Source organism: Emys orbicularis, chromosome 3, assembly GCF_028017835.1.
Source record: "Emys orbicularis isolate rEmyOrb1 chromosome 3, rEmyOrb1.hap1, whole genome shotgun sequence".
Taxonomy (NCBI): Eukaryota; Metazoa; Chordata; order Testudines; family Emydidae; genus Emys; species Emys orbicularis.
In genome coordinates, this window is record NC_088685.1 from 172377355 (window position 1) to 172499250 (window position 121896).

General features: G+C 46.0%; 3 protein-coding genes across 3 annotated transcripts; 1 reads left to right on the forward strand and 2 right to left on the reverse strand.

Moving 5' to 3' along the window:
* The first annotated feature begins 41026 nt into the window (after window positions 1-41026).
* RD3 (RD3 regulator of GUCY2D) lies at window positions 41027-51878 on the forward strand. The gene is made up of 2 exons (XM_065400318.1): window positions 41027-41328; window positions 51581-51878. The coding sequence occupies exons 1-2, from the start codon at window positions 41027-41029 to the stop codon at window positions 51876-51878; spliced, it is 600 nt and encodes a 199-aa protein (XP_065256390.1).
* Window positions 51879-66197: 14319 nt separating this feature from the next.
* On the reverse strand, window positions 66198-94986 carry LOC135875916 (protein AF-9-like). Its single transcript, XM_065400994.1, has 7 exons — window positions 94840-94986; window positions 89142-89213; window positions 88444-88593; window positions 69852-69904; window positions 68714-68797; window positions 68373-68465; window positions 66198-66906 (listed from the first exon to the last, which is right to left on the reverse strand). Exons 2-7 carry the CDS (start codon window positions 89209-89211, stop codon window positions 66856-66858), a joined length of 501 nt encoding a protein of 166 aa, XP_065257066.1. The 5' UTR covers window positions 89212-89213; window positions 94840-94986; the 3' UTR covers window positions 66198-66855.
* Window positions 94987-103176: 8190 nt separating this feature from the next.
* Window positions 103177-121262, reverse strand: TRAF5 (TNF receptor associated factor 5). Its single transcript, XM_065401880.1, has 10 exons — window positions 121048-121262; window positions 111492-111549; window positions 110043-110144; window positions 109035-109199; window positions 108152-108229; window positions 107684-107758; window positions 107324-107416; window positions 105751-105891; window positions 105021-105189; window positions 103177-103754 (listed from the first exon to the last, which is right to left on the reverse strand). Exons 1-10 carry the CDS (start codon window positions 121260-121262, stop codon window positions 103177-103179), a joined length of 1674 nt encoding a protein of 557 aa, XP_065257952.1.
* Window positions 121263-121896: the final 634 nt, after the last annotated feature.

The window sequence follows — 121896 nt, forward strand, 5'->3', positions numbered from 1 at the left end:
GGGTGAGGGCTCCGACTGGGGGTGTGGGCTCTGTGGTGGGTCCAGAAATGAGGAGTTCAGTGTGTGAAAGGGGACTCCAGGCTGGGGCAGGGGGTTGGGGTGTGTGTGGGGGGGTGAGGGCTCTGGCTGCAGGTGCGGGCTCTGGGGTGGAGCTGGGGATGAGGGTTTGGGGTGCAGGAGGGTGCTCCGGGCTGGGACCAAGGGGTTAGGAGGGCAGGAGGGGGATCTGGGCTGGGGCATGGGGTTGGGGCATGGGAGGAGGTCAGGGGTGCAGGCTCAGGGCGGCGCTTACCTCAAGCAGCTCCCAGGAGCAGCGGCATGTCCCTCTCCGGCTCCTATGCAGAGGCACAGCCAGGCAGCTCTGCACACTGCTCCATCCGCAGACGCCACCCCTGCAGCTCCCATTGGCCGTGGTTCCCGGTCAATGGGAGCTGTGGAGGTGATGATGGGGGTGGGGCAGTATGCCAAGCCCCTTGGCTGCCCCTATATGTAGGAGCCGGAGGGGGGACGTGCTGCTGTTTCTGGGAGCCGCATGGAGCCATGGTTCACGCAGAGCGGGGCAAGCCCCCGACCCTGCTCCCTGGCAGGAGCTCAAGGGCCGGATTAAAATGTCTAAAGGGCCGGATGTGGCCCCCAGGCCGTAGTTTGTCCACCCCTGAGCTAGGCTTTAGTGACCTTCTGAAGAATGATCACAATAGCTACTAACACATGTTTAAAAGAGGCCTGGATCTGTGTCTTAACCACACGACCATCATCTCTCTAGCTCAGAGGTGGGCAAACTACGGCCCGCGGGCCATATCTGGCCCACGGGACCGTCCTGCCTGGCCCCTGAGCTCCCGGCCAGCTCCAGCCCTCCCCTGCTGCCCCCTCTCCCCCGCAGCCTCAGCTCACCGAGCCAGCAGCGCGGCGGCGTAGCTGTCTCTGGCCGGGCGGTGCGGCTCAGGGGCAGATTTACAAGTGAACACAGGGTGCCCTGGCATGGGACCCCGAACAACAGGGGGCCCCAGGGCCAGGCACTCGGGCAGCTCAGCACAGGCGCACCCCCCGCAGGGGGGAAGGGGCTGCACTGCGGGGGCAGAGGAGCAGGCGGGCGGTGCGGGTGGCGGGAGCACGGAGAACGTGGGTGGAGGACTCAGGAGGAGCACCGGGCGGCCGCGCAGCCAGCCGGAGAGAAGCGGCACTTTGTTTTCTACATTGACTCAAGCCCATAATGGCAGCACAATGACTCTCTGTTCTTGACCTTTTCTCTCTTTCTTTTAATAATTGGAAAATAACATCAAAAGAACTATCCAGTTTGTTGAGAGGGGAAATGGAAAACTGCACTCCATATTCTATGTCTTACCAAGAGAGCTGACAACCCCCCATAGCAGTTTCAGCAGGGTTAGAGGGAAAGCTCTGCAAGCCAGGCTCTGATATGTGCCTTTCAATGTTCTCCACTCATTTACCTCACCTTTATATCTGTGTGACTCCACTGACTCCCAAAAACTGGTGTAAAGGGGGGTGGCATCAGTCCCTTTGGTATAATTTTTATGATGAAAGCTGGATTCTCATTCAGTGACAGAAAGAGGTGACCTTCCAGTTTATTGCTTTAAACTCGGTTTCAGGAAAGAGCTTCAGTACATACTTAAGTGCCCAAGCAGGAGTAAGGGTGCTGGGGTTGGTCCTTTATTCAGCACAGCTTGTATCACTGTCATAACTATAAAGGGAAGGGTAACAGCCCTCCTGTGTACAGTACTATAAAATCCCTCCTGGCCAGAGACTCCAAAATCCTTTTACCTATAAAGGGTTAAGAAGCTCAGGTAACCTGGCTGACACCTGACCCAAAGGACCAATAAGGGGACAAGATACTTTCAAATCTTGGTGGGGGGAAGGCTTTTGTTTGTGCTCTTTGTTTTTGGGGGTTGTTCGCTCTTGGGACTGAGAGGGACCAGACATCAATCCAGGCTCTCCAAATCTTTCTGAACAAGTCTCTCATATTTCAAACTTGTAAGTAAACAGCCAGGCAAGGTGTGTTAGTTTTTATCTTTGTTTTCTCAACTTGTAAATGTACCTTTTTGCTAGAGTGTTTATCTCTGTTTGCTGTAACTTTGAACCCAAGGCTAGAGGGGATTCCTCTGGGCTCTTTAAGTTTGATTACCCTGTAAAGTTATTTTCCATCCTGATTTTACAGAGATGATTTTTACCTTTTTCTTTAATTAAAAGCCTTCTTTTTAAGAACCTGATTGATTTTTCCTTGTTTTTAGATCCAAGGGGGTTGGATCTTGATCCACCAGGAGTTGGTGGGAGAAAGGAGGGGGATGGTTAATTTCTCCTTGTTTTAAGATCCAAGGGGTTTGGATCTGTATTCACCAGGGAATTGGTGGGAAGGGAATTAGCACTTTGGGAGTAGTCGCAGTGGACCAGATCTAAGCTGGTAGTTAAGCTTAGAAGTTTTCATGCAGGCCCCCACATTTGTACCCTAAAGTTCAGAGTGGGGAAGCAGCCTTGACAATCACAATTATATAAACCTGCTGAATCTTTCCCAAGAAAAGAGAGGTCTAAAAAGGCACTTCACCTACAATGTTCTCTGCAGAGTAAAGCGGGGAAGTGACGTTCTTTTTGACATATCAATAAGAGACACCAAAGCACTGAACAGAATAGAAGAAAATAATTTAAGAGGATTGTATTTGGAAGCATTAATGTACATTTTGAACTGTTACATCTCTGTTCAAAACAAGAGCATTTCAGAAAGTTGCCAAGCAACACAAAAGCCATATATTGTAAGCACTATATAACCCAGACACTTGTGTCTAAAAAAAAAAAAAAACTCTGAAGGGCAAACCTGGAAAAAATATCTCCTTTGTGAGCCTTTGTTGTAGTTATAATAACTCCTCTCTCACACACTTTCCCCACCCCCATGTTCATTTCCTGAGTTATGTACAAAGAAAATCATTATCCAAGGAACAGCAGCAAATACAATGGTACGGACAATGTACAAGCAATACTACATTACTGCAGCTTGCTAATAAGGAAATTCCAACTACGTTAAGCACTAGTAATCCGGTATGGGCCAAATAGTGTTTCCAAATAAGTCTTGATATATACACAATGGGTGAAATTCTCCCCTTTGCAGAGGGACAGCACAGGCCCTGTGTGCTATCTATGTCCCCCTGAATCCCAGGAGGAGCAAAGGTAGTAGCTACACTCCTCGGGAGAACTGTAGCTATCGGAGAGGGGACATTACTGAATTTGGGGAGGGGACCAGCATATGAATGGGAGCATGGACAGAAGGATATTGTGGGAGGGGGAAGGGAGTATACTGTAGTCTCAGCTAGCATTTTACAACTGGATTGCCCGCTGAGGAAATACAGATCAGGAGCACTTCCCAGGGGTAATATGGGAATATGGTTGGAGGGGAATTTCTGGGCAGGGAGGAATCTAAGAAGGACATTGCTGAAAGTAGGAGTTTAATGCTACCTTTGCACCGCCTGCTGCTTCTGGTTCTACGTTGCTGGCTGACTGGGAGCACTATCAAAGATGACAGCTGTCAGAGCTGACTGCACTGTGTTGCATACACATTACCACACAATCAATTGAGGCTTTACTCCTACAAGCTCTCAGGATAACTTTGTGAGGCCTGCCTATCAATCAACTGGGGTACTTTTACGTGTGGACACAAGGTGAATTTCAATCTATCAAAGGCCATTACAATTGATTGATCTCTCTGAGGTGAACAAGGCCCAGTTCAAGTGAAGAAAAGCAGCATAAGTACATCTTGGAAGTGTGGCCGGGGGGGATTCAGATGCACCCAACTGAAATAGAGGGTTAGTTACCAGCTCCCCTATATAGTATAACCTGTCCAGTTGAGTTTGTAAAGGGCAGTGGTGTACAAAAATACGAGTCAGTTCATTGCTGCATAAATAAGTGTGAGGCAAAGTGGCAGGTGGTTCCTTGAAATCCTTCCACTTTTCCTCCATGTTCCCACAGCAGCACGCACACAGAGTAATTAGCTGGCTAGTAGGGCTGTGTCACCTCTGCCCTACACTGGATGCAAATGGAACTGCTCAACTGTGTGTCATAGTCCCTGTATGCCTAATAGAATAGTGTATGCAGTGTTGTAGCGGTGTTGGTCCCAGAATATTAGAAAGACAAGGTGGGTGAGGTAATCTCTTTTATTGCAGGGGTTCTCAACCTTTTTCTTGCCGAGGCCCCCCCCTCAACATGCTATAAAAATGCCAAGGCTCTGGGGGGGAGACCCTTGGACATAGGCATAGTTTTACTTCTATTTTGGGGGGGCAAGGTCTGGCAGGGCTTGAGCCAGCTCTGCACAGCAGGGTCCAAGGACAGAGCACCACCTTCATCCCCTGACTCACTCAGGAGGCCACCCAGCCTGGGTGCAGGGAGTGGGTAGCTAGAGGCTGTGTGCGGGCAGGGGGGCAGCTCAGGGTGCAGGGAGTGGGTAGCTAGGGGATGTGTGCAGGCAGGGGGTAGCTCAGGGTGCAGGGAGGGGGTAGCTAGAGGCTGTGTGCGGGCAGGGGGGCAGCTCAGGGTGCAGGCAGGGGGGTAGCTCAGGGTGCAGGGAGGGGGTATCTGGGGCTGTGTGCAGGTAGGGGGTATCTCAGGGTGCAGGCAGGGGAGTAGCTAGGGACTGTGTACGGGCTGGGGGGGCTCCCAGTGCAGCTCCCAGCTTTAGCGGAGGGGGGCACTGGGACTTCCAGCTTCAGCCTCACGCTGCTCCTGGCTTGTGGGGGGAGGTTTGCCAGCTTCAGCCCCATGTCGCTCCCAGCTTCAGTGGAGGGGGGCACTGGGACTCCCAGCTTCAGCTTCACGCTGCTCCTGGCTTTGGGGGGGGAGGTTTGCCGGCTTCAACCCCACGTCACTCCCGGCTTCGGGGGTTTGGGCACCAGCTTCAGCCCCATGCTGCTCACGAAGGGGCGGTGGGGGGGAGGGGCTGCCGGCTTCAGCTCCTGGCTGGGGTTGGGAGGCCGCCAGCTTCAGCCCCACACCACTCCTGGCTTCAGCGTTGGGGCTCGAGGCACCGGGTTTCAGTCCTGGGGCTCTGTGGACCCTCTGAAAGGGCTCATGGACCCCCAGGGGGCCACGGACCCCCAGTTGAGAACTGCTGTTTTATTAGACCAACTTCTGTCGGTGAGAGAGACAAGCTTTCGAGCTACACGGCACTTGAGAGCTCTGTGACCTGAAGAAGAGCTCTGTGTAGCTCCAAAGCTCGTCTCTTCCATGAACAGAAGTTGGTCCAGTAAAAGATATTACCTCACCCCCCTGGTCTGTCTAATAGACTAGTGAATAGCCATTCTCCTGTAGCTCAAGCAGCAGGGAGCCTCTGCTTCAGGAGCAGGAGGGTCAGTTCGATCCCTGCTGCTCCTGTGGGGTTCTGAATAGACATGGTGAGCAGCATGGATAATGACAGCCAAAGAGTTCCTGTGTGCCTGTGGATTTGTTACAGTAGTTAGACCAGAGGTGGGCAAACTACGGCCCGCGGGCCACATCCGGCCTGCGGGACCCTTCTGCTCGGCCCCTGAGCTCCTGTCCCTGGAGGCTAGCCCCCAGCCCCTCCCCTGCTGTTCCCCTCCGCCGCAGCCTTAGCTCACTGCGCCGCTGGCGCAATGCTCTGGGTGGCAGGGCTGCGAGCTCCTGGGGCTGCAGAGCTGGGGCCTGACCCCGTGCTCTGTGCTGCGCGGTGGCGTGGCTGGCTCCAGCTGGGCGGCACGGCTGCCTGTCCTGGTGCTCTGGGCGGCCCGGCTGTAGCGCCGCCAGCCACCAGTGCTCCAGGCAGCACGGTAAGGTGGCAAGGAGATGGGGGGTTGGATAGAGGGCAGGAGAGTTTGGGGGGGGTTGGTCGGGGGCGGGGGTGTGGATAGGGGTAGGGGCAGTCAGAGGGTGGGGAGCAGGGGGGTTGAATGGGGGCAGCGGTCCCGGGGGAGCAGTCAGGAAGGAGAGGGGGGTTGGATGGGGCGGCCAGGGGGCAGTCAGGGGACAGGGTGTGTGTGGATGGGGCAGGGGTCCCGGGGGGGGCATCAGGGAATGGGGGGGCGTTGGATGGGGCAGGAGTCCCCGTGGGTGCTGTCAGGGGGCAAGAAGCAGGGGGGTTCAGATAGGGGGCAGGGGCCGAGCCACGCCTGGCTGTTTGAGGAGGCACTGCCTCCTCTAACCGGCCCTCCATACAATTTCCGAAACCTGATGCAGCCCCTGATCTAGACTGACCGCCTGGAGAGCACAGTGTTTTATGGATTGAAATTGCAGCTTCAGGCATTATCTATCCCTCTTCCTGACCCAAAGGCAACAGTCTTCTCAATAAACAAAAAATGCCAAGAACCTGGGTATTACACTGCTCCTCTAAAAATGGAGTGCAAGAGAAGAGCAGTTCCTCCTCAACCCAGGAGCTCCCTTTCTCAAGGAATCCCTTCTGCTCTCACCTCCTCGCTTAACAGACTTTTTTGAGAGTAAAGTTCCCTCCATTAAGGTAAACTGACAGCTAGGTGCCTATGTCTCCCCAACCCCATGTTCCCTTTTGCCAGGCCTCAGTAGAGTTGCTACCATCTCTCTCTCTCTCCTCTTTTTCTGTCCTCTTTTTAGCTTTCTATTTCTCTGGTTGCCCCTTCTCTTGATGGCTGTCCCCCCTATCTCACCTTCACAAGCCCTGGTGGCTCCATCCCCACTCTCTCATATCATATGACAACATGTTGCTCAGGGGTGTGGCAGTCCCATGACCAAGGACAAGAGAAGTTTGGGCCACCAGACTGCTGCCTAAGCCTGCAGTCCTGTAGATGTGAAATACTCATGTGGCCAACTGAATTAAGGGTTGCTGTGCAAATGGAGGAAAGGCTTTAAAGGAGCCACCTGGAACTTTTATATATAGCCTTGGTAGTACATGTGCTGTGTGTGTGTAGGGGGGGAGAGAGAGGTTGATCTAGGGTCAGATAGCTTGCCCCTCCCCCACTGCTCCTCCCTAGACTGATCTCCAAGTGGAGAAACACCATCTGAAGTTCTCTTACATCACAACTGCTAGTAACTGTTAACTGAGACCTCTCCATTCTTCTGCTGTCAGTTACAAGTGGTCACAGATCCTATACAGTATTTTTGCAAACTTTGCTTGCTGTATATCAATTGAAGTGCCAGAAGAAGAAAGTTGAAAAATCATTAAGCTGCTAAATGTGGACAAATACACTCTGAACAGCTCACAAGTTATCTTGTGATTATACTATAAACAGTCTGCCAGTTGGCTTCTGTGGGTAATCACTGATTTTTCTGAGATTAGAGCTTAAACAACACACTAATTCAGTGGCTTTCAAACTAGGGCCACCGCTTGTCCAGGGAAAGCCCCTGGTGGGCCGGGCCAGTTTGTTTACCTGCTGCATCTGCAGGTTTGGCCGATCGTGGCTCCCACTGGCCATGGTTCGCCACTCCAGGCCAATGGGGGCTGCGGGAAGCGGCACGGGGTGAGGGACAAGCGGCGGACCGGCTTTGAGAACCACTGCTCTAACTGCATACTTTAGTCCTAACCATATTACAGAAGAGCAGATTACTCTTACTGGTATATAGCTTGTTTAACCATTTAGAATGGCAACAGATTTCAGAAAGCTGCTACAATACGACAATAGAAAATGGGCAGTTACCTCGCAAATAGTCTTTCTTGAGTTAGAAGGTAAATATTTCCTCATCAGACTGAAGGGTTACATCATGTAGAATAGAGGGTAATATGGCAGATGAACTGCAAAATATTTAATGCATTAGAGGATCTCTACTAGGCAGAGCCTGAATTATCCCAAATATAGCTTTGACAGTTGCCGATCAACAGCTGTTGTATATTCCGCTTCCACTTTCAGCCTTCACACTGCATGTGTGTAACTTTACACTCCAATGGTGCAGCAAGTAGTGACACAATGTGATGCCACAACCCATACCTGCAGGTAAAACTTCAGAACAAATGAATGATTGCACCCAGACTAAATGCCTGCTGTAGGGAATATAGTTTGCCACGGGCATCTGCATAAATCATTTTCTGCTTATGAAACTGGGAGGGGATGTCATTGCTGAATAATTGTTTTTAACTTCACCAATGCAGCCCTTCTGGGGCATCCAATGATGTTTCACTGGCCTGTTGGGTAATGGGCACATGGGACAGCAGATGTGGGTGGCCTAGAGAGAGAAGAAATTGTTTAACCCAATTTAGAAACCGGCCAAAAATCACAGGTTCTAACTTTAGAATAAAGCTCAGAATTTTGGGAACCAGAGTTTTAAATATGACCTCCCTTTCTGTGGTTGCATAAATTGGTGGATGTAATTAATATGGCATTTATCCATGAATAACTGATTTATGCCAGCAAACCAAGTAGAAATTCCACAACACTCCATCAGCATATGTTTCAATTGGAGGAAATGTAGCTCTGGAAACTAGTAGATCAATAGCTCTGTTGCTATGTTACCAAAACCTAGCTGAACAATTAGACCCAGTCACAAATCCTCACCTGGAATTTCCACTAGGATAGACATCTAAATGGCAAGAAGAGAAGCCAAGTTGAGGTCTAAACATAAGTTTTCAGGCCCAGATCCTCAAAGGTATTAAAGTGCCTCACTCCCATTGATTTTAATAGAAGTTTGACACCTAAATACTTTTAAGTATGTGGACCTCAGTTCCTGCTGGTTCTGGCAAGAGACGAAGTCAGGGCCACTCCTGCAGATTTTTAGGTTTATTTCCCTGGTGGTGCAGAAAGCAGGGTGAAAATGCCTTTCAGACAAGGATCTTTCCTGTTTGCCTAGAGCAGGCTTCTTTGTAGGTAGAAATACCAGAATATGGGGTTCTAGCATTACATTCCCTTTGAAAAATAATGGTTTTAACAGAGGGGAAATTTGTTCCATGAAATTCAAAGTGCAACAAAGGCCACACTTTTAAAAAGCAAGGTTGAGTGGGCTTGAAAAACCCAAAGCACCCTCATCCCTAGCTTTGCCTCAGGTTGCTGACTCATTAGGGCTAGATTGTGACTTCCCACAGCCGCCCCTCTGCAGGCTACCCAGACCTTGGGTGCACAGTAAGAAGGGGCTGCATGATCAGTTCATGCCTCATACAGCAGGTGAGCAGGGAATGGACAGAGCCTTGGCTGTTGACTTCATCGCCTACTTTTGCCCCCACAGCTAAGCCACTGTTCTAATTTGTTGCTGGTAGAAGCCAGCTGAAAGCATCTACCCCCATATCCACAGCAGGAGCAAGGGTGAAGCAGGAAGGGAGTGGTTCTGAGGCACAATGCCTTCCAGGGCTGGCCAGGGGTGGCACAGTTTACGTACCCCCCCACCCCCCAGCTGTGCTCAGGCTGCTCTAAAGTATGCCAAGGTCAACATACAGTTAGCACTAGCTGGGCTCAGCAGACAATGGATGCAGCTAAGAATGCCTTGTGTATTTTTAGTTCCTAGCATCACAGAAGTTAAAGAGAGAAAACTCCAGTTAAGTCGTCCAGTCTATCCCCCTGCAGTGAAGCTCTCTTCTCCACCAGACATTTTTTTAGTGTTTAGTCAGGACCTGCATGAATGGGACTTCCACGCTTGGGAAACTGTTCCCCAGTCATGTAAATCTCATTGTCTGAAACCTTATCCTGATATCTGCCTACGTTCCTTAATTTCATTTGGTTACTCTGAGTTATACCCTTTGTATTATGCTACATAATCCCTCTCCATCCTTGAAATTTCAGCATTTCAGGGTCTTGTTTTCTTTGGGTCCATCCTAACAATCTCACTAATTCTAACTTGGAGCTGGAATAAGCCATACAGACACTGCTGGAGATGGGAGAAACAGTAGTTGGTTTTTCAAGACCTCCCTTGTTTAGTTAGCCAAAAACCTTATTGTTTTCTCATAAGACAAAAAAAGGAAGAATAGACAGGAAAGGCATAACTTGTGCATACCAGGACATAATAGCATGTCTATTGCTCTTACTCTGTCAGCGGAAAGGGTAGTAGAAAAAGAGGAATTCACCCACTTCAGAGGGCTCCTCTTTCAAGGACCATGTAACAACCATGTAAAAGAAGCAGTGAGAGATAAAAAGGCATCTTTTAAAAAGTGGAAGTCAAATCCTAGTGAGGTAAATAGAAAGGAGCATAAACACTGCCAAATTAAGTGTAAAAATTTAATCAGAAAAGCCAAAAAGGAGTTTGAAGAACAGCTAGCCAAAAACTCAAAGGGTAATAATAAAATGTTTTTTAAGTACATCAGAAGCAGGAAGCCTGCTAAACAACCAGTGGGGCCCCTGGACGATCGAGATACACCTCTACCCCGATATAACATTGTCCTCGGAAGCAAAAAAATCTTACTGCGTTATAGGTGAAACCGCGTTATATCAAACTTGCTTTGATCCACCGGAGTGCACAGCCCCCCCCCCCCCCGGAGCGCTGCTTTACCGCGTTATATCCGAATTCATGTTATATCGGGCCGTGTTATATCAGGGTAGAGGTGTACTAAAGGAGGACTTAAAGACATTAAAGTCATTGCAGAGAAACTAAATGAATTTTTTGCTTCAGTCTTCACGGCTGAGGATGTTAGGGAGATTCCCAAACCTGAGCCGTCCTTTGTAGGTGACGAATCTGAGGAATTGTCACAGATTTAAGTGTCACTAGAGGAAGTTTTGGAATTAATTGATAAACTTAACAGTAACAAGTCATCAAGAACAGATGGCATTCACCCAAGAGTTCTGAAAGAACTCAAATGTGAAATTGCAGAACTATTAACTATGGTTTGTAAACTGTCCTTTAAATCGGCTTCTGTACCCAATGACTGGAAGATAACTAATGTAATGCCAATATTTAAAAAGGGCTCTAGAGGTGATCCCGGCAATTACAGACCAGTAAGTCTAATGTCAGTACTAGGCAAATTAGTTGAAATAATAGTAAAGAATAAAATTGTCAGACACATAGAAGAACATAAATTGTTGGGCAAAAGTCAACATGGTTTCTGTAAAGGGAAATCATGTCTTACTAATCTATTAGAGTTCTTTGAAGGCGTCAACAAACATGGGGACAAGGGGGATCCAGTGGACATAGTGTACTTAGATTTCCAGAAAGCCTTTGACAAGGTCTCTCACCAAAGGCTCTTATTTAAATTAAGTTGTCATGGGATAAGAGGGAAGATCCTTTCATGGATTGAGAACTGGTTGAAAGACAGGGAACAAAGGGTAGGAATAAATGGTAAATTTTCAGAATGGAGAGGGGTAACTAGTGGTGTTCCCGAAGGGTCAGTCCTAGGACCAATCCTATTCAACTTATTCATAAATGATCTGGAGAAAGGCGTAAACAGTGAGGTGGCAAAGTTTGCAGATGATACTAAACTGCTCAAGATAGTTAAGACCAAAGCAAACTGTGAAGAACTTCAGAAAGATCTCACAAAACTAAGTGATTGGGCAACAAAATGGCAAATGAAATTTAACCTGGATAAATGTAAAGTAATGCACATTGGAAAAAATAACCCCAACTATACATACAATATGATGGGGGTTAATTTAGCTACAACTAATCAGGAAAAAGATCTTGGAGTTATCATGGATAGTTCTCTGAAGACGTCCACGCAGTGTGCAGCGGTAGTCAAAAAAGCAAACAGGATGTTAGGAATCATTCAAAAAGGGGATAGAGAATAAGACGGAGAATATCTTATCGCCCTTATATAAATCCATGGTACGCCCACATCTCGAATACTACGTACAGATGTGGTCGTCTCATCTCAAAAAAGATATACTGGCATTAGAAAAGGTTCATAGAAGGCAACTAAAATGATTAGGGGTTTGGAATGGGTCCCATATGAGGAGAGATTAAAGAGGCTAGGACTTTTCAGCTTGGAAAAGAGGAGACTAAGGGGGGATATGATAGAGGTATATAAAATCATGAGTGGTGTGGAGAAAGTGAATAAGGAAAAGTTATTTACTTGTTCCCATAATATAAGAACTAGGAGCCACCAAATGAAATTAATGAGCAGCAGGTTTAAAACAAATAAAAGGAAGTTCTTCTTCACACAGCGCACAGTCACCCTGTGGAACTCCTTGCCTGAGGAGGTTGTGAAGGCTAGGACTATAACAAGGTTTAAAAGAGAACTAGATAAATTCATGGAGGTTAAGTCCATTAATGGCTATTAACCAGGATGGGTAAGGAATGGTGTCCCTAGCCTCTGTTTGTCAGATTGGAGATGGATGGCTGGAGAGAGATCACTTGATCATTACCTGTTAGGTTCACTCCCTCTGGGACACCTGGCATTGGTCACTGTCGGTACACAGGATACTGGGCTGGATGGACCTTTGGTCTGACCCAGTATGGTCATTCTTATGTTCTTAAGGACAAAAGAATATGCTTATTTGAAGACAAAAATTCCATACTGGGCATATCTATACCTTTAACAGGTTCCCAGCTCTGTTTAACAGGTTTTTCTGAGGCGGTCCATTCTTCAGCCCTTCATCCAACTCCGCCGGAATGTGAAGACTCATTGAAAGTCTCTTTTGTCGTACTCAGTCATACGAGACAGTGACTCCTTTCTGAGCTGATGTTTCTCTGCATCATCTAAAATGAATGAATTTTTTCTCTTTGCTGATAGTGTACTTTTGCGTGGGCAGACTGACTGGATTTGAACCAATTAACAGGAAGAAATGCTTCTCTGTGACTGAAAAGACAACTTTACTGAGAGAAAATAAATGCTACAAAAATACAGCTATGGATTTGGCAACTTTCGCAACCATAGGGCTTTGAACTTTGAAAACATAATGTTGTCCCAGTCCTACTTCTTCCCTCAGCAAGGTCTATTACATTTGCCTAGTAGAGCACACATCAGTAATTTAGCCCCAAAAAAACAACCAACGGGCCAAATTTTGTTCTGACTTGTAAACCCAGTGTAATGCAATGTACTGGCTTTGTGTGAGTGAGGTTGCCCTTTTGTGGCTGGGCCCACAAAGAAGATAAAGAACCTACTATTGCTTCTAGTTAAGGGAATCATTCTTTAGCTCCAGCGTCCAAGGCCTATGTTCTTAGAGCTGAAAGACCAAGGTTCTATTTTTAACTCCACAAGGATGTGGTTGTGATTTATGTTGTAACTGTGTCTGGATTTATTCCAGTGAGTCAGTGCAGAATTTGGTGTGCTTCTAAACAAACCAACTAAAACAACTCTACATGTATAGTACTGTGAACAGTACAGTGAAAAGTACTTGCACAAGATACCACATCTTGTCTTAAGAGATTGCCTCAATGTATCTTCAAAAATGTACTGAGTACAATTGTGCCCCATCTGTGTTAGAATGAAGAACATCTCCATTAAGCTACTGAGTGCTGTTTCTCTTGAATGGTTGTTTAAGAAAGTTTCAGTGTAATCTGAAATTAGCAACCCTTAGATTTCACCTGCTGGGGTGGGTGTAGGGGATTTGAATGATTTTTTTATTGTGAGGCCCCATATATTCCCAAAGAAAGTCATAAATTGTTCCTTAATCATAAATCTTTGTGATTCGTTGCAGGGCATTCCTGGGAGGTTCCCAGCTAGCGTTTGTTCTGCAGTAGAGATGCAGTTAGAGATAGTGACTTTTGAAAGACATTTTTGTGGATGAAAACCTAAAGGACTTTAGCCATCTATAGTGATGTTTGTATTAAATTAAAACCCCACAATCCTGTGCTGGATGGAGCATATGCTGAATGTTGTTATAAATCGCTGCATACCGGGGAGCCTGCGGGACTAGAGTTGAGGCTGAGGACAGATACATAATCCTCCCTGATTAATTAGAGCAGAAGACTCTGCTAATCTCTGTTAGTCTGCTTGTGGTATTCGATCTAATAATAAACAGCACTTAATAAAAAAACCTCATCATGTTTTTTGATTTCACCTGTAATATATATTGTTACAGGGCTCAAACAGGGGACTGCCTAGCTGGTCTGCTCTGAACCTTTGGCCATCCAGTCTCTTTCTTTTGCTTTATTCATATCCTCATAACCACTTCCCTGTAGTAACATATACATTGGACCAAATCTCCACTGGGCGCTTTGCCTGAGTAAGTACTACATAGATAATGAGTAAGGACTTCACAATTTGGGCCCTGATTCAGGAAAGCACTTAAGCATGTGCTTAAATCCATCCCTGTTCAAGACAGCACATAAGCATATGCTTAAAGTCAAGCACATGTTTAAATCCCACATATGCTTAAATGATATCCTGAACAGGGATGCTTTCCTGAATCAGGGCCTTGGCTCAGTGATTGTTCAGCCGGATGTGGCTCCCCCTGAAGTCAATGGGAGTTTGGCCACTGACTTCAGTGGGAGAAGGACTGGCCCTTTAATGAATTTTCAGTCTGCTGTGTGATGCCATAAATGGTCTGTGGCATAGAGAAGGTGAGAGCTAAGCTGCATGGGATGGTGACAAGCCATATTCTTCTCCCTTTGTTTCACACTTACCTATTTTGCCTTTCCTGCACACAGTACAAGGTGTTTGACTATGATTAATAGACTCCTGTTCTCATCTGACTCCACTGAGAACTCCACTCTTTTTCCTGTCTCCCAGGCAATCTCAGTGTCACCTTTGACTCCTCTCTCCTGCCCCCATAGTTGGTTTCCTGCTAAATCTGGTCACTTCTTTTTAGGATTTCCCTAATTTACACATCCCTTACTTTCCCCACTGCTCTCCCATCTTGTCCACATTTTGGTCACCTCTCATCTTGATTACTGCCTGTCCCTCACCCTCCCACCCACTACTGCCTAAGTCACCTTTCCTCTCTTTGCACTCTGACTATATTACCACCTCCACTCCATGAAACCCTCCATTGGTTTCCCATCTCCAACCACATCAGATTCCAGCTCCTTGTACTCCTATGTAATCTTCCCCCCCACTCTCACCTCTGCTGTCATTCCTCCACTTCCCTTCTCACTCCCGGCTCTCTTCCAATCCTCTGGGCTTATTGCCTTCTTCCTCTCCATTTCCCACTCCCTACTTCCATATCATGCTGCCCCTCTGCCAGGAACAGCCTCACTGCTTTCATCTGCCATGCACCTTTAATCCCTCCTTGTATACTTCCATCTTCAGGAAACCACCTTCATCTCATCAATTATCCTGAGATCCTCACTGTTTTGTACTGTTGCTCCATCTCTTGCCTGTGTTTGCTTTAGACAGTTATTTGGGGGCAGGGAAGTGTTTATTTCTATGGGCCAGATTCAACCTGGCTCCAGCATGGGGGATTAAGCAAGAGGGACACAAAGATCCTCTTCCCACCCTGAGTAAATGTACAGTGATACAGAAATGTTTTATCTAATCATAATGGTTTAGATGTCATTGTCCATTTCCCCCATCCCTTCCAGACACACCTGCCTTTCCAGGCCATCATCCCCCAATCTCTGTGCCTCTCACCCATCCCTACCAGCCCATTCCTTCTCTGTCCCCAGGACCCACAACCAATAAAAGATTTGCACTAACTGCTGTGATCTGACAGTGCTGCATTTTGCACAGCTGTAGCTGTTCCTTACTAAACACCCTGGATTCAAAATTATATCAATTTACACTGAAAAATTCCAGACTCCATGTCCCATTTTATATCACTGTATATTGAAGCTACAGCTGTGGGGCCCGTACTTATTAAGACTTACACTGGCGATGCAGACTTCATGCCAAGGTAACTGGTGCCTTAGAATTTGGCTACACGGATGGTAACAATAAATTAGCGTCTCTTCCTCCTAGACTGCAGAGGAATTTAGAGATGGTCTCAAAGCCAACCCCTGGCTCTGAGCATTTCCAAACTTTCGGGAGTGTTTGGATGCTGACTCCGGACCCAGACACGAACTTTACACATGGTCCCATGGACTGGACTGAACCGAGCCCCTGGAGGGACCCGCACCCCTGAACTTCGCGTCTAGCCCTGGGAGGGCGCTGCGCTATGAGGACGAGAACACAGAGGAGTCTTGCGAGGCCAGTGGCCGCAGAGCGATTACCGCCAAGCCGGAACGGCGATTGCCGCGGGCCCCGCTCTCGGGGCCATGTGGCACTTAGCTGGGCTTTCAGATCAGAAGCTGGCGGGACCCACGTGGGGCAGGACTGGGGCCCGCGCGGGGCAGCGCAGCCACCGCCCTGACAGCCAATGGAGCAGGTGGCCCCGCGCTCCCGCGAGCTCGGCCGCCCCGCCCCGCCCCGCCCCGCGGCTCCTCCCGGCCCGGCCCAGCTCTCAGCCCACCTAGGCTTAGCTCGGTCTCTATGGCAACCGCAGCTGGGGGGCCGCGCGCTCAGCCGAGGCTGATCCCGCCCGCCGCGGCGACCCGGCAGCGCCTCCCACCTGTCCCGCTGCCCCGCCTGTCACTTCGGAGTGTGCAGCCGGGCGCCGCTCACCGCCCGTGGACACCGGGCTTCCCGCCGAGCGGCTCCGGGCGCCCCCGCTCCTCGCCCGAGTCCCGCCGCGGCCCGGCCCGGGTAAGGAGAGCCTCGGGGCGGGTTCCGCCGGCCGGCCAGAGTCCCGGGACTGGGACTGTGTGTCCAGCCTGCAGACACGTGGGTCGGGCGCGCTGGCTGGGGTGCCTGGAGCTGGCCCGCATTGCCAGGGGGTAGCGGCTGTGGGCCTCCGGGGAGCGCCCCAACTTCTCGGCGGGTGCCAGCTGTGCCAGCCCGGGCACATGCCTCTGGGGGGCGGGGCTGGGTCCCCTCCGCCGCGCGGGGGCAGCCCGGGGACTGCAGCGGCAGGCAGCGCAGGGGCGGCTGTTGGGCAGGTGCCAGGTGAGGGGAGGCTGGAGCTCCTCTAAAGGGCGGCCCGTCCCTTGCAGGCAGCCCAGTGGAGCGGTGGGAGCTGGCCCGAGAGCGAGGCCGGGCTGGTCTCTCGGTGGCCGGGCTGGGCGCTGCGGCGTGGTCCGCGCACAGGAGCTCGGGTCCGGCGCTGAACGGAGCCTGCGAAATAGCAGCAGCCGCGGGGCTTTTCCTTCGCCCGGAGCGCGGGGACGCGGTCTGCTCTGGCTGGAGGTACGTTCCCCTCTTGCTCTATCCGGCTCCACGACAACCCACTCAGCCTCCTTTAGGAGTTTCGAAATTGGCTGTCAGTATTTATCACTGACTTGGCATAGAAATTGCCCGGAGTAGGTTCATTTTTATTTGACTTGCCACCTTCCAGGGGAATAAACAAGCACAAAAAAGTGAATCGAGACTACTGCAGTCTTGAAATCAAGCAAAGTTACATTTAACTGAGGCAATTCTACCAGGAAAATTGGTTAGAATTCACTGGGCAGCCTCTGTCACAGACCATTCATTGGATGTTGTGACAAGTCATTACAAGGGGTCATGCATCCACTTTAAATTAGATCTTGGCATACCACTGTGCTTGTTTTGGTCTTTCCCCTGGATGCTGTCCTTATTTAAAACACAATTTAAAAACTAGGGGGCTGATTCCCTTCCCAGTTACTCCAGTTTTACGCAAGCATAACTCCACCAGACTCAATGGCAATGACTACACCTGTAAAACTGGAGTGATATGTGAAGAATTAGGTCCTAAAATATTTGTTGTGCTGTCACTGAGTTAGATGACGGTAATAAAATATCATATGCTTTTATGCTTTTTTTAAACTAACCCTCAGCTGTTTTTAAAATGAAAATATATGTCTGTCTATCTATCTAGGACTTATATGCGCTTCATCATCATAGTATTTTATATCACCCTCTAATTTAAAATTAAAAAACAGAGTTCTCAGTCCATAAAAACTGTAGGTCTGATCCAAAGCCCTTGAAAGTAATGGGAGTCACTCCACTGATTTTTAATTAGCATTGGATCAGGCCCTGTGATCTTCTGGTATTTTCTGAAGAAAATCAGTTACCAGCTCAGATGTTATAATTGATCTTAATTTAAATAGTGGTCACTAAGATGATGGTTTAAGCATGGGGTAACAGGGTACATATAAAGAAAAGGAACACAAGAGAAAAGCAATGTTAGTTACTAAGTATTGTTCAGATCAAGATGTGTGTGCTCCAGAACAAATGCTGCTCTCAATTACACCTGGGTAAATCCAGAATAATTCCACTGAAATCAGTTGTGTTATTCTGTATTTATTCCAGTGTCATGGAGGCACACATTCTGCTCTCAGTGCTAAATACCTCAATTTAGTTTCAGTTCAGTTACCTCCTGGAAGGCTGTTTGGAGTCTCAGTGGACAGGTACTGCTGTCATAATGGGCATCATTGATAGCCTGTTCTGCAGAGAAGCCCAGGACTAAATGGGTTTCACAGAGTAAGGGAAGCTTGCCAGCTCTTGTCTTTTCTGTACTTGTTCTATGGAGAGAGGAGTCCAGTTTTCAGTGCTGGAAAACTGGCATTGTTGTCATGAGCACTAATTTCATATCAATATGTATTTTTTAAGCAGCTACTGTGCTACACCAAACTTTGAGACTGAGCCCAATATCCTGCAATACTTACACAGGCAAAATTCCCATGTAGTAACCTAGGAGTTTTGCCTGCGTGGGAATGAAGATCTTCAGGATTTAGCCCACAGTAAATATTTTCAGTGGGAATTTTATTAGTTTCATGATGGTGGCTCTGTTATACACAGATACACATGCTCCTGTGAATATACATTCCCACCATATGCCACTATGGTATCTGTTGTGAATAAACTATCCCTCCAAAACTTTCCAGATGATGGATTGGTAATACAGTTCACACCATCCCATCTGCATATTCATAGCACATAGTCTGGTCTAAGCTGGGAATATAGGAATAATATAGGAAGCTCTGTTAACCGTAACAGGTCCATTGATATAAGAATTTGTAATTCTAGGCCACAGTGCATGAGCAATAACTCTGTACATTTAATATGAAGATAAATCAAAGCACAATGTGTTATTTTTAAATAAACCTGTGGTATAAACCACAATGCAAGGAATTTCTGAGCTGAAGTTACATCCTTGACTCACCCTTTTGTGGCTAAGGAATACTGTTACAATAACTAAGGATTAACAAAGTGTGAGTCAGGGATATATATTTAGTTTTAATTCTGAAATCCTTTTGTATTGTGGATTTACACCAGATCCTTAACATTATTTGAACATACCTTTAAAATTAGATGAGCCACAAAATGAGAGGAAAGAGATGTTGCTCATGGTATGTGTTCTAGTGGGATTCGTTTCTACCACTTATTTATATGGTAGGGAAGAATAATTCCCTCCATTGCAGCAGGCATAACTGAGTGCAATTTGATAGTCTGTATTATGCAGGAAGCCAGACTACATGATCTTTTCTGGACTTAAGATGTATGAATCTAATGATTACCTGCTCCATCCCAGACATGCAGCCACTTCTGGGGTAAAATATGGTGGCTCTTAAGCAGCAAACATCAACATTACACAACAGTTGGCCCACAAGGCTGAATTAAGGAAAGAGTGTTTGTCTTAATTCTGAACTTCCTGGCTTACTAGGTTTAAGCCACTCGACTGATATCATTTGTATTATTTATTTATTTGTTTGTTTATTGTGGTTTGCATCAGAAAATGTTTAGTGCTTGAAGTCTGTGTGGGAAATTGGCATGAAAATAGTTCTGGGTCTCGGCAGATGAACCTGATTTGCTCTGATAGGTAGGCAGACTGTGAAATGCTATTATGCATTTGAAGTAAATTGTAAAAAAACAAAACAAAAACCCTTTTGCTTCTGCAGATAACATAAAGATTAGCTTCTGTGGAGATTCCTAGCCATAGTTAGGGATCTACTCTGTTGGCTTTTTTTATTTGACATATAAAGGTCAGCTGCTGTAAATCAACATAGCTCTTGACTTAAGTGGAGTTATGTGGATTTACACGAGTGTAGTTCCATTAAAGTCAATGGAGCTATGGCTCTTACATCAGCTGTAGATATGGAGTAGATATTTTTTTTTTCTGCTTGGTAGCATATGTTCCTTGTTATATTTTCCCATGATCAGCCAAAACACATGCTTTCTCTGTAACTTTGGATCACGACCATTGCAGTGTTCATGTCACAGTCCATGTCATGTTCCTTTACTCTCTTGTAATTAAAGTGTATGCTGAAAACACATTGAAAAAAGTTTTTCTCCTATAACAACAAATCTCTAGGAATCAAAATATTTCAGAAAATATACAAACATAGGGAAAGTCATGTGCTTTTAATTTTATAAAAAGGTTCCTTACACAATCTTGTGGGTGCCATTAAATGTAGAAAATGCAACACAGTTGTGGTATGCATCTTAACTCTTGGAAGAAATATGATGTCTTTATATCTCCTGGTTTGTGGTTAGCCTTTTATCTCACAGCACCTTGTGTAACATTTTCTTGTTCTCCCTTAAATTACCCTTTAAGCAGTACAATATACACTGGGCCAGATCCTCTGCTCAATGTACGTACATCTACTCATATAAAATACAAAAATTATATGCTGTACTTGGAGCTAAAAATGTACTCATCACATGCCTCTGAAAGTTACTGTCAGTCATGTCACATCTCTAGCAAAAGCAACCTGATACAATGACAGGGCCCAATCCTGACATTGACTTGTCCCATTGATGTTACTGACTACTTGAATCAGTAAGCGCTACTCATGTAAGAAAGGGATGGGAGGATAGGGCCTTACCTGGAAGTCTACTGCTAGCATTCCAAACTGTCACTGTCTAATTAGCTCATCCATAGAAATCATGTCAGACTATTTACAGCCCTGCAAAGCCTATAGCCAGAAAGACTGATAATAAATACGTTTCACTTAGACCTGGTCACCTGGTCTACACTTAAAATTGACCTACCTACATCATATGTGAAAAATCCACACCCTTGAGTGCCATAGTTAACCTGACCTAACCCCCAGTATAGATATAACTAGGTCAATGGAAGAATTCTTTCATCAACCTAGCTACCGCCACTCTGAGAGATGGATTAACTACAGTGATGGAAAAACCCGTTCCACCAATGTAGGAAGCATCTACAATACGCACCTACAGCGGCACAGCCGCAGCACTACAACTGTGTGACTGTAGCGTCCTTAGTGCAGACATGGCCTTACAGTGTTACACTTACAGGCACCTCAGTTATCCAAACCTCCCTGGTATTTGAAACAGGGTCATGTCCTCTGACATCTGTTAATTACAGTGACAATTCCCTTTGCATCCCATATCTTGTGTCCTCCATAGCACTTGGCTAGTCCAGCTTGTAAAGCAAAACAAAGAATATTTTGTCCACTGTGGTACAAAACAGAATAATTGAAATGTGCGCAAGAATTATGTCTTTTAATTCCACTTGTTGGGAACAAGAAAGATGTTGCATAACTTGTTATATTTGTCCTGCTTTGTATGTGAGAAGGTCAATGTGCTTTACGGCACTAATGAATTAAGCCTCACAACATCCCTGTGGGATAGATACATTTGATTATGCCCATTTTACCGATTAGGAAACAGAGAGGTTAAGCAACTAGTCCAAAATCACACAGGAAGTCTGTGGCACAACCAGGAATATAATCCAGATTCCCTGACTTCCGAACTTTCCTCTTAAGTACAAGACTTTCCTTCCATTTTTATGGTTTATTACATAGATTGGGTTCTCAAACTAGGGTCATGACCTCCAAGGAGGCTGCAAATAGGTATCAGGAGGTCATAAGCACTCTGTCCATCCCCTATTGCTAAGTATAAAGGTGAGAGGATCATGGCTGCTAGATGGGAAGGGGTGGTGGTACTAGGGGCCCTGGTATGGAAAAAGTGGAGAACTGTTGATGTAGTTCATTCTACTGAAAACTATGGCAGGAAGAAAGCAGATATTTTTATTACAGTTGTATGGAATGTTATATAATTACTATTACAGAGGCATCAGTAGCAACTTCATAATTAGGGCTGTGCTGAGCTTTTCACTTAAAGCAGGATTAAAACTCCCATTTGAGATGTCAGTGATTGAATTTAGTCTCCAGATTTAACACAGTTGCTATTCAGAGGACAGTTGGATTGATGGTGGGGTTTTGGATAAGGTAGTTATTAACTTTCCCTCACCTAGTTTCACTTTTTTGCCTCCCTGTGACCCACAGTCCCTCCAAACTCCCTCCACACATTTGCTCACAGATTATCATTACATCTCTGATTCTGGGTTTGTCACATTTTTAAAATGTATCCCCACTATTTTTCATAACCTGTTCACAAGCTGTATGGAAAGCTCAAAGGTGTGTCAGTATCTGCCATGCACTGCCACCACTCAGTTGTCTGCTCCCTGACTGCCCAGCTCCATTCCTCAGGCTGGTGAGCTAGACAGGCAAGCTGCGCAGCAGGGAGCACCCTGGCTCCCCAGCCCATTAGTGAGCCAGGGGCTGAATTTCTTTGCCTGGCTAACAGGTTGATCATATAGGACCAGATCTATAGCCAAGTGAAGTCAATGGGAGTCTTTCCATTGATTTCAATGGGCTTTGAATTAACTTCATAGACAATCATCCAAGCCCTTCACGGTAGATTTCTTCCTCCTACTGCTACAAGTATCCCCAAAGCTCCGGCAAACCAATACATTTTGCCAGTGGCATTCCTGTACTGATAGGACTCTATAGTAAGTTTGACAATGTGCCCCTCCAAGATCCAAGCCCTGCTTTTCAATCCAACTTGACTGCCAGTCTCACCTTCTGCCTCCTCCCTTCGTTTTGTTTGTTGGTGCCTTTTCTTAGTGTATGTGCAATGTGCCTCGGGTGGCATGTGATCAGGTTTCATCACCGAATTTGGTCTGCTGGTTGGATGATTAGCTTTCCTGGCCGGGGCCAGGTACTGACGGGGACTGCAACATGAATACTGATCCATGCCCTCTTTTGTTGGTGTTGGAGGCAGGGCCATGGCATCGGGGAGAAAGGGAGACACTTTGCTTGCTGAACTCTTCTTTCTGCCAGGGAAGCACGTTCTCCATCTGATGAACCTCCTGTGATTCACAACAGAGCAGACCTCTTCTAATAAAACTTAGCAAGTCTGTCAGACTGAGACTCCCGGTAGTTGAGCGTGGCTGATTTGTAGGAGCCTGAAGGGAATCAGGATCTGTCTATATGAGCAGCCTGCAGTCAGAATAGCCAGCCAGCAAGTCAAAGAAATGTATACCACAGCTCAGTAGTGGGGCTGGGGGAGGGGTAGAGAGCAGACCTAGGAAGCTAGGAAGCCAGGGAGCCACAACTAGAGTTGCCAACTTTCTACTTACACAAAACTGAACACCCTTGCCCTGCCCACTGCCCTGCCCCTCCTCTGAGGTCCCACCCATGCCACATCCCTTCTCCAAGGCCCCACCCCCTGCTTACTCCATCCCCCCTCCCTCTGTCGCTCGCTCTGCCCGACCTCACTCACTTGCTCATTTTCATTGGGCTGGCTCGGGGCTGGGGTACTGGAGGGGGTGAGGACTCCAGCTGGGGGTGCGGGCTCCGGGGTGGGGCCAGGGATGAGGGGCATGTAGCCTGCAGAGTTATTTCCTGCAGCCTGCCATAGGCACCAACTCTATGGATGCTCCGGGGCTGGAGCACCCACGGGGAAAATTAGTGGGTGCTCTGCATCCACCAGCAGCCAAGCTCCCCTCACCCCCTGTCCCCCCCAGCGCACCATGTCCCCGCTCCTCCACTTCCCGCCACCAAACAGCTGTTGGGAGGCACTTAAGACTTTCCGGGGGGCGGAGGAGCGGGAATGTGGCGTGCTCAGGGGAGGAGGCAGAGAAGAGGCGGGGCTGGGGTGGGGATTTGGGGAAGGGGTTGGAATAGGGGCAGGGAGGGGGCGGAGTTGGGGCGGGGACTTTGGGGAAGGGATTGGAATGGGGGCGTGGAAGGGGTGGGAAGAGGCGGGGCAGGGCCTCATGGAAGGGGTGGAGTGGGGGTTTTGCAGTCTGTTACCAACCAGCTTTGAAGTTCTCAGCTATTTTGACTTGACAATTGGTGTACGACTACAGAAAGGTGTGTATCTGTGCTGTGCCAAGAGTACTATACCATTGTGATATCAGAGATGACTCAACCAATCACCACCCTTACTCAATAACTAATTTGCATCCTACAGTTTCATTGGTTGTATGAGGGAGACTTCACAGATGGTGGATTACTTGGCCCGACTGCCACACCCTTGTGCCTAGCTGCCACCTCACATATCAACACAACCAGCAAGTCCAAATACAGATAGCCCCTCACCCCGGCACACACCCCTTATTTGCCACCAACACAAATCAACCAAAATCTCCCAGTACAACACAACCCAGGCACAAATCAACACAGCTTCCCATCATAACACACATTTGCCACCTTCACTCATACTTACCATAAACTTGAGTGGCTAAGTGGCAAGTCCTTGCTAGTAAGCATATATTGGGCTACTGTGACAATGCAATAAAAGTCAGTAGAAAAATCACTGTAAGATGCTATACAATTTAAGGGTGTAGAAAAAAGATATATATTATATGAGAAACAGTACACAGTCTCAAAGAGAGAAAAAGTAGAGAAAAAGTTGTGTGTGCAACCCTAATTTTGGCACTAATAATAATAATAACCCTAATAATGTGCAGTCTTAACATTCTCTTAGTGTAGTTTTTTGTATGGAATTTGGTACAATTTGCAAGCAACACTGAGATGGGTTTTGTCTCAGGATATCAAACCTAATATTGATGCTCTGGTTGATGCAAAACGCTGCCAGCTAAGTGGCCAAAAATGAAATGACTGTCAAAATTAGCACTGACTTTTCGCATTACAATTTTATAGAAGTTAATACATGGACTTTTAATAGCATACTATATTACTCTTGATTTTTTTCATTTTTGACAATACTTTTGTATCGTTGTATGGAAGAGTTTCAGTGATGTGGCCCTCAGGCCAATGCACTAGTCCTCATGTGGCCCTTGTGGTGATTTGAGTTTGAGATCCCTGGTCTAGGAGCCAGAGGGAGCACATGCCGGCTGCTTCCCGGGAGTCGTGCGGTGTGGCGGCTAGCAGGGAGCCTGTCAGCTCTGCTGCACGCCATTGCCAACTGAACAGTCAACAGCCTGCCAGGATCCCTTTCTGACCAGGTGTTCCAGTTGAAAACTGGACACCTGGTCACCCTAGCCACAACACATATGGGCTTGGTACTTTCCTGGCTCCTCAGTTCATTGTCTGCACTAGCTCCCCCATTGATTTCCTCCCTCCCTGGCCCTTCCACTTCTACATCTTTATATTTATAAATGTTTAAGGGAGCCAGAGACAAAGAGCACAAGGGGGAACATGGAGGGAGTCAAGGGAGGAAGAGTTGGAAGAGGAATGGAGGCAGCCACAGGGAGCTGGTGAAGATACAGGGGATGGAGTGGCCCATCTCTGGAAGGAAATGCCTACACAGAAAGGGCTGTTAGTTTAGCTGTTTACAGCTAAGGTTACTCAATGGCATTTCCTATGAACATGATCACTGACAATCAAGGAAACACCCCTCCGGCCAATATTAACATCCAGCTACAGGTACAAGTATAGAAGTATTGTATAATCCAGGTGCATGTACATCCAGATACAGGTATAGTTATAGATGTACATTGAAAAAGCAACCATGTAAAATATACCAGCTGATGTCAAACATGGTCAACTTTGAGGAGAAGGTGTTATTTCCAAAAGGAAATATAGAGTTGAGTAGGCAAAATTCCTCAAACTCTACACTACTTCTGGAGTGGAGATTTTTATGAACAGTTTAATATTTTTAATTTATTAGTATTTGACCAGTTTATAAACTGAGCATGGTCAAAGCCAGCTCTCTGAAACATGAATGGACTACTCTGAGTAGCAGCAAAACTGACTTATTGTCCAACAGAAGGATTTGTAGCCAGATGCAGCACTGTTGTTATTTAACACAGGGTATGTCTACACTACGAAATTAGGTCGAATTAATAGAAGCCGGTTTTATAGAAATCGGTTGTATATAGCCGATTGTGTGTGTCCCCACATAAAATGCTCTAAGTGCTCTAGTCGGCGGATCGCGTCCACAGTACCGAGGCTAGCGTCGACTTCCGGAGCATTGCACTATGGGTAGCTATCCCACAGTTCCCGCAGTCTCCGCCGCCCATTGGAATTCTGGGTTGAGATCCCAATGCCCGAATGATGCAAAAGTGTCGCGGGGGGTTCTGGGTACATGTCGTCAGGCCCCTCCCCCTCCGTCAGAGCAACGGCAGACAATAGATTCGCGCCTTTTTACCTGGGTTACCTGTGCAGACAACATACCACGGCAAGCATGGAGCCCGCTCAGCTCACCGTCACCATATGTCATCTGGGTGCCGGCAGACGTGGGACTGCATTGCTACACAGCAGCAGCAGCTAACTGCCTTTTGGCGGTAGACGGTGCAGCATGATTGGTAGCCTTCATCGGCGATCTGGGTGCTGGCAGCCATGGGGCTGGCAGCTGTAGGGCTGCATTGCACCAGCTCCTCGCCTTTTGCCTTTTGGCAGTAGATGGTGTATTACGACTGGTAACCGTCGTCATTGTACAGCAGTGGCTGGAACTCCGTATGTCCCCCAGTCCCCCATCCCCCCAGTCATATTCTGCCGCCTTCACAATGACGATGATGGCTATCAGTCGTAGTTACCTATTACAAGTTGGATCATCGCACATTAGCAGAGTCTTCCCTGAGCAGCAGATCGTGCAATAGGCCTGAAGGCCATCGTCATCATACAGGAACTGCCAAGCGCCCAGTATTTGCTGCCAAGCACCCAGAAGATGCCGAGGGCTATCAGTCATGCTGCACCGTCGTCTTAAGATGTAAAAAATAGATTTGTTCTGTATTCATTTGCTTCCCCCTCCCTCCGTCAAATCAACGGCCTGCTAAACCCAGGCTTTTGAGTTCAATCTTTGGGGGGGCCATTCTGTGTGACAGTTGTTTGTGTTTCTCCCTGATGCACAGCCACCTTTGTTGATTTTAATTCCCTGTACCTGTACGCCATGTCGTCACTCGCCCCTCCCTCCCTCCCTCCCTCCTTCCCCTGGTCCGTCAGATACTAGTTTCGCGCCTTTTTTCAGACCAGACGCCATAGCTAGCACTGGGATCATGGAGCCCGCTCAGATCACCGCGGCAATTATGAGCAGTATGAACACCGCGCGCATTGTCCTGGAGTATATGCAGAGCCAGAACATGCCAAAGCTAAACCAGGACCAGCCGAGGAGGCGATTGCAGCGCGGCGATGAGAGTGATGAGGAAATTGACATGGACATAGACCTCTCACAAGGCACAGGCCCCAGCAGTGTGGAAATCATGGTGTTACTGGGGCAGGTTCATGCCGTGGAACGCCGATTCTGGGCCCGAGAAACAAGCACAGACTGGTGGGACCGCATCGTGCTGCAGGTGTGGGACGATTCCCAGTGGCTGCGAAACTTTCGCATGCGTAAGGGCACTTTCATGGAACTTTGTGACTTGCTTTCCCCTGCCCTGAAGCGCCAGAATACCAGGATGAGAGCAGCCCTCACAGTTGAGAAGCGAGTGGCGATAGCCCTGTGGAAGCTTGCAACGCCAGACAGCTACCGGTCAGTCGGGAATCAATTTGGAGTGGGCAAATCTACTGTGGGGGCTGCTGTGATCCAAGTTGCCAGGGCAATGAAAGACCTGGTGATATCAAGGGTAGTGACTCTGGGAAACGTGCAGGCCATAGTGGATGGCTTTGCTGCAATGGGATTCCCAAACTGTGGTGGGGCCATAGACGGAACCCATATCCCTATCTTGTCACTGGAGCACCAAGCCACCGAGTACATAAACCGCAAGGCGTACTTTTCAATGCTGCTGCAAGCCCTGGTGGATCACAAGGGACGTTTCACCAACATCAACGTGGGATGGCCGGGAAAGGTACATGATGCTCGCGTCTTCAGGCACTCTACTCTGTTTCGAAAGCTGGAGGAAGGGACTTTCTTCCCGGACCAGAAAATAACTGTTGGGGATGTTGAAATGCCTATCGTGATCCTTGGGGACCCAGCCTACCCCTTAATGCCATGGCTCATGAAGCCGTACACAGGCAGCCTGGACAGGAGTCAGGACCTGTTCAACTACAGGCTGAGCAAGTGCCGAATGGTGGTGGAATGTGCATTTGGACGTTTAAAAGCGCGCTGGAGCAGCTTACTGACTCGCTCAGACCTTAGCGAAAAGAATATCCCCATTGTTATTGCTGCTTGCTGTGCGCTCCACAATATCTGTGAGAGTAAGGGGGAGACATTTATGGAGGGGTGGGAGGTTGAGGCAAATCGCCTGGCCGCTGATTACGTGCAGCCAGACACAAGGGCGGTTAGAGGAGCACAGCAGGGCGCGGTGCGCATCAGAGAAGCTTTGAAAACGAGTTTTGTGACTGGCCAGGCTACGGTGTGAAACTTATGTTTTGTTTCTCCTTGATGAACCCTCCGCCCCCCCCCCCCCCATCCGGTTCACTCTACTTCCCTGTAAGCCAACCACCCCACCCTCTCCTCCCCCCTTCGAGCACCGCTTGCAGAGGCAATAAAGTCATTGTTACTTCACATTCATGCATTCTTTATTAATTCATCACACAACTAGGGGGATAATTGCCAAGGTAGCCCGGGATGGGTGGGGGAGGAGGGAAGGAAAAGGACACACTGCAGTTTAAAACTTTAACTCTTATTGAAGGCCAGCCTTCTGATGCTAGGGCAATCATCTGGGGTGGAGTGACTGGGTGGCCGGAGGCCCCCCCCACCGTGTTCTTGGGCGTCTGGGTGAGGAGGCTATGGAACTTGGGGAGGAGGGCTGTTGGTTACTCAGGGGCTGTAGCGGCGGTCTCTGCTCCTGCTGCCTTTCCTGCAGCTCAACCATACGCTGGAGCATATCAGTTTGATGCTCCAGCAGCCGGAGCATCGACTCTTGCCTTCTGTCTCCAAGCTGACGCCACCTATCATCTTCAGCCCGCCACTTGCTCTGTTCATCCCGCGATTCAGCACGCCACCTCTCCTCTCGTTCATATTGTGCTTTTCTGTAATCAGTCATTGACTGCCTCCACGCATTCTGCTGTGCTCTGTCAGCGTGGGAGGACATCTGTAGCTCTGTGAACATGTCATCACGCGTCCTACGTTTTCTCTTTCTAATCTTCACTAGCCTCTGTGAAAGAGAAAGATTTGCAGCTGGTGGAGGAGAAGGGAGAGGTGGTTAAAAAAGACACATTTTAGAGAACAGTGGGTACACTCTTTCATGTTAAATTTTGCTGTTCACATTACACAGCACATGTGCTTTCGTTACAAGGTCGCATTTTTCCTCTTATATTGAGGGCCTGCCGGTTTGGTGTGAGAGATCACTCACGCAGTGCCAGGCCACAGATTTCAGCTTGCAGGCAGCCATGGTAAGACACAGTCTTTTGGCTTTTTTAACCTTCTTAACATGTGGGAATGGTTTCAAACAGTAGTGCTCTCATTTCCCATACCAAGCACCCGTTGGGTTGGCCATTTAAAATGGGTTTGCAATGTAAAAGGAGGGGCTGCGGTTTCAGGGTTAACATGCAGCACAAACCCAACTAACTCCCCTCCCCCACACACCCAATTCTCTGGGATGATCACTTCACCCCTCCCCCCCACCGCGTGGCTAACAGCGGGGAATATTTCTGTTCAGCAGAGCAGGAACGGGCACCTCTGAATGTCCCCTTAATAAAATTGCCCCATTTCAACCAGGTGACCGTGAATGATATCACTCTCCTGAGGATAACAAAGAGTGATAAGGAATGGATGTTGTCTGCATGCCAGCAAACACCAGGACCATACGCTGCCATGCTTTGTTATGCAATGATTCCAGACTACGTGCTACTGGCCTGGCGTGGTAAAGTGTCCTACCATGGCGGACGGGATAAGGCAGCCCTCCCCAGAAACCTTTTGCAAAGGCTTTGGGAGTACATCCAGGAGAGTTTTCTGGAGATGTCGCTGGAGGATTTCCGCTCCATCCCCATACACGTTAACAGACTTTTCCAGTAGCTGTACTGGCCGCGATTGCCAGGGCAAATTAATCATTAAACACGCTTGCTTTTAAACCATGTGTAATATTTACCAAGGTACACTCACCAGAGGTCCCCTGTGTGCCCTCAGGGTCTGGGAGCACGCCTTGGGTGAGTTCGGGGGTTACTGGTTCCAGGTCCAGGGTGATAAACATATCCTGGCTGTTGGGGAAACTGGTTTCTCCGCTTCCTTGCGGCTGTGAGCTATCTACATTTTCTCCATCCTCATCTTCCTCGTACCCCGAACCCGCTTCCCTGTGTGTTTCTCCAGTGAGGGAGTCATAGCACACGGTTGGGGTAGTGGTGGCTGCACCCCCTAGAATGGCATGCAGCTCCGCGTAGAAGCGGCATGTTTGCGGCTCTGCCCCGGACCTTCTGTTTGCTTCTCTGGCTTTGTGGTAGGCTTGCCTTAGCTCCTTAATTTTCACGCGGCACTGCTGTGCGTCCCTGTTATGGCCTCTGTCCTTCATGGCCTTGGAGACCTTTTCTAATATTTTGCCATTTTGTTTACTGCTTCGGAGTTCAGCCAGCAGTGATTCGTCTCCCCATATGGCGAGCAGATCCCGTACCTCCCGTTCTGTCCATGCTGGAGCTCTTTTGCGATCCTGGGACTCCATCATGGTTACCTGTGCTGATGAGCTCTGCATGGTCACCTGTGCTCTCCACGCTGAGCAAACAGGAAATGAAATTCAAATGTTTGCGGGGCTTTTCCTGTCTACCTGGCCAGTGCATCTGAGTTGAGAGTGCTGTCCAGAGCGATCACAATGAAGCACTGTGGGATAGCTCCCGGAGGCCAATAACGTCGAATTCCGTCCACACTACCCCAATTCCGACCCCCTAAGGCCGATTTTATCACTAATCCCCTCGTCGGAGGTGGAGTAAAGAAACCGGTTTAAAGGGCCCTTTAAGTCGAAAGAAAGGGCTTTGTCGTGTGAACGTGTCCAGGCTTAATTCGATTTAACGCGGCTAAAGTCGACCTAAACTCGTAGTGTAGACCAGGCCACAGATGGCTGTGTTAGCCCTGTTCCTCAGAAGGGAGCCAGGCTGAGCCCTCTTGGTCATCAGCATCCTGCAACCTGACTGTAAGCCCCAGTCCTTTGTGTCCTTCCTAATAGAAAAGACATTTCATGTTACTTAATGATTAGCCCCAGTGTGGACTTTAAATTGAAAACAGCAGTTGCAATTAGTGGAGCCCCTGATCCCTTCCCTGGGCTGAAAAGACCAATGGCAGGGTGAGTGGGGGTGGCTTGTCAGTTCCACTGAGTGTATGTGGCCAGTTTCCAGCACTAGAAAGGAAGAGGATGGAAAAACAGCTTCATGCAAACAAGAACCACCTAGGGACAACTAGCACTGACTGTAGCTTTGCATGAGATGCTTGGACTGGATTTTCCCTCTGTTAGAAAACAGGCAGTGTGAATTGCAGGCAATCTGCTCTGCCTGCCCTACACCCTTCTTGTTGGGGCGTGTGATTTTTCAAAAGCACCTAGGACACTGAGGACTACAAGCCCTGTTGAAAGCCTGTGGGACTTGTATTCCCAAGTCATTTAGGTACTTTGTGGGGACTGGACAAATCAACCTGCAGTCCTTGCTCAGGCAAAACTCCCATTGATGCCAGTGTGCCTGAACTCTTTTCAGAAGCGATTATCATCTTGCAGCACCACTCTGATGCCCTGCTACAGCAACACTTTTCAAAGCTGTACTCCCTCACAGCACTAGTCTCTTTGATAAAGAGCCACTGAAACAGATCAAAAAGCTGAAGGCCATAAGAAGAGCTCAGCAAGATCGTACCCATAGTGAGTCAGTGGGAATTAAAACCCAGGTTTCCTGACTCCCAGTTTCCTGTTCTATCCATTAGGGGCCCTGCTGCCTCTAATAAAACAGCCAGCAATGGCAATAGCTGGAAGATGATGGGCAGTTATAATCTGTTCAGCTTCACAAGTTACCCTTACAGGGCCTAGCTCTCCTCTCACTAGGCTGTGCGTACACTGGTGCGTATATACCAGTGTGAGGTCAGACTCAGACAGTAATAAGAACAGGCTAATTGACAGGAATATAGCACTAATTAGCCTGTTGGCTGCTAAAAACATTGGTAAAATACCCACACGTTATATGAGTGACCCAGCTCAACCTGTATCAGATGAAGGAAGGTGCTGCTAAGTGTTGTAGGTATTTGCATCTTTTCTAAATAACTGCAGAATAGTTTCTCTTTAATATAAATTACCCAGTCATGTGAGTGAGAGTGCAGAGACATTTTAAATCTTTACAATATCTTAGTTCATTCTACCATCCACTTTTGCTAGCAGTGAGCTTGCCTCAGTGCCTCTTACTGGATCATGTCAAGGTATCTTAACCTTTAATAACATAGTGGTGAACACATGGTAAACTCACAAATACAAAAATACCATCTAAGTATGTAACGGAGCATAGATGCATTTTAGGGTAATGGAGTTATGGACTCAGAACCAGGGCCGGCTCCAGCATTTCTGCCGCCCCAAGCAAAAAAAAAAAAAAAGGCCGCGATCAGCGGCGGCAATTGAAAAGGGAAAAAAAAAAAAAAAGCCGCGATCGGCGGCGGCAGTTCAGCGGCAGGTCCTTCGCTCCTACAGGGAGTGAGGGACCTGCCGCCCCCGAATTGCCGCAGGTGCCGCCCCTCTCCCTTGGCCACCCCAAGCACCTGCTTGTTAAGCTGGTGCCTGGAGCCGGCCCTGCTCAGAACCATCAGCCCACCATTCCCATGTGAGCTTAGTCACCTATACAGGTGGGCTAGATCTGCAACAGGCAGACATTGCCATCTGTGGTAATGTGAAAGTGAGAGAGGCTGGCTTGAAAGAACTGGAGTCATCCTCGTGATATTACCATTATCATTAATAGAAAGGGGACTGGCTCCTGCTCCCACTGTACTGTATGGGAGTTCAGTAGGAGCAGGACCATTTCCAATAGTTGTTGCTCTGCCTGCTAACATAAGGGTAATCAAAGCTTCGGGGCATAAACTAATCACCACAGGGTTCCCTCATGTGCACAACTAGTTAGGGCATCATTATTTATAGAGCACCAGAAGTGTATGTGTTGCCTTACACACATATATGGTCCTTGTCCCACAGAACTTGTAATCTTTGCTTTGTTTTTTACCTTCTTCTGAAGGATCGGGTATTGGTTGCTGTTAGATGCAGGATACTGGACCAGTGGTTTGATCGAGTGTGGCACATTTTCTGAATCTGGAAGAGTCTAAAAATTAGCCTGTGCAATATTTTCAAACTTGGGACCCCAAGAACAGAATATAGACTTTTTGGGGCACCTTTCTTTAATGGTGTGGATTCTTTTAGTGACATGCACATTGATGAACAATCATATCACCTACATTTGTAAATGCTGCAGGAAACTGGGAGGTAATTGTAAGAACCATTTCCAGGTTTGTGCCCCATTCTGATACCAATGTGCTGATGCATAGCACACTTTGATTACTTCTAGTCTCCACTTTTGGAAATGTGACTTTATTGATTTGTTGACTGATCTTTGAGCAAAACCCTTGCAGAATGGGGCAATCTTACCAAAAAAAGGTTCCTCCCAAGCTAGCTATTTTCAACACACTTTCCCAGTCCTTCTGTATTAAGATCTGATTTTGCATACATTACAAATTGCAGTTCTAGGAACTCCACAAATGTTATCTTAGAAATCTTGTTCCCTACTGTATTTGTATTTATTTTATTTTTCATTTTATTACTTGCACTTTTAGGGTCATGGAAAAAATATGAAATCACACACAATTACATCTTAAAATGACATAGCATCAAACTGGAAATCTCCCACTGCCAACACAGAACTCCAACCCTCCCAGCTTATCTCATCAGGCAAAAGCCTTGGTAAATAAATAGATAGATCTACATCATGCCCCGAAAGTCAGTTGACTCGTGAACTTCTGGACCAGCACAGGAAACAAGTTCCAGAATTGAGGGGCTCCTCACAGAGAATACTCTGATGCTAAATATACTAATCTAGATTTGTCAGCTCAAGCTTCCCACCTGGTCTCAACCTCCAGGTTGAGGCATGAAGAGAGAAGTGGCCTCAAAGATAACCAGGATCCAAACCATGCAGGGCTTTTTAGATTAAAATCAACACCAGGAATTGCACCTGAATACTAAATTGGATGCCAGTGATGTCTATGGAGTAACAGTGCAATGCGCTCCATACCTGGCACACCAGTAAGCAAGCAGACAACTTTGTTCCACTCTAGCTGAATTTCCATGTGGTCTTCAAATGTAGTCCTCATTAGAGCACCTTGGAGTAATGCAGTCTTGAAGTGACAAAGGTGTGGCTCACTGAGGCAAGGTCCACTTTTGAAACAATTTCCTTGCCATATGGAGAAGAAAAGCCCTTTGACCACTACTACTTCTGGGAGTCCAGCAGCACTTAGGATATTCCAAGTTGTACCTTGAGTTCTAAGTGATTATGAACTTTTGGTAATTATCACTATATTGGGGACTAGAGCTTTAGTCACTTTGCAACTTAGATATGAAATTCTCCTTCTCTCCTGGCTTCTGAGGCTGCTGCCATTTTCAGGTTTTACATCTAAGCTTACGGGTGGGACTTTCAAAAGCACCTAAGTGATTTAGGATCATATGTTCCATTGAAAGTCAATGAGATTTGTGCTTTAAGTCATTTAACTATTTGAGTTGCTTATTTAAATGGTTTTGTGACGGTATGAAGGCATCAACAGAAGCGTAGAGGTATAAGGCCAAATTCAGACCTGTGTAAGTTGGTACATCTCTCTTTTGGGGCTTCATCAGCTTAAAATTTTTATTAAAGTTAATGTTTAAAATCAAATGTACACAATTTGGCCTAGAAAATCAAGGTAGAAATTATCTTGTAGGTCATCCTGCCTAGAGGAGGAGTGGACGTGTTGGTGCTTAGCTCGCAGAGTGCTTGAGATAGTGTTCTGAAGCGTACAAGTGAAGTGGAAGGTGAATTACAATATGTAATCATTTTAAAACAAGAGCCAAACCAAATACATTATATACCACCTGTATACGTTGTATTAACTGCTTCACTGCTGGTTCTTCACACCACTTACTGTGCTGCTACTCTCACCTCCTATTAATGTTCCGTGTAAATCTGTGGAGCGTCAGGACTTAAATGTGCAGTTTACTAGCAGCCATCATCAAGAGATGATTGAGGGAGAACTCATCAGGAAATTACTTTTTTCCCCTGTGAAAAATTTCAATGAAATTTTTTTCATTTTCATTGAAAATTTTCTTCATCTTTTTGGTGTGTTTCATTAGAAAAACCCAAACCAAGACAAGCTTCAGTTTAAAAAAAAATTTAAATCCAGTTTTCAGTTACTTAAAACTGAACATTTTTTTACCTTTTTATGAAAATCCAATTTTTTGTCACACAAATGGACACTTTTCATTAAAATTTTTGATTTGCCAAAAAAGCCATTTTCCATCAAAGAAAGTTTTTTGACAGAACATTTTTGACTAGCTCTATTATGAGGCTTTCATTCTGCTAGTGCATGGCTGCTGCTGCCTACTCTGTTTTAAAAAAAATGTTTTTTTAAACTCCAACTGTTCAGAAGAGTCCATTAATTCTGCCAGGCTTCATTTTGGAGTGCCCAACTTGAGACTCCTAGGGACTGATTTTCAGAAATGCTGAGCATCTGAAGTCAAGGCCTCCAGTTGGACACTCAAAACCTGAGCCATCCCAAATCCCTGCCTTCTTTTGTAAACGTGGCTGTTAGCATGGTTCAGCCATATGGTATAAAGGGCCTAATGTTGGGACAACTCCAGGCTACTTCATAGCTTCTGCCTTTCTTGTTGCTAGGGTGACCAGGTAACCGTTTTCAACCGAAACACCCGGTGGAAAAGAGACCCTGGTGGCTCCAGTCAGCACCACCGACCAGGCCATTAAAAGTCCGGTCGGCGGTGCTGTGGTGCTAAGGCAGTCTAGTCCCTACCTGTCCTGGCTGGCACCATGCTGTGCCCCGTAAGCGGCCAGCAGGTCTGGCTCCTAGGTGGGGGGCCACGGGGCTCCGCACTCTGCCCCCACCCCGAGCACTGGCTCCGCACTCCCATTGGCCAGGAACCAGCCAATGGGAACTGGGGGGGGCGGTGCCTGCAGGCGAGAGCGGTGCGTGGATCCTCCTGGCCCCCCCCCGCCTAGGAGCCAGACCTGCTGGCTGCTTCCAGGGAGCACGCAGCGTGGTGCCAGGACAGGCAAGCAGCCTGCCTTAGCCCCCCCCCCGCTGCACCGCTGACCAGGAGCTGCCCAAGGTAAGCCCATGCCCCAACCCCAAGCCCCACCCCCCTGCCCCAGCCCTGATCCCCCCCAAAACCCGGAGCACCCTCTTGCACCCCAAGCCCCTCATCCCCGGCTCCACTCCAGAGCCCTCACCCCCAGCCCAGAGCCCTCACCTCCCTTGCACCCCAACACCCTGCCCCAACCCAGAGCTCCCTTCCACACCCCAAACCCCTCATCTGCGGCCCCACCCCAGAGCCCTCACCCCCTCCTGCACCCCAACCCCCAGCCGCAACCCCCAGCCCCCTCCTGCATTCCAAATCCCTTGGCCCCACCCCCCAGTCTGGAGCCCCCTCCTGCACCCAAAACCCCTCATCCCCAGCCCCACCCCAGACCCCACACCCCCAGTTAGAGCCCTCACACACACCCCGCACCCTAACCCCCAGCCCAGTGAAAGTGAGTGAGGGTGGAAGAGAGCGAGCCACCGAGGGAGGGGGAATGTAGTGAGTGGGGGAGCGGGGCCTCGGGGAAGGGGCAGGGGCAGGGCCTCGGGGAAGGGGTGGGGCTAGGGTGTTTGGTTTAGTGCGACTAGAAGGTTGGCAACCCAACTTGTTGCTCACACAGCAATGGATGAAGCTAATAAATGACACTGTGATATTTAACTGGTGCCATCACAACATTTGCATCATGATGCAATACTCTTCGTTTTGGGGCGAACCCTTTCAGAGTGTTAGGCCTGGATCCACAGATGTAGGAACACCCTGTTGGAATCTAGTCCTGCAAGATGCTGAGCACTAAAGCTGGTTGGAGGCGGGGGGAAATCCCCCATGGAAAATTTTGACTTTTTTCATCAAAAAAACAAAACCTCAAACCCCCAAAATGTTCAGCTAAAAACTAAAAAAAAAATTGGGTTTTGAATTTTCAGTTTTCTGTTTAAAAAAAAAATCAAAAATGGTGATAAAGCAGATACTTCCTGTGAAAATCTTAATTTTGTTGCAAACAATCTTCCATTGGAAAAAAAAATTAGATGGAAAATTTTTGGCCAGCCTACTGAGCCCGCTTATTGTGTTGACTTAAATATTTCCTCATGAGACATCTCTCCACACCTCTGATTATTCGGTTAGTCCCAAGCGTTTTGCAGGATCAAGGCCCTTAGCCCATCACCTGGTTCATATGCCCCTTTGAGTCATGGCATGTCATCTCCTGACTGATCTAGAGCTGGTTGACATTAGCCTCTCTGTAACCTCCACTGCAAATATCCTTTGTGCCCATCCCTGAGGGCTAACAGACGGAAGCAGCAAGGCATGTAAGTGTTAGGAGTGTTAGGAGAAGAAATAGTAGACGTTGTTTTGTGCATGCTCTTCTTCATGCTCTGAGCACCTGCTTCAGACTCTATACTGACCATTGTAATGACGATTATTGTTGACACAATAGAGTGCTGTTAAAATGACTACACTAGGAGGAGCTGGTTGGTGTTGAATGTTCTGCCCAAATACAGTATAAACACATCCAGCAACACAGGTGCATTTAATTTGAAAATAATAGTCCAAGCATATGCATGCTTTCACTTCCCCCCAGGACAGCCCTCGCTGTTCCATTAATAGTTGTGATATTGCCTGTTTGTACAGTTCCAGCACACCAGAACAGTCAGGTCATCTGTTTTTAGAAGTCAGTGGGGGCCCCAGGGCCTTCCCTCGGTGCATGTAAGTCCTCCATTTAAATCAAAAGCTCTGCATGACACTAGGGTTAATACAACTGCTACTGCTACCAGCAATAATATAATTAGAGATGAGCTTACCCCCAGATCCAAACCCCTTTGTATATTAGATAGGAGGAGAGGGTGTTCACATTTGAATTCCCTGTTCCAGACCTGCCTCTCTTGTTTTGGTTCTGGGTCAGATCCTGAACCTATTTTCAGATGTGGCTGAAATATGAGAGTGGCTGGTCTTGAGAGTTCCACCATGTCCTGGAACAAGCTAACATTCACAACTGACAGGTTCAGCTGAAACAGTTTCAGGCTTTATTCCAAGAAAACAACACAGAACGTAGCAGGTAAGGAACCAGGCAGCTGTTGTGTTGAGGAGACTGTGACTGGCACTCACTGAATTCTTCTATAGCTGGCATGGGCAGCCTTTGGCGGGCTAAAACCAATAGGGGTAAGCGATACTAATTCAATTACAAACCCAGCACAGGCTACCTGAGTTCCTTAAACAGCAATCAGGAAGATGGAACTTTTGTGGGATCAACTGATCTTGTGAGGCTTCTACTACTTGGTGCTGAAATCTTACGATGGCAGCTCATAGGACTTTAGTACCATTGAGCCCAAAGGCAGGATTCAGCCTCAAATCCAGGCCCTAGAGCTGAGCCTAGATCTAATCTGCACCTGCACACTCCTTCTTCAGCCCATCGTTACTGACACAAAATTGTCCCTCCAGTTCTTTTCAATTGAGGATCTCAAAGGATTTCACAGATGTTATTGGCCAAGCAAAGCGAGGCCCTAAACACAACTTGATGGCATTTCTATGTTTGTCTGTATGCAGCACAATAACTTTTGAAGGCCGCATCCAGTGAATTCCAGAACTTCACGGAATGTGCTAGGCATCAATGGGCAGAATCCGCTTGATTTTGGTGACAATCAGAAAACTTGAAAAACCGTTTGTAGGAGTGTCAAAGAGACAGACACAGTCCAACCCTGTTCCCGCATGTGAGTGGCTTCTCCTCGCTGCACTGCTCTCAGGGCATTACATGGCACCCCACACACTTCTGCCCCTGCACAGGCAGGAAACAGGCCAGCCCCATGAAGGGGGGATACACTTTGTTGCTTACGTAGTTGAGCTGTAATGGTCCCTCCTCCCTCCCACCCCAGTCCCCTTTGGGTAGGGTGGCCATTCACACATTCCTGGAACACAGGGCATTCCAGTACTTTTGGGAATGGTGTGGGCCTGCCCCTGCTGGTGTGACATCAAATGTGCAGTGTGTGTAAGGTCACGCCACGCAGGAGGTGCCATTTTTTTAAAAGCATGTTGCTCTGCCCCCGCCAGCATGACCTGTGCAGAGCAATATTCTCTTCAAAAGGGCATCCCCCATCCAATACTGGACAAAACCACATGCAGTTTTGTCTGAGTACCCGATGGGGGGCAAACCCTGGAAAAGCAAATGACTGTTCAGTTTAATACTGAATGAGTGGCCTGCCTACTTCTCGGACCCTGCTTCCACCACTAAAAATGCTTCCTCTAAGGCTTGGGAATGGGGGGGAAGCAGGGACCTGGAGGGGAGTGAGCGTTGGCAGGGGAGGGGGAGTGGAATGGGAGGAATACAGCTCTGCCTACTAAGCAACATACGCAATGAAGTGTGCAACCCTCTAGGAAAGAAGACACATGCAGAGCCCCTGGCATGGGGTTGGGGGGGGGGGAAGAGAATGGGACACCCTGGTATGGGGGAAGGGATCAGTCAGGGTGCACAAAGAACCCCTGGTGGTGGTGGGGTGCAAGGAATAGCTGAATAGAGTGGGGGTGGACGGGTAGCACATGGAGAGCTTGTGGAGGGAATGGAGAGATGCAAGGAGCCTCTGGTGCATGCAATGAACTCAGCTGACAGAAGCTGTGGAGTGTGTGATCCCTGCCCCCAATTTTATCAGGTCTCACAAAGCTCCTGTGGGGCAGGTCAGTATCATTGTCACCATTTTACAGATAACCTTTGTGTGCCTTGGTTTGTATAAGTGACTTGCCCAAGGCCAGGCAGCGACTCAGTGTCCAACAGGGCCGCCGGGGGGGCCAGCTGTCTGCTAACCACTGGCCCACACTTCACTGCCATTAACTAGGAGGAATTCCTTATGACCAGGGCACTAAGATATGTCATCAGATACAATAATATGCTGTGTTCATTAGCAGGATGTGGCTGAGAAGGGAGTGTAGCCAGAGTGAGCGCAGGATGTGCTGATTCAGCACACTGCCTCAGTCTGCTGGCAGGACTCGGGACCCCTAGCTGCAAACTGGAGCTACCTCTGCCAGTGGAAGCTCCAAGGGAGGGTGATGGCGGTAACACAGCTTGTCCTCCTTTGGTGTGAATTCCTCCTGGGGTGGAGACTTTTGGTGGAACAGGAAGGTGTGAATGGTAGGAAGGAACCATAGTGATGGTTATGGTGTTAAAAACATGAGAGAGAGTGTGTGTGTGTACGTGTACATACAGGAGAGTCCCAGCTTTGCTCTATGATCTTGGACAAGTCTTTTTGCTTTTGTGTGCCTCAGTTACCCCATCTGTAAACTGGAGATGATCATACGCGCTTTCCTATCCTCAGATCCTCGGTTGGCCACATGTGAGATATCATTGTAATTCACACAACTTTCCATCAGCACCAGTGAATGCCCCCAATACCTGATCAACTCCTGAGAGCTCCATTGCTACTGGAAGATAACTGCAGGAACATTCAGGGCCCAGCTGTGGGTTGCGGATGGCGTGGAGCCACTCTGTCCCACAGAGAGTTTGGGGAGGACTGTCCTACAGTCCCTCTCTCAGCTCTCAAATATGCAGGGGTTTGGCAGTGGAAGCTGCTCAAGCTTTGGCCCTGCCTCTGTTCCCTTTAGTGCATTATTCTTCCCCATGGTTAAATAAATAGAGCAGCAGGCACTGTGCTCTTCTAAGCTCAGACGCTGTGATTGTGACCCGCTGGCCCTTTAATGCCTGGGCATAGTGTGTGTGTGTGGGGGGGGGAGGCAGTGTCTCCTTGCACCTTCCTTCTCCCCCTGCAAACCTGCACAAAGGCCAAGCACAATTGGGCCCCTATTGATGAGATTTTCAAAAGTGCTCAGCACTCAGCAGCACTTACTGGTCTAGGTGGGGAGGTGCTGGGTGCTGAGCTCTGGAAAATCCAGCACCGCAAATTGGAGAGATGCAGCGTACGCAGTGAAAGCATTAACAATAATGTGTTTTTCTTTACAGGTAAAAGAACTGGGCAAGCATGTCGCTGGCTTCCTGGTTCAGGTGGAATGAGCCACCAAGCCGGATTTCCCAAAGGAGCCCCACAGAGATGGTGGTGGAGACACTAATGATGGAACTAGGCTGGCAGATCAAGCAGGCAGAGAAACAGCAACGAGAGAGAGAGAATGAATATCGCAAGATAAAGACGGGCGTGGACTACGGCTGGCTGGTTAGCTACCCAAAGCCTAAGCACAGCTATGACATCAGCCCAGGGGAGCGGCTGCAGCTGGAGGACATGTGCACCAAAATACATCCCTCCTACTGTGGGCCAGTCCTACTCAGGTATAATGGAGGCTTTGTAGACACAGGACTGCTGCACATCCCACACAGTGAGGCAGATTTCCTAGTGGTTAGAACACAGGACTGGGAGTTGGCATACCTGTGTTTCAATGCAGGCTGTGACAGTGACTCACTGTATGACCACTGGCCAAATAACCGTTGTGCCTCATTTTCCCCATATGTAAAACAGGTATAATAATACTTGCCTTCACTGTTGGTATGAGAGTCAATTAATGTTTGGTGCTTTCAGATACCTCAGATGAAAGGTGCTACAGAAGTATTATGTATTATTCATTATTTGTTATAACGAGAACCTCAAATTCACAATCAGAAAGCAACACTACATGTACGATCACACTGATATTTATTGCCATTTACTACAGCTGATTATTTCAAATGGAAGCAGAATGGTTCAAGTGGAAGTAGTCTGGGAGGTTATGGGAACAAAGATCTAATAGTTTAGGGTCAAAGTTTGTTAATACAGGGATGAGAGATGAAAGTATTTCCTGCTGCAAAGAAGAGATGCAAAAAGCAACTTCCAGCTGAGAGAGGCTGAGAACGAGCACCTCGTGTTTTGACCAGCAAAATGCTCCATTTTGGCTTACTTTGTAGAGTTACTATGGAGGGACCACGAGGGTTTGTGTTTGAGACCTGTAAGATGCACATAGTCTGCCCGGCCACTGGCTGGGGGAAGCTCTGCTCACTGTTGAGTCAACCTCGAGTAGAGAGAGAATTATTTACATCTGATATTAAAGATGGGGTCTGCACTGAAGTCAATGCAGCGAGCCTGGTGTAATCAGCAGTGACTCCAGTGAGTAGTGCACTTTCCCTAGAGTAAAACTGATTCAAGTGAGAGGAGAATCAGGCCCTGAGCCTCTCTCCCTTTCTTTTTGTTTTTTTTTAAGATACATTTCCCATTGTTTTGATTAGGAAACAAAAGATTGGTGGGGGGGGGAGCTTATACCTTTTTACAAGCACTGAACGTATACCCCAACGGGCCTAATGCTCTCCTGTTTCCCTCTCTCTGGCCACCAGTGCCAACAATGCAGGGAAGTGAGCCACAGCACACCCTGGGGCCCTTCTGCTGCTGCCCACGGATCCTTCCTGCAAATGCAAGGAGACTGGCAAAGGCGTTCCTCTTCCCCCGGTGGGGGAGTTGATTCATTCCTGTGGGATGGGATGGGGAGATTGTCAGAGGCTCCTCTGTTCCCTTGCAGGGCTCCCAGGTGATGGCAGAGTCTAGGATTTACTGATGGTTTAAACCAAAATGGCCAAATTGGCCCCTGCAGGGTTTTACCAGTATTATTCATCTGAAAGCAGAACAGTTCAAAACAGCACTGGCCATACACTCATTCACACCCAGAACACAGAACCCATTATAAACCACACAGGAAGGAACGGAACCTGAGCTCTTTTCCCCTGCCTCTGGAGGACTGAGCAAGGATCCTCTGGCAGATGGGCGTATCCCATGAGACTGGCTTCCTGTGATGGCAGTGGGTGGTTACTGGCGAAACTTGAGGCTTCCATCTTCTAATGTATAAGCCCCAAATCAGTCTGACTTACAACACAGTTCATTTTCTCCCTGGGTCAGATCACAAGAGGAGCTGAGCATTTGCATCTTCCATTGACTTCTGTGGCTCCTGTAGGTGCTCAGCCTTGTGCAGGACTTGGCCCTACATTGCAGTCAATACATCTGCTCCCTAGTACTAGTTGGCTGTGTTTGTGAAGCAGTTGTGACTAAGGACAATAGGACATAACCTTCCTTATTAAAACGGATCCATCATCATCATCATTAATTGTATTACAGTATCACCTAGAGGTGCCGGCCAAGGCCCATTGTGCTAGGCACTGTACGTGCACAGAGCCAGAGATACTCCCTGTCCTAAAGAGCTTACAAACTATTAGACGAGACAGGCAAAGGATGTATTAGCCCCATTTTACAAATGGGGGACAGAAACTTGGGGACACTAAGTGACTTGCCCAAGATCACACAAGATATCTTTGGCAGAGCTGGGAATTCAGCTCAGAGCTCCAGAGTCCAGTGACTTAATCTCAGACCATCTCACTCTCAATCCTTCCTCTCTCTCTCAAAAAAAGAGAGCATCCCATAACATTCTGTCATGCTATAATTATAAAGATCACCATTAGTTTAAACACAACTGCTTGTAAAATAATCATCTTGCATTTAAAAAGACCCACAAACTTGTCATTGGAAATTCAGAGGCTGCACAAACAGTTGTAGCTTAGAAGAGGAGCCTTTGAGCGAGACAGCATACAATTCTGCATACCGTGTTCCAGTGAAGTGCAGATAAAAGGTTCATCGGGATTGCACAATAGCTTTTCCTTCCAGCTCAGGCATTTGAAGGGCTACTGTCCCTTTTTGATACTCAGCAAGTTGATTATAATAGTCAGACTCCATTGTTAGGGGCTATGTCATAAAATTGCAGGGTTCATTCTGTTCATTGTATTTGCTATTGTTGGGCAGGTCTCTTCCTTTGATAATGTGAATGAATTGCTAAATTAAGAGTCATAGTAAGAAAAAACATCCGATATATTTTGTCAGCAATGCCATGTGCTCCTCCAAAAGACCCAGGTGATTTTCATATGAGCACCCAAGTCATCATTTGACTGATATCTAGCAAAAGCAACCAGGAGCTTTTGCTAGATATTAGATATATGTCTGCAAATTCACTCTCTTTGGATATTAAAGTTTTTAAATTGAGATTGTCAGGTCAAACTGGCCTAGAATGTAGGTATTGTACAAAATGAGCATTTGCACAACCTAACACAAATAGATATGATTCTCTGGTGGATTTTTTCCTTTTCAAATTCAAGAGGGATCTAGAAATAGGCCCAAAATGAAACCTTAAATTCAACTACCTTTTCCATCAAATTCCAAGGGATTCTGATTCATCTCCTGCCAACATAAACCTATCTCATTCAGTTTTGCTCTGGGTTGAATTCAAAACCAAAAGACACCTGTTTTATATATCTAGGGTGAAATCTTGGCCTCAGTGAAGTCAATGGGGGTTTTGCCATTGACTGCACTGGGTCTATGATTTCGATCCTAGTACCCAGATGCTAGAGTGATAGGCACATTAGAAATGCTGACATTAGCCTAGATGGGCTGATTGATCCAGTTTAGATACATCCCACAATGGTGAAATTTTCAGGAGCATAGTTGATCTCACAAGATTTCTACAGTTGGATCTGAGATTGTGCAAGAACAGCTTGTTGGATTTCACTGCTCTTGAACGTCAAACCTACCCCTAATCCAGATCTGATCACTGCCTGTTTGGCTCATCTCTTGCCGAAAGTGAAACTGACTAGAAACAAAAGTGAAACCACCCACTCTGTTTACCTTGTCCAAGATGGAGAGAAATGTAAAAAAATTGCATATTTAAGAGCAAATCAGATTTTACTAAACTAAGGTATCATTAATACCACAGGTTATTAAGGGTTATAATTTAGTAAGGACTATAAAAAAGGAAGCAGATTTTATAGTTTACCTGACATTGAATGAGAAACAAATTACTGAGATCAAAAGTTGATTTGCTTACGGTTTACTGGCTTAGCTGCAAAGCTGATTTGTTTGGAGGGTGAGGGTTGGTGTGAACAATGCAATCTTTTGAACGTTAAGTAATTTTCTACAGTAAAGCTGTTTATTGCTGCAAAGTATAACCAAAATGTTGTTTAACAAAATAAATTCGGGAATCAACTAGCGCCTTATCATCAGCATTTAGCAGTTAATAGTTTTTTTTAAGCAATTCAAACAACACATAGCCCCACTTCAGCAAAGCACTTACGCATCTGCATAACTATAAGAAGTTCTTAAATCTCACCAAAACATATACTTAAAGTGAAGCCTCATTCATGCTTAAGTGTGTTTCTGAATTGGGGTCATAGAAAGAACATAAGCAGACAAGGTTAATGGGCTGGCGTACAGCACAACCTGAATTAACGCCAACTTCCACTGGACAGTTCCCTGTCCTAAGAAACTACTTTTAACCTCAGATATTTTAAAGAACAGCTTTGTTCACAAATTATGCTTTGTAAATAAAGATGTAATCTGATGAGTAAGAAAATGCTGTTACCTACTCAGCACGAGGTAACCAGAAAGGATTGTCTGCTTTGAAATTATTCTCTGACAGAACGCTAGGGTGTTAATCCAGCCTAGAAGAATGGTGACCCTGATTCCACTGAACAACTGCATGTAAGAACTCTGTGTCCTAGTGTAACAATAGACACTGGAATTGATGGATACTAATCTCTGTGCCTTGTGAATAGTATTACCACCACTTCTGTGTCACACCTTTTACGCTGAAGCCAGTACTGCTGGATCAGTCAATATTGCATTCCACACTTTGACTGATACTCCTGCTAATCTGACTAATACTGGCATGGAAATGCTTAGTATATGATGGTCTCCATATCTGAGAAAAGATTCAGGAATGCACCGAGGGCAATTCTGAATGGCATCAGGGATGCTAACTGAGGAGATATCTGAGCCCTTAGTGATTATCTTTGAAAAGTCATGGAAGACGGGAGAGATTCCAGAGTACTCAAAAAGGGCAAATATAGTGCCAATCTATAAAAGGGTAAATAAGGACAACCTGGGGAATTACAGACCAGTCATGTTAACTTCATTACCCGGAAAGATAATGGAGCAAATAATTAAGTAATCAATTTGCAAACATCTAGAAGACAATAAGGTGATAAGTAATAGTCCACTTAGGAAGGAACAATCAGTTGCACACATATAAATTGGGAAATGACTGCCTATGAAGGAGTACTGCAGAACGGGATCTTAAGGTCGTAGTGGATTAGAAACTAAATATGAGTCAACAGTGTAACACGGATGTTTACTTTTTTTGCAACATTCTGGAATGTATTAGCAGGTAAGCGAGAAGTAATTCTTCCAGTCTACTCTGCACTGATTAGGCCTCAACTGGAGTACTGTGTCCAGTTCTGGGCACCACATTTCAAGAAAGATGTGGACAAATTGGAGAAAGGCCAGAGAAGAGCAACAAAAATGATTAAAGGTCTAGAAAACATGACCTTTGAGGGAAGATTGAAAAATTATGTTTGTTTAGTCTGGAGAAGAGAAGATTGAGAGGGGACATAACAGTTTTCAAGTACATAAAAGGGTGTTACAAGGAGGAGGGAGAAAAATTGTTCTCCTTAACCTCTGAGGATAGGACAAGAAGCAATGGGCTTCAATTGTAGCAAGGGCGATTTAGGTTGGACATTAGAAAAAACTTTCTAACTTTCAAGGTAGTTAAACACTGGAATAAATTGCCTAGGGAGGTTGTGGAATCGCCATCATTGGAGATTTTTAAGAGCACGTTAGACAAACACCAGTCAGGGATGGTCTAGATAATACTTAGTCCTGCCATGAGTGCAGGGGACTGGACTAGATGACCTCTCGAGGGCCCTTTCAGTCCTATGATTGTGTGTGCTTGTTTTGGTATGTAAGAGAACCCATACATTTTAGGAGGAAAACATAGTGACCCTGATTTTGTGATTAAACACTCTGCTCTGAGCAACCTCTGTAGCAAGTGTCTCTGGTTCTTTCTTGGCATGAGACGGTATTTGTCTGACCACTCATCCCTCTGTTGTTGGTGATGGCTCCTCCCCTGCAGCATCCAGTTAATATGACTGGGGAGCCATGCAGATTTCTTACCAGGGAGGCAGTTTGTTAACCATATGCCAGCTAAGCATTAGTTCCCTTGGCAAAGTCCTAGATGATGGGCAGTAGGGTTTAGTGAGTGGAATGTTCTGACTTCCTCCTCATCCTTCCTTCTTGGGTTGGAAACAGTCAGAATTTGATGTTTGTACAATTACTATATGCTCAGAAGAACATGTCTATCATTGGTGCTGAAGAAGGGGAAAGGTACATGAGAAAAAGATGCACAAACCCATTCTAGACGTTGAAATATGAGAAACAGGACCTGATGTGGGAAACCACCACCCTGCACACGATTTATTGATTACACCCCAGTCACATGAAGGATCCCTCAACAAGTGACAAACTTCAGGCCCAATCCTGCAGTGATTACTCAAGAAACACTCCTACAGAGTTTTGCCTGAGTAAAGACTAAGGACTCTTATCTTACTGTAAGAAAGCACAGAAGTAAGATGATATCCATCTTGACTCATCCTAAGGGCTGGTCTACACTGTGGGGGTGGGGGGGAATCGATCTAAGATACGCAACTTCAGCTACGTGAATAGCGTAGCTGAAGTCGAAGTATCTTAGATCGATTTACCTTGGGTCCTCACGGCGCAGGATCGACGGCCGCGGCTCCCCCGTCGACTCCGCTACCGCTGCTCGCTCCAGTGGAGTTCCAGAGTCGATGGGGAGTGCGTTCGGGGATCAATATATCGCGTCTTAACGAGACGCGATATATTGATCGATCGCTACCCGCCGATACGGCGGGTAGTCTGGATGTACCCTAAGAAGCCAAAAAGCAACAAAATTAAATTGGAGGTGAGGAGGAAATGATCTGAGACTGTGATAGTCAATACTTTTTTTAAAAAATTGGAAAAATTACAGAAAAATAAAAGTTTTGCAATAACTAGCTGTTCACAAAAGTGGCTTATGGATGAAAAAAGTTTGCTGTCATATATTTACTCTGTTAAAAATAACAATAAGTTGATTTGTCTCAGGAAAAGCAGTCTCTCCTGTGATGCACAAGTTGTTTTTTGTCCAGCAGCAGCACAAATAGACATGTAAACCTCAGCTGGAGAGTGAGCTGGCTCTTGCCTTGAGCCTGTGATAACCTGCCCACTCTTCCTACTGAGAAATAGTTACTTCTTTGTTCCACATATATATTTTGCACCTTATATCTAGGAACACCCCTTACTTGGTGTGACCGTAGTCCCAGTGGGGGCCAGCTATAGTCACTCAATTAGGGTGAACTGCAAAGAATGGGGCAGACAGTCCCCATAAAGCTGGTGGATATTCCAATACTTAGATTTACCAAACCAGCATAAAACAGCTTCTTTATTACCTTACTGGTTTCTCAGAACTCCAAACAACACAGTTCCCTTAAAGTGATCCAGCCTCAGGCCTCCATGTCAAATATGATGAAAATTTCTGTAAATCTTATTTCATCATATAAAAGAAAAGGTTCTACCACTCCCAAAGGATTGGACACATTATCTCCCAGGTTATTGAATATTCCAGATCTTACCCAAATACACGCTACAGCTAATTCTTATTAACTAAACTAAAATGTATTTAAAAACAACAGCGTGAGTATGGTTAAAAGATCAATATACTTACAGACATGAGTTCAGTCCACTGAGGTTCAGATTCATAGCATAGATGGTGAGCTTTGTAGTTGCAGAGAGTTCTTTCTGAAATAGTTCATAGGTTATAGCAGGGGTCGGCAACCTTTCAGAAGTGGTGTGCGGATCTTCATTTATTCACTCTAATTTAAGGTTTCGTGTGCCAGTAACACATTTTAACATTTTTAGAAGGTCTCTTTCTATAGGTCTATATTATAAACTAAACTATTGTTGTATATAAAGTAAACAAGGTTTTAAAAATGTTTAAGAAGCTTCATTTAAACTTAAATTAAAATGCAGAGCCCCCTGGACTGGTGGCCAGGACCCGGCAGTGTGAGTGCCACTGAAAATCAGCTCGCGTGCCGCCTTTGGCAGGCGTGCCATAGGTTGCCTACCCCTGGGTTATAGCAATGAACAAATCTCATATTCAGGGCGTACCAGCATAACTAGGACCTCAGTCGTGCAACTCAAACGTCCCCCGATGAAGCCTAAGCAGAGCTGAGATGACAGAATCAGGACCCCAGGATCTTTTATACAATTTCATGTCTTTTGACAAGTTGGAGTTCAGAAGGTGTTTAGCAGGACTTTGAAGGAGGTCCATCACCGGTACTTAGCTATAGAATTAACATAAGGCCATTTGCTTGTTCCTCCACCCTTCACAGGACATTTCAAAGAGAGATGAATACTGAGATATCCCGTGTTCACAATTCATTTAAATTCTAGGATGTTCTTTTGATCTCTGACCTATCAGAATCCAGCACAGAATCCAGCACAGGACTGTTGGTTACATTGTCCACACTACTCGTACATATGTAAATACACAAAAACACAAACATTATCTCCCCACATGTCTTTTGAGGGTTATTTATTTTGCAGGATGTTTAACCCTTTCTAGCCATGCATCACACTTGGCAATTCCTTTTGCTGCATTTATGTGCCCCTAATGTGGTGACATTTTAATGGGCAGAGTCAAGTGGCTAAATCTACATTCACATTTTGTTTAAAAAGAATGAAACCTCAGATAAATTATTTCAATCTTTTTTTAAATGTCAGTGAAAACAGGCTTTGGGGTTGTTTATGTTCATTGAAACATGCTCCTATTCAAATGCTGTAGACTTCTGTTGTTCATGAAAACACAGAAGTGAAACTGGCCATCCCAGTCTTGTTGGCCACCCTGTCCAACAGATAGTCAGGATGGTGAGAAGTTAATTCAATTTAGAAAATGATTTCAGTTGTACTAATCTGAGTTCTGAGTACTAACACAAGAATGTATCATCAAATTCATTCCTGTGGGGTGAAAGATCCCTTGAGGGCACTTTTCCTACATGCTGAGGCTACTTCATTGGTGTTGAAAAGACCTCATTTTTGGATAGTCCCATCTCTCGAAGTTTCTGACTATAAGGGAGGGAATAAAGTAAATCCATTTGCTAGTTGGACCTAGCAAAGAGACAAGAACACAGCCTAAGGGCACTGCTTAAAAGCAACACTTGGCCAATGTGCCAGCAACACTGTCTCTGTCAATTAACATCTTTACATATTAACCCGTAAGCATCGCCCCTTCCCCCACTTATTCAGTCCCTGCAACTGAGTCGGTCGGCCTATTCTTTTAAATGGTAAAAGCATGTGCAGCTTACGTGCATCCTGAACTCTCATGTCAGTATGGGTTGATGGAATCAGACCCTCTCAGTCCAACTGGGAGTGTGCAGGGGTTCTCAGTGCCTCCGATAGTCAAAGTTCATTAGGGCTTTGTTACTGCATTAAGGAACTGTTCCAAAGTCATTGAAGTCAATGGGAGATCTTCCATTGACTGCAATGGGCTTTGGATCAGAGACTATAGGCTCAGTCTTGGCAGGTGCTCAGCACTTTTAACTCCCATTAGCTTTCATTGGAGCTGAGTGCACTCAGCGCCAGGCAGCACTGGGCAATGCTCAGATATGTTTACTGTGCTACCGTAGGAAGTGAAGCACATTGAGATGTTTGGCTGTGTAAAACTAGTGTTAAAACACGCATTCAGTGCCATTCACCAGTACAGTTGTGCTTCACGGTGATATTCTTGCACAGTAAAGGCCAAACAGTTTGAATTTACACATGGATTTACTTCATCCCATGTGGAAAAGTCCTTTGGAATATAAGGGAATGATAATCTTGCCGTAGGATTTTAAATGAAACTATCCAATTCTATTGCAGAGATGTAATTTCCTAGTACATTCCATAGGATGGTTCAAAAAACCCATAGAAAGAACTTTATTCTTCAGGTTTTTAGGACAATTCCTGCAGCATCAGATTTAATTTCTATAGAAACCTATTGCTTTCATCACTATTAAATTCTATAGAAGACTCTACAATGCTTTACAAGCATCATATAGTTTTGGTTTTATTAAATATATGCAGTTCTCAGCATTAAACAGTTATGTCTGTCTGTTCATGGGTGTAATTCACTAGGGTTTAACTAGAACTAGAATATAGATGCTACCAGTATGAGAGTCGGGTGAGTGGAACTACATGCTCTCCAGGTGCAGGTGGGAACACAGCCTAGTGGTTAGACCACAGGACTGGGAGTCAGGAGTCATGGGCTCTACACCTAGTTCTGCCACTGATTCACTGTGTGACCTTAGGCAAGTCACTCTGCTTCTCAGTGCCTCAGCTTGCCTACCTCTCAAATGAAATAATACTGCAGTGAGGCTAAATTCATTAGTGTCTGTAAACTGCTTTGAGAGCCTCCCTGAAAAGGTACCATAGAAGCATTATTATTATAAATACACCCTGATTTGCAGCACAGACCAGTGCTGTACCTAATTTGTACTGGACTAACAACTGTCTTATCATACATTATGAGCTGATGAAATACCCCCAAATTAAAGTGATCAAACCCATTCCCAATGGGAGTTGAATTTCTATATCAAACTATGGACTAATGCTCAGCTTTTTAAAAATTAAAGTTGTCCATTGATTGTACTTTTTCAGATTCCGGCAACTTATTGCTGAATACGAGCCAGAGGTACAGGAAGTAGCCCGGCTCTTCCGCTCTGTCCTGCAGGAAGCCACTGAGAAAATCAAAGAGGAAGAAGAGGCCAAGAAGCTTGCGAGGCAGTGGAACACAAAACACAAAACCAGCCTGTCTCTAATGACATTTAAATCCCGGACCAGGATTTCCCCATTCAGCAGCAACATCAAGACCATTTCAGAGGACGTGGAGCGAGGCACTGAGCCAACCAGAAGAGTATGGAGTATGCCGGAGTTTAGGAGTGCCAAGGATTACTGACTCTATTAATAACCAGAATGAGATTTGAGAGAGAGCTGGTTTGGTTTTTAGAATGAGTTAACCATTATCTAGCCATGTGTTATTTCACCTGCATCCCAGTTCTCTCTCTTTCTGTCCGCCTCTGTCTGTCTCTCTCTTGGGAGTTGTGGCGATAGTGACAGATGGTGATGCACATAGTCTCTGTCACCTATCATGTTAGCTTTGGCTATAATTTAGTGGTTTACAATAACTTGATGGTCAATGGTCATTTCTTATTTCAGTTTTATTGTTTCTGCTCATTGGAGAACAGTTTGGTGCATGGTGCATTACCACCACCCTCCCAGCCTTCTACATGGCTGTCTGCAAATGCAGTGCACCCAACCACGTGAGACTTGTAGCCCCATTGCGTTAAATGGGATTACTCATGTGAACATGCATCAGTAAGGCTTGCAGGATCTGACCCACCAAGTCAGGGTCCCTGATTTAGCTATTTGAGACAGACATTAAACTCTATTCATGTATGTGCTATAGAGAAGCCTCTTAAATCAACACTGATTCCAGCATATTTCCACTCAGTGTGATTGTAAAATAATCTGTCTCTTCTTGCAAAATAGATGACAAACTTCCTAGAATGAGGGTCACATTTTCCATAGCAGCCAATTTTTGCATAGAATTGTGGATGCTCAGTTTTATGCATGCACACTTTTTTGCATGTGCAGGTCAGTCAGATGTCGAACTACCAGCTTTGCAGACACATGCTGTCTGCATGCACAAACATGGACTCTGGCATGTGTAGATACTGCACACATACAAGGCTGTGTGTGCACATTTGAGGCTCCATTAAAATCCTCCGAGTCCCTCTTAATTTTCATTTTTGTTGCAAGGAGAGATTAGGTTATAAACCCAAGTATTAAAACCCAACTGGATCAAAACTGTCTCATATTGAGACTCCCAGGCAATTCCAGTAAGTGCTACAGCTCATATTCCATTTAATAAGTAGATGCATTGAAATGACTGGCAAGGCTGAGTCTGAAAGCAGATTACTGGAGTATATAACCAGGGGGGGGAAAAATCAGTATTCACATATAGGGATCTTTCTATGTCCCAGAGTGTTAGAGGTCATTCCAACAAATTGCTGACGTGATTTATTTCCGCTGTAGGGAAAGAATGTAGGTTCGTTTCATAATCTTTTTGTCCTGGATATTAAGAAGAGAGTTTTTCTGTATATAACGGGTTGATGGCCAGTGAGGCAATAAATCTTTTCAAGGGGAAAAAAAATCTCAGACTATAGCAAAACAGAGGTTCTGAAATTGGCCCTTTGAAGATGGAGGAAAATGCCAATGGAGATTTCTGAGTGGGCCCAACCTGCCATCCTTAGGGAGAACTCCTAGTGGGAGGACTGGCTCTGCTGTCTGAAAAGTCTCTGATGCTGCATTAGTGCTAACGCTTAACATCTAGGGGCTCTTCAGCCAGTGGGAAAACTCCTAGGGAAGGACGTAAGGGAAAGAGTCTCCCTGCAAGCTTTGCCTAGGGCAGTTTGACCCAGATCAGCATGATGGAAGGCGGGTTTGCCCCACCCCCAGAACCTGCTCAGCACCAGATATTGGCTGGAGGTGAAGCTTATTCACACAAGGGCCCTGTGTCGCTGGACTCTCCATTTGCCCTCCAGCCCACTCCCTGGCAGTGGGGTTTCCCACACTGGCACATGGCCCCAGAACTCCTTCTCTGGGGTGGGCAGCACCCTATGGGTACCCTGGAGAAGGTAATGCAGTCTCAGGCTATGTTAACTCAGGTAGCTTTACCATGACCCATGACAATGCTCATGCCCCTTGCTCAACCTCTCCCTGTACAAATACATACAGAACCTCGGACTGCCTCCTGAGGACCCCCCTGGAACACAGGGCAGGGAGGAAAACTGCTGCAGAAGCAGCTGGTTTCTCCCCCCCGCCCCCTTGCAGGATGGTTAGTGGAGTGGCCCTGTGTGCAGTGGCCCTTCCATGGATGAGTCCTGGGGAAACAATCCACCCATAGCCTATTAGAAGGGCTACACCGAGCTATTGAGCAATTTTGGCTTACATTTACCATTGGCAAAAACAGGCCCAGCTTCAGCCAGGTTCATAGGGTCATGGCTGCATACAGCAAGGGCACGTTTGGCCCTTTAGTCAAGCTTTAAAAGGAACAATTGAAGCAGATACCTGAATTTTTCTTAGGGAATAATTTGTACTGTGATAATGTTAGTACCAGAATAGCTTGTTTTGTTCATGGGGGAGGGGGCATAGCTTGGTTCGTTCATGGGGGGGAGGGGTTAGCTTGTTTCGTTCATGGGGGAGCAGGGAGGTTACTATATTGGTACAAAGTGCAGCTTTGCTGGTAAAGTGGGTAAACCCCACGCTAGGAGAGCTTTGCTGGTGTAGTAGACGGGTATTCCTATACCGGTAAAGTGCTCCTAGTGTGGACGTAGCCTCAGGTGGGAGGTGTGGGGGTGGGGTGGGCATGTGTGGATATTATAAAAAGCAGCTTTTGCTAGCTGTAGCGTGAGTTTCACGGGCTGTTTTTGGGCCACTCGTTCAAGGGGCAGGGCTGGCCCGGGGGAAGGACCGTGCAATGCTAGGTCTGACTTCTGCGGCATAGAATTAGAACATTAATGGTGTGGCTGACTAGAAAGAGAGATGGTTTTGTGCCCTCGAACCATCTTCCATCGCGTCAGGAAACTCTTGTGCTCTCCCAGAGTTCTGGCTATAACTTTGCCATGCTGTCTGTTGAGAGAGGGGGCAGCTAATCTGAAACCCGCCGCACTGGGTGCTGGAAGAGAGTGCATGGGTCACAGACCTTCTTCTCTCACAGGCACAGGGACAGGGTCAAATATGGCTGCAGTGTTCACTTGAGCACTAGGCAGAGGAAGTAAGGGGGGGGGGGAGAAACACCTCAGCCAACCAGCAACACTCCAAGGTGGAATGGGCAGCCCTCTTGGGACAATGGCCACCTTCCTGACTACTCTGCACGAACAGGGCCTGGCCTAGGGTGACCAGACAGCAAGTGTGAAAAATCGGGACAGGGATGGGGGGTAATAGGAGCCTATATAAGAAAAAGACCCAAAAATCGGGACTGTCCCTATAAAATCGGGACATCTGGTCACCCTAGCCTGGCCTGCCAAACCCTTACTCACATGCCCAAAGCCACTGATGTTGCTCCCGCAGTGCTGTGGGCAGTCGGCAGAGAAGGGAAAGCACACAGCACAAGCTGCCTGGTGCATGCAGCGTTTCTCCAGGACCCTCCACTCAGCTGCTCCTCCTACATCAGCGCACCACATGCCCAAATCACAGGCTAAAAGCAGAGCTGGGGGAGGACAACAGAAACTAAGGCCAGGACTAAATCTTCAGCAGCTGCCCAAGTGTGTGCTGGAATAGCTCCTACATCCGCTCTATGTGAACCACTCTGGGCTGAGTATTCTGGCTAGATGCCCACTTTTGCACAGTGCTGGAAATTCTGGTCTCTTATTAGACGCATGGTCCTCCTAGAGAGAGAGAGCACAGAGGCTCTGGCTGCATTAATGAAACTCAGGGCTTCCAAAAATGAGATCCAGTTTGAGCTGGGCTACTTCCACTCGGGGTCAGAGAGAGCTGAAAATCTGACAATCAGATCATTGGTTTGTGACTTGGTGTTCTGTGTGTGTAGTTACATGTGATAGTGCGTGTTTATTTGTTTGTTTTAGGATATAAATTTGGAGGACAGAATTAGCTTGGTCTTAGTTCTCTGGTATGTGTGCACTCACTGCAGAGGGAACAAGAAAACCTAACAGAAAAGCACTAATCCAAACACTTAAAAAAACCTATGATCAACTTTTGTATGTATTAGCAAAACCACCTATTGTATTAAATGCTCTTGGATTGCATCCTATGGCACTGGAGTCATTTGTAGGCACTGGCATGTTCTGTATTGGCACCTTTAGTACTGGGTGTATCAATGCAATATGCGATGGATTTCTGAGCAAAGAGGGGCGTTGATATACAGCTGTTATTACAACACAGAACGTGTCTGCCATGCGCTCGTTCTCGTAGTAGGAAACTATATTAGTACCGACACCATCGGAGTACACTACAGACTTACATTAGCGGTAGCCCTCCCAGCACCCTTGAGAGACAGGACAGAAAGTTTCAGAGGCCTTGCTCAAACCCACAGCTGGAGTCCACGTCAGCCCTGTGGTTACAGCACAGGAGAACCTGGCTGCCAGGTCAATGTCAGGCCACTAGACCATTCCTTCTTTCTAACCACAGTGTCTATTTCCTGGAGAAGGACACAACTCTTCCTTTTCAGCAGGACAAACACTCAGCTTACCTTTTGCAGAATTTTCTTTAGGCTTCCAGTTGAGCCTCTGATATCAACGGACTCTCAGATGCCAAAGTGTGGGAGAAAGTCCAATCATGGGGCAAGATCAACCATTTAGAGAGGAATGAATAAATGAAGTGCCAAATTCATCCCTGGCATGAATAATAAGCTTAGACGACCATGGGGTTACAGCAGGGCTGGAGCTGGCCCATCAGACCACTTTCAGATGCCTCCTCTGCGTGTCTGAAGAGAGGCAGCGATGAGGGGACCTGGGTGCATGGCTGTTGTGCCCTGCTCCTGGCTCCTGTGAAGCCCATAGCAATCTCCCTTCTTGGCACCATCACAGTCACAGCTATAAAGAGCTCAGTTAGGGCATGGCCAGCTTGTTTTAGCTCAGAAACATCCAGCCGTGCCCCAAATTTCACAAACGTTGCTCCTCCTAGTCCCATCCTGGAGGAGATTTGCTGTGCTGTGCTGGCTGGGGATGGGGGAACAGCCAAGTCAGCACATGGGCCCATAAATGTTGCTTTTGCAGCATCCATACACCTATTTCTTCCACAAAATCATAGAGGGCCTGATTTTGGGCCATTGAAATGGACACACAATGTTTTCCACACCACCCACTGACACTAATGAGAGCTGGGGGTACCCGGCACCGCTGAAATTCAGGCAGCAATGCCCACAATACATCTGCAAGATCATCTTCTTTGTAGAGCTGAGAGCCAGGGCTGGCGCTTCCACTAGGCGACCCTAGGCGGTCGCCTAGGGCGGCAGGATTTGGGGGGCAGCATTTTGCCGTCCTCGGCGGCAATTCGGTGGCGGGGGTCCTTCCGCTCCGCGTCTTCGGGGCGCTTCGGCGGCAGGTCCTTCACTCGCTCCGGAACCTGCCGCCGAAGCACCCCGAAGACGCGGAGTGGAAGGACCCCCGCTGCCGAATGCTCTGCGCAGGAGCGCTGCCACCTAGGGAGGCAAAAACCCTGGCGCCGCTCCTGCTGAGAGCTTTAACAGCAGTAGCTTGGAGCTGCTTGACTCTTGCATCTGAAGAAGTGGGTTTTTTACCAATGAAAGCTTATGCCCAAATAAATCTGTTGGTCTTTAAGGTGCCACTGGACTCCTTGTAGTTTTTGTGGCTACAGACGAACACGACTACCCCCCGATACTTGACTCTCTTCTGTTTGTCACAATGTTGTACACAGGGGAATCGCGAATCAGAGTAGAGAGCTTGTTTGGCACTGTGAATACTGGATCCAGTTCTGGTGCCAACAATTCCAGAAGGCTGGTGCCAAATTGGAGAAGGTTCAGAGAAGAGACATGAGAGTGTTTAAAGGAGTAGACAACATGTCTTATAGTGCAAGGAGCTCGATATATTTAGCATAACAAAGAGAAGGTTAAGGGGTGACTTGATCACAGTCTGTAAGTACCTACATGGGGAACAAATATTTAATAATGGGCTCGGCAATGGAGCAGAGACCGGTATAACATGAGCCATTGGATGGCAGTTGAAGCTAGACAAATTTAGACTGGAAATAAGAAATAAGCTTTTAACAGTGACAGTAATTAACCATTGGCACAATTTACCCAGGGATGTGGTGGATTCTCTGTCACTGCCCATTTTTAAATCAAGTTTGAACGTTTTTCTAAAAGAGCTGCCGTGGGAATTAGTTGGGGGCAGTTCTATGGCCTGTGTGATACAGGAGATCGGACTAGTGTACAACGGGCTCTTCTGGCCTTGGAATTTATGAATCTAAGTATATTGTCACATTGAACACAAGGCTCCTTCCTAATTACACCCCACTAAACAGGTGCCCTGGCTCAAGAGCACAAATAAGCCTCTGAGCCACTCCCAAGGTTTGTACAGCCACGATAGTTCAGCTGCTTCTCTGGACCCCCCCTGGCCTCAAGAATCATTCTAAGCAGTACGAGCCTAAAAGAGAACGGGGGTGGGGGGTGGGGGGGCCGGGACTGCCAGCCCCCAAGCTGATGGTTCACAAAGCGCTACTGAAAGCTGTGCAGGGTGGCTGTACCGTGGGCTGCCCTATTCGGTGAGCAGGCTGGCTGCATGCAGAGGGCTCCAGTTTCCCTGAAGAGCTGAGACCAGGGGTGAAATCCTATTTCAGTCTAGGGCTGGCAGAGGGGCTCAGCAGGCGGTGGAGCTGACGCCACCAGGTCTCTTGTGAGCAGAGGCGTAGCGAGCGCCCTCCGTACCTCCGACCGGAGGGGGCCCCACAAGGAAGGGGGCCCCTAAAGGTGGCAAAATAAATACCGCATTCCAGTTTCTGCATTGTAAGGGGCCCCGCCCGGACATATGTTCAGAGGGGGCCACCGTTCGGAGGGGGCCACGTTCTTTGTTGCTACGGCCCTGCTTGTGAGCATTAAAACAAATAGCTTGCTGAGGTAGGAGAAAGCTTCCTCATGCCACTCCCATTGCTGGAGAGGGCAGCAGGAGGGGGACTCTTGCCAGAGACAGGGTGGGTCAAACCCAGCTTATTTGTGAGTGCCCCCTGCACGTCCCTCCCCATTGCCACTGGGTTGCGGGGGAGTGGACACATTCAATCCCACCAACCCTTCTCCCCCCACCGTTATCCCTGTTTGAGCCTGACCACCAAGCAGGGCACAGATGCCACCCCCGGGGCCAGAGACGAGCCGTGTCTGCCCACAGTGGGGGGCAGAATGAGGGCTGCCGGCTTCAGCAGTATTACTGAGCATGTTCAGACCGTGTGAGCATGCTCAGTACGAGCCAAGCAGCAAATCGGGGGAGGGGGGAATGTGACCCTGCATGACCCCCCCCCCCCCCCCACACACACACGTTGCCTCTGCTTGAGGCGGGTTTCATTGACCATTTAAGGCCAAACTCAGCACCCCCTCGGGCACAGGAAGAGCTGTGCAGCTGGGCAGGCCAGGATGTGCATAGAGCCAGTAGGCGACAGCAGATGCCCTTTGACGGGCATAGGGATTTTAGACACGTCGGCTCGGTATAGTCCAAAAGGCCAGGGCTCTGTCAGCTGGTTCAATCGCACCGTGAGCGTCGCTTTACAAGAGGAGGCTGGGGAGGGGGAGAAACAAGTGTTCGGCCAAACATCGACTATTGCACGAGTTGGTTATTAGCAGCCATAAACAGTTTGGGGCTTTTCTCATCCTGGCCAATGGTGTCTGCTTCTGGCCCCCTGCTCCCGTCTCCCAAGGCCCTCTGCACATTTCATTGGCCGCCTCGTCTGTTATGCCTCCGCTCTTGCTGCCGCCCCTTCCTTCCCTTCCTCTTCTCTGCCCCCAACCTCAAGAATTTGTGTTCCCCCACCCAGCCCCACAACAACTTCCCCTTCCCGTTTCTCGTCCAAATCCCCCTCGTGATCCTAAACATCATGTGAGGCTACAAACAAAACTAGCAATTCAAAATAAAGCCAGAATCACCACGAGCCATGCAGGACAAACCCAGCCAGCCACATGGTCTTATCCCTGCACGCCAGCCCCTCCCATCGTCTAGCAGCACTTGTCCAGGCTTTGTCTCTTCGGGCCAGGGACCAGGGCTTCCTGCCTGCAAAGTGCCATGCACGTTTATAGTGCTAACTAAGTCTAGAGAATGACTGACCAGTAACAGGCCCAAATCCAACGTGCCATGCCTGTTCGCCACCCTTCCACACAAGCAGTGACCAGGGCAGCATACAGCTGTTGAGATTTAAGGAGATAAAGAACTAGGATTAAACAACTGCAAAGGAGCTGACATTCTCTGAAGCTAAGTGGTTTACAGCTGTAACCCAGCATTTAAATCGTAACGAATCTGTTTCCAATCAGGTCTGTGTGTTAATCGGTGCACCTCAAAATGGGCGAGCGAGGAGCGGAAACTGATGGTTTTACTCTAACCTAGTGCTCATTAAAGTCGCTGCTGTGGTTGTATTTGCTCCTGGGCGCTAGCATGTGTTATTATTAACATTGTAGTAGTGCTTAGAGCCCCCAACCAGAACCAGGGCGCCGATGTGCCAGGCATTGTACATACAGAGCTCAGTCAGGGCCCAGGCGGCCCAGCCAGGGGCAATGAACGCTTGGGCTGCCCCAGGAGCAGCCTGGGAAGCAGATAGTGACTCTGGGTGTCTCCTGGTTTTGCTCTGCTCCACGTGCAATGGAAGGACCTGCAAAGCCCTGCCCAGTCCCAGCTACAGGTACAATGTGGAGTGGTAGCAGCCCTACAGAGCCTGCCATCCTCCTGGCACTGCTACTATGGCGTAGGTCGCTGGCACAAAGGAGCACCTTACTTCCTTGTGTCGCCACCATAACTGGGCCACAATCTGGCCCATATATAGTAACAGACTGTAAACACTAAGGGCCGTCTCAGACCCCGATCCCCTGAAGACCTGGCTGATTTTACACAAGGTGAGTGGTCCCTCTGAAGTCGTGCTGAGCACGTGTAAATATTTACAGGCTCAGGGGCCTTAATAAGGACAGCGATGGCGTGGGAGGGGGCTCTAATGTAAGCAGTGAAGCAGGTGATGATTTATGAAAGTGGTGTGACAGCTTTATAAATTAATGAATTGTGGAGCTCTCTCCTTTCTCCCCCCTTATAACACTCTAGTTAATATAAGGGGCACCTCCATAGTTTGGTCACAATTACATTTCAGCTCTTTCAAATAATCTAACCTTGCGCAGTGACTGGCATAGCAGAGGGATGGGAGAAAACGTGAACGTGCTTTTCTGCCCCATGCAGCTAATCCTGGAGAGTATTACTTCATCTTTGTATCCCAGAAGTGCATATAGGCCAGGTCAGGGCCCCAGTGCACTGGTCCCTGCCCCCAAAGAGATCACCCTCTAAAGGTGCCAGTCTGTTGCTCCTCAGTAGTGGACGTCTGCCCAAAGAAATGGCTGAGCTCCCTGCTAAAATCACTGGTCCTGCTGTAATCCTGAAGTGTAGCATGCTGGAGTGACAGGATCCTTGCCAATGACTGAAAGCCAGGCTGGCTTTCACTCCTTCTACGCAATTCTAGCTACAACCCTTTGATCTCACTGAAGTGCCTGTTGCTGCTACATGTGCTCATTGGCCTATGTCTGTGCTAGGAAAATCTGAGTGTGGTTATATTTGTGGTACCAGTGATGGAAGCTGTACTGCAGGCATGGGCCATCTCTAGCACAAGTTTGATCACACACGTCTCGCTTTTCCACTACCAAATGATGCATCAAGCAGACAAAGGCTGCCATTTTAGTTTATGAATCATTCACTGGTCCAGCTCTGCATTAAATCGAGATGTGATACTGTTTCCATTGCTACGTGCTACCCCACGTTCTCATGTAGAAACGGCAGCAGAAGCCTGAAATGGTTTGTTAAACAGATGGTGAACAGCAAAGTCCAGATTTCCAAGAAAGCTCAGCCCCCAGTACTGAGCCCTTTTTGAAAATCTAGCCACTCCATTTGGGTGCCTAAATAGGAACAGAACTCTTTTGAAAATCTGGCCCTTCATATTCCCTTGCTAGCCAGGAGGCCCTAAAGATAGAGCTTAGCTGTTTATTATGCTGCAGCTGTATTCTAGTTAAAAACAGTGATTTTGAAACCAATATTGGGTTCTAACTCTGCCCTCCGTTAATCAGAGGTAGCCCAGAGGGCTCTGGTCTCAATAGTACAACCAAAAGTGGGGAAATAACAACAAATTGGGTTAAAATCACAGGAAATCATTAGAAAAGGTGCACAAATAAGCAACATGTGCTCAAGTCTTTGCAGGATCAGGGCCTTGTAGTCAAATTGCAGGGGTTGTTCAGTTTCATAACAAGAAAGAAAAAAACCCACTTGCAAGTCTTAAAACATTCCCTACCTTTCAAATGGACAATGCTGCCCTCTGCTGGGGCACTTCAGAACTGTCACCAACGGAAACAACAGTATCTTTGAAAATTAACTATTGGCAGCAAATTTTCATTTTTAAAAAAGTAGATTCTTTTGCCCTCAAATAATGCATGGTAGATTAATTTAAGCATTGTGCATCTGTATTGTTGATTCTGCATCAAGAAATATTTTATACACTGCAAAGTAATGTCTTCCCAAACAAAAAATGTTTAAAGTCTGAAAGTACGTTTCATTATAGTCAAATTAACACCCACATCCCCTCCCGCCACAAAAAATTCTTTTACAAAAAATCTACACCTTTTAAATATTTGGGTCATTTTACAAAGATAGATTGAGCAAGAATAAACTGTATTCTTCACAGCTAAATAAACCTTCATTAATCCTGATCTTCCCACCCCAATGACTCCACATCTATGCTCCTTTGTTTCATTCTATCATGGAAATATGCAGTTGGATATAGACAGAAATTTCCTTTTTTTGGTTTTATTGAGGCCCAGATTTTTCAAGAGCTCTGTGCTCAGCAGCTGCCATTTAGGCACCTAAAAAGAAATGGATGAATTTTCAATAGCAGTTAGCATCCAGCTGCTCTGAGGGGAATTACGCATGTTTTAAATTCTAGCCATTTCATTTAGTGCCTAAATGAGAGATGAGCTTTTTTTAAAATCCAGCCTTAGCTGTCGGGTAAGAACTTTTGAAAACCTGTCCAGATGTCTAAGTAAGGATTTCAAGAGGAATACATTTCCTGGGAACCTTAAGTTGTGTCAGAGTTCTATACTGGTGTTGACAGTGGTGAGCTAGAGCCGGTTCACACCGGTTCGCGCAAAGAACCGGTTTTTAAATTTAGAAGCCGGTTTAGAACCGGTTGTTAAAGGGGTGGGCAAACTCCGGCCCGTGGGCCACATCTGGCCCGCGGGACCGTCCTGTCCGGCCTGCCTGAGCTCCCGGCTGGGGAGGCTCCCCCGGCCCCTCCCCCGCCTTCCCCCCATCGCAGAGCCTCAGCGTGCCGTGCCACCGGCGCCAGTGCTCTGGACCACTCCTGGGCAGCTCTGCAGTTCCTGCCGCTCTGAGTGGCATGGTAAGGGGGTGGGGCTGCAAGCTCCAGCAGGCCGCGCAGCATCCATACACGCTGCCCTGAGCAGCATGGTAAGGAGGCCAGGCCGGGGCTGGGAGGAGGGGTTGGATAAGGGCCAGGGAGCAGTTGGAGGGGTCGGTCAGGGGATGGGGGGGGTTGGGTAGGCGTGGGTGTTCCGGGGGTCTGTCGGGGTGGTGGTGGATGGGGTCGGGGCGGACAGGGAGCGGGGTGCGTTGGGTAGGGGGTGGGGTCCTGGCGGGCAGTTAGGGTGGGGGGGTCTCGGGAGGGGGTGATCAGGGGACAAGGAGCAGGGGGGAGGGTTGATGGGTTGCGGGTTCTGAGGAGCAAAGTTGGGGGCAGGATGGGGGTGGGGGGTAGGCTGTTTTGGAAGGCACGTGGGACTTGTACTCACCGGGCGGTTCCCTACCAGGTCTTCGGCAGCACTTCAGCGGCAGGTCCTTCATTCACTCCGGGTCTTTGGCGGCACTGAAGGACCTGCCGCCGAAGTGTCGCCAAAGAACCAGTAGGGAACCGGTTCCTTAGATTTGGGCAGCTCATCACTGGGTGTTGGTCCAGTATGAAGTTGTAGTACATAGTGTGCTATGGTATAGTGGAAGTGGGTGCTTTGAATGGGACACTCTTTGTTCCTAGTCATTTATTTCAACCTCTACTTATATTTTTTGTGCAAGATGGGGCAAAGTTAAGGTTGTATGGACAATGCAAACAGAATGGGGTAAGAGTAAATGGTAGAGGATGGTATTCCCATTAGGACCTGGCTGAATCTCTTTCCTCTTCAAGTGTTCATAAAATGATTTTTAAAAAAGGGGGAGGGGGAGGGCTAGGAAGTTTGTAAAGAAAAAACTGAGGGGAGGGTGGTGGCAGCTGGATTCCACAGGAACATAATGAAAAAGAAGGTAAGACTGAAACTCAGATTTATGTTTGGAAATTTCTGGTTTTTTTTATTAAGTGCCAAAAGTTTAAATCTAGGGGTTAGCTTAGCTGTGATCCCCAGGAGGGGTGGTGGTGCAAGGATGTTGGAAGCTTTTGTTCACATTGAAGAATGCTCCATACCACCCATCTATGTGCCCAGACTCTGTCTCTCTCCAGGTCCCCTAGCCCCCATCCATGCACGCAATCATTCTAGTCCCTTCCAGTTTCATCCAGATCTCTTACCCTACATTTCATGCCCCCCACCTCCAGTTCAACCCAGCTGCTGCAGCAACACTGACCTGCAGATGAATGTTGATATTTACAAACCTTCAAAAATACTTTAAATGGTTGTACCATATGGATGTGAAAACAGCTGTGCGTGGATGCAGCCCACATGGCAGCCTTTGGTAACAGGAAACGAAGATAAACCCATGTTGCCAGCTCTTGCGATGTACGCTTCACTTAAAGCCCCAACTCCTGGACGTAAGGGGGGTGGACGGCTGGTAGGCAGTGGACTGTGATATGCAGGTCAGACCAGATGATTTGGTGATCCCTCCTGGCCTTAAACTCTGACACAAAAAGCTCAGAATTCATTTTAAAAAATATTTCCGTTCCTAGCAGAGAAAAGCTTGGAACCGTGACCAGGGTGAACCTTGAAGGCTCAAAAAAACCCCAACAACAGGCAAATAAAAAGAATCCCCAAATAATTATTTTTAAATCTCTTTCTGGGGGCCTGACGCAAGATTTTGAGCATTTGGGGATGGCGATACAGCACCACAAAGTAAGAGAAATGCTATTAAGGCAGAGCTTCCTCTGTGCAGTCTTTCTTTACGCTAGCCCAATGCACAAAATCACAAACCCAGAGCAAAACCGCACAGAATGGCTTATTTAAGATGGGATCTGAAATACCCAAATATTCTGCTTAAAAAGAAGTGCAGTCCTGTATAAGCAAGATGGTCAGTTTCCCCAATTCCTACTAGCTTCTTCTTGATCTTTCCGAACTGGGTTGGACATTTTTTTAACAGGAGTCTGGCCCCACCTTCCACTGCTACCTCTTCATACCCCTGCTCTCATAAGGCAGGGAAGGGGGCTGTAGTGTTGGATTTGTATACCCCATCTTTGTATTTATCCCAATAATCCCCCAAATAACAAACCACCCCCCCCCTTCCAAAAGCAGCTAAACTCTCCTCAGCAGGGCTGACAAGACAAGACAAAGGTGGAGTTTGTAGGCCAAGCCATTCTGGAGATATGTGAAGCCGAAAACAACATTTTTGCAAAAAGTCAACCCACTGGGGAGTTTCGAAAACAGCTCTTTAATTTAAAATTCTGATTTCCCCCCAATACTTCCCAGAGAAATTCTAGCCTTCCATACAACGTGCCTTTGAAATTGCAGGGACATTGGTTTCTTATGGGAATGGGATGGAAATCAGGATTATAATGAAAAGTCAGTTTCAACTTTAATGACCAAGAAGTTAGTGCTACTCCATACTACTTTGCACTTCTCCAGTACTTCTCATCCAAGGGAGTCAAAAGACTTTACACAGATAAATGTTATCACTCCCATTCTACCAATATGAAAATGGAAAGCGATTAAGTGACAGGTCAGTGGTAGACCAAGGAATAGAACCTAGATTTCCTAATCCCCAGTCTCCTTCCCTAGGCCCCAATACAGGACAGCACTTAAGCATGTGCTTAAACCCCACTGAAGCCAATGGGACTAAGCACCCACTTAAATACTATTCTGAATGGGGATGGACATAAGTGCTTTGCTAAATCATAATTCTCTAGTTATTAGAATCCATATACAATTTTTTAACATCAAATAATTTATAAAACTGGCTTCTGGATTGTACGAAGGTTTCACAAAGTCTCCTTGGCACAATGCTGTGATGTCACATACCTTGGTACTCTTGTTCAAACTCAGCCCCGAGTGTTTTTGCCTGTGTGTTTTAACTAGGGCTCATGTATCGTATGATCATTCTACATATGAAACTCCCGTTGAAGTCAATTGCTCTTAGTACTGTTGCAACGTACACTGGGGCCTCTCCCCCTGAAGCATGGGCACCCATAAGAGTGATTAGAAGTCAGAATGTGCAGCAATCTAGACACAGCAAGTGTACGCACTAGTGTTCAAAACATAACTGATCTGTGCCAAAGGAGGAGTCCTTTCTGCTTCTAGTTCTGAATAGAAATATTCAGCTAATGTTTTTATTACTCTAGAATATTTTAATTATAAATTTGTTACCAAGCTTTGACAAATGGTAATAAACACCTGTGAGAAGGCTGAGTCTCAAACTTTTTGAGAAAGCAACATATTGAAGATGACTGTTAAAAAAGATATTCATTTCTGTAGATGTACTATTCACAAAGAGTCATCGTGGTCTTTAGAACAAATAAAATCACCACTAAGAAAGATATATACAGAAACACCTAATTTTTCAAGCAGATGACCTGCTAGTACACTGCTATGTTTCAGCTACCACAAACATTAAAGACATTTGAAATTATGAGTGTGCTCTGCATGCAGCTCTGGGATGTATTTGATACGCTGAAGTACAATAATGTCATTTCACTTCAGATCAGCAGCAGCAACACATTTTAAGCACTCATACAACATTGCAACTTGGCTATTACTTTAGGATCTCAAAAGGACGACATGGATATTAATAAACAAGTTAGCAGTAACTCTTCATTTTGCCAATTGTAAAGGACACTGATTGTCTTCACAGCACAAGAGTCTGGTCTTGTCACAAATGGTGCCCTTTTCCCTGAGTTTCCTTTGTGTTTTGCTAGGCATGAGGACCGGTTGGCTTGGGAGATGTACACGTCCTTGCTCGGCACTCTTTCCATTACAAGGCGGAGTTTAGGAAATCAAGGAGTTCAGCACGGTTTCGGTCTCTCTGTGGATTAGAAAAGCAGTTTTTATAAATCACACATTTGTTCAGTAAACAATTTAATTTGTTAAGAAGTCAGCTTGGAAGTGCACATTTCTATTACACAGAAACTTAAAGGACCACTCAAGGGAGACAGAAAATCAGTGAAAAGTAGTTTTCTCACAGAAACAGAATAGTACTCAATGGGCCTGATACTCCACTGCTTTGCATTCTGTGTAGTAATTTACACCTGTGTAAAGTGGATGTCAACTGCTACCAAATCCAGATGGCTGGATATCATGATCCCCTGTGTTGCACGGATATATATAGCTATACTGGGTGCAAGGCAGTGAAGAATCAGGCCAGATATGCAGCCTCAGGATGCCTTCTAAGGGTGGTCCCTTATACGGGTTTCACTCTGTTTTTCTGAAAGTAGCAACACCTATGTTATAAAGTGTCACAGTTTAGAATGTAATTTTATGAACAAAACTTTTATTGCAAATACTAAATTGTTTGAACAAGTGGCACAAATGTATTGGCCTCATCAACAGTAGGTATCATAGCCACTATAAATAATCAGATAAGGAACTATGAAGTACCATCATCTATACATCAGGCAGTTTGATTCTTAGGATAAAAGTGGCAAAATCAAGTCAGATTCAGCATGGCTTGAGGGCAACAATAGCCAAACAATATATTTTTGACTAAATCTAACCTCAAAATGGTCAGTGATCATTTCACTTTATATCAACTATAAAGTGAGCAGTGATCATTGAACAGTTAGTCAATCAAATTCAATAGCACTGGCTAGCCAAACTGAATGCCTGCTGATTGGTGTCTCACAGACTGCAGACAAACAAGGGGAACTGCTGAGAAGTGTGAAAATATAATTTGGATCGTGACTCTCAAGCCTCCATTTAATTGTCAAAATTTAACTATTTCACAGCATCAGCCATCGACTTACCGCAGTGAAGACACCGCGTTAAGTAGTTCTAAGTACGTCGACTTCAGCTACCCTATTTTCGTAGCTGAAGTTGCGTAACTTAGATTGACTTAGCTCGCCCCCCCCCCCCCCGCCCCCAGTGTAGACCAGGCCCAATGTAGAAACCCAGGACACTGGGAAGGTGGCAGTACTCCCTCTTTCATAGAAGAGTTAAAAGTAAAACCAACTATAAATCACACTAATGGAGAAAACCATGACCCGGTTATGAGACAACCGTAGCGAACTCAGGGCTCCTTACTTAAGTTAGACAGGCACCCTTTACATGTCTGAATATCAGAATAGTCCATGCACACATCATAAAATTATTTTATGTCCAAGGGACTAAAATCTAGTCTCTCTCTGGTGACCCCAACTACATAAAAAATTGCACTCAATTTAACGCTCTTAAAAGTACAATCAGCTCATCTACACAATGCAAGTGATCTGGGAAAATAGAAAAAGATACTGTACTCCCTCTTTTGGGACATTCAGACCATTTTCAGCCATTTACCTCTTTATCCTTTTTAGTCTTCTTTATTTTCATCTTAATTTTTTTCCCTGTTATCATACTGTAGTTTTCAGTCTTCTTTTTGTCTTTAAGGTACTAAAACGAGATCATGCACTGTGATACATTTCAAAGAATAAAAATATGCTCACACTTTTCTAAACAACGTTATATTAATAAGCACATTTTATTATCATGCAGGGATCAGACGCTAACTTCCCTGTCCTAGGCATGCTGTGGCCAACTGTATTCCATTTCCCGGTGGGCCTTTTATTTCATAAACACTTGTGCATGGGGAGGAATGGGAGCGTAACAGAGCACTATGAAACAGACATCAGCATATGTACCTTGGAAAGCTGGACAGGTCCTGGTTTCTCTCTCTTTTTTTTCTTTTCTTTCTTTTTCTTCAGCTTGTTCTCTTTTTTCCTCTTCTACAAGTACAAGACACGTATGCAAAGCTCATACTTCTCACAGAAGCACAAGAGAAAAAAACCCAACCCAAATATGTATGAACTCACAAATTTCCTGCTACTGTCCTGGAAGTCACTTTTGCCATAGCTCCCCACGCCTGGACCAACTCTGGGAGATGTATTAATGGGGGGGCAGCAAAGAGGTTGATGTTTGTTAAGGCCTAGTGACCCCCATGATCCCAGGAAACAGAAGTGGTGGTGGGTTCCCTGACCCCGTTTCTGGGGGGTCTGGTCCTCCCTGCCTCACTAAATATCTGAAATCCCTGAGCAGAAAGTGATAGAAATAAAAAGTATAAGACAGTGTAAAAATGCAGATTACATTATTATATCTAACCTGCTTATATTTTCTTGATGGATATGACAAGCTTATTAAGCTTAAACAGAATTTAGGAAAATCTGTAGTCTGTTCCACATTACTTTCAAAAAGTTATCATTTGTTTCTGATGTCCACAAACATTCGGTGGAACTGAAGCTAATACATTTCTAAACATAATGGTGAATTCATTCCTTTTTGTGCTGCCAAATGATGGAGTTGGTTGCAGAAATGCAGACTAGATGCAACGGTCTTCACTCATAATCCCATTATGGCATTTTTGTTGCAGCAAAGCTACCACAGTAGAATTGGATGCTGTTTTATACAGCACCAGTCACACAAGGTCCCCAAGGTGTTTAACAAGAAGTTTCATACCGGTAGTGCAGTGATTGCATAGACAGAGGCAGCAGGTCAGTAATATAATTCATACCAGGGTCCCCAATTCCTCTCACAGAGTGCCTTAAATTCTACCTGCACCCATTCCAGACACTACTAGAAGAAGCTCCATTTAATTTCTCCTCTGAAACAATTTGTACATTTTAATTTCAATTCATTTAATATCACCACAGAAATGTCTCCTTTTAAATGAACAATTATGTTCCTTATTTTGATTCCCAGGTGAGTTTTAATCACACCAGAATACAGTAGCATCTAAGTTTTTTTTGCCTGGATTGCTATTTATTTCTGTCAGCAAATATTTACCTTTTTGTTGCGTTTTTCTTTTTTCCTTTTCTTTGATTTAGACTTGGGAGAATCTAAGGGGAAAAAAAAAGAGTCTGTAATTTACAATTTTAAAAATATGGGTTATTTTACAGATTAAAACATTGAAATTAGTACAGCAGGAAAGGGACAGTGTTGCAAGTGTGAATAAGAAAAGAATACTTAAGTTTGGCTAAAATATATTAACCTTGACACAAAATGACGCAAAACACAAACTCAGTTTGCTGCCACCTTGTGGTAGAATATCAACATTATAAATCCGTAATTCACCACCAGTGATTACTTGCATCAATATATTTATATTATTTCAAACAAACACTATCTGTTTCTGCAGCTACTGTCACAAATTATGAACCTCTCCAACATAATACCTAGATCAGTGTTTCTCAACTGATGGGTATGTGACTCCCAGTGGTTACAAAATGAAGTTACAGGGGTCATGAGCCAATGGAAAATTTTATTACAATAAAGCAAAGACAACCTCACTTCCACACTCTCCCCTCCCTTCCCCTTCAAAGTCAAGTATCCTGTCAACCGCTCAAAACACACACAAATTATATGGCCTTGTTGTTATCACGGATACATTTTTTATTTTTATTTTTCTAGGATATGTAGGAGAGTTGTGAAATGTTTTGACTTTGTGTAAGGGGTTGCCAAGCTGATAGTCCAGATAACAGATTATAATGACTAAAATTAAGCAATTAGCTCTATAACTTCTTTAGACTAGTACATAAAAAGGCTATATTAAAAGAATGTTAACATTGCAGTGTAAAGCACTCAAAAGTTAAGAAACGCCAGTATTTTGGACCCCCTGTGCATTGATACAGTCTTTAATTATATAATTACATTATTTTTTCCACAGGACCCATTCAGTGCACAGAATGGACAGTGCTCAATGAATGGGCAGTGATGCATTATTTTGTTTTATCCTTGTTCAATGTGTGGCCCTAAGCCTTGTTTATTCCACACTATTCAAATCCTGCTCTTAATTTCCTCCTGGGCTAATCACTACAGTATCTTAGTGCTTTGCAAACATTAATAGTTTAGCATCTCTGTGAAGTGAGAGGGTGGGATTATCCCCATTTTACATATGAGAGAACTCGCTATGAGCTTGAAGGGTGGTTTCCTCATGCGTTGAGAACTAGATTAAGGTCCCCCGGTGGAGTAGGATCTCTGTTGTGAGGAAAAAGGTCGGTTAAAGTTGAATGCTGAAGTTACAGGGTGCACGAATACTGAAAACCCCGAAACAGGTAAGTGAAAAGCTGTAGTAGCAGCCAGGTGGACGTTGATGGAGCTCAGTGACAAACCCAGGGTTTTTAAACTCAGTGAGTGAGGTGTGACTCAGAGGGTGATAATACCTGCTGGGTGCACCAGGAATAGAACTGCTTCCACTTTTGCAAGTAAGTCTTTCTTGTGGAGGGTTTTCTACTATTCAAACAGCACATTCTGTACTTTGAAAGAACACTCTACTATGCCCAAGGGCCATCGAGGAGCCAGGCCTTGAAATGTAGTGTGGGTAGACTGGGGTGACTATTGTGCCCAATCCTTGGGTCATTAGGTCTGCGGTCAGAGGCAAGCAAAGAGGTAGCGACAGAGGCAGGCAAATCGGGTCCAGGAACCATACCTGCCTCAGCCAGGTTGGTGCTCAGGGGATGATGACTGCTTTCTCTTGCTTTCCTTTGTTTGGGAACTTAAGGCACAATGGTATTAGGGGACAGGCACAGAACAGAGTTCCAGACCAATGGGTGAGGTGAGGGAGGCATCTCCTAAAGAGTTGCAGCTACATCCTCCCCTGGAGCAGAACTGCTGGTGTGCTGTGTTGAACAGTGTTGGAAAGAGGTCTATCCCTGGGAATCCCCAGGCAAGAAAAATCTTTCATTGGATAGGATCACCCAGTTCCCATTCGTGGTCCTGGCAAAAATGTCTGGTCAGTATGTTTGCTATGGTGTTGTGCAGACCTGGCAGATATGCTGATGGTATGTCAATTTGGTGGGTTATGCACCAGTTCCAAAGTTTGTATTGCCTCTGCGCACAAGGACTGGGATCTTGCTCTTCCTTAGAGGTTCTTATAGCACATGGTCACTCTGCTGTTCATGATGACTCTGACCAAGCGATCCTTGATCTTGGGTAGAAAGTGGATGCATGCCTACCAAACTGCTCTGACTGATGGGAAGAGAAGACTCCTGAGGTGTCCACCTGCCTTGTTCCATGAGGTTCTGGAGATGAGCTCCCCAGCTTACTAGGGAGGTGTCTGTAGAGATGGTCTTTGTGGGTGGTGAACACAAAAATGGGACTCCATGCCAACCTTGTGGGGATCCTTCCACCAACTGAGAGAGTTGAGAACTCTCAGAGGGATAGACAGCTGTTTGGAGTGGTTGTGCTTGTTGGAGTGTAGATGGTTCTGGGCCAGGGTTGGAGGCATCGGGAGAGCAGCCTGGTGTGAAGCGTTATGAACCTACAAGCTGCCATATGGCCCAGAAGCGGCAGGCAGGCCTCTGCTGTGGTTTATTGAGAATGGGTGTGTGATGACATTTATTAAAGTTTGTGCCACCTTTAACACTACATATAATAAAACTTGTACTGCAGTCTTGTGTGCAAATTCAACACTTTATTTTAAACATGTAGTTAGTATGTACCAAAGTAAGAACCAGAAAAGCTGACTAGCTGCAATCAAAATGTACAACACAATAACCAAACGCGGTGCCAAAACAGTGGAAGATGCGAATGACACGGACAGCTATTTCTGGGTGTCCCCTGCCCCTCTGTTGTCCTTGGCCTTTCTGATGCATTTGATATGTGCAGGTCACAACTGGACAGGAGTGGACGAATACACAGGTTACATTTGTCTGTTCCATATGCTAGTGTTCATTGCCTTGATTGAACTTTTGCTCTTATAACATGACAGAGTCTTATTAGTTAAATTTGGGCTCTAATATGCCCATTATAGTTTTATTTTATATGGAACACTTTGTTTCCAATATTTCTGCTTCTAATCATTTGAATCGGTTCTTTGTTAAATAAACCAATACTAGCTTTCTCTATAAACAAATCTAAGTCCTGGGTGTTAAGTGGAGCTGGGTTCTATGGTGTAACTGGTAAGCTGTGGTGTATTGTTCCTTTGGGGGTCCAGTGGAACAGGGGCCGGACCCAATAGGCGGATGTTCGGAGAGCTCGGGTTTGGAGTGTGCCTATCAGTAACCTGTCTACAGAGAGCAGGGCCTGTGGAGGCTTGGAAGGCAGTGCTTGTGTTGCCAGAGACTGGTGTTGTTGGGGAACTGACCCCCAGCAGGCATAGACAAGGCTTCCTTGTGCTAAGGCCAGGTGGTAGCGAGGTGCCTCACAACCTTGGTACCCCCAGGAAGTGTTACAGAGGGGGCTCGTGAGTTACAGAGGTAGCCCTAATAAGCACACCCCACCCTGGAACGTAGCCATCTGGAGTTCCTACTCTGTGAGAAGTTCACATTTGTCACCAGCCAGTAACGAGTGAAAATTCCTCAGAAAGAAGATGCTGATTTAGCACGGAGATGTAGTACAGCCTCCTTACAAGCACCCTGTGTCCATGAACAGACCTGGCTGATTGCCAGCCACAGGGACTCCTAACACAGAGTGACAGCCATCCTCTGCTGTAATTTGGATTCATATTTAAGGCAGCTATGAACTAAACACACTCTGGTTTTGTTTGAACAGCCAGGGTTTTTTGAGACTCAGTTTACAGGAAGTCCAGGCCAGTACAGGTGTGGCCTATTTATAAGCTGTGTTGTATTACACAAGAGGGGTACATGAGGCTATTTGTGGAGCCCCAACCTATACTTGGAACAATCAGCAAGTAACTGGTCTATGTTTCATGATAACTGCTTAACTTTTCTTCCTCATTTTGTGGGATCCATTTTGAATCCCACGTGGTGCTGGAGGAAAGGAGGGTGGAGGATGTGAGGGGAATGGTGTGGGTTCCGCACTGAACCGAGGCATACTAAACCCCTGGCTTATATTAATAACTTCATAGGGCCATAAGCTGGAAATCCCTCCCATCCATACATTAACAGCAGAAACTTAGTAGGCTCTGGTACTTGCTCTGCTGCAGGTTCTGTAGGCAGCTGCTTCCCAAGGTCGTCTCCAAACAGCTCTTCCGAGTACAGACCCAGCTGTGCTCTAGTGGCATAGCCTCTTTGGTTATTGGCCACAGCACCAGGGTCACTTCAGATGGCACCTGTGGCTGGGAAGTGATAAGGGTGCCATCCCTGCTCAGCAGATTGTCATACACCACTGTGGGCTCAGTGCTCATTACAGGTCTGTTGCGGGGTATGTACACCCCGTCACGGGTGCCGGATCACGTATGGCAAGAAGAAGGGGGAAAAAAATGTATAGCAGCCCGTTAGGTCCCTTGTTTGTCACCTTGACTATCAAATGTGGTAGTATGGCCTAGTGGCCAGTGTCAATAAAGCAGCCCTTCTGCCCAAGGCAGCATGGCCCAATGGCCAGAGTCAAGAGTAGCCCACCTAACAACAGGGATTGTGTGGCCTATTGGTCTGCTGGGGCAGTGGGGTACCACTCGGGGGGGAGGGGGCAGCGCCCAGGGGAGGGGGACTCAGACCCTCGCTGCTCCTCTGAGTCCCAGCCCAGGACCCTGGCGGTGGTGGGGATGCTCACCACCGAGTCAGCGGGGATCCTTCCGAAACACGCTGACTGGTTCCCCGGTTCACTCACTGGAGAAGAGTCTAAGTTCCCTAGACTGCTTCCTATCCTTTCTCCCTCGGCGATGCTCCATGTTTCCCCTGGGTCTCTGGGGTCCTCGGGTAAGCTCCTGCTGGCACGGTCTCTTCTCCGGGCTCGTCAGGCAGCCTGGAGTCCGTCTGGAACTCTGCTTCGTGTGGCTTATAGTCGGAACCTGTAGCAGCTCCCTGGAGAGAGCCTGCAGTCTTCACACCCTCCCCTTTCAGCAGCCTGCCCGACACGACAAGTGATTAGAGACAGGAACTTAAGGCAACAGGAATAAGGGCACTAGCCTCCCGCCAGAGGCTTGAGTAGGCATTCGCTGTGCATTGCACAGATGTGACACGGAGCCGGGACAGAGGCGAGTTGGGCTGCTTCTTTTTATACTCTGCCTCCAGGCTGAGCATGCCCAGCAGAGTCAGAGGGGCGGGGCTTCCTCAGCCTGCAAAGCACAGTTAACCCTTGTGGGGCTGGTGCAGGGTAGGTACACCCTGTCCCAAGGTCAAATTCCTTGTAAAAGAGGCAGGAAGACAGGGAGTTCCCATAGGTGCCATTAAAATCTTTATGCATATCTACGCTACAGACTTTTGCCGCCTCAAGTTACATCAGCATAAAGCCACCGCACTTTGTGTATAGTTGGCAGTGTACATACTCACTGGGAGTGCTTGTTTCGATGTAGAGTACAGTGCACCATGAGTAGGTATCCCAGTGTGCAACTCGACACTGTTCAGTGCACTGTCTTTGGAGAAGTTTTGGCAATGCATGGGGAGGCAGAAACAAGTGGCACAAGGGCATGCAGCATCAAGTTCCCATCAAGCAGTTTTCTCCATCCCATAATGCCATCTCCATCCAATAATTTTCACACCTATCTTGAGAATCCCACAAACCTGCATGGGACTCGTCGCTGTCCGTCATCTCTGACGGATGCATGGAGTCTGCACAGCTCTGCACTATTGTCATAAGCATTGCAAGCACAAGATGCACAATCCTCTGGTATTTGCAGAGCCGCTTGGAACGTGACGATTTCCTGGAGGGTAGATTACCCGTGGGACATAGGGAGAATCCATTCAAGATTGTTGGTAGCATTCACGGAACAGCTGCAAACAGCAGAGTGCTGCTTCTGGGCCTAAGAAACGAGCACAGACTGGTGAGACTGCATCATAACGAAGGCTTAGGATGATGAGCAGTGGCCACAGAACTTTCAGCTGCACAAGGCCACATTCCTGGATCTGCGCGCTGAGCTTGCCCCAGCCTTCAACGCATGTACATCAAAATGAGAGCTGCACCGTCATTGGAAAAGCGAGTGGGGATTGCACTGTGGAAACCTTCAACACCAGATTGCTACTGGTCAGTGGAAAGTCATTTTGGAGTTGGAAAATTGTGAGGTCCGTTGTCATGCAAGTGTGCAGGGCCATTAATCATCTCTTGATAAGCAGGACTGTGACTCTTGGCTACGTGCAGGACATAGTGGATGGATTTGCAGCAACAGAGTTCCCGAACTACGGTGGAGAGACAGACAGCACACATATCCCAATTTTGGCACCAGACCACCTTGGCACAGAATACATCAACCGAAAGGGCTATTTTTCTATAGTTATGAAAGCGCTGGTGGATCACCAGGGATGCTTCATGGGTGTTGTTGGCTGGTCAGGGAGGATACACGACCCTTGCATTGTTAAAAACACAGGACTGTTCAGAAAACTACAAGCAGGGACCTTCCTTCCTGACCACTGGATGACCATTGGCGATGTTGAAATGCCAACAGTCATCCTGGATGACCTAGCCAATCCCTTACTTCCCTGGCTCATGAAGCCGTACACTGGCCACCCTGACAGCACCAAAGAAAGATTCAACTACTGGCTCAGCAGGTGCAGAATGACAGTTAAATATGGTTTTGGTAGACTAAACAATGCCAGCATCCCTTCAGTCACCAGACTGGATCTCAGTGAGAAAAATATCTCAATGGTTATAGCTGCCTGTTGTATCCTACATAATACCTGAGAGGCAAAGGGGGAAAAGATACTGCCGGGGTGGAGAGCGGAGCTGGAATGGTGTCTGCTGAGTTTGAACAGCCAGACACAAAGACTATCAGAAGAGATCAACATAGAGCTATACAGCTTAGGGAGGCTGTGAACACTTATAAGTCACAGTCTGCCACAGCACTGGGTTGTGGTGTACCATGTCTACCTGGCCCTGCTGTTTGGGAGCCTGTTAGAAGGGGTATGTCTACACTACGGGATTAATCCGAATTTATATAATTCGAATTTAGGAAACCGATTTTATAAATTCGAATGTATTCGGCCACACTAGGCACCATTAATTCGGTGGTGTGCGTCCAAGCTACCGTAGTAGCATGGATTTCCAGAGCATTGCATTGTGGGTAGCTTTCCCATAGCTATCCCATAGTTCCCGCAGTCTCCACCCCCCTTGGAATTCTGGGTTGAGACCCCAGTGCATGATGGGGCAAAAAACATTGTCGCAGGTGGTTCTGGGTACAGCCTCCCCCTCCCTCCCTGAAAGCAACGGCAGACAACCATTTCGCGCCTTTTTTCCTGAGTGAACTCTGCAGACTCCATTCCGCAGCAAGCATGGATCCCGCTGTGCTCCAGAACGCAGTCATGAACATTGTAAACACCTCGCGCGTTCTCGTGGAGTTTATGCTTACCCAGGACCAGAAAAAAGAGGCGAGGAGGAGGAGGCGGCGACTGCAGCGCAGCGACAAGCGTGATGAGGACATGGACATGGACCGTGAATTCTCTCAGACCGCGGGCCCCGGTGCTTTGGAGATTATGATGTTAATGGGCCAGGTTATAGGCTTGGAACGCCGATTCTGGGCCCGGGAAACAAGCACAGACTGGTGGGACCGCATAGTGCTGCAGGTGTGGGACGATTCCCAGTGGCTGAGAAACTTTTGCATGCATAAGGGCACTTTCATGGAACTTTGTGACTTGCTTTCCCCTGCCCTGAAGCGCCAGAATACCAAGATGAGAGCAGCCCTCACAGTTGAGAAGCGAGTGGCGATAGCCCTGTGGAAGCTTGCAACGCCAGACAGCTACCGGTCAGTCGGGAATCAATTTGGAGTGGGCAAATCTACTGTGGGGGCTGCTGTGAGGCAAGTAGCCAAAGCAATCACGGAGGTGCTGCTACGAAAGGTAGTGACTCTGGGAAATGTGCAGGTCATAGTGGATGGCTTTGCTGCAATGGGATTCCCTAACTGTGGTGGGGCGATAGATGGAACCCATATTCCTATCTTGGCACCGGAGCATCAGGGTACCCAGTACATAAACCGCAAGGGGTACTTTTCAATGGTGCTGCAAGCACTTGTGGATCACAAGGGACGTTTCACCAACATCCATGTGGGCTGGCCGGGAAGGGACGCTCGCGTCTTCAGGAACACCAATCTGTTTAAACGGCTGCAGCAAGGGACTTACTTTCCGGACCAGAAAATAACCGTTGGGGATGTTGAAATGCCAATTGTTATTCTTGGGGACCCAGCCTACCCCTTAATGCCATGGCTCATGAAGCCATACACAGGCAGCCTGGACAGGAGTCAGGAGTTGTTCAACTACAGGCTGAGCAAGTGCAGAATGGTGGTAGAATGTGCATTTGGCCGTTTAAAAGGTCGCTGGCGATCCTTACTGACTCGCTCAGACCTCAGCCAAACCAATATCCCCATTGTTATTACTGCTTGCTGTGTGCTTCACAATCTCTGTGAGAGCAAGGGGGAGACCTTTATGGCAGGGTGGGAGGCTGAGGCAAATCGCCTGGCTGCTGATTACTCGCAGCCAGACACCAGGGCGATTAGAAGAGCACACCAGGAAGCGCTGCGCATTAGGGAAGCTTTGAAAACCAGTTTCATGACTGGCCAGGCTACAGTGTGAAATTTCTGTTTGTTTATCCTTCCTGAAAACCCGCCCCCTTTATTGACTCATTCTCTGTAAGGAACCCACCCTCCCCCTTCCCCCAGCTTGCTTTCAAAGGAAATAAAGTCACCATTGTTTAAAAATCATTTATTCTTTATTAATTGATTATAAAAAGAGGGAGAGAACCTGAGTGGGGTTTGGGAGGAGGATCAGCGGGAAGGAAAAGCCCACTAAAAAAAGGTTTAAAAAATGGCAGCCTTTTGCTTGGGCTGTCCACTGGGGTGGAATGGGAGGGTGTACGGAGCCTCCCCCCCCCGTGTTCTTACACGTCTGGGTGAGGAGGCTATGGAACATGGTGAGGAGGTAGGGGGGTTATACAGGGGCTGTAGCGGCACTCTGTTCTCCAGCAGCCGTTCCTGAAGCTCCACCAGACGCCGGAGCATGTCTGTTTGCTCACGCAGCAGCCCCAGCGTTGCATCCTACCTCATCTTATCTTCCTGACGCCACCTCTCATCTCGAGCGTCTCTCCTCTCCTCACGTTGGTCCCTTCTGTCCTCACGTTGGTCCCTCATGTCCTCACGTTGGTCCCTCCTGTCCTCACGGTCACTGGCTTCTTTCCTATACTTGCAAACCGTCTCCTTCCACTCATTCAGATGAGCTCTTTCACTCCTGGTGGATTGCATGATTTCTGCAAACATCTCTTCTCTCGTCTTTTTTTTACGACGCCTTATCTGGGATAGCCTTCGGGAAGGAGGAGGGAGGCTTGAAACATTTGCAGCTGCTGGAGGGAGTGAAAAAAGGAGAGAATTTTTTTAAAAGATACATTTTTCAGAACAATGCTTATACTCTTTCACGGTGACAAATACTATTCACATTACATAGCACATGTGATTTCTGTGCAAGGTCGCATTTTGCCTCTTAATATTGAGTGCCTGTGGCTTTGCTGCTAGAGATCACAGACGCAGGTCCGGGCAACAGAATTCAGCTTGCATGCTGCCATGGTAAGCCACTGTCTTTAGGCTTCTGCGCCCTGCTTTCCCACATACCAAGCAAAGCCCGTTGTGCTGCAGTTTTCCTGTTAACCTTCAGCAGCAGAAAACAAGCTAACACCCCCCCACCATCCAATTGTCTGGGATGAGTGCTTTCTCCCTCCCCCCACCGCGTGGCTGGTATCAGGGAAGATCCCTGCAGGAACCAAACTAACACCCCCCCCCCCCACGAATTCTCTGGGATGAGTGCTTTCTCCCTCCCCCCACCGCGTGGCTGGTATCAGGGAAGATCCCTGCAGGAACCAAACTAACACCCCCCCCCGCCACCCGCCATGAATTCTCTGGGATGAGTGCTTTCTCCCTCCCCCCACCAAGTGGCTGGTATCAGGGAAGATCCCTGCTAGCAAAACGCAAAAAGCTCTGGGCCAATCCTCCCCCCCCCCCCTTTGCACTTGGCTAAATGCAGGGAAGGATTTCTTTTCAGCCACAGGCAAACAGCCCAGTAGGAACGGCCACCTCTGTCCCCTTAATTAAATTCCCTTATTTCAACCAGGTTACCCTAAGCGATATCACTCTCCTGAGGATTACACAGCAAGATAAAGAACGGATGTTGCTTGAATGCCAGCAAACACCGGGACCATACGCTGCCAGGCTCTGTCAGGCAATGATACCAGATTACTTGCTACTAGCATGGCGTGGTCAAGTGTCCTACCATGGAGGACGGAATAAGGCTGCACTGCCCAGAAACCTTGTGGCAAGGCTTTTGGAGTACCTCCAGGAGAGCTTCATGGAGATGTCCCTGGAGGATTTCCGCTCCATCCCCAGACATGTTAACAGACTTTTCCAGTAGCTGTACTGGCTGCGAATGCATCCCAAGTGCTCAGGGCAAATTAATCATTAAAAATGCTTGCTTTTAAACCATGTTTTATATTTTAAAAGGTAAACTCACCTGAGGTCCCTTCCATGGGGTCATGGTCTTGGGTACTGGCTTGGGAGGGTACTTCAGTCAGGGTGAGAAACAGATCCTGGCTGTTGGGGAGAACGGAGAGCTGGGTGCTCTCTGCCAGCTCGTCCTCCTCCTCCTCCTCTTCCCCTTCCACGGAATCATCAGGTGTACCTGATGAGATTATCCCCATCTCGGAATCCACAGTCAGAGGTGGGGTAGTGGTGGCGGCCCCCCCTAGAAATGCATTTAGCTCGGCGTAGAAGCGGCATGCCCGCGGCTCTGACCCGGAGCGACCGTTTGCCTCCTTTGCTTTTTGATAGGCTTGTCTGAGCTCCTTGACTTTCACGCGGCACTGATCTGAGTCCCTATTGTGGCCTCTCTCCATCATGCCCTTGGAAATTTTTTCAAAAGTTTTGGCATTTCGTCTTTTCGAACGCAGTTCTGCTAGCACTGAATCCTCTCCCCATATAGAGATCAAATCCAGTACCTCCTGTACGGTCCATGCTGGTGCTCTTTTTCGATTATCAGCCTGCATGGTTACCTGTGCTGATGAGCTCTCTGTGGTCACCTGTGCTCTCCACGCTGTGCAAACAGGAAATGAAATTCAAATGTTCCCGGGGCTTTTCCTGTCCACCTGGCCAGTGCATGCGAGTTCAGATTGCTGTCCAGAGCGGTCACAATGGTGCACTGTGGGATAGCTCCTGGAGGCCAATAACATCGAATTGCGGCCACACTAACCTTAATTCGGATTAACAATACCAATTTTGACGCTACTCCTCTCGTCGAGGAGGAGTACAGAAATCGAATTAAAGGGCTCTTTAATTCGAATTAAATGGCTTCGTTGTGTGGACGGGTCAAGCGTTAATTCGAATTAAGGCAGCTAAATCCGAATTAAAGTCGTAGTGTAGACCAGGCCCAACTGTGTGGTGCTTGCTGCACATCTATGAACAGAACATTGACAATGCACCTACTAATGGTGAGATGCTTGCTGTAGGCTTATGATTATTACACTGTGTCACTGATTCAATGGGTTGCGTATGAGGGTACAGTAAAACTACTTTCACTGCCACCAGGCATTATGCAGCATCAGTCGGAAACTAATAAAGATAAATCATTTTCAAACAATAGAGTTTTATTGACTAACGAAAACATTTAAAAAAAATCCTGTACAAGTAAATACATTAAAACCTTAATAAAAATAGGACAGAGTGTAAAGAGCAGGAAGGAATATTCATGTCCATTTTAGCTACACATACTCTCACCTGTGAGAGCCATTGTTCATGTATGTGAAGCTGTGATTGTCCTTACTGTCCCCGCAGTGTGGAGTGGTGGGGTAGAGATGCGGCCCCAATGCCACGTGGAATGCTGAGGGAGCGTGTAGGGAGGCGCTATGCTGCAGTTCTCCATGGACTGCAAAGGAAGGCAAGCCTAGGATTCTTGAACGTGGAGGTCCACAAGAGTCTACAGCATCTGTGTTTGCTGCCAGAGCATCTGTGTCTCCCTCTTCATTTTCTGATGGGCCTCCTCGGCCTTTTGCCTTCAGCTCTTTCCCTCTCCATAAAGTCTATGATATTTGCCCTCCAAGCCCTCTCTTCATGGCCCGATGCAGCCCTGGCTTGCAGGGTCTTACTGAATACGTCATCCTGAGTCCTCTTCTTTCTCATCATTTGGCTCAGGCGTTTTGCGGGTGTGGAGGTGTCACGGAGTGTGGGGGAGTCAGGACCCTGCACCCCTCTTCCTGGGATTCACCGTGATTCTCAGCCAGCCAGTAAAACGGAAGGTTTATTGGACAATAGGAACGCAGTCTAAAACAGAGCTTGTAGGTACAACCAGGACTGGGGGGCAGGGAGCTTAGACCCCAGCCTTGGGGTTCCTTGCGTTCCACCACCCAGCACAAAAACTGAAACCAAAAAACTCCTTCAGCAGCTTTCTTCCCCCTCCCCCAGCTTCTCCTCTCCTTTGTCCAGTCTCCTGGCCAGAATGTATCACTTCTTCCACCCCCCTCCTGGCTCAGGTTACAGCTCAGGTACCTTCCTTCAAGGGAAGTCCCCCATCCCCAATGTAACTCCCCTGCAACAGTCCCAGGTCAAATCCGCCCCACTCCCTGTTGCGTCACAGGAGGGAACCCCTCAAGGCCAAAACAGCAGTAGCAGCAGACAAAATACAGGATTTATATGTCAGTATAGTCATAAAAGAAAGCACAAGTTAAAATTCAGAACTCCCTTCCCCTCGCTCCCCTAAAGTTTTAAACACTTATTGACACTTCTGCTTTGGAGCACTTGTGCCCGGCCCCACTCAGAGCACCAGCCATGGGGAGTATGGCCTAACAGGGGTAAGGGAAATGAAGAGGGAATTGCTTGGTTGCATGAAGCTATATGGGAGTATAGGACAATGGCTCTGAAGACTGGCACCATTTTCCACAAGCAGTGGTGATTTTAGCTGATCTCACTCCTGAGGGTGACAAAGCCAGAGAGCACAGTTGCTGCTGGTATCCTGAATCTGCCCTTGCCTGTATGCTGCTAGCCTGTGTACTGCAATGGTACCTGCCAAAGTTATCACTGACTGGAATAGGAAAGTGTCCAACTATGGAGGAAGAAATAAGGCTGCCATCCCTAGAAAGCTTTGGCAGCAGATTGCAGAGTACCACTACAAAAGTTTCATCAAGATCTCTCAGGAGGATTCAAGGGATATCCTTGTGTACATAAACAAACTGCTCTGCGTGTCTCCCCATCCCCTGCCAAAAGAGGAGAATGAAAAACAAATAATTCGACCTCTCATTGTTGTACCTTTACCTCTTCTAGTCTGAGTAAATTAACGAAAAGTCAATAGCAGTCTCCGGCTAAATTGGGGGTGCCACTGTAATGGGAAATAAATTTACACACTTACCCGAGGTTCCCTCCCCTGCATCAAGCTCACCTGTGCTTGACTGACTGGACTGCAGCAGAGTCTCAAACAGGGCCTGGCTTGCAACATAGCTGGAAACCCTGGTCACATCCCCTATCCTCCTCCTCAGTGTTCGTGGCAGGGGCCTGTGACTCGGGCTCCTCCAAGGAATCCACGGTGGTGTGCGGGGTCGTGATGAGGTGTCCCCAAGATATAGCCCGTAGCTCTTTGTAAAAGCTGCAGATCTGTGACTTGGCACCAGATCGATTGTTGGCCTCTCTGGCCTTCTGATATGCCTGATGCAGCTCCTTTGCTTTCACACAGCACCACTGCTGATCCCTGTCTTACTCCTTGTCCTGCATCCCCAGGGCAATCTGCTCATAGATGTCAAAATTTCTACAGCTGGTCTGTAGCCGAGTACTGAGACTCTGGACAATGTTTGGGAAATAGTGGATGGCTTTGCAGCAGTGGGATTCCCTAACTGCGGCGGGGTGATAAATGGCACGCATATCCCAATTTTGGCTCCAGACCACCTTGTGAGAGTACACCAACAGAAAGGGTTACTTCTCTACGGTATTGCATGCGCTGGTCGATCACAGGAGTCGTTTCACTGATATCAATGTGGGGTGGTCAGGGAAGATGCATGACATATGCATCTTCAGGAACTCTGGCCTGTATCGAAAGCTGCAAGCAGGGACTTTCTTTCCAGACCAGAAGATTCCAATAAGGGATGTGGATAGTGCCCATAATGATCCTGGGAGACCCAGCCGACCCCTTACTCCTGTGGCTCATGAAGCCTTACACTGGAAACCTTGAGAGCAGCAAGGAACGCTTCAACAGGTGCAGAATGACCACTGAATGTGCCTTTGGCAGATTAAAGGGTCACTGGTGCAGCCTTTTTGGCAGGTTAAATCTCAATGAGGAAAACATTCTCATGGTCATAGCAGCCTGCTGTGCTCTGCATAATATAAGCAGAGCTAACGGGGAAAAGTTACCCCGGGGTGGAGCATTTAGGTAGACTGCCCGGTGGCTCATTTTGAGCGGCTAGATACCAGGACTACCAGAGGGGCTCAACAGGGGGCTGCGTGAATGGGGGAGGCTTTGAAGCAGCATTTTGACAATGAGCCCCACTATTGTGTCTTTCTTTAATGCATTCAGCCAGGCATTGTTTACTTGCTGCCTTGAATGATCCTTGTAATGATTGCTGCCAAAGCACTAATTGTAGTCTGCAAATATGACCATTGCCACTGTATAAGAATTTCAGCAGCAACTACTGTATGCAGGACACAAAAAGATTCCTTTTATTTCTAAGTCTACATTTTTATTAAACAGCAATACACAGATTTCCATTTCCTACAAGGGACATGACCCTGAGGAGTACTGTCTCAAATGAGGCTCTCACAACTGTGTGCAAGTCCAGTTGTCATTATGAAACGTGTCCCTATGGGTCAAGGGCAAGGGGTACTGCAACGGGCTGGGAACATGCAAGGAATGTGAGTGGGGAGTTTGGGGATGGTATGGAATGCAGTTCTGTACAGGCTACAGGGGAAGTTGAGCACGGATGTGCTCTGCCTGCAGTGCAATCAGGGACCTCAGCATCTCTGTTTGGTCCTCCATCAGCTTTATCATTCGCTCCTGCCCCCGTCTCCTCTCCTGGCTATCCATTCTGAGTTTTTCATTGATCGTCTCTCTCCAAGCTCTGCTCTCGCTGTCTGCAGCATCAGTTGATTGCAGCAGTTCTCTAAATATGTCCTCCTTACTCCTCCTGGTTCGCCTCCTTATCTGATGGAGGCGCTCCGCCGGTGCGTAGGAGGTGGCCCTCAAGAGCACATCTGCAGAAGCAAAAGAAACAATAAACAGAGGTAGTATTGTGAGTGCACTCACAGCCTTGAATCATAACAGTTACATACATCTCTTTCTCACTTTCCCTTAGCAAGTACACAGCACAGCGAGAGCCCAAAACATGGTGAGTTTGGCCTGGAAGGGAGGGAGAGGGAAGGGGCAAGATGGGACAAATGGTCTGGGTGGTTTCCGAAGGGGATCACTCCAAGCGCCTAGGAACACTACTCTGAATACTGGCACTATTTTTCACAGGCGGGGGTGATCAAAGCTGATATCTCATTCCTGAGGGTAGCCAAGGATGCAAGGGTGCATCTCCTGCATGCATGCAGCTTCTGACCGGGTCCGTATGCTGCTCGCCTGTGGCTTGCTTTGGTTCCTGGAGAAGTATTGCCGATTGGTGTGGCAAAGTTTCCTACAGCGGGGGAAGAAACAAAGCAGTTCTGCCGAGGAATCTTCGGCAGAGGATTGCAGAGTACCTCCAGGAAAGTCTCCTAGAAATCACTATGGAGGATTCCCGGGACATCCTGGTGTGCATTAACAAACTTTTCCGCAGGGCCCCCACTGCATAGCTGCACAGGGTAATGAGAAGCAGATGCAAAGAGTACCTAGTGTTAATTTCTATCCCTTATCCCACTTTTATCATGTAACAAAATAAAGCAGAGCTCAACCTCCTGTCACCATGCAGTATCAAAGCAAAATGAGTACTTACCAGAGCTCCCCTTTCCTGCATCAGGCATGCCACAGCCGGAGTGCTCGGACTGGCTAGCCTCCTCCGGAGTCAAAAAGAGGTCCTGGCTCGGCTCGCCAGGCCATCAGACGACCCTGTCGCATGTCCCACATCCTCCTCCAACTCCACTTCCTTGTCCACCGCTTTATCCCCAGGGTTGACTCTGCTGGCTGCTGCCTCCAGTCTCCCCCGAAGTATCCAAGGGACTCTTGGTGGTGGAGGTAGGGTCGCCACTGAGGATGGCGTGCAGCTCCTGGTAGATGTGGCATGTCTTCAGCGCCACACCAGAGCGACGGTTGGTCTCCCATGCCTTCTGGTACACCTGCCTCAGCTCCTTGATCTTAGCATGGCACCACTGCATGTCCCTTTTGTGCCCCTTCTCCTGCATGTCATGAGCAATCTGCCCGTAGGTATCAAAGTTCCACCCTCCTCAGCCTCCTTGCCCCACAAACCCAACAACTCCAGGATACTCTAGGCAGGAGTGCATTTGCTGCAGAAAGTCGGCATGGTCAGCTGTGCATTTGCTATGTGAGCTGTCCACGCCAACTAAACAGGAACAGGAATTTCAAAAATTCCTGGGGCTTTAAAAGAGAGAGGGGCGCATGTCTGCAGACCTGCAGGTCGGCAAAGTTCAAACTGCTGACCAGAGTGGTCATGATGCACATTGTGGGACACCTCCTGGAGACCAATTAGAGCAACATAACCAAGCGCAGTGTCCACACTGGCACTGCATTGATCTATGCTTCTTGTCAAGGTGGTTTTATGTCGTTGGCGTAGCAGGAGAGTTAAATCGGAGGGAGGAGCATTGCCGTGTGCACACCATCATTTTGCCGATGAAAGCTGCCTTTTGACGACAAAACTGTGTAATGTAGACAAGGCTTATAGGTGTGGTGACACTCTGGGGCGGGGAGCTATACATCAGTACTTTCAGAAGATCTCTCTTCGTACATCTCAGTAGATGCGATACAGGTTCTTCCAACACTCAAAGATCCTCTTGCAAAAGGAACCTAGTTGGTTCCAACAAAGTAGGGCACCATGTGGCTGGTTAGGATGAAGCTGATGTTACCAGGGATGGTACAGCTGGACGATCCATATGGTCCTTTTGCCCATTACCTGTAGAAGTGGGTCACGGTCAAAGACAGTTTCTTCAAGGAGTCCCTGATGACTGGAGGACTCTGAGAAGGGTACCCGTGTCAGTGTCTAGTGAGGCTGTTTGCTGAGAGATTTCTCAGAGAGCACCATGCTGCAGATAATCTTTGAGGATGTAGGAACCACAGCAGTACTCATACCAGATGCAAGGTATACTTGCCACCTGATTTCGGGGACGACTCCTCCCTCTTCTTAGACCCTCTGAAGCTGTTCCCAGGTCTCCGCTTGTTGGAGTCAGAGCTGTGAAAGTCGCCAGGGCACTCAGGTTGCCTGAGGCCAATATCCAAGGGGGCCTGAAGTGATAGCAGGTCTCAAGGAATGCTTCATGAGGAGAAGATTGAGCCTGTTGTCCCTCAGATTCCTAGACCTACTCTTAAAACCAGTGCAGACCTTGCACTTAGATGGAACACGCGACTCAGACAGCTGGAATGTCCATCACTAAGGCAAAAAGACCTATTACAGGTCTGGCAGGGTTTGCAGCCTGAAATTTTGGCCATACCCCGCAACAGAGAAGGTGGAAGACAAGGAGAGGCCAAGGTCAGGTGTGGAGGGGGTATGGGGGGGACCCCCAAAAGCACACAGCGTGTTCGGGAAATTAATAAAAAATATTAGAAGAGGTAAGACTAAAATAAGTCAGCTAGCTAAAACTTTGAAGCTAACGGATACCGCAATGCTGCATCTCTAGTTGCAGGTTGCTGAGAAGGAACTGGAACAGTGACGGGTCCACCCTCCTCTATATGCTCTTGGATTGGAGCACGGGGATGTACATGGTGCAGATGTGGACCCCACAGACATTACTACCAAAGATCTCTGATTGAAAGCACGCAGGCACACAGACACCTAAAGTGGAGCACCCATAGGGACACCTAGTCAAAGAATATTTACATATCTGCTTAACTTTAATCATAAAGCAAGGGGAATGAGGTAATATATTTTATTGGACAAACTTTTGTTGGTGAGATAGACAAGCTTTCGAGCCACAACTTTAATCATGAGTGTAGTCCTATTGACTTCAGTGGGACTAGTCCTATGAGTAAACTTCACACCTTTAAGTGTTTGCAGGATTGAGACCAAAATTCAGATTAAACCAAAAAACTTTAACTTTGGTCTGGACAGGCAGGCAAAGTAGAAAAAAATTCAATTGTTTTGTTTTAAAACATTTTAAATGTATACAATGTTATTTGAGATCTTACTTGTTGCTTTGAGTGAAAAGAATTTTTTTTATTTCTAATGTTGATTAGTTAATTTAAATGACAGCACATGCATTGTGTAAAGAGGCGCTTGAGTAGCTACAGGAAGTGGTTACATGAAAACAGTCTGAAGAAACAAAGACAGCAAAAGTTGTGCACTGACTTGTACAGTTATTTCCTGGTAATTAAGCTACATTTAAAGTAAGTTTCAAATGTGTCTAGCAGCACAGTTAGAACGAGTAAATACACACTCAAGTGCAGTAATGGCAACTTACCTCTGCCACTTGAACTGCTTCTGCTGCTTGAAGAGGAGGAAGATCTTGATGAAGAGCATGAGGAGGATGTAGTAGTAGTACTAGCAGATGATGTTGATGAAATGGATGATGATCTGCTTCTGCTGCGTTTTCGCTTTCTCTTGTCTTTCCCTTAGGAGAACACAAGGTCTGGTTCATTAGGTTTCAAATAGTGAGAACACACAAGCTAATAACTTAAGCTCAGAAGACACATTTTTATAGAAATTAAAATTTAAGACAAGCTTTGGTGAATCAATTAAAAAAAATAAAACCATTGTCCTTGCCTTCTGTCATTTCCAACATAATTTAGCTAATGACAATGCTAAGCAATGCAATCAACCATTTTTACTCATGCAAAACATAGTATGCAAATAATACAAGAGAGTCTTTCTGCAGCAGCTATTGTCCTAGATCAATGGTCTCCAAAGTGGGGTGGGCACAAGAGGATCCTTCGGGGTGCGTGGCAGGAGGAGTGCCACCAGAGCAGCGCCGCTTTGGCAGTTCGGGCGGGAGTCTGAGCGCCTTTTTGTTGTTGCTTGGGCGGCAAAAATGGTAGAGCCGGCCCTGCGGCGCGGCAGGGGGTGCGTGCTCAAAATTTTTTTACTGCTAGGGGTGCGCGCGCGATCAAAAAAGTTTGGAGACCACTGTCCTAGACTAGAGTTTGATTTCATGACTCCCACCTCTGACTTTCATCTCTTCTTGTGATGTAGCGCATGGTGTTCCACATTTCTCATCACGTCTGTTATCCATATCTAGTGAAAAGAAACATATATGAATATCACCAAAAAGGCTTTCTTTGAAACTTACATGTACAATGGTAGTTGAGATCAGGGAATGTTTCCATGATCAAGTCCTATTATTTTAGATGGGGGAAGAAAAATAAATATCAAACTACATCAGGATGAAACATGAGAGTAGTGTCTAATCTTGCTATGCCAGGAATTGCACAAAAAAATCCCAAGTATATACGAATGTATATATATATATATATATATACATACACATACACACACACACACAAAAATTGCATTCATACTCACCACTTTTATATTCATATTCATATATATATATATATATATATAAGTGTGTGTGTGTAAGTTAATTTAAGACTGTTGTAACTTGATTAAATCAGAAAAATTCTGTGAAACTACATGCAGATCATTGTTCAAAGCACATTTTAAAACCAATTTTGCAGACATTAAGTTTGTACATAATTAAAAAAAAAAACATGCTATATACTGCCTTCTATTCAGAAAACTCGCCACAAAGGGCTTCATATGCTAAATACAACACAAAACCACTGAAATGCGGCGACCTTTGGCATGGAGCACTCAGCAGACATCACGTTGCTGAACAGTGGCAAGAGGAGAGGGGGAATTTTGGCTAGGATACCAGGGAAAACTCTCTCTCTCTCTCTCTCAAAAAGTGCCATGTTACCTTTAACATCCATGCATAATACAAGAAAATGTTCCCTATAGTGCAATCTTACATCAGCAGGAAGATGACCTGGATGATCTAGTAGGTCTTTTCCATCTTTAAATTCTATGATTCTAATAGACAGAATCTGTACTCTAAAATTCTCATCTGACATACACAAAATTGTTTTGTTTTAAACTCATGGTTTTCCAGTTTCTAGTGCATTCTGATTTTAAAGCAGTTTACATTAAGAGATCTTTAAATTTGAAATTAATTCCTAAGAACATGAAGTGGTTCATTTTCATAAGTTTTACTCTTGCTTAATTCCCATAAACAAGCTAGGGAAATATAGACTAGATGGTGCTACTATAAGGTGGAAAACTGTTCCCATAGAGTAGTTACCAGTGGTTCACAGTCAAGCTGGAAGGGCATATTGAGTGGGGTCCCACAAGGATCCGTCCTGGGTCCAGTTCTATTCAATACCTTCACAAATGATTTAAATCAGTGATACTCAGAGCTCAGTGGTTAAGGAGCAAACCAATGATCAATATTACCCAGAAGAGCCATAGTAGTGTGAATTCACGGTTTCATTTACTGTAATCTCACAGCAAAATGTATACTTATTTTATCAAATACAATTGGTTAATAACATAGTAAAAGCATCCTGATTGGTTAATAATTAAATCAGTGTTTTAATATCACGTGCTGCGAAGAGCCACAGGGGAGACACGGCCACTTGCGGCTTGCGAGCGCCTCAGTCTGAGTATTACTGATTTAGATAATGGCATAGAGAATACACTTACAAAGTTTGTGAATGACACCACGCTGAAAGCGGTTACAAGTGCTTTGGAGATCGAATTAAAATTCAAAATGATCTGGACAAACTGGAGAAATGGTCTGAAGTAAACAGGATGAAATACAATAAGGACAAATGCATAGTACACAGAATGGGAAATGACTGCCTAGGAAGGAGTACTGCGGAAAGGGATCTGGAGGTTATAGTGGATCACAAGCTAAATATGAGTCAACAATGTAACACTGTTAAAAAACAAACAAACCATCATTCTGGGATGTCTCAGCAGGAGGGTTGTATGCAAGACATGAGAAATAATTCTTCCACACTATTCCACACTGATAAGGCTTAACCTGGAGTATTGTGTCACATTCTGGGTGCCAAATTTCAGGAAAGATGTGGACAAATCAGAGAAAGTCCAGAGGAGGAGAACAAAAATTATTAAAGGGCAAGAAAATATAACCTATGAGGAAAGATTGAAAAAAAACTGTTTGCGCTTAGTCTGGAGAAGAGAAGACTGACGGGGGACATGATAACAGTTTTCAAGTACATAAAAGGTTGCTACAAGAAGGAGGGAGAAAAATTGTTCTCCTTAACCTCCGAGGATAGGACAAGAAGCAATGAGGAAAAATTGGAGCAATGGAGGTTTAGGCTGGACATTAGGAAAAACTTTGTAACTCTCAGGGTAGTTAAGCACTGTAACAAATTGCCTAGGTTGTGGAATCTGTGTTATTGGAGGTTTTTAAGAACATTCCTGACAGGTGGTCTAGTTATTACTTAGTCCTGCCTTGAGTGCAGGGTGTGACACTACGCCCCATATTCTTCATAGAAATATTGTTATAATATGGATTATAGCATATCTAAGATGTATGTTATGCACAATGGCTCTATAATTGGAAAGGTTATGAGGTACTGAATATGATTATCCTATTTGTATGCATGTATCATTTCTGTATCTGAAGTTAGGAATATTGACTATGTAACAATTACAAGTGGGCTTACACCTGGGGAATGCCCACGAGTCAGAATGCAATCAGTCTGGATGGGCCATTAGGGAGAACAATAGGACTTTGAAGATGCTAATCTCCCACCTTCCTGAGAAGCTGCCTGGGATGCTACAAATGGCTTTTGACTCATGGCTGCTTTGACACTGCAGCGTCATGTGATCAGGTCACCTGGTACTGGACTCCACCATAGAATACCGATATTTTTCCTCTGAGGGGGGTGGGAACCTCACTGGCAAACAAAGGGTTCCCGCCATATGTAAAACCTATTTAAGACAGGGGAGTGACTTAATCAGTATTCATTCTTCACTGAATACCCACTCAGGATGACTGCTGAAAACATCTAAGAAACAAGGACAAAAGGGAGAGGGGGGGAGGAGAAGAGCTGAGCCCAGGCTGGAAAAGGTGTCTGGCTTGTGAAAGAAACGCCTAAAACAACATTTAATGTGAGAAATTACTACTTGTAACCAGTTTCTTTAGTGTATTAAGCTTAGTTAGTTTTATTTGCTCTGCTTTGATCTGTTTGCAATCCCTTATAATCACTTAAAATCTATCTTTTGTAGTTAATACACTTGTTTTTGTTTTCTCTAAAACCAGTCTGTGGAATTCTTAACGGGGGGAGCGGGAAGAGCTGTGCTTCCTCCACATTGAGGGAGGGGGCAAGTTTCATGAGCTTATGCTGTATAATTCTCTGTGCAGCACAAGACAATATAATTTTGAGTTTACACTCTAGAGCGGGTGTGCACTTGAGTGCTGGGCAATTCCTTAGCTGAAGCCTTCCCATGCAGAGCTGATTTCAGTGTTTGTGTCTTTCTGCAGCTGGGTGTGTCCCTACCTGTGTGTGTGCCGGAGGAGGCTTGAGGGCCCGGCTCAGCAGGACAGCGTAAGGGAGCCCAGGCTGGTGGAACAGGCAGGCTCAATGGTACCCCAGTACATCAGGTGGCCCCTCAGAGTGGGGGTGGGGGAAGAACCCATCACACAGGGGACTGGACTAGATGAGCTATTGAGGTCCCTTCCAGTCCTACACTTCTATGATTCCATTCATAGCTGTTTTAGTGCAGGTCATTAGTACTTAGTGTTCGGCTGTTAAGATGGTAGGAGATTAAAGCAAAACATCCATGCTATGTGACATCCAGTCAACATGACCTCAGAGCAGTGGAGGGCACACAGGTAAAGAGACAAACCTGTCCTGGCATCACGCAAAGCAATGTGGGATAGCAGTTTGCAGACTGCCAAGCTAGTGGAAATGGGCAGAGAGCACACATTAGTCCACACTAACTCAATACACAATGAACTTAATATACTTTCAAAGTGAATTACAGAATTATTAACTGGCCAATTAGTATACTTTGAAGAATTGTGCTGTATGGACACAAGTCACTTGAATGCACACTAAGAAAAGTTATTGTGGACTAAAACCCTGTGTAAACAAGCCCGTACTGTCTGCAAATATAAAATTAGGATAATATTTATCTACTTTTCAAAAGGACATATATATGAATACTATAAGTGAATGATTATGTCATGTAAACTCTTGAGACGGTGCTACAAGGAGATAGACTTGGAAATTTATTTAATCCATTTAAATTCCCGGAGACCTTGAAGGGATGAGGAAACAATGCAAGATGTTGATAGCATCACTTAAATGCAACTTTATAGAAATAGTTAAATTAAAAGTTCATGCAAATTTAAATCATTTAAAAATTCTCAAAAGGAGAAAAACTGCTATGATCACGATATAAGCCTATGACAACAAATTAATTCTGGATTAAAACTACTCTCTGCATCAGATGATCTAACGCCAAAGGGATCGCACAGCATGAACAACCTTACGCACCTTAAAAACACAGGCACAATCGGGCTAAGATAAACATTTCAGGGTTGACAGGTCCAAAAATGAACCTACTGTAATAATAAAAATCTTTCATTTTCCTGTTTTTAATCATAAAATTTAGTGCCAGGGAACTAAGAAGATTATGATGTTCAGCATTTATTATAGATTTTATTCAAAAGACTGAATATAGTGGCTTACGTACAAGTGCAATCCTGAAAAATATCAGAAAACCTAAATCAAGTCAAAATACTCTTCTTTGCTAGGCAACCTAATACACAGTGCAGGTTCATTTGCAACTGCAGGTGCACATGTGCATGGCTTTCTGAGATGACTTCTGAAAGTTAAAAATGTGCTTAACCCAACACATGCTGTTATGCACAGCATCACACTTTGCGCCACAACTGTGAGCCTCACTGTTTGAGAGTAACAACTGAGAGCATGTGGAGTCAGCAAGATTAGCTTTGGGGAGGGATATACGTCTCTCTTTCAATCCCTTTTTGTTAGAACAAAGATTGTCCTTCAATGACCAGCGCTTGAGGAAGCATATCAACCACCTCTCAATTAGTGAGCAAGTCAGTGATATGCGGAACCACAATGTGGCCAACTCTAGCAATATTTGGTGTTTTACTTAAAACCCCAGCTCCCGGAGTCAGGTTATTACAGGAGAATCTCAGCTTCCATTAAAAAAGCAAGTTTCTGCTGCTCAGGGCGGTAGAGAAAACCATGGCCCCAAGCGCCCTCTAAAGGTGCAGTGAGCAGAAGGCAGCAGAGAAACCCCTGCCCTACGTTACCCATAGGGGCTGGAACTAGGGACGCCGCAGCACTCCTGACGTGGGCTGGTTTCCATCATACGCAGGGTTTAGGGTTCGGGTCCATGGCTCACAGCCAGCCCCACTGTACAGACTGCTCCAGCTCCCCTGGGGTTCTCTCTAAACCTCACGGGTTTTAAGCCACCCGTGTGATGTCGCGGGGCCTGAGCCAGACGTTTTGAACACCCGGGAGGGCGGGGGCACAGAGGGTCCAGCCAGAGCGGGGCGGGCAAGTGAAACCTCCCCGCGCGACTGGCCGCGATGTACTTGGGGGGCGTCTGCCAGGGCCGCGGCCCAGGCGCAGCTCAGCGCCTCGCTCCCTCTCCCTGCGGGCGGCCAGCAGGGAGCTCCCGTGGGAAGCCACCGGCCGCAGCGGGTGCCGAGCGGGCCCGCGGCTGCGGGGCGGGGCGGGGCACCGCCGCGCGGGAGGGGCCGGGAGAAGAGGGGGCAGACAGCGAGCGGGAGAAGAGGAAGGAGACGCTGCTTCCCGGGCGCCAGCGCTGCGCCGCTCCCAGCACTTACCAGGGCCCAGGTCCCGCCTCGGACTCCCCACCTTAGCGTCCAGCGTCCCCGTTACCCGGAAGTACAAGGTTGACCCCGACCGGAAGGGAATAGGGGCTACATCCGGGAGATCTAGGTGGGACGGGCCTGAGTTCAGAGCAGCGGGGTGTCTCCCAATGGGACAGCCTATGGGCGGGCCTTCCCCCCCCCCGCGTTTACCTCGCACATGGTGCGTGCGGTCAGTGCCAGCCCAACAGAGCAGCTGCAGGGGGCCACGCCCAACGCAGGGGGCGGGGTCACGGCTGCCACGTTCCGCGCGGACTCTATGCCGGAAGCTACTTGCGAATGAGGGTAAATCAACGCGCGCCGTATGCAAATGAGCATGTAGGTGCGTATCCCACTTGTGCCCAGCCCGCTGCGGCGGGTGTGCGTCAGCTCCCCTCGCAGCGGCCCGGCCCGTGGCTCAGGGAGAGCCGCGGAGGGCCTGGGAGATCCCCCCTCCCGGGGGCTTGTCCTACACCGTCCACGGCAGCTCCTAGCAGGGCTTCCCCCAGCGCTCGCCCCGGGGCTGCTGTTACGCTGGGCGCAGCTCCGCTCCTACAACTGGGCTGGAGTCGCCATCCCCCGTTTTTCCCTATGGACATGTTCACGGCGGGGGGGACAGGCCGCGATTGCTCGGGAGTGACACTCGCTGCTGAGGTGAAGCTCTGTAAACAGCATTGACACGTTATCAGCAGCACCTGGCCGCAGCCTTCGGCCGCCCTGAATTCTCGCTTCTGCCTGGGGCTGCGCACGTGGATGATCCGGGGTGGCAATGTTTGTATCCGTTTTTACACCAGTAAAAGTCTGATCTCTGGGAGCCTAGCTATAGAGTAAATCGAGCCCCACCTTTTATTGTATACAGATGTTAGTTGCGTTTCCTGCTGCACTCTCTCCTTTGCGTGTAAACTACATTCCTTGGCAAAACGCATTGCGTGCCAAATTGGACAGTGTGCCTTGCTTCTTTACCCCATATCCATTTTAATCCACTTTCTACTCAATTACTTTACACAACAGTTTGTCACTATGGCTGCTCAAAGCAAGTCTGAATTTTTCCTGATGAATTTACACAGGGTAATCAAATAACATACTTCATATCCACTAATTGCCACTGACACTAAAAAATCCCAATAGGAGCACAAACCTAGTTTTCTGTGCTAACACTGCAGTCCACATGTCTGCTGCTTACCTGGCTATGTATATGGTATTGAGACTTCTAAAGATAAAAGTCAAGATACAAGGGCTATTCCAATCCCATTTTACTTTAGAGGGTTTTTTTTAAGTAGCTGTCAGGCTCTTCCCGGTCTGTCCAGGCAGCTGGCATCATTGAATGCCCCATATTTAGAGCCATAGGAAGGGGAGTGGGAGCTGTTTAGAATAGTGGATGTAGCCCCAATCTGAACGGGTTGTACCTCCTCTGACATACAAGACAATAACCTAGACAAACCTTAATTCAATAAGGTTTAACTTAATTCTGTAATTATTTTAGAAGTCATCCATTGTATTAAAATGCAATTGCTAATAAGTTATTGTGGAATTATATCTAACTTCTCTAGGAAACATGACTAATGCAATAGTTTGAAGTATTAGGAACTTAAAAGGACTCGTTGGGATAATACATGTGAAATGGATTTCCCAGGAAATATTTGGGATGAGGGGAATGCAAAGGACTCACCACTCACCTTTTGAATTTTCATCTTGAGCAGAAAACCATTGTCTGGGTGATTACCCATTCACAGTCTCTTCAAAGGCCCAATCTGGATAAATGACTCAAAGTCAGGGTTCTTGTTCTGCGCAAAAGTGTGTTATGAACTCAAAACCACAGGAAAACCCTTGTATGGGATTTTGAAGGACTGCTTACCTGCCAGAGCCCATGTTGGTGTTAGGGGTCACTTCTGGTTAGCCTCTTAGCATCCATGTAGGTTATTCTATATTTTTAGTGTTTTCTCTTATGCTTTTACCTTAAGAATGAAGTGTGCTTGCTCAGAAAGAGCTGTGTGGTGACCTATATTATTGGCAATTACATGGTATACCGTCTCTGAAGAGAAGGCAAAAGAAGCCTGCTTGGGCAGCCTGTCTTTTGCTGAGAATATCACAGTTGAGTCAGGGGACTGTACAGCCTGGAAATACCCTTGTCAGAAGGGGGAAGAGACCCATGTCTCCATCCAAGAGAGGAGATGACTGGGGAGCTGGAAGCCGATAATAGGTGACCTTGCTGGACCACAGAGGGCGAATACCAGTGCAGTTGCCCTGAGCTGACACCTGCCTCTCATAGATAGCTTGAGGATCTGCTTTCTTACACTTGGGCAACACTTACATTCCCGGTCATAGAATTGAGCTTAATGGGGATTCTCTCCCACAGGAAAGAAAGGGGGACAGACTTTAGTTCTTGCATTGGGGAAGGGCCCAACACCTTCTATCTCCAGCCTGGCAATTCAAGTGTGAACTTTACTGTTCCCATGGCCAAGCAAGAAGCTGGCACAGTACAACAGTGAAGTTACTTTGATAATCCTACCATGTTCATGGAGGATACGCCCAGCAATAGCGATTAGCTCTGGATGTCCCATAGCATCTGATGGCCAGAAGCTAGGACTTTACAACAGGGGATGGATTGCTCGATAATTGCCCTGTTCTATTTATTCCCTCTGAAGCAGCTGACATTGGCTGCTGTCGGAAGACAGGATGCTGCACTAGATGGACCATTGGTCTGATCCAGTATGGCCGTTCTTATGTTCTTACCATCATAACTAAGGCTATGTTTTAGTTACGGGTATTTTTAATAAAAGTCATGGACAGGTCACGGACAGTAAACAAAAATTCATGGCCTGGGACCTGTCCATGACTTGTACTATATACCCCTGACTAAATCTTGGGTGTTGGCAGGGGTGTAGTGTAGTGAATTATAAACTGGTATGTGCAGCTGCTTTAGGATGTTAAAATATGAAATACCCTTACGTAAACAGGGTGTTTTTCATTTTCTTTGTAATTCAAAAGGAGTGTCCTTTCTTGGGTACATAGCATAAACTCTGGGATGCAAATAGCTATCCAGTATCCCATTCTCCTCTGTAAAAACTGTTTAAAAAGTCTGCCTGAAGTTGTTAACACCACAACCACTTTAAAAGGATGGTGAAGTTCAGTTTATTCTTTACATATTTTACTGGTACAGGTATGACAATGGGATAGAAAAATGACAATATATTAGTAAAGAGTTATCCAAAAAGGCTAAAAACTGGTCAATAAATACATTAAAAACATACCACGTCGCTGTAGAAATGTCGTATACTCATTAGGTTAAATATCTCATACATTCGCATTGAAAAGTTTTTGGTGTTTTCCATGCAAGTTACAATTTGTCTTTTCTATAACATCTATGCTATGCAACATTCTTTCCTTACTAGGAACGGGATGATATCTAAACTCCACATTATAAGAAGTAAAAACATCTGAAAAAACAAAATCCCAACTCTCAACTGCTTTTATAAATAAGAAGTTGATTAAAATGCAGTCACCCTGAAAAATGTAATTTACTGAGCAAATGCTTTATAAAAGGCAGTCTTTTAAAAGGAAGCTGTTACTGTAAACCCAAAATGGGTTGCTTGTGCTTCAGCATATATTTCTTTAAATTATTTTAAAAACTATATTCATGGCAAAAAAGTAAATATAGTCAACAATTAGAGAATGAGAGATTGCAATATGGATTGGATGAAGGTTTAACATGCTTCAAAATCTGTCCAAGAACACACTAAACATTTGTCAACATCACAAAACCATCACCTACTCTAACCATTTGAAATGGAGTTCTAATAATACTTAGTTCTTTGCATGCTCAAAGCACTGCACAAACATCTTCTAATTAGTTCTAATACCCCTGTGATGCAAGTATTATCCCCATTTTACAGTTGGGGAAATGGAGGCCGAGGGAGTTAAGTGACTTGCTCAAGTCCAGACCATGCCCTCCCATCTCTCTGAGTTCTATAATACTTTTCTGTATTTTACTACTAACATTCTAGGAGTTTTATGGAAACAGGTGGTAGGTATCACTTCCATCAGTCCTAGTAGTCATTATTCATATTACATCATTTTGAAAGTTACAGCACAGATGTTACTGTAAAAAAAAAATCAACATTAGATCCACTTTAATGCACCATGTTGAGTCACAAAGTTCTGGCATGCTGCACCTTTTTAAACACACGCCCATTCTTTTCAAAACAAAGTATTAAAGATATAAGATCAAATTCTGCTCTCTAGTACAGGTGCAACAGCTATTAAACTCAGTGAGAATTGCAGTTGTACAACAGATAACAGAATTTGGCCCATAGCATCTGTCCCTGGGAACATCTATAATCCCCACAGTGGCCCAGTATATACTGGCACAGTAGCATCGAAATAGAAAAATACCACTAAGATGTGGAAACGTAGCAGCATGTAGGGAGAACTTTCCAATTTTAACAATAAGCCTATCTGGCCCATAATCCACCTGAGAACACTGGAAGTTAAATTTCTACCAGTCTGGAAATTTCATCTAAGACGACAAAGGCAAAAATATCATGTTTTATGCCAATTACCTAAAGCTACAGCATTCAGCCTATATTAAGATTTTCATATGAAATGTCAGGGCACATTAGTGATTTTACCCGTTCTTGTCCTTTTCCTGCATTTTCTACCTAGTTCCCTACAGTCCTTGCTCCACTTTGGTTTTTGTCCTCTCGCCACAAGCTTACTCCAAATCCTTCCTGATGTCTTGCTGCCTTTTCAGAAGAGCCTCTAAGTTTGCCCCCACTGTTGGGCTGCAAGAGCAACTAATTACATTTCCATATCTAGCTATCTGATTTGCAAGTGAAAACAGACATCTAAATTCTATTACTTGTACCACAAAATGATTATGGATGCACAATTAGAGCCCTCTTAAAAGTGTCCATAAAGCTTTTGCAAGGCACACATGCACTTGTCCCCACTCCTTCCTTGCTAGTAGTTCCTGTAATCCGCAGTGTCTGAACTTGGCTTGTTTACGCAGCCAGTTTCTCCCCCAAACCCATACCCAGGCATACATTCACCTGCAATGGAGAGGGAACTCAAAGCAAAATTCCCAGCTGTCCCACTTCATCTGAGCTGCAAAACAGAGCCTGAAAGAAATGAGGGTCCAATTCCTAAAGTGCAGAGTACCCACAGTTGGGGCTGGATTTTCATGAGAACTCAGCTCCCAGTCAGGCCCCCTAGATTGTGAGCTCTTTGGGGCAGACACAGGCTATATGTTCTATGTTTGTACAGCACCTAGCACAGCGGGGGTCCTGCTACGTGACAACAGCCCCAAGCTCTATGGTAATATAAATTCTAGTAAATTAAGTGGTCAGATTTCCAGACGTACTCAGCAACTAGCAATTCCTTTTGAGGGCTGCTGGGCATGGAGCACTTTTGAAAAGCTCATTCTTTATTTAAAGTAGGGCTGTCAAGCGATTAAAACAATTAATAGCGATTAATTGCACGATTAATCGAACAGTTAAACAATAATAGAATACAATTTATTTAAACATTTTTGGATGTTTTCCACATTTTCCAATATATTGATTTCAATTACAACACAGAATACAAAGTGTACAGTGCTCACTTTCTATTTATTTTTTATTACAAATATTTGCACTGTACAAAACAAAATAAATAGTATTTTTCAATTCACCTCGTACAAGTACTGTCGTGCAATCTATCATGGAAGTTGATCTTACAAATGTAGAATTAAGTACAAAAAATAACTGCATTCAAAATAAAACAATGTAAAAGTTTAGAGCCTGTAAGTCCACTCAGTCCTATTACTTGTTCAGCCAGTCGCTCAGAGAAACAAGTTTGTTTACATTAGGCAGAGATAATGCTGCCCGCTTCTTGTTCACAATGTCACCTGAAAGCGTGAACAGGTGTTTGCATGGCACTGTTGTAGCCGGCGTCGCAAGATATTTACATGCCAGATGCACTAAAGATTCATATGTCCCTTCATGCTTCAACCACCATTTCAGAGGACACGTGTGCATGCTGATGACAGGTTCTGCTCTATGATAATCCAAAGCAGTGCGGACCGACGCATGTTCATTTTCATCATCTGAGTCAAAAGCCACCAGCAGAAGGTTGATTTTCTTTTTTGTTGGTTCGGGTTCTGTAGTTTCCGCATCAGAGTGTTGCTCTTTTAAGACTTCTGAAAGCATGCTCCATACCTCGTCCCTCTCAGATTTTGGAAGGCAATTCAGATTCTTAAACCTTGGGTCAAGTGCTGTATCTATCCGTAGAAATCTCACATTGGTACCTTCTTTGCGATTTGTCAAATCTGCAGCGAAAGTGTTCTTAAAATGAACATGTGCTGAGTCATCAGCCGAGACTGTTATAACATGAAATATATGGCAGAATGCGGGTAAAATAGAGCAGGAGACATACAGTTCTCCCCCAAGAAGTTCAGTCACAAATTTAATTAACGCATTATTTTTTTTAACGAGCATCATCAGCATGGAAGCATGTCCTCTGGAATGGTGGCCGAAGCATGAAGGGGCATACGAATGTTTAGCCTATCTAGCACGTAAAGACCTTGCAATGATGGCTACAAAAGTGCCATGCGAACCCCCTGTTCTCACTTTCAGGTGACATTGTAAACAAGAAACAGGCAGCATTATCGCCCGTAAATGTAAACAAACTTGTTTGTCTTAGTGAATGGCTGAACAAGAAGTAGGACTGAGTGGACTTGTAGGCTCACTTTTTTGTTTTTAGTGCAGTTATGTAACACACACACACACACACAAAAAATCTATATTTGTAAGTTGCACTTTCACGATAGAGAGATTGCACTACAGTACTTGTATGAGGTGAATTGAAAAACACTTTCTTTTGTTTGCCATTGTTACAGTGTAAATATTTGTAATAAACAATATAAAGTCAGCAGTCTACTTTGTAAACTGTGTTGTAATTGAAATCAATATATTTGAAAATGTAGAAAAACATCCGAAATATTTAATAAATTTTAATTGGTATTCTATTGTTTAACAGTGCGATTAAAATGGTGATTAATTTTTTAAATCGCAATTAATTTTTTTGAGTTAATCGCATGAGTTAACTGCGATTAGTCAACAGCCCTAATTTAAAGCAATGCTTCCCCACACACATCCTCTTTTCTCCGTCTTTGGGGAATGCTGCATGTTAGCAGGAACTCTTCAAGTGCAGTTTTCCAAAGTTCTGAGCCACTGCAGGGCTGATAAGCCACCCAAAAAAAAAAAAAAAAAAAAATATCCTCCACGGGCAGCAGAGGAGCAAAAGTTTCAGAGCTTTTGCCCCTGCCTTCCAGCAGTGGACTCAACTGGTCTGCTACTCTTGTAGGTTAGTAGATGAGCTGAGAACCCCAATAACGAATATATCTTGGGAGGCGATAAGCACCAGCAGCTTCCATTGACTCCTAATGGGGACTGGGGATGCTCATCACAAATGAGGGGGGAGGGATAGCTCACTGGTTTGAGCATTAGCCTGCTAAACCCAGGGTTGTGAGTTCAATCCTTGGGGGGGCCATTTCAAAATCGGGGGCAAAAATCTGGGGATTGGTCCTGCTTTGAGCAGGGGGTTGGACTAGATGACCTCCTGAGGTCCCTTCCAACCCTGACATTCTATGAAGTCAGGATCTGGCCCAAAGCACTGAGCAGGAACATAGGGGACACTAATGACATCACTGGGACTTGTGGGTGCTCAGCACAGCTGAGTAAGCAGGCCAGAACTATAAGACATCTTCATCCAGACTTTCTGGATAACTAGGAGCTCTGAAATTCCTGGCTAGGTTTTTCCTACCTGGCTCAGCTTTTCTCCCTCGGTTTTTAAAAAAGTCAGGGTGCTGCTGGGATCAGGATTCATCTCTTCATATTCAGGCAGTGTTGAAATGATTCCCTCGCAAAATCACAAGAAATGCACCTAGACACCACTATGATGGGAGCCCTATCGATGTTTATAAGTGACTGGAACCACAAATTTGCCTGGGTTCCAAAGGGCCTACTGTAGTTTCATCTTAAAATGCCAGTCTTGAGATGTGAGCCAAGCATTCACTCCCAAAATATATTGAAGAGTCAAAATACTGGTTTGAATACATTGGTCTAGTTCACACCATCAAATTGGACTTACGGATCCCCTAAATACAGTATTGAAAAAGTAAAAAAGAAAGAAAGGTTGGTGCTTTGGCAACTCAGTAGCTATTATGCAGTCAAAAATATAGTTGGACTAGTGGCAATTCACTGTTGTATGAAATTGGCCAATAGTCACCGAGAAGGCATTTCTTTATAATTAAAACAGTCATGTCTTCCAGGTACTTCATAATTCCTCTAGGTCAGTTAAATCCACAACAACTTTCATGAACAAAGTGTCATCTTTGACATAAGTGTTCTTTACATTTTCCAGCACAGTGTGCGCCACAAACCTTGGGCATCCAGAGGCAATATTCATCTCTCCATCTGGCCTTTTGAAACTGCTGCTGTTAGGGTCAGCTTTGAAGACTTCCACAATGTGATTTTTTTTCCCACTTTGGTCCAGAAGCATAAGTGTAACTTTTTGCTTGAAAGGCCATGGTAGCAACGAGTCAAACTCCCCTCTCATCACTACGAAGTATAGGGAGACATGCGTCCCTTTTCCTGCGCCATCCCCATTCAGATATGCTCTTGCACTTAACCTGTATCCACAGCGGCTGGTATAAAAAGGCTGGCTGAATATAGAGACAGTGCGGCCTTCCATGGCTTCTTTTTTCTTCATCTTGTAGTCCATGATTTTCCAGATTAGTTTTCCATTGTAACATGTGCCCTCCAAAAGCTTAAACCGCTCTTCGTTTTTATTGAGATGTGCTTTGTGAATACTGATGTGAACATCATGTTCAGTGGACTGGCCTTCCAAAACAACTGGGGAAGAAAGACACACGAAACATCCAGTTAAGGGAAATGGTCATTGAGACAAAGTGAATTACAGACGAGGGGACAGTAACAACTAAGTGGCTAGAGCCCAGCATTTAGAAATAACTGGGGAATCACAGGAACTACATAAGACAATTAACTTTGTGGCACTGGCCATTGCAGTGAGTCTGCTGCCATTAACATACTTTGAGTCAAGAGAATCCTCTTAATTCCCCCATTTGAAGACTGCAGACACACATGCATCTTAGAGATGTGACAGAGATGCAAACTTTGGATTTGGATCCCAACTTCCTTCAAGTTTGGGTGTGTTTAGCTATATGAGGTTTTGGTTCAGATCTGTCGGAAACACACATCTGTCTTCTAGTCATTTATTCTAAAAGCATTTCTTTGTAATTAAAACAGTCGTGTTCCAGGTTCTTTTCATAATTCCTCTAGGTCAGTTAAATTCACAGCTTTCAAGAATGGAGTGTCATCTTTGCATTCTCCAGCACAATGAGTGCCACTAATTATTCTAATAGTTTCTGCTAATATTTTCAGGTTGTAGCAGGAAAAATAACCTGACACTATGGGGCCTAATTCTGAGCTCACAAGTGAGAGTGAGGAATAACACCATAGAAGTGAAAGGAGAACCAAGCCCCATGTGTCCTACAATAGCAGAGCATTACAGGCTGCACCACAAAAACAGCTTACATAGAACCCTTTTGTACATAAATTTCCTGAACCTGACCTAACAACAACGACAACAAAAGCAGCCCACTGGAATTTAAGGAAACAACAGGGTAACCAATAGCAGCATAAGTACAGTGGAAGTTACCAAAAAGTGTCATCTTCCTGTAGTAAATTTACCCTGACACTCTCAGACTAATGTTTTTAACTTCAGAATCCTAGAATGACTTCACTGTAGAATGATTACACTTTTTGATAACTGCCACTGCAGTTACAAACATGGTCACCTAAAGGGCTGTGCACCAAGAACTCTGGTCAGTAAAAGAAGGGTGGACAGAGGGCACAATTCAGTGCAAGTTATTGCAAAGGTTCACCGGTTATCCATGAATATCAAGGACATTTATCACAGAAACAACAACATCGTTTTGGTTAAGCTTTTTGTTAAGGCTGAGGTTCATCTTGAAGAGCCTCACCAGGCTAATGTGTGCAAACAAGTTGATGGGGAAGTGATCTAAACTGATAACATCACAGCCTCTAGTAACACCAGTTTTTACTCAAAAAATACAAAACAAAAAAATATGAGCATACCTAAACGCTGGTCATATGTCTCCATAAAGGCAATCTTCTGCTTTATATTTTCAATAGTCTCCAGCAGTGGCCTCAGGTCAAATTTACTTTGCTGCTGGTTTGACATTTGTATTAGCTGCCTCACTTGTGTTTCCAGCCATGCAGATTTATCAATATGACTGGCAAGAGTCTTCAAGTTTAATGCAGGAGTAGGGGAATGAACACACATTAATAAAATTAATCATTTCATTTCAGATTTTAAAATGTCTTTGTACAATAGTAATATTGACTACATATTACATTCAAGAATATCCTTGTTTGCCTTTGGAATACTTCAAATGTTTCCTCATGATTAATTCAACATTCATTCACTAAGAATCAATTTCTAATTCATTACCATTCACCATTTATTACCTTCATTTCAACTGATTTGATTACTGTAATTTACATCAGCATAACTGAAATTGGAAACTGGTCCTATGAGTCTTATTCAGCATGCCTTACTCTGGTCGAATTCCCATGGAACTCCCATATTAATTATAATGGGAAGGCTGTATGTATTTTATTTTAAAAAACAATAGTGATTTAAATCCATATATGGGGCACAGTGCACTCCAGAGATTAATCCAAATTCATGCAATAAATGGCTTTGAAAGCTGGTGTTTGCTATTGTCCTGACATCAAAACTATTGCTGGATAATTGTATTCCAGGCCATAAAAAAGCAATTTGTCAGAAAGATAAATATCTCACCTGGGTGTTTACCATCAAATTGCTGTTTTTACCAAGCAGCTGTGTAAACTGTCTGAAATCCTTTTCACACTTTTTAACTGTGTCTGCTAGCTGTTGGATTTTAATCTCTTTAAATTCCAAACTCTTATATAGGTCAGATATCTAAACAATGGAAAATGAAGAGTGAAAACTCAAGACTATCCAAAGCATAAAGGAAATAGATTAAAATGTATGGAAGCTATATAGGTACACCTGGAAAGGTTTATTGATGTGACTGCACCAACATAGCTAGATATAGCAACTATTTTCCTATTTCAAAACGTTAACCCAAAATCCCTGGATGGGGCAGTGGTGGGGATGGAATCCCTGCCTGTGTGTGTAAAAACCATGAGCTTTTATTGGCTTAGCTAAAGAACCAGATTTTTTAGTTCAAATGCTGTAGGAGACCTAGCCACTAGAAGAACAGGAGTACTTGTGGCACCTAGAGGGAGACAGAGAACCAAACTGTGTTAGGATGGATTAAAAATGCATTGCACTAAAATTATTGGCACCTAGTCAGTCTAACAGATGAGTTAGGGGGAAGCACTGGCTCCAAATACTGCAGTAATGTGCTACATAGTAAATGATTCAGAATTCTACAGTTTTTGCTCCTTTGTTTTTAAATAAACACAGACATTGGTCTGAATTCATTCGGAGATTTATATCTGCTTCTGCTGATACAAACCCCAGGTGCTGTGTCCCAAACAGTGGAACATCTCTTGGGGGGTAGAGAGCAGCTGGTCGCTGTGCATTCCAAGGTGGTTGCAACTTCCTCTCCATTGGGAGGAAAGGGGCTGCAGATAGTGGGTGGTGCTGCCTGTAAACAGGGCATGGCCTGGGAATCCCCGAGGCACCTATCCCTTGAACCTTTATCTTTGCTACCTCCCAGCCAGTCTACTATGGAACCCCTAGACAAAACTTAGGATGCCATGTCCACAGCTCTTCCCCCCAAAGGGAGAGTGTGGGGTGAAGAACAGCAAGGAGAGCGGTGGCAGTGAATACACAAGGGTGCAGTGCGGGGGTGGGGGTTCAATCTAGCTCAGTGGTTCTCAAACTGTGGGTCGGGACCCCAAAGTGGGTTGCGACCTCATTTTAATGGGATCGCCAAGGCTTGCATTAGACTTTCTGGGGCCCGAGGCCAAAGCCCCACTGCCCAGGGCCTAAGCCGAAGCCCTAGGGCTTCACCCCTGGGTGGCAGGGCTCAGGTTACAGGCTCCCCATCTGGGGCTGAAGCCCTTGGGCTTCGGCGCCCCCACCCAGGATGGTGCAGCTTTGGCTTTGGCCCTCCTGACGTCAGGGCTCGGGCTCCACCCCCCCGGGGTCATATAATAATTTTTGTTGTCAGAAGGGGGGTCACAGTGCAATGAAGTTTGAGAACCCCCGATAGCTTATTGGCTTCATTGGAAAGGGTTTCTGACTGGGTTGAAAAATGTGGGATGAAAAGCTTAATATTCTTTAAAGAAGAGGCTGGGCCAATCCCAACACATGTGCAACCTGGACTTTTCTTTTACCAGTTAAAAACTGTTGAAGAGTGTTCATTATATATGTTCATTACCTGTTCTTCCAATTTGGAATTCTTGTCTAAAATTTGTAGCATGTGTTCCCTCAGAGCAGCATTCTCATGTTCTGCAAGCTTTCCTCTTTTAATCTGGGGGCAGGAGGGTAAAAAAAATAAATAAAGGAAGATAAACAGACCTGTTAATAGAAAATTCTATTGGGGCAAGTGGTTAAATGTTTCTTTGCATGCTTCAAAAACAGATGAACAGCTCCAACTGCTTACTTTGATATCTTAAATCACATTGAAAGATACTGTGAGAAATATAGGACAGAAAAATAGTTACTTAGGCTACCAGCCTTTAGTGCTTTTGGAGGCAAACTGCAATCACAGTACAAATGGAGGTCTAGATTACAGTACCTGTACAGGACAGCCATATTGTTTATAGGGACAATTTACTTCTGCCTCAGGACACACAGAGAAGTGCTTATCCATCTGCAAATATTAACAAAACAAATAGGTAGTGATAAAATTACTGAATAATACATTCATTGAACCTAAACTCCTGCATAAGGGGTGCAAAAAGGCCAAAGTGATGTTAAGATACCATTTGTCACATACAATAGAGACTGATTAATCAGTATCAACAAACAAGACAGATGGTTTACAATAATGCAATGTGCAAAAGCTCTGCAAAGCATAGCACGTTCCTATGATATGCTTTGATAAGGTCATGTATCAATTTTAGGAACAAACAAAAGTAGGAAAACTAGAGAAATGAAGCAAATTCATACCAAATGTGGACCAGTGAGGCCTACCATGCAAGTTCTAGTTTTCACAAAATGATACAATTTGCCAACTTACAGTAAGTGATAAAACAAATAATACCTCCTTTTTCAGAATTATCTGAGAACAGTTGTGGAGACAAGGCACAGGAAAATCAGGACACTCATTTTTCTCATGGTTCTGGGGGGGGAAAAAAGATTGATTAGGAATGGCTTATACACCAGACTTGTTATACATGAATAACTCATTTTTTTTAAAGATCATACAGTGAATGCAAGTAGGAATACGCAAGATATATATTCTGCACAGCAGCACATACGTACATCAACACACAATTGTTGGCATTCAGAAAATAATTACAAACACACCAACACACACACACACACAACATTAAAAGAATGTTATGGTTGCAAAAATCAAGCATTCAATAGTTAGGAAATGCCAGAATTAAAAGTTGCTTGTGCAACCTTAATTCAACCCTCAAAAACGTGCATAGCGTCCTAGGTCCTCTCAAAGGAAATATTGCCAGAATTTTTTAATATGAGCAAAACAATATACTTTTCCCTAGCCTGGATCTCGGAAACAACTAAATCATTTTGGCTGAAATATTCAAAAACCAGATCTAGACATTTGAGGCCAAATTTGTCCTTTGTGTAATTCCACGGACTGAGAAGATAAATTTGGCCCATTGGCTTCAGCATGCGCACAAAATTTTTTACTAATTTGTCAGAAATAAAAATATTAAAATATTTTTAAAAATATTAATTATTTTTAAAAAGTATTTTTAAAGGGAACAGATGTATGCGGAACTGAATCCAACTTTGTACCTACAGTTATCAATATTGTTTTAAAATACATGTATTACATGTTCTTCAGATACTTAAATGAATTTTGTTTCATAAGTATAAAACCTCACAGCAACTTTGGAACTTTTTTCACAGTAATTTAAACAGTTGAACTTTTAGGAAATCTTTCGCTATCTTACCTTTAAATTAATTGAAACCACATATTGATTACAGTACTGGCATATTTCTTCTCGAAATTTACAGTGCAGACTTAGGTGATCTTTTAAATCTTTCCGAAGAATTTGATCATGACATTCATCATTAGTGCACTGAACACTTTCAAATAAGCATTGCTGCAGGTGATCCTGTGCCATGCAACAACAAAACACCATCATACTTTAAAAGTCACATGAGTGTAGAATGCATTGAGTAGGCTAGAATTATGGTTAATTGTGCCCTTACTTAAATACCAAAGTGCCTGCTAGAGATATTAAGACACTACATAGGTTTATTTAAAGAAAACCAAAACAACACTTTCCCAGTAATGGCTCTCATAATTAAAGTCAGAGAAAGGTCTGAAGCGTCAGAGAATCTTTGCTTTGATTTCCACTCCTTATCCAGTTAATATCTCAAACAGGAGCCAAACTGAAACAATTTATATTGGCAAGCAGCAACAATACTTCTTTCTCTAGGTTCTCATCGATTGTCCATCACCATGGCATCGACATGTCTGAGTCTCCTTTCTCTCAGTTTTTACAGAATTTAAACTTTCTTTTTAACAAAATTACTGTTTTTCGCTCTCCTAGGAGCAGAGAAAACCTTCTGAATGTGACCCAGTGTAGTACTGTCTTACTGAGTCAGCTGAAAGACAGAGACATTGTCACAAAGAGAAAGGATGTGTGTTAACAGGAGTCCTTATTAAGCCAATTATTTAAAATATAACGGATGTGAACTTACAACTGCAACAGGTTCGGCTTAGTATTTAAGTTTCATATTTACATATAGTAGTACACTGAATAGGTCAAATCAAGATGTATGTACTTAGGCCAAACTCTAGTTACAGTAATCTCAATGCTGTAATAACTCTGAAAACTAATGACAATAGTTTAAAGGGGAAAGAGCAAATTAATTTATGACAAGTCAAAGTTTTGACTGACTAAAGACTTCAGAATTTGGGCCAATATGTATAAAGATATTTTAACACTAACCTGATACCGTCCCAGAATTATTTTTGAATTGCATTCAGGAACATTTTTGCAAAATACTTGCAAGTTGAGAACTTCTCTTTTACAGCAATTGTCTTTGAACACCTACAAAGGAAGCAACGTACATTCACAAAATATACGAACTTGCATCATTAAGAACACAAAGGACAGCAACCTACCACAAGAAATCTTTTAAATGAGAGGCGTCCACTCCAGCTGCTAGTGTGGTTCCAAACAATGTCATGCTGAAAACATACACTGAGAATAGCGGTAAAAGGAAATCACTGACAATACCAGGAGACTAAGAACAACAGTGAGATGCTTTGAACATGAAATAAAAACGGGCTGACTACATGGATTATGCATTGAGCTACCTATTGTATTGCAGCTTTGGAAACCTGGGATTGAGGCTAACCTTGATCTTTCATTCTAGGACCTGCATTGGGCTGAAGCTGTTGTAGAGGTGATGCTTTTAGCTTCTGGGAGGAGGGGATACAATGCATTGCTCATAAGCATCTTCCACTTGTTGTATGAGAGCCAAATTAAGCTCTCAGAGCAGACTGTCAGCCTTCTTTTGAGATCTTCAAATGAGAAGCACTATAACAAGCACAAAGTATTACTATTATATTAATGGTCCCAAATCTTCTTTTTGTGTTACTGTTGCCACCACAACTCGTGCACACAGTAAAAGGAGGGTGAATCCACTGAATAAAATGGTGGGTGAAATACCTACAACATCCCTAACATGTGGAATGACGGGCACAACCTGATACCCAAGTTCCTTGCTGGGTGGGGGATGTGAAATCCACTGGGAATGCACCCTGGCAGAAACACATGGGTACAGGGAGGGCTCATGCTCACACTCTGGGCCAAATAAATATATTCCAAAGAGAACGTGGCTTAAAAAATAGCCATTGTGTGACCTTTCCCCCAAAAAAAGAATACCAACAAAAACCAAGTGTGCAGGATTAATGAGTTACGTTGAAAATAGGCAAGGTGGCAGATTATGTTAAAACGAAGTACTGTTAAATAACCAGAATAGGAGGGATTAAAAAGAATAAGAAAACTATTCTCTGCTGTACATACATTTCAAGACCAGAGACATGAGTCCAGTCCACCAAATCTGTAGGTATAGGCCACATACCACTGGGTTTCAGGCAGGACTCCCAATACAAAGTACTAAGATGACTTTAGCTTGAAACAATTCAGTGGAGTGTAAGGTAAAAGCTCCAGCTATAAGGCATTAGTGTCTTACTTCACCAACAAAACATCATCAAATACAGAGCTTCCTTGCACATTGTTTCCAGAGATGAAGGTGACAGTGCCCTTGCTCATTTAAAGGCTGAGAGCTGCCTTCGTCCCTACTTTATCTTACTCTTCTGTTGGAGGCCCTTCCCCCTACAGGCTGGATGTCCGAGCAACCATAACTACCAGAATTATTCCTTTTCTTACCTCCTGCACTTTTATTGTTTCTTTGTCTACAGGACAGGTGGGTACTGCATTCAATTCTCTAAATAAATAAAAAAAAGGCAGAAAAATGTTAATTCACAGAATGCTTAATTCCTTCTATATAGGCTTGGCCACACTGATTCAAACCATTGGTTCATCAACTTCATTATCCTAGTGGCCAGTATCAGATGCTTCAGTGACAAGTGGGAAAAGCCCCATAATGCACCTTGCTAATTTTTAATACTGCATATGGGGATTAAATGTTTGAATAACACTTTGAAAATGGATTATGCTAAGAATTATAAAGCCAAGTTCTACCCTCAGATTAAGTAGGAATTGCATTTAGTATGAGAAAAAAATATTCCATTATTAATAAATCTGTTTTTAATTAACATAATTTTATTACCCCATGACTATATATTGCTGGCAAATGATGTTGTATTTGGGAAAAACCTCACAGTGTAGGTGAAAGGATTATTATCCTTTGCGTAACTCAAGCAATGCCTTCCCTTTCATGCTTGAGACCTTTTAAATGTCCTGAACTATCTCATCAAGTATCAGAAATACTAAAAAGAAAGGGCAAGAAAGAAAATACCTAATGACATATTATCCAAGGAGTGACAATCCAAAAGAGAAAGAACCAAATATGAAACATTAAAAAGTATATTTAACGATACTGACATCTATCTGTGCAACAAAGTTTCAGTGAAGCCCACATGGCCAACTCCAACCTTCAGTTATATAAGGGCCATATATCAATGTATCCCCACTGTGCAATTAGATCTGTGTGGGTGAACGAACCCCTTTTACCTGTGATGAGCCCCCCATGAAGTCAATAGACCCTTTCACCTCTGTGAGCTGACTGCAGGATCGGACTGATTCTGATCTCATATTAGATTTATAATGCTATAACTCCATTAAAGTCAATGGAGTCACACCAGTGCAAGTGAGAGCGGGATCAGTCTAACCACCAATATAAACGATTGTTTGTTTAATGCAAATAACAACAGGCACCTAGATATTATGGTGACAGACAGGAGTTTTAAGCCCATTCAATCACCCTGCTGGATGGTCTCTCACCTGTCATATTCTATAGTATAAAAGCTCAAACATTTTATCTGAAAACAACTGCATCAGACCCACAACATGATTTACTTTGTTTGCAATTGCCAGAAAGACCTTATGTTCCTCACCACCACCAATACAAAATGTACCAGGGACCTTTTAAAAAAAACAACAACGAAAAGAAAACCCAGACACATACACACATGTACGTACACACTCCTTGATCCCCAAATGGCAGATTGTATCTTGAGACATATGTACCTTTAGCCCAATGGGAATAGGTGCCATTCCCAGTCTGCTTTCAAACACTGTCCACACACTGAGTAGAGTCCATACTTCTCCCCTTCCTGGGGTTTGGTTTTATTATAACAGAGTGTCAAGGCTGCTTCCCCACTCTGAACTTTAGGGTACAAATGTGGGGGCCTGCATGAAAACTTCTAAGCTTAACTACCAGCTTAGATCTGGTCCGCTGCCACCATTCCCAAAGCTAATTCCCTTCCCTGGGAAGCCTTGAGAAACTTTTCACCAATTCCCTGGTGAATACAGATCCAAACCCCTTGGATCTTAAAACAAGGAGAAATTAACCATCCCCCCTCCTTCCTCCCACCAATTCCTGGTGGATCAAGATCCAACCCCCTTGGATCTAAAAACAAGGAAAAATCAATCAGGTTCTTAAAAAGAAGGCTTTTAATTAAAGAAAAAGGTAAAAATCATCTCTGTAAAATCAGGATGGAAAATAACTTTACAGGGTAATCAAACTTAAAGAGCTCAGAGGACCCCCCTCTAGCCTTAGGTTCAAAGCACAGCAAACAGAGATAAACACTCTAGTAAAAGCTACATTTACAAGTTGAGAAAACAAAGATAAACTAACACGCCTTGCCTGGCTGTTTACTTACAAGTTTGAAATATGAGAGACTTGTTCAGAAAGATGTGGAGAACCTGGATTGATGTCTGGTCCCTCTCAGTCCCAAGAGCGAACAACCCCCAAAACAAAGAGCACAAACAAAAGCCTTCCCCCCGCCCCCCAAGATTTGAAAGTATCTTGTCCCCTTATTGGTCGTTTGGGTCAGGTGTCAGCCAGGTTACCTGAGCTTCTTAACCCTTTACAGGTAAAAGGATTTTGGAGTCTCTGGCCAGGAGGGATTTTATAGTACGGTACACAGGAGAGCTGTTACCCTTCCCTTTATAGTTATGACACGCCCCCCAAATCACAGATAGTGTTGGACAGCCGGTTCCACACTGGCTGTGATTTCTTCCTGGAGCTCTAGGAGAAAACAGAGTTAATAAGACACATGCACCTTTAGACGTACTACTGATTATATAAAAACTAACAATATGTTTCACATTCCAAGAACAATTTTTAACCAGTTGATTCTGGAAAACTTTCCCGGGAGAGTGCATCAGCCACTCTGTTAGAAGCCCCTGAAATGTGTTGTATTTCAAAATCAAAATCTTGGAGAGCTAAACTCCACCGAAGAAGTTTTTTGTTATTCCCCTTGGCGGTATGAAGCCACTGTAGCGCAGCATGGTCTGTTTGTAGTTGGAAACGCCGTCCCCAAACATATGGGCGTAGCTTTTCCAGCGCGTACACAATGGCGTAGCATTCCTTTTCGCTGATTGACCAGTGGCTTTCCCTCTCAGACAGCTTCTTGCTGAGAAACACGACAGGATGGAATTCTTGATCCGGTCCTTCCTGCATTAAAACTGCTCCCACGCCCCGCTCGGACGCATCTGTGGTTACTAGGAACGGTTTGTCAAAGTCTGGGGCCCTTAGCACAGGGTCAGACATGAGTGTCGCCTTAAGCTGGTTAAAGGCCTTTTGACACTCGTCAGTCCACTGAACTGCATTTGGCTGTTTCTTTCTGGTTAGGTCTGTCAGCGGGGCGGCGATTTGGCTGTAGTGTGGTACAAATCGCCTATAATATTCGGGCAAGCCTAAGAAGGATTGGACCTGTTTCTTTGACTTTGGAACCGGCCACCTTTGGATAGCATCCACTTTGGCCTGTAGGGGATTTATAGTTCCTTGACCCACCTGGTGCCCCAGGTAAGTCACTCTGTTTTGGCCTATTTGACACTTTTTAGCCTTAACAGTTAGTCCTGCCTGCCGGATGCGCTCGAAGACTTTTTCCAGGTGCTCCAGGTGTTCTGTCCATGAATCAGAAAAAATGGCCACATCATCGAGGTAGGCAACTGCAGATTCTCCCAATCCCGCTAGGAGACCATCTACAAGTCTTTGGAAGGTGGCGGGTGCATTTCGCAACCCGAAAGGGAGTACATTGAATTCATACACCCCTGCCTGGGTGACGAAGGCTGACCTTTCCTTAGCGGGTTCATCTAGTGGTACTTGCCAGTACCCTTTGGTTAAGTCTAAAGTAGAGATGAATTGGGCATGTCCCAATTTCTTCAATAGCTCATCTGTGCGTGGCATTGGATAGTTGTCAGGACGAGTTACAGCATTTAGCTTACGGTAGTCCACGCAAAAGCGTATTTCCCCATCTGGTTTGGGAACTAGAACCACTGGAGATGCCCATGCACTGTTAGAGGGGCGGATTATACCCATCTGTAGCATGTCCTGGATCTCCCTTTGTATAGCAGTTTGGGCATGAGGTGACTCCCGGTAGGGTGGGGTTCTAATTGGGTGAGCATTACCTGTGTCAATGGAGTGGTATGCCCGTTCGGTCCGTCCTGGAGTGGCTGAGAAAATTGGTGCAAAGCTTGTGCACAGCTCCTTGATCTGCTGTCGCTGCAGACGTCCAAGGGTCGCGGAGAGGTTCACCTCTTCCACGCCACCATTCCTTTTTCCTTCGTAGTAGACACCTTCAGGCCACTCCGCGTCATCTGTTTCCTGGGCTGTAAACTGGCAAACGTTTAATTCTCTGGAATAAAAGGGCTTAAGAGAATTAACATGGTATACCTTAGGCTTTATGTTGGAGGTGGGGGAGGCTATGAGATAGTTAACAGCTCCTAGGCGCTCCTGGACCGTGAATGGTCCTTCCCACGACGCTTCCATTTTAGGGGCCTGGAGCGCCTTTAAGACCATGACTTGGTCTCCTACTTTGAAGGACCGTTCTCTGGAATGTTTATCATACCAGGCCTTTTGCTCTTCCTGAGCATCCTTTAGGTTTTCTTTAGCAAGGGCTAAAGAGTGTCGGAGGGTGCTTTGTAGGTTGCTTACAAAGTCTAGAATGTTAGTTCCTGGAGAAGGCGTAAACCCCTCCCATTGCTGCTTCACCAACTGTAATGGCCCCTTAACCTCGCGGCCATACACAAGTTCAAATGGTGAAAACCCTAAACTGGGATGTGGTACAGCCCTGTAGGCAAAAAGCAACTGCTGCAACACTAGGTCCCAATCATTGGAGTGTTCATTTACGAATTTACGTATCATGGCCCCCAAAGTTCCATTAAACCTCTCCACCAGGCCATTGGTTTGATGGTGATAAGGGGTGGCAACCAAGTGATTCACCCCATGAGCTTCCCACAGGTTTTTCATGGTCCCTGCCAGGAAATTAGTTCCCGAATCTGTAAGGATGTCGGAGGGCCACCCTACCCTGGCAAAAATGTCTGCTAATGCCTGGCACACACTTTTAGCCCTGGTGTTGCTTAAGGGTACTGCTTCCGGCCATCGGGTAGCAAAATCCATGAAAGTCAGTATGTACTGCTTTCCTCTGGGTGTCTTCTTTGGGAAAGGACCCAGAATATCCACAGCTACTCGCTGAAATGGGACCTCAATTATGGGTAGTGGCTGGAGAGGGGCTTTAACCTGGTCTTGGGGCTTTCCCACTCGTTGGCACACCTCACAAGACCGGACATAATTAGCAACGTCCTTGCCCATTCCCTTCCAGTGGAAGGACTTCCCCAACCGGTCTTTGGTTCTGTTCACCCCAGAATGGCCACTGGGATGATCATGGGCTAAGCTCAAGAGCTTTCCCCGATACTTAGTGGGAACTACCAACTGTCTTTGAGGATGCCAGTCTTCCTGGTGCCCACCAGAAAGAATCTCCTTGTATAAAAGTCCTTGTTCTACAACAAACCGGGATCGGTTAGAAGAGCTGAGAGGCGGTGGGGTGCTCCGTGCCGCCGCCCAAGCTTTCTGAAGGCTGCCATCTGCTTCCTGCTCGGCCTGGAACTGTTCCCTTGATGCTGGAGACATCAGTTCCTCCTTGGACTGTGGACTGGGGCTTGGTCCCTCTGGAAGCGATGCAGGTGCTGGGGCTGTTTCCATTGACTGTGATCCGCTGTCCGCTGGTGCACTATGTGGTATCTCAGGCTCTGGCTGAGCCTATTGGGTAGGGTTATCTGCTGCTTCCGCAAGTTCAGGCTCGCTGGTGCCCTCTGGCGTTGGAGTTGTAGACGGGTTTGCAAGCGCTGGACTCAGTGCTGGCAATGGTTCTGGTGTTGGTTGCGTTGCCAGTTCCGGTTCTGGGACTGGCTTTGGCTGGGTCTCTGGGATTGGATCCACTACGGCTGTTGCAGTCGTTGGCAGGGGATCCGGTTCCACCACCTTTGTTTGGGTCTCTGGTAACACAGACGGGGCCCTGGTGGACGGCTCAGGAACAGGGATGGGGGTGAAAGCTTGCTTAGCCTGGCTGCGGGTGACTATTCCCACCCTCTTGGCTAGCTTCACATGGTTGGCCAAGTCTTCCCCCAGCAGCATGGGGATGGGATAATTGTCATAGACTGCAAAAGTCCACATTCCTGACCAGCCCTTGTACTGGACATGCAACTTGGCTGTAGGCAAGGTTACAGACTGTGACACGAAGGGTTGAATTGTCACTGGAGCCTCCGGGTTGATGAGTTTGGGGTCCACTAGGGATTGGTGGATAGTTGACACTTGTGCCCCAGTGTCCCTCCAAGCGATAACCTTCTTTCCGCCCACTCTCAAGGTTTCCCTTCGCTCCGAGGGTACGAGAGAGGCATCTGGGTCTGGGGATCTTTGGTGTGATTGTGGTGTAATGAACTATAATCGGTTGGGGTTCTTGGGGCAGTGAGCCTTTATATGTCCCAGTTCATTACATTTAAAACATCACCCTGCTAAGGTATCACCGGGGCGATGTTGGTTGGTGGAGACTGGTGTGGTGGGGTGAGAAGGCGTCTGGGGTTTCCCTTGGGATGTGGGTGGGGCCTTGGGTTGTCCCCGGTGGTAAGGTTTTGTTTCGGCTTGCCCCTTCTGATATTCACTCCAACTGCTACTAGTTTTTTTCTTTTCTGCCACCTCCACCCATTTGGCTCCAATCTCCCCCGCCTCGGTTACAGTTTTGGGCTTCCCATCTAGGATGTACCTTTCTATTTCCTCAGGAACACCCTCTAAAAACTGCTCCATTTTTACTAGGGAAACCAGATCTTCCAGAGATTTAACATTTGCTCCTGATACCCAGGCATCACAATTTTTGTCAATGTGGTAGGCATGTCGGGTAAATGACACGTCTGGTTTCCGCCTTAGGGCTCTGAACCGCCGACGGGCATGCTCGGGTGTTAGCCCCATTCTGAGTCTGGCCTTGTTTTTAAAAAGTTCATAACTGTTCATGTGTTCCTTAGGCATTTCAGCCGCCACCTCTGCTAAGGGTCCACTGAGCTGCGGCCTCAGCTCTACCATGTACTGGTCTGTAGTGAGGCTGTATCCAAGGCAGGCCCTTTCAAAATTTTCTAAGAAGGCCTCAGTATCATCGCCTGCCTTGTAGGTGGGGAATTTTCTGGGATGGGAAGTGGTACCTGGAGAGGGGTTGCTAGGATTGGCTGGTGTACCTGGCCTAGCCCGTGCTAATTCCAGTTCATGCTCCATTGCTTTTTCTCTCAGCTCCATAGCTCTCTTGTGGGCCTCCTCTTTGGCTTTCTCTTCTCTTTCTCTCTGCTCCATAGCTCTCTCATCAGCTTCTTTCTCGAGTTTTTTTAATTGAAGCAGTCTCTGATGTTTCCTTTCATTTTCTTCTGCTTCTAGTCTGGCCAGTTCTAGTTTGTTAGCTACATCACTGGTACTCATTTTCCTGTTTTCTTGTGCTGGGTCACACCCCTCTGCAGTTGACTGAAACTGGGATGCACTCATCTCAGGCTGCTGCTGAGGTAACAGAGACTAACTAACTGGCTATCCCGGAGTAGAAAGAAAAAAAACAATTCAGCTTGTAAATTCCTTTTACCAGCTGTTTGCTCACTGATTGAACCCTTCTCTTAACAAAGACCCTTGTTAAAAAAAACTTAACACCTCTGCCTTCAGGCAAGGAGAGATAAGATATGCATCTACCTTCAGCTCTGCTTTCCAAGCAGCTAGAAAGGAGGAAAAAAAAAAATCTTACTGGCTTTTGGTTTAAAATGATCCCACCGCTCTGCCACCATGTCAAGGCTGCTTCCCCACTCTGAACTTTAGGGTACAAATGTGGGGGCCTGCATGAAAACTTCTAAGCTTAACTACCAGCTTAGATCTGGTCCGCTGCCACCATTCCCAAAGCTAATTCCCTTCCCTGGGAAGCCTTGAGAAACTTTTCACCAATTCCCTGGTGAATACAGATCCAAACCCCTTGGATCTTAAAACAAGGAGAAATTAACCATCCCCCCTCCTTCCTCCCACCAACTCCTGGTGGATCAAGATCCAACCCCCTTGGATCTAAAAACAAGGAAAAAATCAATCAGGTTCTTAAAAAGAAGGCTTTTAATTAAAGAAAAAGGTAAAAATCATCTCTGTAAAATCAGGATGGAAAATAACTTTACAGGGTAATCAAACTTAAAGAGCTCAGAGGACCCCCCTCTAGCCTTAGGTTCAAAGCACAGCAAACAGAGATAAACACTCTAGTAAAAGGTACATTTACAAGTTGAGAAAACAAAGATAAACTAACACGCCTTGCCTGGCTGTTTACTTACAAGTTTGAAATATGAGAGACTTGTTCAGAAAGATGTGGAGAACCTGGATTGATGTCTGGTCCCTCTCAGTCCCAAGAGCGAACAACCCCCAAAACAAAGAGCACAAACAAAAGCCTTCCCCCCCCCCCCCACAAGATTTGAAAGTATCTTGTCCCCTTATTGGTCGTTTGGGTCAGGTGTCAGCCAGGTTACCTGAGCTTCTTAACCCTTTACAGGTAAAAGGATTTTGGAGTCTCTGGCCAGGAGGGATTTTATAGTACTGTACACAGGAGAGCTGTTACCCTTCCCTTTATAGTTATGACACAGAGAAATTAACCAGAATAAAGTATAAAGTTCAGCTCAATCGTACTGTGTGGGTTTGACCACTCCTAGGGTTGCCTACCTCAAGACTCACTCACCCCCTAGATTCTTTCCAGTCTCCCGTATAGCTGAGGTCTTGTCTACACACAAGAGTTAAATAGATTTGTTAAATCGATACAGAATCTGAGGTAAACTGATCCACCTCCCCCTTCTGCGTACACACACCAGTTTCTAAACCGATTTAATTAGATCAATATAACATTTATGTTTAGAGAACGCCTCAGAGGGGTAGCAAGCTGCCAGTCTCCGTGAGCCAGCAGAACTAACTTAAGCCTTCCTACAGCCTGATCAACACCTGCTACCAGATTGGAGTGTTTCAGGCTAACATTGCCAACCTGCTACACCGGGGAGGGCAAACTTTTTGGCCCGAGGGCCACATCAGCATTGCGAAACTGTATGGAGGGCCAGGTAGGGAAGGCTGTGCCTCCCCAAACAGCCTGGCCCCCTCCCCATATCCGCCCCCTCCCACTTCTCACCCCCTGACTATCCCCCTGAGAACCCCCGCCCCATCCAACCCCCCCTGCTCCTTGTCCCCTGGCCACCCCCTCCCGGGACCCCCGCCCCTAACCGCCACCCGGGACCCCACACCCATCCAACTCCCCCGCTCCCTGTCCCCTGACTGCCCCGACCACTATCCACACCCCCGCCCCCTGACAACCCCGCCGGGTCTCCCACGCCTATCCAACGCCCCCTGCTCCCTGACTACCCCCCCCCAGAACCTCCGCCCCATCCAACCGCCCCCTGCTCCCTGTCCTCTGACTGCCCCCCAGGACTCCCTGCCCCTTATCCAACCCCCCCACACACACACTTACCATGCTTCTCAGAGCAGCAGGAGCTCACAGCCCCACTGCCCGGCCAGAGCCAGCCATGCCGCTGCACTGCCCAGCAGGAGCAGTGGGCAGAGCACTGGCGTGCGGCGCACTGAGACTGCGGGGGAGGGGGGACAGCTGGGGAGGGGCCGGGGGCTAGCCTCCCCGGCCGGAGCTCAGGGGCCAGGCAGGACGGTCCCGCAGGCCGTAGTTTGCCCACCTCTGTGCTACACCAACAGAGACTACATACTTTTACACACGCATAGCATCATCTCATATGATTTGTTATGAGGTTTGTTACTGAGCCCAAGCCCACTGAAGTCAATGAATTTTTCTGCTGACTTCCACGGGCTTTGGATTAAGTCCTTTAATATTGTTATGGCATTTGCTATTGACTTTCGAAAGATGTTGACTATTGTTAATTGTTGGGAGGAAATTATTTTTAGAGGGAAGAGAGAGAACTGTATTGTTCTTACCTCAGAGAAATAATACAATGCTGGCAAAATCTGTGACCACATCCTGTCTGGTGAGGATTGTGAAGGACTAAGTGGCAATAGGCACATTTGTACCGTTCGTCTAAGGTTTCAATGAAGTGGTAGTCAGTGTCAGGTTCAAAGTCTAGAGAAATGCCGCTGGTGGAATTCTGGCGTGCGAAGCTGTTTGAGAGACCAGTAAGTTCTTCAGAGGCCATGGAAGCTGTACTAGAAAGCCAAGGACAAAGAGTTTCAATTTAAGTACTTTTATGATCATAAAATCACCTCTACTACAGTTTGCAAGATGAACAGTAGCGTGTTTTTGGACTCATTCTCTTGCCGTAGACTTCAATACAGATTTCAGATGAGAATGCAGGATCAGTTACTAGACAGCAGTACAAAAAATATCAAGGCACTCCAGAATAATGAATAATTTATTTCAGAGCTAGCACCAATGTTTATGATTGTGAAGAGGTTCACGGTCTGAAAATTTCTCCCCAACAGAAAGGAGGTTACTTTTCCCTAGTTCTCATGCTAGATCCTGCAATCCTTACTCAAGCAAAACTGGTTTCAGAGTAGCAGCCGTGTTAGTCTGTATCCTCAAAAATAACAGGAGTACTTGTGGCACCTTAGAGACTAACAAATTTATTAGAATAAATTTGTTAGTCTCTAAGGTGCCACAAGTACTCCTGTTATTTTCAAGCAAAACTGCCACAGACTTCAATTAGGTGCAACTTGGTCCTACAAGTCCCAGGCATCAAAACTCTACATACAGTAATAAACATGCCTTGGATTTGAGCCCACACAGCTTTACTAATTCATTTAAACTAGTTCAAAAAGAGTAATGTCTCA

What these genes read in the sequence shown, in the direction of transcription:
- LOC135875916 (XM_065400994.1), bottom strand. Translation starts at nt 89,211, where the DNA reads ATGGATAACAGACGTGATGAGAAATGTGGAACACCATGCGCTACATCA. An exon ending in AGAAGAGATGAAAGTCAGAG is followed by an intron (nt 88,594 to 89,141) that starts GTGGGAGTCATG and finishes TGTTCTCCTAAG; the next exon opens with GGAAAGACAAGAGAAAGCGA. An exon ending in AGACTAAAAAGGATAAAGAG is followed by an intron (nt 66,907 to 68,372) that starts GTAAATGGCTGA and finishes TCTAATCCACAG; the next exon opens with AGAGACCGAAACCGTGCTGA.
- RD3 (XM_065400318.1), top strand. Translation starts at nt 41,027, where the DNA reads ATGTCGCTGGCTTCCTGGTTCAGGTGGAATGAGCCACCAAGCCGGATT. An exon ending in TGTGGGCCAGTCCTACTCAG is followed by an intron (nt 41,329 to 51,580) that starts GTATAATGGAGG and finishes GTACTTTTTCAG; the next exon opens with ATTCCGGCAACTTATTGCTG.
- TRAF5 (XM_065401880.1), bottom strand. Translation starts at nt 121,262, where the DNA reads ATGGCCTCTGAAGAACTTACTGGTCTCTCAAACAGCTTCGCACGCCAG. An exon ending in TAATTCTGGGACGGTATCAG is followed by an intron (nt 109,200 to 110,042) that starts GTTAGTGTTAAA and finishes TGCATGGCACAG; the next exon opens with GATCACCTGCAGCAATGCTT. An exon ending in ATTTGATGGTAAACACCCAG is followed by an intron (nt 105,190 to 105,750) that starts GTGAGATATTTA and finishes TTAAACTTGAAG; the next exon opens with ACTCTTGCCAGTCATATTGA.